Source organism: Peromyscus eremicus, chromosome 16_21 (assembly GCF_949786415.1).
Source record: "Peromyscus eremicus chromosome 16_21, PerEre_H2_v1, whole genome shotgun sequence".
In the NCBI taxonomy this organism is placed as follows: domain Eukaryota; kingdom Metazoa; phylum Chordata; class Mammalia; order Rodentia; family Cricetidae; genus Peromyscus; species Peromyscus eremicus.
The window spans coordinates 32,879,489-33,023,667 of NC_081432.1; the positions used below are offsets into that span (position 1 = coordinate 32,879,489).

The 144,179-nt window shown below is 43.7% G+C and overlaps 2 protein-coding genes across 6 annotated transcripts; both read right to left on the reverse strand.

Annotated features, from left to right (window-relative positions):
• Positions 1–6,802: 6,802 nt before the first annotated feature.
• On the reverse strand, positions 6,803–56,124 carry Il1rl2 (interleukin 1 receptor like 2). Of its 4 annotated transcripts, XM_059281645.1 has the most exons (12): positions 56,026–56,124; positions 47,872–47,996; positions 47,084–47,153; positions 46,077–46,311; positions 44,536–44,731; positions 34,213–34,375; positions 31,327–31,398; positions 24,847–24,976; positions 23,749–23,885; positions 17,641–17,784; positions 11,051–11,212; positions 6,803–8,637 (listed from the first exon to the last, which is right to left on the reverse strand). In XM_059281645.1, the coding sequence occupies exons 3-12, from the start codon at positions 47,145–47,147 to the stop codon at positions 8,219–8,221; spliced, it is 1,722 nt and encodes a 573-aa protein (XP_059137628.1). In that variant the 5' UTR covers positions 47,148–47,153; positions 47,872–47,996; positions 56,026–56,124; the 3' UTR covers positions 6,803–8,218. The 4 variants fall into 4 exon arrangements, with proteins under 4 accessions (XP_059137628.1, XP_059137629.1, XP_059137627.1 ...); XM_059281646.1 differs by lacking the exon at positions 47,872–47,996 and having other exon boundaries at positions 56,026–56,084; XM_059281644.1 differs by lacking the exons at positions 47,872–47,996; positions 56,026–56,124 and adding an exon at positions 47,605–47,819 and having other exon boundaries at positions 44,650–44,731.
• Positions 56,125–60,127: 4,003 nt separating this feature from the next.
• Positions 60,128–96,431, reverse strand: Il1r1 (interleukin 1 receptor type 1). Of its 2 annotated transcripts, XM_059281969.1 has the most exons (12): positions 96,176–96,431; positions 86,378–86,453; positions 81,044–81,107; positions 74,233–74,467; positions 73,934–74,123; positions 72,732–72,900; positions 69,848–69,913; positions 66,988–67,099; positions 66,083–66,234; positions 64,769–64,912; positions 62,023–62,190; positions 60,128–61,534 (listed from the first exon to the last, which is right to left on the reverse strand). In XM_059281969.1, exons 3-12 carry the CDS (start codon positions 81,099–81,101, stop codon positions 61,128–61,130), a joined length of 1,701 nt encoding a protein of 566 aa, XP_059137952.1. In that variant the 5' UTR covers positions 81,102–81,107; positions 86,378–86,453; positions 96,176–96,431; the 3' UTR covers positions 60,128–61,127. The 2 variants fall into 2 exon arrangements, with proteins under 2 accessions (XP_059137952.1, XP_059137953.1); XM_059281970.1 differs by lacking the exon at positions 86,378–86,453.
• Positions 96,432–144,179: the final 47,748 nt, after the last annotated feature.

Genomic DNA, 144,179 nt, shown 5'->3' on the forward strand with positions numbered 1-144,179 from the left:
CCTTTGATTTATCTCACCAGCCCCACTTCTTCGTCTTTACCATCTTGCTGTGTGTTTAATCGCTGAAATAGTTTTTTTGAGTAATTTTTGGTTAGCAAACAAAATAATAAAATAAGTTTTATTATGACATTTTTATACATGCATATCTTTAAATTTTGTTCGTATTCACCATCTGGAATCCTCTTCTGTCCCCCCTTTTCCGCCTGGTAGTCACCCCTAAAATAGTCCTTATTCTGATTTTATGGCATATATGTTGTATATATAAAAGAATTATAGATTTCCCCCATCTTTACCCTCTCTTATTCCCCCACACCCACACCCCATAGAGGCCCCCTTCTACTTTTATGGCTTATGTTCTGAAAACATGAATTCTGCATGTAAGAGAAAACATGCACTATATGTCCTTCTGGATCTAAATTATTTTGCAAAGCCTGAGAATCCACAGTTCTATCCATTTTCCTGCAGATGACATGATTTCATTTTTCTTCACACCTGAATACAAGCTCCCCTATGAATGTACCACTTTTTCCCCCTCTGCTCATGGGTGTTCAGGTTGCTTCTGTAGCTTGGCTGTTGTAAACAGTGCAACCACAAACATGGAGTCTCTGGAGTGTGCTAGCAGAGATTTCTTTGTGTATGTACCCAAGAGTGGGACAGCTGGGTCACATGGTAGGCCTGTTTGGTTTTGAAGAGTCTCCACGCTGATTTCCATAGTCATTGCAGAAGTTTGCATTCCCACCCCACATGCACGAGGGTCCCTTTTCTGCCTTCTCACAACTATCCAAGATACAAGAATAAAAGAATATGCACTGAATAGCAGAAAGGTGTAGTATTCTAATAACTGCCTTGTGGACACAATCTAGTGATGGAGTTGCTTGAATGGGAGGAATTCCCAGGCTCTCCCATCAGCCTTCCACTGGGATTCAGCATAGCTTTGGATGTGGTAACTGATGATCTCTATTCTAGGTATAGAGCTAGAAGTATTTTGTATCCATGAGGGATTCATCCTAGACTCTCCAGTGGATGTCTGGAACTGAGAATAATACCAAACCCTATACACCCACATACACAAACATACACACACACACACACACACACACACACACACACACATAAATATATACATACACACTTTCCTCTATGATCACGCCTATGATACGGTTTAACTTAAAATTTTGATACAGTAAGAGATTAATAACAATACCTGACATTAAAATAGAACAATTTATAGAAATATACTGCACCCAAAGTCACATGAATGTGGTCTCTCTTGAGCTTTCCTCTGCTACACTGATCCTTCTTAGGCTGATGAGATGATATTTGAAGGAAGAACCTGAAATACCAGCATGACTATGCTTGCACTTGGGAGCCATCACTAAGTGAAGTAAGAATTACAAGAACCCAAGCTATTGAGTGCCTAATTGGTGAGTAGCATATACAGTTTGGATACTTTATTTAGACAAGGAGGTGGTTCCTAAGAATGGCATGGAGCTTAATAACTTAGTTACTCTTTACTTCTGGAATTTTCCATTTGATTGTTTCAGAATGCAGTGACTGAAGCCAAGAAGAGAGAATCATCGATGAGAGCAGACCACTCTAAAAATGCTACTTTAAGCTTTTCTCGACCATCATGACCCCAAAACAAGAATGCCTCTGCACCCCTGCTGCAGAAACTCTGGAGGTAGCATAGTCCTAAAGGGAAACTGCCAGGACTGCCCTTCAAAACTCTACAAGTTTCTCCTCTCCAGAACCAAGAGCAAGCAGTCAGGAGAGTGGGTGAGAGGGCCACTAGGAATGGAACCTTGTGAATGTCCGGGGGATTGGGAAGAGCTGGGATCCTTACCTAACGGGGGCAGGACAACAGCTATCAGCAAGGTCAGGCAGCCTGCACCCTACCTGGCTCACACAACGTGGGGAAGAGACACAGAGCCCATAAGCTCCCATGCAGAACACATTGTCTCCAAGGTCAGGAACATACCTCCCCCAGTGCCGTGTGTGTGTGTGTGTGTGTGTGTGTGTGTGTGTGTGTGTGTGTGTGTGTATGCAAGAAAGAAAGAAAGATAGACAGACTGACAGACTGACTGACTGACTGACTGACTGACTGACTTTAAGAAACTAGCAGAAGGTCTAAGATTTCCTAAAGCCATGCCTACTAGGTGGCTCAATTCCCCTTATGCAATTATTGCTTTCCCTAACCTTCAAAGTTCTATCAGGCATATCTAATCGATCTCTGAGTGACGCATTTGCCATGCCATACCGTATTTCCCGTATTGCTCAGGCCCGTCACTAAATGAGGAAAGTCAGGGAGGCTAGTCAGCATCTCAGCAGTCCTCATCTCCTCCCCCTCTTCACCTCCCCTTCCCCAGCCTGCCCCCACCCGCTCCCCCACTCGTGTTCGTGAAGGTGGTGGGGTTTACCCTGAAGACTCCCAGGAGGAAATAGGTCCTTAGGCAATAGGTGAACTTCAGTTGTCTTCACGCCCCATGTTAAAGGTTTGTCTCAGATATGTATCCTAGGAACTTGTGCCAAGAGACCAAGAATTGATACACAGTCTCATTCACTGACCCTGTTTATCTTTAAAAAAAAAATCCTTAGCACCCTGGAAGAATGCATTTATGAAACATAAGACACATTCAAGGCATTCTTGGACCTAAATATTAAATCCCATGTGTACAAGTACTACAAGTTTGTTCACCACTGGGCAAGACCACACAGACCAAAACTCTGTAAACTCCCCAAGCTGTGAGCAAATGAAGAGAAATCAGAGGCCACCCTGCATGCTTCTGGAATTCGGTTTCCAGATTTTTACAGTAGGAGCCACACGGTTCTGTAGCAGCAAAAGCAAATGTTGAAGTTAAAAGACGTGTTGAGATTCAAACAGCAAAGTCAGGAACGCTGAGGAAGGTAAACAGGAATGCTTGCAGCCGAGCCTGAGGCAGCCACGCTGACCACACGAGAGAAAGAACAAGATTGTTGGCAAAATAACAAGGTCCATCTTGGCAGGCTCTGGCTGACCCTCACTGAGCCCCCATGAGGAACATGCATAGAGTGTCTTCACAGCTGCAACAGAGAAAAGCCTCCACCGAGTCCAGGATGGAGATCACTCCAGATTACCCTGTGGAATGGGCACCCAAGGGAAATTGTAGTTATCTTGGTAGCTGATAGGAGTTAGCTGTTAATTCTCCATGTCCAGAACAGGCAGTGGTCTCTGGTAAAGTACCAGCTGGTCAGGTAAAGGTGAGAACAAAGAAAGCATGGCTTAATTAACATCTAGAACACCTAGCTGAGATCAAGAAAGAATGAATAAAGGTGACCATGACATAGGAATAGTCCATGATTGGGCAAAAAGTGTGTGGTCATCTCCCTGTGTAGGCCATAGGGGCATGCAAAGAATATGTAGGCCTCTCATTGGCTCCATCTATGGTACACCAGAGAATTAACCAATCTTGATAGAAATCACATCAATCATTACCAATCTGACAGGAGTCCTACTAAAAAAAAAAAAACAACCCTTGGGCAAAGAGCTTGATGGTAGCTCGCTCAGGACCCTTCCCACTCTTGAAGCCCCAGTCTTTCCTGCCCTCTTCTTAGGAAAACAGCTTGTGCTTGCTCACTACTCCATTTTCATTGTCTTTGTTTCTCATCTGTATAAAGTAACAAACTTGAGAGTCGCTGTCTCAGGTTGACTTTTGGTGACCATTGATTTTTTTTCCAGCACCTTACTCTCTGGATCAAGTCCAGAGGTCAAGGGAGGCCCCATCACTCTCAGAGATCTGCATAATTCCAACCAGCAGCCCATGTCATGGGACCAGCCTACCTTCTGAGGGATCTAACCTAGTCAATGGTTCTCTGCTGCAGGGTGCCAGGGATCTCCAATTACTCACTTCACTTCTCTGGGCCTCAGATTTCTTCCAGGAGAAATGAGAACAGCTGGAACAGGGGGTGAGTGTTCTTATCTTTTTCCTGCCTGGTACACACAGTCATGGGTACGAACAGATGAGGCCAAGATTCTGGACACACCAGGAGGCACCACGATAGCCATCTTTATCTGTGGTCTCGTATTCTAAGGTTTTAGCTACTCAGTCAATTGAGGCATGGTATCTTCACATGGACACAGATTGACAAGAGCCTTTAAAATGGTAAGCTGTTCCGTGAAGAGACAGAGAATCCGTGTTCACATACATTTTATGACAGTCTATATCACTAGAAATGTTTGATTTTGTTCTCACTATTGTTTACTGTTTCTAAAGTATACATTCAATATATATTTATATATTAAATATGTAAATGTTCCTACGTGTATGAAAAAAATGTGGCATATACTGAGTTCAGCACTATCCAATTTGAGGCACCCACTGGGATTCTTGGACCAACTCCACTGCAGATAATGGGGGATGCTGTACCCCAGTAGACTTGAAACTCATTTGTGACACACTAGTCGGGGAGCTCTAGGCTAGATGACTCATCAAACATGACTAAACTTCGAGGCTGCTTTCTTCCAATTAATTCTTAGGAAGACTCTAAATGACTCACTTCCTGATCACTGGCCTATCACACAGAATTCTGTAAAAAATTGTACCATTACCTGTTTTATAAATACAATAGCAAAGGAAAGTTTGGGGTGTGGATCCCATGGGCCTGCTGTAAATCTCACTGAAAGGCTGTAAGAAGCCCACCACCTTCAGCAAGTATAGTCAAGAGGGTCTGCACATGGTCACCATGGCTTTCATCAAATGATCAACGCGGAGTCACCGTCAAAGAGAGTGGGGCTTCCTGATGTAGAATGTGCCTTCTCCATCTTTAAAATAGGGGTCTGTGTTTTCACAATTCCCACATCAAAGCAACGGCCTACAAACAAAAATGTATTCAACTCTAGAGCACGTGCCAGATGTTCAAACATATGAGGTGGCAATTCCTTTGAGCAACGGAGCTTTTGTGTTTCATTAAAATATTCTTTAATAAAAATATCAATGTGCTGATGTAACACATTCATGTTTTAGCACCCATAATACAGCTTTTTTAATTTTAAGCAAAAGGAAAATCAAGGCATGTTGTTGGCAAGATGAAAGCTTTCTGACTGAAAAAGAAAATTAAGGTTAAAAGAATTTGTTAGGATTGGCCTCACAGAAGTCAGGGAGTTTCAGAAAACAGTTTCTTCAGATGAGTTAGACATATATATATATATGTCCCATAAACGAATGAAATAAACAAATAACCTCTAGAAAATACATTTCCTAAAATGTGTGGGCAAGGGTGTGTCAAGCAGCCTCACAGAGAAGACACAGGGCAAAGTCTCCCTGCCTGACACAGTCTCAGCCACTCCTCCCTGAATCTTTCAGAGGGAAATAACCAGGGAAGTAAGAGTCTAAATCTAAATGGGGCGAGATGTCCCCCAAGTCTTCATCAAAGAACCAGTTGTGGATCATTCATCCCAAAATGTCTAGATTGCACGGACTGGAAATCATCCAGACAGATACATTACCACCTGTGCCTAGAGGTACCCCCTGGTGTGTCCAGGACTCACTAGGCACGGTGTCCTGGGCTCCACACAAGAAAGGCTGAGTCCCATTAGTCAGCCCCATTTCTAGGTTCCTCCAGTCCTGCTGGCAATTTCCAGGAATCAAGCAGAAGCAAAGACCCATGGAGGGTGAGGGAGACAGAATGAAGAACCAGTTAGCGACATCTCTTGGAAGCACTGAATACCTTACTGTACTTGAACCAGCAAAAACCTCTGTAGGAAGTTAAGATTCCCATGGTGCAAAGAGAAGCCGAAGCGCAAAATATTACAAGCGTGTGACTAGAGGGACCCGTAGTGAGCTCATCTCTCTGAGAGCATCCAGAAACATCCATGCTCCTCTCAGAGCCCCTTTGAGGAAGGAAACAAAATGTAAAGAGGAAGAAAAGGAAAAGAAAGACAGTCTAGCCATAATGAATGAAACAGAAACTGGGTCTCAGGGCTGAACCTTGAGAGCACTTGAGGACACTGTGGTGTATGGAAGAAGTCAGTCATCAAATGAGAAATGCCTCATGATGTCTCTCCTCCTTGAAGTTCCTAGAATAGTCAGATTCCCAGGGATGGGAGGCGGAAAGGTGATTTCCTGGGACTGGGGAGGACGGAAGTAGTTATTAATTGAGAACAGAGTTTCAGTTTGCTATGATGAAAAGGATTTGGAGGAGGATGGTGACAATGAATATACTTAATGGCCTTGAGTAGCAACTCAACTTAAAAATGACTAGTGGTAAATGTCTTACCATAATTAGTTTTTTAATGAAGAATATTAAAGTAAAGTGAGATCCAGTGTTAAGTCATGAGCGCCACGGTGCCAGTCTGCTTTGGTGAATCCTCACAGTAGAGAGAGGGACTTCACATGAGGCCTTCCTCTCCCTGCTCTCCCTTGTTCTCCCTCTCCTCCCAAGCTATCCCACCCTGCCTGTGGCCAGGAAGCCCCTCCCACTTGCTCCTCAATAAGGGTCACTTATCAGTCCCCAGTGTTTTGTTATGCGGTTATCTCCTCCAAACTTCTGAAACTTCCCTTCTGGATTAGATTGCTCAGTCTTCAGGAATCCGAGGAAAAGAGTCTCAAGACCCTGCTCCACAGCCGGAGAAGCAGAAACAGCTGCTGGGAGAGAACACAGTGGCTGTGGCGAATGCTTCGCAGCAACTCAGCTGTCACCGTGCTCGGCGACATGGGCTCCTCCATGATGCAGTTGTCTTTGAGGTATCCATGCTCTTGTAACTAACTCCTCTGTAACACAATCCTTCAAAGGTCTTATTAAATAAAAAAACCTGGAGCCAGATATGGAGATTAAAATCAGAGAGATCAGAGGAATAGGAAAAGCCACAGCTAACCTCACCTCACCAACTCCACAGCTTCCAAAGAGACCTACTTCCTGTCTACCCCTGCCTATATGCCTTTCTGTTCTGTCAACTCATTTTCTCTCCACCCAGCTATATCACTTCCTCTTCCAGCCCAGTTTGTCACTTCCTGTCTGTCTGTACAGACCTCCAGACCTTTATGGTTAACTAGTGTCGGAATTTAAGGCGTGTGCCACTATACCTGGCTCTGTTCCCAGTGTGGCCTTGATCTCATAGAGATCCAGAGGGATCCCTGCCTCCTGAGTGATAGGATTAAAGGCATGTGCTATCATTGCCTGACTTCTATGTTTAATATAGTGGCTGGCTTTTTCCTCTGATACTCAGATAAACTTTATTGGGGGACACAGATAAAATATCACCACACTCTTCACCCATATTCCTTCAAGAAGCCCCAATAAAATCCCTGGTTCATTAATCTAGACTTATATGGAATTGTTTTCATGCTTTGTGTCCAGTGCCTGACCTAGAATACGTGGACGTTTGTTCATGCTTCCCCAAGCAGTCACACATGTGTTAACCACAACGTGATAGAGTTGGATTGGAGCTGATTTTTTTCTAGGTTGGGCCTTGGAAAATAGTGGTTGGCAGCTCTGGTTAGCATTAAAAGACTGGACAAACTATGCAGTCATAAAGTGCCCTATAATAAAGGACGCACTTACTAAACCAAAAGCTCACATAGATTTACTGGGGTTAGAATTGCATCACCACAGAGCTGTAATTCGTATCTCTCAAATGTTCCTCAGAATTCTGGAAGGCAAAGCATCTTTGAAGAGTAGAAATTTTCTTTTTTAATTCGTTTTGACAGATTATCTTTCAAAGCTTGGAGTCCATTGTTCCAGGTGACATTGAAGTGGCTTCCAGGGGCATCATACGAGCTATGGTTAGCTATCTAACTTCAGTGGAAGAGTGGAGGAAATTCAGATGCAATCTACACTGCCTGGGGACCAAAGCCTGGTAGAAACTAGACAAGCACAGATACTGTGCTGCTGTCTTTGCTGGCTTTCCCCAAGGCTGCCCACTTGGTATCCTCAGGCTGCCTAACCTCTCATCCCCGACATGGACCAAGCATCCTTGCCACCTGATCTGTCATTTTGACCATCCACTGTATCCCACTGGCATGGAGACCCAGTGTCATAGATACCCCATGCTCAGGAGAGAATATGGGTGTTCAAGAGCCATGAAGCAAACAGGAGTACTAAAGAATCAGGTCTGACTACAAGCATCCCAAAAAATCCAACAAGGACAAGAACAAAGTCACTCACAGCACCAAAGAGCAAGCTGCAGGGGTAGACAACCCCAAGAGGATGTAGCTGTGAGTCACCACACACCGACCACTCTCTGTCAGAGAGTTATGAGCTCTGTGGCAGCATCCCATTTGCCTGATGTGCAGCTGCAGGGTGTGTGCCTCAGCAGCTGGACTGGGGAAGATGGTGGATACCTTCTGGCTGGCATACGGTATCTTACTTTCTTCCAGAACTTGGTCTTGGCGCACTGTGACTGCTCTGTCAAGTCCCCGTTCCATTGGATGGCCCCATGCTTCTGTCGGATGTACTGAATAGACTCCGGCATGATGCTATAGTCCTTGATTTTCTCCAGCTCAATCAGGATGACCTTCATGCCATCCTGGATGAGGGCATTGTAGACAGCGATTTGTTCTTCTGACATGTTCTTTAGAAAGCCGAAGCTGGATGATTCTGGTGCCACGAGGACAATCAGTCTCCTACACAGTTTAATGTTTTCATCAATGACGTTGGCCACAGCTGGAATGGAGAAGAAAGATTCAGAAGACCAAGCATAAAAACAGCAAGGCTGTAACACTACCAGAAATAGGAGAAATGAGCACAGGGAAAGGGAAGGGACTTTCAAGTAGACAAGACTGAGGTACAGGTGGATTAACATTCAATATCAACTGTTCTGTGCAGGGTTTGTGCTCCAGTCCACTGGAGTCTCAGTCACCTCTCATTTGTGTCCTTTGGTGGTTACATATGTCCTGTTATCTATTGTTATGTCTCTTTCCCCAAGACTATCTTGTTGGACTGTATTCCTATAGTAGCAGACATCCTCATGTATGCTCTATAATAAGCATATTTTAAAACCTATTTTTAAAGATCAGGGAACCTTTCTCCATGTTCTTTATAGTTAGTTAAATGATCAGGGTTAATATCACTAATTTTGAAGCCAAAGAGCACACCATGATGGTTTCTTGGGGAGGAGAGGGAAGAGCCCACCAAATATTAACTTTACACATTCTGTGTGGCCTGTGGTTGCCTCCTGTGAGGTGTAAGAAGACAGTGTCATCTCTAAGGACAGATTCTTTTTCAGTTGGCTTATTTTTGTATTTCTACTGTATAAACAGCCCAGTATCTAGAGATTGCCAATACATATTCTTTAAATAACATTAAAAAATATTTTTCCTGGTGAGAAGAAAGGGGTTCTTATTTCAGTATTCAACTACTTTACTGTGTGGCCTACCAAGACAGACAGCAAAGAGGACAAGGGGAGGATTTTCTGTAGGATGAGCCCTGTGAGGGCATTTACCCAGGTCAGTCTCTCAGATACGCCAGGAAAACATTCTCATCCCTATTTCATCCATGCAAACCCTGGTGTTCATGAACTGCCCTAAACCACACACCTAGTAAAACAAAAGTAAACAAAAAATTATCCATCTTATTTAGACAGAGGATGCTGTATATATAGTTTGAATATGAAATGTCCCCCACTGGGCTCTTCTGTTTGAACACTGGTGCCCAGATGGTGGCGCTGTTTGGGATGATAATGGAAACTTCAGGATGTGGACCCTTAATGGAGGAAGTCAATGGGGGTGGGCTTTGAGGTTTTATAGCCTGGCCCCACTTCTTGTTTTTTTTCTCTCTGTTTCCTATGCAAGTATGAAATATGATCAGTCGCTTCTTGACTGCCAGACTGGCCTCTCACTCCCACTGCCGTGCCTTCCTCACTAAGATGAACTGTAAACCCTTTTATCCCCTAACTCGCCCTTGGCAGGGTATTTTTATCATAGCCACAGACAAGTATCTTATTCAGGGGAAAAAATGCTATAAATTATGGCTTATAAAATCTGCTATGGGTGTTATTTTAACTAGGTAAAGATGTATTACATTGTTTATTCTGGGGAATATTACTTTAACTGTGTAAAGGTGTGTTACATTTGTTTCTGCTGCCTTTGTTAACAATGTAAAGATGTGTTACATTTGTTTAATTATCTAAAGATGTGTTGCTGTTTCACCTTGCCTGCCTACAGCACCTGATTGGTCTAATAAAAAGCTGAATGGCCAATAGCTAGGCAGGAGAGGGATAGGCAGGGCTGGAGGGCAGAGAGAATAAATACAAGAGAGAGAAGAGAAGGAGAAGAAGAGGAGGAAGAAGAAAGAGAAGGACTTGCCCAGGGTAGAAGCCAGGCAGCTGCCAGTTAGACATGGAAAGAACAGGAAAGTAAGACATACAGAAGGAAAGAAAGAAAGATAAAAAGCCCTGAGGCAAAATGTAGATGAAGGAAACAGGTTAAATTATAAGAGCTAGTGGGACAAGCATAAAATGAAGCCGAACATTCATAACTAATATTAAGTCTCCATGTCACGTTTTGGGAACTGGTTGGTGGCCCAAAAGAAAAATTCTGGTACAAAAATCAACTATAAACATCATGGTATTTCCATATTTGAACTAATAAGAAACTAGACCACAGTTATTCTCAGTGACAGTAAAGGGAATGACCACTGGGCTATTTCCAGCTTTTTCAGTTTTGACCAAGACTGCTGCTTATTCCCATGACTGAGTTAACTGTATCCCCATGCTAAGAGACTCGCATTACTGAAACCAGGATTCCCTAACACTGTGTTGTAGCAATAAGCCTAATGTAGCAAAGGAATAACTTCTGAATATAAGAGGTAGTGGGACTAGGAGGCGCTGTGCATAGACTTTTGAACGTGTCTGGGGACATTTGTAACATAAAAGAGAGGTAGGGAGAGGAGAGGATTGGAGAGGAAGGAAGAGGGGACGTTTCCTTTTTTGGTTTTGTTTAAGATAGGGTCTCTACATACAGCCCCAACTAGCCATGTGTTCCCATTTATCCTGGCTCAGCCTCCCCTGTGCTGGGACCACAGGCATGGCCCTCTTATTTTTTTCATTTGTTGTCCAATGTCCTCAGTTAAAACATACCTTGACCAGGGAATTCATCCCTGCCAAATATAAATAACTTATATCCACACTGCTTCTCCAGCACCTCAGGCAGGATCTTCAACACCAATATTTCCACATCATGGCCCTGACTTTTTCTTGGGCACTTGGGGTATAAGACGTAGGCATCATACAGTTTCTCATCTGAAAGAGAAAAGAGACGAGATCACAAAATGACTCTATCAGATCCCTCAAGTAAATAAAGTGAACCTTGGGTCACTGCTGTAATACACTTCATCTTGGGTTCAATAACCTCCATATGCCCCACCGGCATTCCATGCTACCATATTGCATTCTCACAGCTGACCCATAAGAGACATGTCTCATCCTCACTACAGGGGAATAAACTCTAGACCAAAGAGGTGGTGCCATTTCTGCCATTCCTAATTGACTTCTAAGTCTCCCACTGCTTGTGGTTGGGCTGAAAATGAGGCTTCGGAGCCTGGGACTCATTAACTGCGGATATGGACAATGGAGACCTGGACTAACCATGTCAAGCAAAATGGCACAATCACAATCTAGCACACCAGAAAATTCATCATAGACCGAACAAGCCTCAGTGGACTCCAAATCTGTCATGTATCACTGAAAAACCCAACACATGCAATAGCATATGGGGTCAATATGTTCATTGCGGACAAGTATTTCTTGGTCAACTATAAGACCCATCACTGTGCTCACCAGGGCAAATATGAACAATGCAGACCATCTAACTGTGCACACCACTCATGTACACAAAATAAAATGGTATGTGACATTTAAGATGTCAACAGCCAAAGGAACACAAAAAAGAAAAAAAAAATTCTCACTGACTGGCGTTCTTGATAGACAATATTCATAAAGGCTATGTAACAGCTCCTAGGTGTGAAACCGCAGGGAGAGCTGGGGAAGGGGGGAGGGGGGGAGGGGGGCGCAGATGAGGAGCTACGTGTAGATTAGTGAGAAGCCAGCACAGGTGTGTCTGCCTCCCTGCCCATTGTCATTCAAGGAAGCCGCTGTAGAGCTAAGTGGGACCTTGTAGAGGGGAAACCTCCATCAGTACTAACTGAACATCTCAAGAGAACTTGACTATGAGACCCAAGGTAGGGGGCGGGAAGGTCTAGGTCACAAGCTGATTCAGCTTGGGGATCATAAGCATGTACTAGAGGACTGATGTGTGTTTGGAGACAATCAAATCCAACACAGCTAAAGCTCCTGTGACATCTTCAAGGTCACCAGATAGAAATGCGGGAAATAGATAACTTTTTCTGTATAAAATTTAATGTTAAATATGACTTGCCAAAGTTCAAGTTTTAGGGGGTTGTTTTTTGTTGTTGTGGTGGTGGTGGTTTTGTTGGTTTGTTTGTTTGAGGGTGAAAGAAAAGAATAAAGAGAGAAACAGAGATCTCACAAGTTCTTATTTCTTGACTGTTTAAGAAGGAATTGAACCTTCCCATGTAAGGATTTAGAAGTGTTTAGACTTGCATCCCTTGGGATCTGTTGGCTGCTTGGTGCTCCATGTACCTCAGGGAGCATCCTCCTTGGAAAATGCAGTTCCCAGGTTGGTCCCCAAATGTATCACTCCCCAGCCTCAGCACAGCCCCTGGCGTCTCTTCTCATAGTTTCTCACTCTCCCTCCACTGGCTTTACTTAAACAACAAACAAAGGGAACCACACTTGCCAGATGTTTTCTCTTTTGACAGAATCCCAGTTCTCCTTTGAAACAAGGCATCTGGGGACACAAGTTCTCCTTGGTCTCCAGCGCACTGTCCTCGGAACAGATGGAGAGGGGACTAACTGGTGGCACAAAGTCTCATGTGTTTTGAAAACGCAAAACAAAGCAGGTCCCTAAATTTCATGTCCTTTCTTTTCTAAGTTTGTTTTCTTTCCATGCTGGAGACCAACCCCAGGGTGGCAAGCGTGCTTGACCACTGGGCTAGCAGCATCAACCCTCAGACCAAGATCTGGAGCAAAGGTATGATTTAGGGACTTGCTCTCCACATGCACTGGGTTTTCACCACTTTCAAAGACCCATTTGTAATCCACACCTGCCCTTTTGTTACAGCCCTCCGATTTTTAAAAATTATTATTATTTTATTTCATATGTGTGGGGCTTTCAGTTTGTGTTTGTGTATGCAGTGCCCAAGGAGGCCAGAAGAGGGCATCAAACCCCTGGATCTGAAAATTATAGACCATTGTCCCCTGAAGCGTGGGTTCCAGGAATCAAACCAGGACCTTTTGGAGGAGCAGTCACTGCTGTTAATCACTAAGCCATCTCTCCAACCCTGAGTTCCCTGATGTTTGAAGGACAGGATCAGACAGCAACACCAGGCACTTGCTGGCTAACTATGACAGATACCCTTGAATCCTACGATTCTGAGAAGGAAGCTGAGATCAACAGGGCTGCGTGATTTCTCAAAGGTATACAGAATTTTCTAAGCCCAAGCTGCCCATTTCCCCTTATGCAGCCAAACAAGACTTTGAATCAGAAAACCCAGGGCAGATTTCTTCATGCCTTGACCTCCCAGCTCCATCAGAGGTATATTCTCCAAGGAGAGAAACACTTCTGGTTGATCATGTTTTTTCAGAAATATGCCATCTCCCCACAAAGAAGTGATGTGTAACTCTACTCCTTCAGAATTGGGCAGTTTTTCAAAGCTGTGTGTGATAGACTACACACACACACACACACACACACACACACACACACACACACACACACATAAAACACCTCAGATCGAAAACAAGGCTTCCTCAGCCTATCTCTGGAAATCTAACATTATACTTCAAGGAAGCCCACCTTCGCCACCAAGAGACACTGACAAAAGATGCCCTTGTGGAAAGGCACTGAGGAAAAGGTGACTGCTAATCCTCCAGCTGAGGCCTCAGATACCCCACTGTGATCACCTGCAAGGCCTACAACACACACAAGCATAATGGATGGCCTTGTGCACAGTGAAGTTCCAAGGTGACTGGTTTCCCAACCATAGTTACAGGAATAGCAGGAGGAAAAAATAGCACAGGAGGAAACAGTGATGGAGAGCAGCAGATGATTTGAAGAATTACTAAAATTTCTGGTGGCTGATCTAAGGAGACTCTGCTGTACTAGCTGCTGTTCCCAATACCCACCTCTCTCAAAAGTGGAGGTGGCAATGTGTTTATGTCCTGGCCAAGCTCTTCTATTTTCTGAGGCTATTTAACCATTCCTTCAACTAAAAACAGCTTGTACACACCTCTGTTGCTGTTTGTAAAACCCAAACAAGATCATCTTTACAGGTTGATAGTTATGGAAAATCACCTAAAGTTTCTTCAGTTCTCATCTCTCTCTCTCTCAATTTGCTAAACTTTATGCCCGACAAACTCAGAGCAGTAGCAAAATCAAGCGGAGTTGATAGATGAAACTTGAATTTTAAAAGATACTCTATATAAGGGCCTTTACAGAGTAGCCTGAGGACTGCTGTGTCTACCCCCAGCATGCATAGAAAGCACTAGAAGGAAAGCCATGTAAAACACGCGATCACGTTTATTTTGGGAATACTGAAAGCCAGATCCCTTACAGAGTGCTAGCTCCTGTAAATGGGAACTCTCTGCAGGCACTGTCTTTGGAAATGAGCCCCAGAATGAGCGATGTTATTTCACAAACTACAGAAACACTTGTGGGAAAAGCCAGAATCAATTGAACTCAGTGTTAGGCAGGAAAGCAAATTTACCTTCAGAGACCAAGAGCTCCCCTCAGCTCTGCAGGTTGCTTATTCATTTTTTTTTTTTCCGGAGTTGAGGATTGAACCCAGGGCCTTGTGCTTGCTAGACAAGCGCTCTACCACTGAGCTAAACCTCCAGCCCCTGCAGGTTGCTTAGTTTACTTCTCAGCCCTTTATTTCCCTGTGCACCTGTGGGGTTGGTTCTCACCCCTCTATCCCCTGTGCACACTGCCCGTAGGTCTGGATGGAATCAAAGCAGGCATACACGTAGTTCTCAAACGACCCATCACTGACTGACCTTTCTAGTCTTGCAGATACCAGCACACCTAACAGGCCAGTTCCGAAAGCACCCATGACCACATAGAAATGCAGAACTCCCTGACTTCACCAGGTTTGTGGGTGGCTGTCACATTGTAACTCGTAGGTCAATTACCTTTACCTATTCGTGACAAAGCCTGACTAACCAGGTTACAGTAAACTTTGCCAAGAAGAACAATTTCTCCTCTACATCCATGTTTACTACACTGTATATGTTCCAGAACATTCTCTCAAGAGAATCCAAGCAGGATTTAGGATCAACCTCGGAGGCTCATCACTTGCTCACTTTAGAGCCCTTATTCAAAGTTCTAATACAGGGTGGTTTAAATAGAAGGAGATATGGGAAAATTGAAGCACACACTTCAAAATTTAAAAATAACAACAAAGAAAAACATGAGGCCCCCCTGGCTGGCTGTCAGCTCCAATATCCAAAGCCACCCCCCCCCCCCCCGCTGTGCAGAGTCTGGGCTGTGCTGATCTCGGGGAGGTGAGATCGTGATGTGTCATCTCTTGGGTTCCCCTGTTCTGCGGGGGTGAGTCATTCTTCCTCTGTCTCTTTCTGTCAAACTCAGTGTCTCTAGCAGGCAGCTTTGCCATGCTATCTGTACACTGTAAGTCAAGGCTGTAGTCACACTCCTGGGAGTTACGGTGAGTCAGAGGCACAAATACCAAGGGGCCAGAGGGGCCAGAGCTTCCAGAAAGACTACATGAAATAATGTCAAGCTCTCTGAGTCAAGCCAGAAAGAAGGCAAGCCACGCCTATCTGGGTCAGAAGAAACAAGTGGTGTGGGGCTGAGCCCTCTCCTCACAGAGACAGCCAAAGGGACAGTCACAGGGGACGGAGTCAAGAGGGCTTCTGTCCTAACCATGCCTTCCCTGAAGATCTACAGCGCTTCAAGCACCTCAAGTGGTATTGGGCTGGCCAGGCAATGGCCATGGCCGCATCTCATCATCACCACTGGGCTACACCCCAGGCTCTGGGTTACCAATTTTGAATTCTGATGTTGAGTTAAAGACAATCTGAATTACAGCAGCTGTGTTTTATCAAACATGTAGACAATAATTTTTGTGGTGGCTTTTACGCACGAACAGCTGCTTAGAATAAATGGCCTTTTTTGTATGTGGATTCTCCACTTGTGAGTGTGTTTAGACTCTGAGTTCCTCCACTCTCTTGCGCCTGTTCAAGAAAAATGTCTAGCCTAGGAAGGTATGCATTTATTCGTCTCCATGCACGACAGTTGTGTAGATGTCTTTTGCCTTTTTATTCATTTGTATAGGAAAATGGGGGACATCAAAGCAGATTAATTTGTTCTTTTTCAAGCTCTTACTAGATTACATTCATTCTGAGACTAACAAATTTTAATTCCATCATCTGACAACCAGAATGGAGAGAAATGCCAACTCTGGAACACGTGGAAACATTTCTGGGTCAAAAAAAAAAAAAAGAAGAAGAAAAAAGAAAGAAAGAAGAAAGAAAGAAAGAAAGAAAGAAAGAAAGAAAGAAAGAAAGAAAGAAAGAAAGAAAGAAAGAAAGAAAGAAAGAAAGAATGGTGGCCAAACACAGACACTAAGGGCGCAGAGCCGAACAAGGAAAGACAGTTCTTAACTTCGCCTTCTTCAACCTCAGCATGGTGACTCCTTCAGCAAGACTAAAGACTGGGTCTTTCCTTCCCCTTTATTCTTTTCCTCCTTCCCTTCCTTACCTCCTCCCTTCCTTCCTCTCCCTCTCTATGACCCTCCTTCTGTAGCTGAAAGAAAGAAGGAAATATCTTTCTAGTCTCACAATTGAGATGTAAGTTACTTCAGGTACCAAGCACAGGGTTTAGAGAAAGGAGATGGCCCCCTCTCTTACTGTTTATCCTGCTGAGCTTTGGGGGTGCAATGCACATCATGTCAGAGAGACTTTGCTCCTGCAGACATCTCCTTACTTCGCAGGCCCAGAAAAATGAACCCTTTCTCACACCTGTGCATCAAGAACCAGGACGGCCCACAGCCACCTACTGCTGCCACCTAGTGGCTGTTTCCTGGGAACTACCCGCCTTCTAGCTTATTTGGCAAAGGAGGCTAATAACCAGGCACAAGACCATTCCTCTGAAGCACATGAGGTTCTGCTGAGGCACTGTACACTAAACTTTCTAGCCAGAGGAAAGACTCGCTTGTAACAACATGAGAAGAGCATTTAAAGAGCTTCCACGGCTGGGCGGTGGTGGCGCACACCTTTAATCCCAGCACTCGGGAGGCAGAGCCAGGCGGATCTCTGTGAGTTCGAGGCCAGCGTGGTATACAGAGCGAGATCCAGGACAGGCACCAAAACTACATGGAGAAACCCTGTCTCAAAAAACAAAACAAAAAAATAAATAGAGAAAGGAAGGAAGGAAGGAAGGGAAGAAAGGAAAGAAAGAAAGAAAGAAAGAAAGAGCTTCCGCAGGTGAGCGGCAGCCATTTGTAGGCATTTTTTTTCAAAGACCACACATACTTACTGTGGTGATATTTTTAATTATGCTGAAATGTCTCTGTATTTAGCTCTGTGTTTCTTATTTAATAAGACTGTTTAGAAATTTGTCTACAACTTACCATCTGGAGCCTGGACAGCGCGGAAGGTGCTTCTGTACCAAAGCACAATGTCAATCTTACAACTGTTGTAGATGCACAGGACAGACACGACCAAAAGTAGGAAAGCCACAAGCCCTCCTATGAGGTAAGCCCGGAAATCTGGAACTGCAGATGAAAGGAAAAGTGAGCGTTAGAAGGTTGGTTTTACCCTCTAGGCATGCCGGGGCGGGGGCGGGGGGGGGGGGGCGGCGTGAGGACACTGATTGACCATGTCTCAAAGTTTCCTGGTGAGTATGGAAGTTAAATAGGTTCAGTTTGGACTGTGGAGTTTGGGATCAAATGAGTTCTTTGAAAACCCAGGAAGCCCTAGGTGCAGATGCAGAAGCACCAGGACTCCATTTGCATGAGGACTGTTTCAGAGCATGTGGGTCCAGGTGCCTTCGTGGGGTACAGTCTGGCCATATCTTTAATGTCCCCCAAGGGTTCCCTCTGGGGATTCTGGATTACACTCCTACTGCACTGCTTCGCCAGCCCCTCAGAGTCGAGCAGAGGGACTCCTGGTAAAAATGGTAAAAACCCATTGGCCCTCTGTCCAGAAACCAGCTGTGCCGACTCCATAAGACCAGGGGTGACACAGGCCCCATGCAGCCCTTCCCAGGGCCCCTGAAGTCAGGGCTGGTGTCTGTCTGAGAGTTCCTGACATGGTACCTATTGCCTGCTCTGCTGTGTGAGCATGCTGCAGAGCGTTTCTAATAGAAGGGAAGTGGGCAGACAGCTGGGAGAAGAATCAGTTACTCCAGAAGGGAAGTCAGGGTTGCTTCCAGAACGGTTCTGAAACTCCAAGAAGAGGAACCATGCAACACCCTACCTTGCCACAACCCAAATGGGTGCTGCCAGAGGAGGGGTGCCTTGGAATGAGGGAAGAGGATAAGGAACCCATCTCACCAACCACTTCCTTTATTAGCTCATTCAGATTGTCCACACACCCTAGAAGGGGGTTGGTGGATCTAGGGCAGGGGAGGGGAGGAGATGAGGAGGAGGCACCTATGTTTGGGTCTCCCAGAAGAAGCACTTTCAGTTTATAAAATCTTCATGAAGGAGCTTATCAAATCCTCCCCAGGCCACACACACAGTAAACATCGCAAGGCTGAAGACTTCCTGCATATTTTCAAATGTCTTTAGATATAACAGCACAACTAAGTACAACGACAGAAAACACTAGGTACTAGCCTCACCCCAAATCAGTCCACTGAGTAAGTCCCGGTGCAGCCAGTCGAGACGGCTCCCCAGGCTGTTACCCAATCTGATCCTAGCCCGTCTTTAGAACTTTGTCATCCACCTTCCTACTATGAGATGGAGTCTCCCCTCCCACCCATCATCTCGGCCAGCTCTTATCACAGTTGTGTGAGTAACACCATATCTCCCTTTGGGAGGATCTAGTCTGGGAGAGTCAAAGTCTATGGCAGAGCTCTTGGAATTGCAAAGCGTGATATGACTATCCCATGACTAAGCCCATGGGACTTATGAGATTCAAAGAATCCTTGGCAACCAAAGTGTGGCCTGAAGCTCTCCAGTCCACCATTCCTTGCACTGAGTAGTGTTGGCATGCTCTGCTCTGCAGATGTGTTCCAAGATGATGGTGTTGGAATTGTCGTATTAGTGAAGAAGCTCTAATGAGTAGGTACTCTGAAGTAGAAATGAATGTAAAACTCACTGCTGATATACCAGATACCCTTGTTAAGGAGGGGATCTGTCTAGGCTGGAAAGATGGCTCAATGGTTAAGGGTACTGGCTGCTCTTTCAAATGACCTGGGTTCAATTCCCAGCTCATAACTCCCTGTAACTCCAGTTCCAGGAGATTTCATGCCCTCTTCTGACTCCCATGGGCACTGGGGTTATGTATGTGGTGCACATTTATACATGCAAGCAAAACAAACATACAAGTAAAATAAAATCTAAAAAAAAAAGGATGATTTGTTGTTTGAGTTCACGGAACTGCCATCAGCAGCCTTCTGATGAGATGAGAGTGGAGGATAAAAACACAGAAAGAAAGAAAAAAGACTTTCACAGAATGACAACTTTCTAGTGATCTTGCCTCGGATGATCCAAGTAAGAAATCTGGAAGTATCTTCAGAAAAAAAAAAAAATGAGGAAGTCAAATGAAGAAGCTGCCACCAAATAAACCAAGGAGTTTAGATTTAGGAGGGTGAGGTTCCTCAGAACTCAAGGCACACAGAACAAGGTATACACGACCGACCAAAAAAGCCACTGTGTGTGGGCTGGGGAGTGAGCGCTTGGAGAAACCAAGCGATGTTTAGCAAGAGTTTCCTAAGGAGTGGTCCAAACTAACCAAACAAATAATCCCTCCTACTCTCACATGACTGACAGGTGTTAACTCGTTAGCTGATAACAACATTAGCCCCTCTGAGCCTGGACGTGGCCTCAAAATCCTTCCAAGCATAGTGTGGTCAGATAGTCAGGATGAACAAAATCTGTATTGGCCATAGTGGGGCTAGGTAACTAAACAATGCAGTCAAACTTACACACTAAGTTAGACTGAAATTGGAACCATGTTAGGTGTCCCACATTCCCTAAGGTATGTTGTAGAGTGTGCTTTTCTCTTTTCTCTGGGGTCACACTCCCTGGCCTAACTAAGCCAGGTTCTTTTTCTTCTGGAAGCTACTGGAGTGTCTTCAAGTTCTTCTCTGTTTCTTGGCTGAGAAAACATATTTTCACTGGATTATTAAAATAGGCTCCTTCATCAAAATAGGGGGACTTTGGAAGGGGCTTCTTTGCTCTGGTCTGACTGTGCTCTGCAGGCCAGACAAAGGATATGGATGAGAAGTGAATGGGAAGAGGTGGATCACGAAGGCCAAGAATGCCGAGTCAAGAGGATCTCTTCTATGTCGGGGGAAACTAGCAATGGTGGAACTTCAGCCATTCTTGGAGAAACGACTTAGACAAGACCAGAGAAAGTTCTCCAGGCAAGGACATCATTTGGAAAACTGATACAATCATGCAAATAGCACAGAATAATGGCCCAAACCATAATAGTACCAATGGCAGTAACCCAATGTCTTAGACCTCACTGAATGTCGGTCTCCGTGTTTGCTTTGCAAAATTATCTCATCTGGTTCTCTCCTACACTACTTTGTGGGGAGTGAGTATGACCTGGTACAGTCACCATGTGGAATAATGTGGCATTACATAGTAAAGCTGATAGCAGAGGTTCGTTTAGCAATTCTACCCTCAAAAATACACCATAATTTTGGAACCTAGTGCCTATGATGGGACACTTTGCACAGCCTTGGTGCAGGAAGGAGGGGCTTGGTCCTGCCTCAACTGAATGTACCAGGCTCTGCTGACTCCCCATGGGAGAACTTGCCTTGGAGGAGGCAGGAAAGGGGGGTGGGTTGGGGGAGGATTCTGGGAGGCAGGAGGAGGGAAGACAGGGGAATCTGTGATTGGTATGTAAAATGACTAGAAAATCTCTTAATTAAAAAAAAGATATCATAAGGAATGCTTCCACATTGGGACCAGGGCATACACACACAGGAACTTCCATAGTGTTATTACTTATTAATTGTCTCAATCTGGAAACAGTCCAAATAACCACATATTTATCATGTAATTGATGAAAGATGACCTGACTGTTGAGTGGAATAGGTTTCTAGAATTTAGATGAAAAAAATCAGCTGCTTCCTGCATTATCAATGAACCAACATATCCCAGGTACCTGAGAAAAGAATCATGTCACAGAAGAAATAAAATCACCTAATACTCTTAATATAAAGACCCTAATTAGACAAAAATAAAATATTTTTAAGATCAACAGATATCACAACGCATAGAAATGACTTTCCTAAAAGTAAGAGGTGTATGGGTCAAAGTAAGAAAGAGATGTTTGGGCCAGGAAGGGTATAGGAGCCTTTCCATCTCACACTGTTTATCTGTTGTCCCTAATGCCGATATGGTAGCTTCACTTGTATTTAATTTGCAGTATAATTGTTTTGTGGTATGTACATTTTCTGTGTATATTATATTTGACAAAAAAAGAAAATTTCAATTTGTTCTCAAAACCTTGCCCGTGCCCCCCACCCCCCACCCCACCCCACCCCCCCAACCCCCCACCTCCCCACCCCCCCACCCCACCCCCGCAATAGTGTGGAAGGTAATATCATGATTCTCATCTTACAGGCAAGCAAACTCAGATACTAGGTGGTCAGCAGCTGCCCAATGCTAAAACCAGGACTTAAACATAGAAACGTCAACGGTTAAGTCCTTAGGTTCAAAGCATCCCCACCATCTAGCTAGCTAGTAGAGTGGGCAGGTGGAACAGAAGTAGAAGGCAGGCCCGAGGAAGACTACAAGAGTTAGCAAGTTAGTCAGCCATTGCCATAGATAAGGAAGCGAGAGGATCAAGATGGCATCCGACTTGGAGTCTAAAGTATATGGAAAATATGGGGATGTATTTTGCAAAGGTAAGAAAACAAGGTTTAAGAGATAAAATATATTTGTAATTATTTTTAACCATTATAATCTGTACACAGGAGGAAGGCAAGGCTGCCATGAAGGAAGAGAGAACACACTTGGATATGTGGAATGTGTTTGCCTCTGCCTTAGGGTGATGGTTGAAGCCATGGAGAACATAAGGTCACCTGAGCTGAGGATGCAGAACTAAAAGGGGCACTGATAGGGCCTCAAAAACCTCCAGAGAGAACAACAGGTACAGAAGATCCACTGGCAGGAAAGTGATCAAAACTGACGCTCCTTGAACTGCCACTGAAGGACAAGCAGCTGGTGGACACAGAGGAGCCCAATGTTCCTCCCATCCAACTCATCCACGAGGGTCCCCAAGAAACCAAGACAAGGAAGCAGGTGCTGCATGTCCACTCACAGTTGACATAACTAGAGATGGAGAGAGCCTAGCCCCGGGACATGAAAGTGAGGGAGAAAGCATGTATACAGTCAGAACTGTATACTGCCTTAGATGTGTTCCTGCTTGTAGGTACTCTAAGGGAAGTGATGGACATTCCCCAAGATAAGAATTTGATAGTAACAAAGCCACATTGGCCAAGTTCTATAGAAACTAGTCCATTGAGCTTTACCTTGATGCATGTGATTAATTGATATTTCGTTCATTTGTTCACAGAGACAGGGTTTCTCTGAGTATTGCTGAATGTCCTGGAACTCACTCTATAGACCAGGTTCACCTGGAACTCAAAGATCTACCTGCATCTGCCTCTCAAGTGCTGGGGTTGAAGGCATGTGCCACCATCACCCGGCTTGTGATTAATTGATTATCAACATATTTTAATGAATTCAAGCCCTCCCTTATGCCTATAGCTACACACACACACACACACACACACACACACACACACACACACACACGGCATTTCACAAGGTCTCCTGTACACTCCCCTCAGCATGTTCTGAGTTTCAAGTTTATTCTCAAGGTCAGCTTCTCCCCTGCACTCTGCTGTCTGGGTTTACCCTCTCCAATAGTCGCCAAGATGACAGGGAAGCAGGAGGCAGACCAGTCAAGAATCAGAGAGCCAGCAGGAGCAAGAGACAGATGGGAAAGGGTCACGAGGAGCTGCATGTGATCAACAAAGGTGAAAGAAAACATTTAAAAGAGATCTTTAGTCATTGAAAATGATCAAGAAAAAACAAAGAGGTCTTTGTAGTTGAAAGTTCTCCTGTTCAGACACCAGATTCATAGATAATGCCACAAAGCTGCAAGGTTAAAAAAAAAATTAAATATAAACATTTTATTTGTATAACAAATTATCTACGATAAAATGAAACTTGAAAGTCACAAATTAAAGATTATAAACATTGAGCAATTTGGTTAAAAAAGGAAAACTCCGACTCCTGGAATTTTGCTGCATAAAATCTCACTGTCTATGAAGATGGCCCAGCCAAAAATACCCTGGTAGAATCACAGCTTTATCCCAAGACAGCCATCAGACACGGCCCCATCTCCCACTAAGTGGTACCCCTAAGTCCTCTATTTAGTGCCTCCTGTTGCTGCCTACTGAATGTATGCCATCACTTCTCTTTAGTAAGCCTTCCCTGGCCATCATTTTCAGTGTTCAGGGTAGCCTGTGATATGCTGGACATTACCTGGGAGCTTCAACATGATGTAGGCTGTGGACACTCCAGCATGGCATACGAAAGGAAGGCCATAGTCCTCCATTTTCACTTCTAAGAATGTGATGTTCACTGTGTAGGAAACGTGATCCTTCAAAGAAACATTGGTCCTGGAAAAAAGAGTCAGCCATTAGTACATGAGCCAGGTTTCCCCAACATAAGGTGTAGCTTGTCTTCTAGAAACAATGTGGGGGGTTGTTCTGTTTTGTTTTTCCTAGAGAACTCTCTGGGCCATATTTTACTCTAAGATGCTTACTGGAGTGGCTCAATATATAGAAATTCTATAGTTGTAAATTTTCGTTTTCATCTAGTCATAAAAAAAATGTGACTCTGCTGACTACAGTCCCAACTGCAGCGCTAATGGGCATCTTCTCCCCCACCCAAAACACACACCCAATTATACCCTAATGTGTCCACATAGCAATGCTCCCCACGACCATTAGTCCTGATTTCATTTACATCACAAATCATAGCACCATAAGTTGAGTTTGAACACCACTGCCTGTACACAGTGTCCCACAAGAAGTCCTGCACTGATCCTCTCTGTGCTAACTCCATAGTGAAGGACGGCGGCTCCTAATGCAACTGAGTGGGATGGGTTGGATTTGAACGGCGCCTGGCATACCTGGACGCTGTTTCTCTAAGGTACAGCTCATGTTCCGCTGACACTGATTCAGCTGAAAACTTAAGCATCTTGCATTGCATTGTCAGAGCTAGATGCCTGGCTACATGCAGCCCATAATGATCATTAAAAGACAAAGCCAAGCCGGGCGGTGGTGGCGCACGCCTTTAATCCCAGCACTCGGGAGGCAGAGGCAGGCGGATCTCTGTGAGTTCGAGGCCAGCCTGGGCTACCAAGTGAGTTCCAGGACAGGCGCAAAGCTACACAGAGAAACCCTGTCTCGAAAAACAAAACAAAACAAAACAAAAAAAAAAAAAAAAAAAGACAAAGCCAAGAGCAGAAATAAAAGGGCCGGTGGCACTGTCCATCAAAAGCAGTGGTCACAGCATATTGAGGTGGAGGGAGGAACTTTTGCTCACTTTCAGAGAAGCCCCCAAATCAGCACCTACTCAAATCCTTCCCGGATGCGTTTGGAGTCACTGTAGTAGTCATCCACCAGGGTGTCGTTGACTCTCCAGCACCGCAGGTTTGTGTTCTCCTTCGTGTCTGTTATGTTGCAGTCCACAACAAGTCTGGAGCCTGGAGCAATCAAATCCACAAACACTGAGTGAGAGGGCTACAGATTCTGGAGCTGTCAACCTGGTTGATAATGCAATGAACAAATACGCCTTGCTTTTGGGCCTGGAATATTTAATTACCAGAAACACCCCCCAGGTTGACATAAAAGTGCCTGATCTTCTTTCTGCATAAAAGGCAGGATGGAGGAGAAGCCTTCCAGGCTGGGCTGTGAAGAGATCTGCACACACTCCCCGACACCTCTGAGGAGAGTCTCCCACAACAGGAAACATAAGTACTACTTCATCTACCCCTACTGATGTTAGCAAAGTACTTTACAGCCTACATAGTGTTTCCTACTCAGCTGCCACCCCCAAGACAGTGCATCTTTGAAAGAATTCAGTAAAGAAAAATGGAAGGTACTCCTCTTGTGACAGATGAAAAACTTAAGTTCAGACAGATTGAGTGGCTTGCTCTAGGTGACACATGTATTGTAGAGAGATGTGAGACATGAGCTCTATTTCCTAGTCTCTAATCCAGTGATGCCCTACTTTAACAGATGCAGCCCCTGTACCCATTCTCCTCCTTCCCTTATCCTATATCCAAACATCTCAAATCATATTTAGTAAGTCTGTATTTTTAATGTATCTTACCCTTCAGTCTAATAAGGCCTACTTCACCTTTCAAGAGGAGTTCTTCCGTCTATGTGGTATTTTACATTTTATTGTGATGTGTAACACATACAATAAAAAAACCATGGAGTACAGCTAAACATCAGTGGGTTAAAAGAAAGTAAATATCCACGTCATCTTCCCTCCATGGAGAAAACAGTGTAGTTCCAGAACCGAGAGTTTTCCACATTCCCTTTCCTTCATTTATATTGCACTGATTGCATATTTATCACCAGATTCTGGCTTCTGTTGCTTAACATTTACTTTGGGGGCTGGTGCATGTGTTATACAGGGCAATATACTCTATTTATTTCTCCTAAAATCACTACATACTCATTTGTGTTGTATGTGTTTCTGATATTTGCTTGGCATTTATTTACCCCAGGGGCTCTTGAGGAATGAGGAATAAGAGACTTAGATCGAAATAGAGGGGAGAGAAACAGATAGAAATGCAGGATAGCCTCGGGTGGGCCTAGATCCTTATCCCCCAGGCCAGAACTTTATTCCAAAGGGCTTTTTATAACAATGCCAATGAGAGGTGCAAAAGACCTCCCCCTTGCTAGATACAGCCAAGTGTAGACCCTTCCAAACACCTGGTACTCAGGCCCATGGTCTAATCATCCTCTTACACAGTCCTGCTGGGTAAAGCCACCAGGAAACCTAGATGGGCTCCAACACCAGCTCTGTGTAAGCTTCTTGTTGCTTCATATACTCAATAGTGGTAATGGTCAGACCATTTTATTATAGATGTCCATGCTCTGAATTTAATTTGTATTTCTCTACACTGCACATGAGCAAATAGCCACCTTAGATTTTATTGGTCACATGGATGGTATTGATTAAACATTGTCCATTTTCCCTCCTCTCCCAGGTCCTATTTTCCTGATAAATGTGGAGAGTCTATGTTCATCTATTATAAGCATTTTCTTCTGCTCCAAAATTTTTATACCTTTAATAGTCTTTTAATAACAGAAATTTATCTTTAACAGCATCTTTCCTATACATTTTTCCTTTACAACTAAGGTTTTGTTTGTCCCAATTTTAAAAATATCCTTTATTACTTCAGAATCATGAAGATGTTTTCCTGCATTTTGACTATCATATTCAGGTCTACAACTCACCCAGAATTATTTTTATATGCTGTGAAGGAGAGGTCAAATTTCCTTTTATTATATATTACATCTAATAAGCAAGTACTATTTATTTTAACGTTTTTAATTTCCCAGCTCAGTATGGTAGCACACACCTATAACCGGAGCACTTGGGGAGATGAAGGCCAGAAGATCAGGAGTTCAAGACCAGTCCAGGATACATGATCGATCTCTCTCTCTCTCTCTCTCTCTCTCTCTCTCTCTCTCTCTCTCTCTCTCTCTCTCTCCCTCTCATTATTATAAATTATATACTTTTCTGTAGTGCCTTTATCAAAACCCAAAAGACTGATGTGTAAGAGCATTTCTGATCTTTCTCTTCTTTGGTCATTCCTTATACCAGCTATAGACTGTATAAATGTGTTAGCCTCCTAAAACATCTTGAAATTATTAGTAATTCAATCTAGTTCTTCTTAATTTAAAGTTCATTGATTCTTATACAACCAAAAAACTATTAAAAAGCTATAGAAGAGAACACATTAATCTGACTTTTTAAAATCCATTGAAATACTGATAAAGAGTTCAGTACTTGACTACTGAACACTGTTCCTGTGAACGTATAAGTTTTTAAGGTCGTGTTATCATATTATGTATTCACAGATTCAAAATTGGAATTTGATCACTACATCTCTATTGGCCTCTAATAATGCTTTTGCCTTAACATCTATCTTGATATCAACATAACTGTACAAATGTTCTTGGAAAAGTGTCCTTGATACCTCAGAGATGGGTGATGCTGAGAGCACCGAATAGGACAGATATTTGCCAACATGTAATTTTCTATAGTACTTATATCCCAGAGGAAACAGCCTGGTGGAGTCATTAACAAATCATGTTAATGTCAAGATAGTATACTAGTGTTTCAGACATGTAAAACTGGCTTTGAAAATCTTTATTGTATTAGAATAGTTTTAAAGAAAAAGTACAAGTGATTGTGGCATTTTAAATAATTTTCTTAGAATAGCTAAGTAGATAACCAAAGATCCTTCAACATAATTATGTTTACCCTCCTTCCTAAAAACTCCAATTCCCCTGCCTCTCTCATGTGCATTTGTGTGTATATGTATGTATGTTTGTGTGTAGGTGATATACATTCAGGTAAGTTCACATGTGCGTGGGGATGTGTATGTATATGTGTGTACGCATGGGAAGGCCAGATGTGGACCTCTAGTATCATTCCTCAGAAATTGTCTGACTTGGTTTTTGAGTCAGAATCATTAGCCTGCAACTTAGCAAAATAAGCTCACCTGGTTGACCAGTAAGCCCAGGGAGGTTCATAATTGTGCCTTTCCTATGAGCATGTGCCTCTGTACCCTGTTGTTTTACATGGGTTTTGGAGATCAAATTCTGGTCTTCATGCTTATTCAGCATTTTACCTGCTCAGCTATCTCTCTAGCCCAGTAGTTCTCAACCTTCCTAATGCTGTGACCCTTTAATACTATTCCTCATGTTGTGATGACCCCAACCATAAAATTATTTCTTATTTCATTGCTACTTCATAACTGTAATTTTGCTACTGTAATGTAATGTAAACATCTGATATGCAGGATATCTGATATGTGACCCACCCAAGGGAGTCTTGACCCACAGGTTGAGAATCACTGCTCTAGCCCCTCCAAGTTTTCTTACTTGTTTAAATACATTGGCTACAACTTCCAAAAACAAATATGGAGGGGAAAGTCAATTAAATTAGAACTAGCTGGTCTTTGCAGGTAGGTGTTTGTAAAAATCTATGGTGTCCCCATGGTGAGGAATGAAAGTACACTAGTGTGAGTTGTTAGGACCTTTCAGACCTCTCCAAAAACTTAAAGGAGCACCTAAAACAGTCGGGCTGGGGCCTTTCAATCAGATTTGTATCTCTTTAACACTGTCTGTTTTGCAGACATTCACATTTCTAAGTCTACTATTCTAAGTCTACTATGATTCTCCAGAAGTTTAAGTCTTTCTCTCCATAGCCACAGGCCTTCCTCCTGAACAAGCTCTAGGACTTCGTCCTACTTACTATCATTATTAGCAGAAGTAGCGCAGTAAATGCATCATCTCTACTTCCATCTTTGTTACTTAGATGCTATCTTCATCAGTGTTCTATTGCTGTGAAGAGACACCATGACCATGGCAACTCTTATAAAGGAAAACATTTAATCAGGGCTGGCTTACAGTTTCAGAGATTTAGTCCATTATCGTCATGCGTCATGGTGGAGAGCATGGTGGCTTGCAGGCAGACATGGTGCTGGAGAAGGAGCTGAGAGTTCTACATCTAGATAGGCAGGCAGCAGGAAGACAGAGTGACACTGTGCCTGACTTGAGCTTCTGAAACCTCAAAGCCCATCCCCCAATGATACACTTCCTCTAACAAGATCACACCTCCTCCAACAAGGCCATAAATCCGAATCCTTTCAACTAATGCCACTCCCTATGAGCGTATGGGGCCATTTTCATCCAAACCACCACAGACGCTGTTTAAAAAGAGACATAAGTGGCTATTTATGTGCTTTGATTATTTCTACACTTAATTATAATTGCAATTAACTGTCTTTTGAGAACAGGACTGGCCACATGCCATGACACTTAATTGGAGGTGGCTCACTGTCACTACTTTCTGACTTAATTTCTAACTAAGGATGCTAATAACTAGAAGATAAGCATGTGGCCATTTAATTTTTCTTCCTTTTAAATTTTAATGTTCTACTTGAACAATAGGAATAGCATATTTTTATATGGTATAATATGATGCTTGTACATGTTTACATTGTGGAATAACTAAATGATGCTGTGCCGGCTGATTTTATGTCAAGTTGACATAGCTATGGTTATCTAAAAAGAGGGAAAGTTAATTGAGAAAATGCCTCCATAAGATCTGGCTATAAGGCATTTTCTTAATTAGTGATGATGGGGGAGAGCCTAGCCCATTGTGGATGGCGCCATTCCTGGGCTGGTGGTCATGGGTTCTATAGGAAAGTAGGCTGAGTAAGTCATGGGGAGCAAGCCAGTAAGCCACACTCCTCCATAGCCTCTGGATTAGCTCTTGCCTCCAGGTTCCTGCCCTGTTTGAGTTCCTGCCCTGACTTCCTTCAATGATGAACAGTAATATGGAAGTGTAAGCCAAATAAACCCTTTCCTTCCCAAGTTGTTTTGGTCATGGTGTTTCATCACAGCAATAGTAACCCTAAAACACTAGCTAAGTAACAAATGCGTTATCTCACTGATCTAATGAGTAGGATTTTAATTGTTTGATTTTAGTTGCAGGTTCCCAGACACCACACTGTGACTAGAGTCTATATAGTCTCCTCTCCTGAGGCAGCATCTCCCACAGATAGTGATGTTAAGTACATTGCTTTAATCTTTTGGGATCTTACTTATCTAATAAACCTGTCAAATATTCAGTATATTAAATTTCCCATTACATGGAAACAATTGTTCTGCCTTATTGTATTATTCTTGTATTTCTAAGACTTATAGCCTTATGTATTTGATGCATAGTGACATAAAAATAGTATTTTTCTAGGCCTGCTGGAGAAGTAACTGAAGCCTAAGCAGAAAAATTAGAAATTCAAGGCCTGCCTGGAATAGAGAGTGAGTTCAAGTTAGTGAGACCCTGTCTCCAAATAAAGAAACAAAAAGACTTGAGAATATAACCCAGCAGTAGATTACTCATCCAGTGTGTGTGAAGCCCTAGATTCAATCACCAGTATCAACAACTCAAAAAAAATGTATTTTGAAAGGCTTTGCAGTTTTAATTAGAATAAAATGACTCAATTTGTTATTTAAGAGTTGGGGTCTTGAAAATTATTATTATTAAAACACACAACCTGATTTTTATGATCATTTTTGCAAATGATACCCTGCTAGGGCCGTTATTTTTAAACTTTTAGATCATGCACTTTTACATGCATCTCTTTTGAAAAAGCATACTATTGGACTGACAAACTACTAACTGGATTGTGATATTGACTGTATCTGAGGAGCTTCCTTTTAATGAAGACTTGATTTAATTGCTTTTTTCTTTTCTAGAAAGTGTTCTCTCTGTTTATTTTATTGGTGACATCTCTACACACAAAAAAAAAAATCTGAGCCCCTATTCTGAGACATTGAATTTTGGTCTTTTACTATGTGAATGATGGATATACTGTTGTCATTTCCCTTACTCCTTGAATGGATTTTCCAGAATAAATATTAAATAAATAATATAATAAATAAATAATAATAATAATGAATAAATAACCTAGAATTCCTGATCCGGACTATCTAGGAGCAGTCGTTTCACATTTCAGTAACTGTGTCTCTGCTCTCATTGCCTTTGGATAAACGAATTCACACAAGTCACTGAGACTCACAGTACTACAGTTCGCAGTGCCAGAATGTCAACGCCATAGTATCCCAAGCTCTCGCTTTTCACTTTGATACACCTCCTGTTGAGCCAAGGCCCACCCAGAGTTGGAAATTAAACATGTACTGGGATTATCTACATTTTGAACATTTAATGTACCCATTGATACAAGTGGGTGCAGTGAGCTCTACCTACGGTAACCCGGAGAGCTCCGAGAGCTTTACTTACCGAGTTGAACTTCGATGGAGTTGTTTTTTGGATATGTGATATTAGGAATCCTTCCTCCAGACACAATTTCCTCTGATAAGAAATCACACCCACAAGAACTAGTCATTAGAACTACAAAGAAAATGATACACTTCCCAGAAACTCAATGTGATGGCATGAAGCCCAGTGAGAGAAGACCTTCGCAAGCACTGGTCAAGAAAAAAAAGCCAAAACTCAAGAATATGACACTCAGGATGACCGTAATGTTGCTGCATTCTGTCTGTAAAGCTCTTCACTTCGTTATTCATGAGTACAAGTCATCATCAGCTAGCCACCTACTAGATCACATGCGTGTCAAATCTGGAGGTCATTCCAGTCAACAGCTTTCTCCTCATCCTCTTCACATTCTTCACCACACAGCCCATCACATATTACCTCCTTTCAAAGGCTGGACCTCTGTCTTCACTTCAGAACCATCTATTTTCTATTCTCTACTTTTTTTAGACTAGCTTACCCACTCACATCTTGAATTACCATCTAAAGTCCAATGCCCAGAAAGTCTTAACTCCAGGACTTGCTCTGCGTTCCAGAGCCACAGAGGTTATAGCCTATCCTAATTCTCCCCTTGCGTGACTCATGATCAACCTGCTAAAGACTAAACCTCTCCTACACCTGTTTTCTCCTTGAGCTCTCTTGTCTCATTGATTAATGTCACCTTCTACCCAGCAGCATATGCCCAAAGGCCTAGAATCCATGACTCCTTCCTTCCTCCCTACTCAATTAACTCTAAGGGGTGTGTTTTCCCCCTTTGGAGATGCTGTGATTGTATCTGGACCACCCCATCAACCATATTACCATGGTGCCTCTGCCTGCATGATGTCTCACCTGTACTTCTGCACCTGCCTCCTAACCACTGTCCTCTTCCCAGAGGGAGCATCGGCACAGTGGCCAGCCGGCTGCTTCAGAAATGAAAAGCATCCCAAGCTGTTCTCATGTAATCAACCCCACTGGCTGCTTGCCATGTTCTGAGAATAAAATCCACACTGCCCTGTTTGGAATTCAAGTTCCACCTACCCCTCACTCCTGACTGATTCTCTAACCTCATCACCTGTCATGATCTCATCAACCAAGGCCAACTTGCCTGTTTTACATCCTTCATACTCAACATGGTTCCTCTTGTGGGGCCTTCACAGCTTCTCGGTCTTCTGTCTGTAACTACCTTGGTCATTCTGTCAATCTACGAACTCTTTCCTGCATATCGGCATACAATCACCTCCCCTGTAATGACACATCTCATAGTGGATTGTCAACTGTCTCTGCCTCTGCTGCCTCACAGACTTCAAGCTTCATCATGGCAGTACACAGATTTGTTTTCCTTCCTCATCATTTTCTCTCTACCTGGCTAAGGCTAGCCTTTCCTATGCCCTCAGTTAAGAGTCCCTGAATAACCTTTGCAGCAAGCCGAGACTGTCAAGATTCTCATTAGTCCCATGTCTCTTCCTTTTAGAGTATTAGCACTGCACTTATAAAAACATGTATTCAGTATTCAAAAAGAAATTGAGTTCTTAGTGTTTGCCACTCTAGTTCAAATGAATAAGTGTTTGGGTTTGGTACCAGTAATTATAATACCTAAAAGTGTTCTCTTATGATATTCTGTGCTAAAATATAAATAAATAACTTCTGCAATTTTTGTCATTAAATTTAATCTACTGTAAAAAAAAAAAAAGACTTTCTGGATGTTACTGTGGTATCCTAGGTGGTCTCCAGGCCTCAATGCTTGCTTCAACTTCTCCTGCTTCAAACCATCCCATGGTCAGTTTCTCCCATTACAAAGCAGCCTCATAATTTCCCCACTCATATTCTCCCAAAGGCCTTTCAGTGTGATAAAGGTTACAGATGGGTGGTCACCTGAAATTTTTCCCAACTTGAACTCAGCTCCCAACCCTCCTCTTCCCTGACACACTTATACTGTAGTGAAATTCACTATGGATCCAACAAGAACCATGGTGTCTGATAATGTTGCCCTTGCCTTATCTGTGGCTAGAGAGCTCTTCTTATTTTCCTTTATGGTTTAAAGATCCGTCCATCTTTCCAAATCCCACAGGGAACTCATTTCCTCCTGGAAGTCTGTCCGGCCTGTTGGTTTGCCAGTCTTCTAGTTCCTTCTGATTGTTCTCTGTTACCTAGAACATGAGCTGTAATTCTAATTTTAGCACAGGATGCCCAAATAGCCCCTTTGTAGCTCTGAGCTAACTACCCATGGATCTGAGGCTTCCCAATAGGAGAATTACATATTTAATTTTTTAATTATTAGTTTCAAACATAATTCTAAGCATATAACAGACTGTGGATAAATATCGATTCTACTGATGTGGCATGAGGACTCTTAGATCCAGCAACTTCTTAGAAACTTATCCTTTTAAGAAATTCCCTCAGCTACTCATGTAAGACTAAAGCATGGTGGCCGTCAATTATTCAGTCAACGAATGGATCTATTCCTAACAGAGAGTAAGGGATCCAAATAAGAATAAGATGAGGGGCTATTTCCAGAAGATACCATCAGCAGGAGAGCCCAAGAGCAGGAAAATCACAAAATAGACTGCAATTTGTTTTCTTAATGAAGAGATAGAATATTAAAATTGAAGACCGTCCAAAAATATTTCAATCTCATGAGTAATTTCAACAACAACAAAAAAAAAACCAGTGCAAGATAAGGCAGGAAGAGCCATGTTGGGAAGAACAAGGCTAAGATACAGAGGACTGGATCTCTGTAATAAAGGGTCCATCCTGAGTTGCCCTGGAGAGGCTGCAGATGCGCAGCAGGAAGCCACCATGGGAGCAGATAGCCAGGGTCCATGCAGCTCCCATGAAGCTGAGAAGCAAGCAGCAATATTTAAGTAAACTTACTGGTGCTCACAGCGATGTAATTTCTAACCATGAATTGTCTTCCCAAGTGTGTGAGTCTGGCTGTGCACGAATAGCTCCCACGGTCCTCTGCAGCGACATTGTTCACGAGAAGCTTTGTTCCCAAAAAAGTATACTGCTTCCCTGGTTTAATCTCTTCACAACCCTAAAGACACACACATGAGAATTGAATGAGGACTGGGAAATGCTAGTCACTGTGTTAGTTAGCATTATCCTATGAACTCCGGGGAGACCCAACTTCTATTTCCACATGGTCACCGACAATTCAAACCTTAGTTATTAACAATCTAACCAGAAGACAATGCATAATATATGCCAGATAGATGCTATGTGGATGGGTAGATGGATGGCTGATGGATAGATAGATAGTTAGATAGATGGATGGATTGATAGATGGATAGTAGAGAGAGAGAGAGAGATTGAGAGATTGATTGATTGATTGATTGATTGATTGATTGATAGATAATAGATATATAGATGATAGATAATATATAGATAGATGGATGGATGGATAGATGGATGGATGGATGGATAGATAGATAGATAGATAGATAGATAGATAGATAGATAGATAGATAGACAGATAGGACAGTGGGATTAATGAACAAACAGATTAAGACTGTTGTGCTAGTCAGTTGTTTTCTGTCACTTTGACAAAAACACTTGACATAAACAACTTAAAGAAAACATTTAATGTACTTGTGGCTGCAGAGGTTTTGCTCCATCATGTTGAGAAATGTGTGGAGGAGCATCAGAGAACATACTAAGGAAGCCAGGAAGTAGACAGAATGTCTGAAGTAACAGGCCTTCTCTTTTTCCTGTTGATTTCATCTGGGACATGACCTATGGGATGGTACCACCCACACCCAGGGCGGGTGTTTTCCCCTTAGTTAGTCTTCACTGGAAATGCCCTGAGAGACACACCCAGAGGTGTTCTTTAACATCTTAAGCATTTCTCAATCAAATCAAGTTGACAATCAACATAGAGAGAAAGAGGGGGGTGGACACCTCTCTCTCTCTCTCTCTCTCTCTCTCTCTCTCTCTCTCTCTCACTCACTCTCTCATTCACATGCAGAAACTAGAAGTCATTATCAGATATCTTCCTCAGCTGCTGTCTGTCCACCTTGTTTTTTGAGACAGTCACCGACTTGGCTGACTGGTCAGCAAACCCCAGGGATCTGCCCGTCTCTGGCATCTGCCAGTTTCTAGTGCACCACTACACCTAGCTTTTTTATATGTGTTTATGGGGGGGGGGGTTGTCAAACCAAGGTACTTGTGTTTTTTAAGACAAACATCTTACCAAGGGAGCCACCTTCCCTGTTCCCAAATCTCAGTTTATCAAGCTAATCATCTTCCCCTCACGTACCCACTTCTGGACTCTTGTCCAAGCCTGTTCCCCATCCTTTGGGAAGCCCCACTCCACAGAGAGCCTGCTCGACTAGTTAAATCCATTTTTTTTATTCAAATATTTGAGTTTCTATCTTTCCCAGCACTGTGAGAGACTTCAACCACAGGGAAATTAGACATTGTGACTGTCCTCAGGAAGCTCATAATCTAATAGATAAAACAGATAAAGTCCTAATTCAATAAAAATGTAACCGAGTCGGTGTTACATTCTCTCCAAACTCAGCCAGCCACAGATGAGTCCTTATTCTCCAGCCCAGAACAAGGGGAATAAATCTATTTTGCAAGCAAAATTCAATTAAAAAAAAAAAAGTCAGAATAAGTACATGATTAGTTACAATGTGCAACATGTCTTCCTAGATTTCTTACATTGTTCCAATAGAATGTCAGAAAACTCCAGTTATCATTTGACAATTGTTCACCAATAGATGGGAGCTATTATTAGGAATTGGAAGGATGAAAGCATCAGCCCCTCATAATAAAATTGCTACTTTGAATACAAAAGGCATTCGAATGAGTGTTGGGGAAAACTAGGCGTTTTCAGAGTTAGCAATGGGGTGGAGACATGACATCCACATTTACATGGTCCCATAGAGCTTAAATTATTTACAATCTACATCTATTAGACATGTTAAAGCTGACCTCAGAGGCAACAAAATCTGCTGGTGTTACGTTAATGGGGAAAAAAATCAACACTTACCCTTGGATTAATTTGACCAAGAGCAAACTCAAGTTTGAACTCTCCTCTTCTCTCCCTGTGTCTTCTGTCTGTATGTAGTTTGGGGTCTGGAACTTGTCTTTAGTTTGCAGTTATGTGAATTTCATATTTTTTAGAATTTTTCAGAGTACAGAGTCACAAATTTTGAATGCTTTGGATTTCAAAAATCTCTTTTCTGTGTAGACTTAACTGGCGAGTCCCTGGCTAGGCACAATCTGTGCTGGGCTTCATGGTTGAGCACTCCCACTTCTGACTCATTCTCTCTTCCACATAACCAAATGATCAATCACATTAACCCTTAACCTTACTGTGTGAGGATCGTCTTGCCCCACTACAGTAACTAACAACACCTTTTTTCCAATCTACTGGAGTGTACAGACTTTCTGCTGGTTTGATTTATTTTTTATTTCAGGGGATATCTCATTATCAAGATTTAACGTGTAAATAATAACAATAGCATCCATCTACTGTTTTCCAGTTAGATTGTTATGGAGATGCATTATTATGGAAATATATCTTATATTCTAAGAGACTGGAACTCTTTTTGGAAGCGTACAGCCAAGTTACTAAGGCACCTTAAGATCTCTTAAGATTTAACCTGATATCCTTCTGTGTCCTCAGCCTGGTTGTATAACCTACCTTTAAGAGAACAATGTAACAACCAGCCTTACTTGTCTTGGATTTCCATGTATCAGCTTTTACAACATAACTAATACATAGTAGAAATTTCAAATTATGTACTCTTCCTCACCCAAAGAGGAATGCATGCATGTATGCATGTTGCAGTAGTAAATGCTGAAAACATCAAACACATGTAAAGAGACCTTTGGCAACAAATATGTAACATAAACATTGGAAAGATCATCCAGATATAACTTGATAATGGTGTGCCTTCATTACTGAGTGCTTTGGGGTCAGCTAGAGTCAGTGACCCAATCCCTTGTAAAACTCCGTTAAGGAATTATGTTAAGTATCCCTCACTCCTTTTCCACATGATGCTACAATGTTCTATAAATACAGAGCAAAGCTCCTTGTTGGAGACACACAGCAAGAGACAGTAAGACATCAAACAGGCACAGACAGACACAGACACAAGGATGGATTCAGACTCAACAACAAACAGACTAATGACAACTCCAAAACCACAAACTAAGACAGACAGAAGACACAGGGAGAAAAAATAATTCAAACTGGAATTGGCTCCTGGTCAAATTAATCCAAGGGTAAGTGCTGAATTTTCCTTCCTTTATGTATCACCAACACATTTGAGTACCTCTGGGTATGTCTTTAGTGCATTTAACTAATGCAGGTTGTAAATAATCTAAGCTCTAGGGGACCATGTAAATGTGGATGTCTTATCTAGTTGTAGTTCATAGGATAATGAAAATACAATATTCACCAATATGCATTCAAATACGTTTTCTACCTCTGGCTTAGCAAGTACAATATTTCCCAAATGCAAAATATTCCAGAATATTCTAGCTAATATGCACTGGATATAAAAGTCTGATGAAGATGAAATCAATAGGGCAGGCAGGAGTCTGGTCACCAAAAATGATGGCAAAAGAAAGAATAGCTGGAATGCTACTGGCAAGAGAACAAGAGAGTCACATTGGTTTTTGAGGGTTAAAATGGGCCATTCCCAAAGACTGGGAAGCAGTTTAGAACACCATTGCCAAAACAAGGCCGAACTAGAGATCACAAGAAGAAAGCAAAAAATCAATAACGTAGCTTAAATTTGAAACAGGGACGCTTCATGGCCTCAACTTGATCTAAACTTAGAGAAATGGAAGGCACAAAGGAAACCAAGGAATGAAATGATCAGACAGAGGCTTCAAAGTGGTGGTGTTTGACTTGACAGGGTTACCAGCAGCGCTGAGAACTTCAGCCATGTGTAGGTAAGTTACGGAAAAGAACAAATACAAATTACAGAGTTCGGGCTGAATAGCTGGCTCAGTAGTTAACACGTTTGCTGTGCAAGCTTGAGCATCAGAGTTTGGATTTACAGAAAACCAACTAAGTGTCAGGTGGGGGAGGCCACTGCCTGTAATTCCAGCTTCAGAACACAGAGACAGAATCTTTCATAGTTAGCTCACTAGCAAGGTTAGCTGCATAGGAAAGTGCTGGGTTTGATTAAGAGACCCTCCCTCACTGAATAATGTAGGAGAGCAATAGAGGATGAATCTTTACACCAACTTCCTGCACACACTTGCACACATACCCACGTGCACCCACACACATGAAAAAAACATACATGCAAAATGGAAAAAGGAAAAAAATTATATAGAAACTTGAATATCACAATAGCTACACTTAAGCGAACTGGTGAATTTCATGGAAGGTTTTACACACCTGAGAATAAAAGGAGTATGTTGGAAAGCATGCCAGGAAGAAGTATCCACTAAGGCACATGCATACAAAGTAACTGAGAACAGGAAAATTCATGTTAGATGTAGAAATCACATTTTAAAAAAAAGATGGAATATATAGTTAATTAGAGTTCCAAAGGAGACAATAAGAAAATACTGAAGGAACTAGTAACTAAGGAATATGGAGCAAATACAGAGTAAGCTGTAATTTCAAAAGGCATGTGCAGAATGGATGAGAAATCTCTGTCTCAACTCACTGGAGCCACACTACTAAACTCCAAAGTCGAGGAGAGTATTTTCAAGGATTTCAGAGATTGAGGCCTATCATCTTCAAAAAGGACAGGAAGAGAAGAATAAGAAAGGTGACCCTGTCCATGGAGCATGAAAAATGCTGGAAATCATAAACCAATGAATAATATGTTTAAACTGCAGAGTGAAAATAAATGCCAATCCATGAATAAAGAATAGTGCACAGAAAAAAATTAAAATAAGAACATCTTCAGAAAATGATAATTCACACTAAGAAAATACATGGGTGGTGTTAGTTGGGCACACAAACTACACATAGTTATTCCAGGAGCTGGAGAGTTGGCCCTGTGTAAGGGTTAAGAGCTCTTCTTGCTCTTTCAGAGGACCTGGTTCGGCCTCCAGCTCCTACAGTGGAACACACAATCATTTGTAACCCCAGGTCCAGGGGATCTGATGCCCTCTCCTGGTCTCTGTGGGCACTGCATGTGGGATACATTACATTCAGTCAAAACACTGACACACACAAACTGAAAATAAAGAAATCTTTAAAAAATGATTCCATGCACAAGCTCAGAGGTATTGGTTAGACTATAGATGAAGAGAAAGTTCTATGTTTGGGGAAATTCTAAAAGAATACTGATTAGGTATAGCAAGAACGTCTTTGGGTGTTTAAATTATCAGGAAATTAAAATCAGCAGCTACAGTAGCATGTAAGCCAAAAAACCTTTTAGGGAGGGTTTAAAACACGGCAGTCTTTCATTTCTTCAGAATGTGATAAAGTACTATTTCATATCAAATGGCAATAATTGAAGGCTGACTGGGGATGAAGTAATCAGTCAATACTTGTTGAAGATGTCCGCTATGAAATTCATAAAAATAAAGATGAACAATAAATGCTTGATTTTTAAAAAGTAAGAAAAAGAAAGGGAATAATTTTAGAACCAGAATGATAAATAAAAACCACAGACAAAGGGGTTCAAAGGTAGTACATCAGGAATCACAGAAAATCTGAGGACTAAAAATCTAGCCTAGACCTTTTAAAGGCCCAGATACCTGCTACTTAAAATAAACATGCCCTAAGAGCATACAAATACAGAAGGTTAAAAGTAAAATATAGAAAAAGAGAATCAGTATCCCACCAGCTACCACAAGAAAGCTGGTATTGTGGTATTAGGACCAAAGGGAGGCAAACTTCAAGAAAAAAAGAAAAAGGCACACCTCAGAAGTTCAATGGAGCAGGAAGCCAAAGCAGCTTGAAATATTTCCGGAAATAACATCTCAAAAGTATAATGCAAACATTGATAGAGTCAGAAGTATAGCAAAATCAATAATCACACTAAGTTGTGTTAACAAGTCTAAGTTAAACTAAAAGAGAATGGGGAAGGATAAACCCGCTGACTCGCATAACGCAATCCACAAGCCCGAATTTCAGTGTTTATGCTGTCTTCAATACACAAGAAACATCAACAGAAGTTGAACATAGGCTGGTCCAAAAAGCCAGCCTCAGATTTCAAAGTTCTGAAATTGTGTAGAATGTGCTGTCATACTTCTTTATGTCACAACCAGAAATATTACCTTAAAAAATACCCAAACACTGCGACATTTGTGAATTAAGCAACCCTTCAGAAACATCTAGAATCAAAGAAGATGTCACAAGGAAAATCAGAATAATTTGAGAATGATAGATTAAAACCTGCAGAAGTCAACCAAGATGCAGTTTCAAAGAGAGCCACAACCTTAAATCTGCATATTAGAAACTTGGGCTTAATGACAGAAAAATCTGTCTCACAATGTTCATAAAATAATAGCAAATTAAAACCAAAAATCAAATAAAGTAGTAGGGAGAACTAGACAAGAACAGAAATTGATGAAGCAAAGAAAGAACAAATTAATAAGAGAAGATTTATGAGGTCTGCAGTTAGTACCTTGAAAACATCTCTAAAGTTGACAAACTCCTGGCAGAGTAATGAACCAAAGAAAGCAAGAAAGTGGAACTAAAAGACACTGGAAATTAAATCCTACGGACATTAAAAAGAAAATAGAATTATATTTTAATAGTATCATCTTAGTGTATCAAAATTTCTAAATGAGCACACCATATCAACTCTGTCACAAATAGAACCGGGTAAGATGAATAGTTCTTTAGCTCTTAAAGACAACTGTATAGGACAATGAACCTTGTCCTACGAGAATGTCTGTCCAAGTCCTGGGTGATGTCACTACTAAGGTCTGTATGTGTGTAATAGGAGAGCTAATGGGTTTATTACTTTCTAGTTTCTTCTAGAAATCTGAAACATTTCTAGAGTAAAGAAAACTGAAGTTTTGCTCTGTTTACTTTACAAAGCTAGACTGCCCATGTGTGAAAATCTGACATAGATATAACACAGGAAACAAGATCTCAGAACATTCGTGATACAAAAGCTAAATTAAAAAAAAAAAAAACTCTAGCAAGTTAAATGTTGATGGTGTGTACACACCATGCCGAGGGATTCCAGGAATGAAAGATGACTACTGTAAGATCCCCAAAGCGATCCTGTCATTTGCGGTGGTTTAAATGAAAAAGCCTCTATAAGCTCATGTGCTTGAATGTATGGTCCCCAGTCCACGGAATTATTTGGGAAAGATTGAGAGGTGTGGCCTTGTTGGAGGAGGTCTGTCACTGGGGGTGGGCCCAGCTAACACTATGCACTTAAAAGAAAAAAACTCAATGAAGGACTGATGATAAGGCTTATCACTAAAGTGCTTGCATTCAAATCTAAGGACACTAGTTCAATCCTCAGGACCCACATGGTGAAGGGTGAGAACTGAGCCCCACAAGCTGTCTTAACTTAATATGCCTGTCACAGTAGGTGCATGTACACACACACCACCACCACCACCACCACCACCACCACCACCACCACCACACCACACCACACCACACTCATATTTAATTACAACAAGCAAACTTGTAGTGGGTAGCCATTCCAGCTTTGGTCTGGAAGTTCCAACCCCCATTGAGGCTTCGGTAACTATCACGCCTACAAGGCGGGGCCAAAGGAGGGCCCTGAAGACCCAAAATCCAGATGCGCCACGCTCTCTTGTTTCCTGGACCCTGGACGATAGAGGTGGACCAAGGAGAGTTCTCCAGAGAACACCACCAGACTGCGCTGTGTCTTTTCCAGAACCCACCACCTACCTATCCCTTCATTTTTAAGTTACCCACTAAATAAATCTTCCTTTTAACTACATGGAGTGGCCTTAATAATTTCACCAATACATATTTAATTATAACAAGCAAACTCAAGAGGAACAAACACTATCATTCATCAGGAAATGTAGTAAAGACAGAACAGGACACAGTCTGTCACCTGAAAAGCAAATGTTACAAAGAGCAAGGCTGCAGGGAGCTGAGTGGCAAAGCCCTTGTCTTGCATGTGCAAGGCCCTGGGTTTCATCCTCAGCACTGAGGGATGAAGGGAGAGGAAGGGAGTGCAGGTTAATCACACCCTGCACTATCAGATACAGACACATTAGAACACTAGCATTGGTCATATTCTCTACGACCCAACTGCTTCATTTTTCTGCAGAACATTCCACAAAACTGCAAGCATGCATGAACCCAATGGTATGCACATGGAGGTTTACACTAGCTTTACTTTAACTGGAAACAACTCAAGAGTCTGAAGATGATGGTGAAATACTATACAATAATTAAAATGGACAATGACCCGAAAGTACAGACTGCGGTGTGGATGGTTCTCACAGGTTTACTATTGGTCCAAAGAGGCTAAATACAAAATACTGCACACAGATGACTCAAATATGAAGTTCAGAAACCAGTAGAACTAATGTAATAGTCTAAATTAAGAAAGTAGTGATCCTGGGAATGAGGAAGGCATATTTTGGTTTGGTTTTTCAAGGTAACAGAGGAAGTCTTTGGAGCTAATGGTAATAGTTAATCTTGACCTTGGTGGTAAGGGCAATTAAAGATGCATTTACTTTCTGACAACCCGTCATCACTTGTCTACCTGTATGTCATTCATCTATTTTCTACATACATTTTAAGCACCAATGAAAATACTTTAATGCATGCCATTTGTTTCCCAAGACAAAGAAATGTGTAAAATCTGCAATAAGTTACAATAAAATGATAAGGAAAATTAAGAAATACAGCAAAAGACTTAGACAGACCTGAAGAGGATTAAAAAACGGACAATAAACTCAACAAATGGTCGATTCCATTGATAATCAAGAGGAAAAAAAACCTAAATTAACTACAAGGCAGCATTTCACGCTCACCAAATTGATTTTTTTTCCAACAGGGTATATATATATATATATCCCTGGCTGTTCCAGAACTCTCCATGAAGACCAGGCTGACACTGAACTCACAAAGCTGCCTCTGCTTTTTGAATCAAAACTGATTTTTGAAAATTAAAATTTACAGACAAAGTTATCCTAACCTTATAAGGAATCGCCTATAGGCCTAGTGAGTCAATTTGATATAAAACTTTGGAAGCAATTTTTGACATTGGTAAAGCAGAATGAATTATTTATTTGTGCCTTTGCCATCTTGAAAATGCCACACTGTCAAAGATGCCTAAGACAGGTGTAAGGACATTGATTTCCACATTTCACACCGGGAGCCAAGGAACATAAGTGAAGATGAAGTATGTTACAGGTGGGCTTTCAGAAGGACAAAAGTCTTTGTTTTGAATGACCTTGCATGGGAAGGTAGTTGTACCAGGTTAGGGGGAGGGAGGATGGGAGCGATACGCTGCCCTGGAACGAGGACTACACTCTGAAGCAGACAACAGAGAAAAGAATTAATAAATAATTTGCCAGTATGGATGAAAGCTTCAGTGAAAAAACTCAGCAAAGAAAAAGGAAGACATTTGAATAATCCTGTCACCACAGAACAAATGAGGAGAGGGGACCTGACAGATGAAAAACCCATAAAGGAAACTCACGACCCAAGTGGGTCGTGACTAGGAAGCAAGCAGAGGGACCCGAGCTCCAGTGTCGAACTGTAGCTATTCTGCCAAGACAAAGCCAAGGTTAGAGTGAAAACGAGATGAGGAAAGACGAGCATGAGAAACTGTTCACATTTCAAAGGGGACCGGCTAAGATGCAGATGTTAACTTCCAAATACAGTGTTATATGAGGCTGTGACCAGAATTGATGATAGTGGCAGCCACCTGCCGGGGGGCAGTGTGTGGCGAGTAACCTGGAACAGGGATGGCAGGGGTCTTTCTTAGGCTTGACTTCATATAATTCCTAATTTTTATAGCACCGGGACATAACAGTCACTCAAGCAGACCAATGTGAGTGAAAAAAGATAGCAAGAAGAGCCTGAAAAAAAGGATAATTAAGAGTATAGAGAAAATACAACAATATTGCAAAACAATAACAACCATAAGTTTAAAGTAGTTATCAGGGTCACAACCACCTGTTGTCTTAGACTTACAGAATACCAAATTTGTCCTGAAGGACTTAATTTTCCCTCGAAAAGAAAGTGGGTTTTATAGAAGAGGAGAAAATAGTATCAATAGAGGTTCTATGTTGTTGCTTTTTTGTTTTTACCTTATACCACTTTATTGAATCCAAAATACAGCTGTCTGGGAAGTACAGATGACACATCAGACTGCCTGATTTTCCCATGGGTAAGGTTTGTTGATACTCATCCAATGAACTTACGGGGCTCTCCACGGAAGAATCACACCACTGCTTTCTAAAAACAGTTAGGTTTACAGCTATTCGGTAACAGCTGTGGGCATCCCTATAAGAAAACAGGTTGAACCCAATGAATGCTTACACAGTCCCAGAATTCAATACGTCATTTTCACATCTTTCCTAATTCTTTTCTAGACATTGTACAGACCCTATGCCTCATACGAAATAATAAGCAGTCCACAAACCGTGCATCACCCAAAGATAAGAGGTATTTGTGCAGTGGAGACAGCAGCATCTCATTCAGTCCGGCCCAGGAGGGGCCAATAAACACCGAGGGCCTCTGGCACTGTTTCTCTGAAGAGACTAGACAGTGTTTGTGCTGGATTCCTTGCAGCCACAAAAGCCACCTACACTTACTCCTGAAGAAGTAACTGATAAATCAGAGGATTGGTGAAATATAAAAACTCTCTGTAGTCCTTAAAAATGTGGATGGTGTGAAAGCCAAAGACCCAGAGCTGCTCCAGATTAACAGAGATTAAAGGCACACGGGACACGCCCAATCTACAGGTGGGAAAAGCAAGGTTTGGAGAGAGAGCACAATATGTTGTCGTCGGTCAAGCTACTGTGGGAAGTCACAGAATTAGACCTCTCTAGCCAAACGTGATTTACAGGAGGGTTTTACTGAAATCTTGAAAAGCTTTACAAACTGGAAAGGAGAGGGAGGGGGGAGAACAGACAGACAGACAGACAGAGAAAATATGAGCAAAAGGAGCACCTTTGGTGGGGCATGTGCGTCCAATTGACTATAGTTCTCTCCAAGCTCAACTGTCTTTCACGGAAATAGCTCAAAAGGCCACTGTCACTCAATGGCATTACATCTGGCACGGGGGCTCATGTAGACTCTAGAACATCTCCCAGGCTGGCTACCTTTTCAATGCTGGCTTTAAGCAGGTGCCTTATGAAAAGTTTTTGAAGGAGGCTCATTTTGATCTGGATCAACCAGTGGTCAAAAATTTTCGATATTCTGAGGAAATGGCAGCGATAATATCGATATCAGCATACCTTGTAAGCTGGTCTGGGCTGAAACATCATTTCAATGAAAAGGATGCAACTTGTGCTCCAAAGCTGATTCATAAATCTGCAACTTGTGCTCCAAAACTGATTCATAAATCTGTTCTGCTCTCAAATGTGCTCGCTGGAAGTCACCTCATAACCGTTTAAGGCCATCCTGAAATGTTGACTCAATGCGCTTTGCCTCGACACACATCCTTGCTGGTTGTGGCGGCTCACATCTGTCATTTGGTACTTTAGGGGCTTGGGTGAGATGGAAACTGGTCTAGGCTATGTAACATGTCTCAAAAATCAAGGTTAATAATACCCATTTTCTTCAAAGATGTATATAGAAATGAAGAGGGTAGTGTGTGAACTGGTTCTCCTTTAAATAAACTTACCTTATAACACACTGGTAGATGCCCGAGTCCTCATTTGCCAAGGGAAGAAACAAAATCCAGGTCCCGTCCTGGTGATTTCTAAGCTGTCTGTTATGGGAGAGTGGACTTTGGTTGGGTGTTTTGTACCATGTCAGATTGACTGCCCCGTTTGTTGCTGGAGGGTATGAGCAATTGAAAGCAAAAGGCTGGCCCTCTGAAATGATCTCATAGTACATATCAGTATCTTTACACCTCCCTAGGGAAGGAAAGGAAAGGACAAGAAACACCATGACAGAAAACTGGTGTCATTACTCATTTTAAAAAACATCTTGTTCTGGGCAACGTGAATTTTTGTTTGGGAGTTTCCAAACCCAGTCGTTTAGAAGCATAATGCCAAGGCCTTCAAATATATCACCAAGACAGGCCTTCTTCAGGCCCTCCACAAAACCACCACTCCCTTTTGCCTTTATTCTTCTATTCTTCTGCCCTTAGTTCTCTGTCCTCCTCCTCAGCCCCAACCCATCCTGGTCATCTGTTCTTCCCGGACTTGCAGTCCATTACTGCCTTGAATAAAAGGCATCCTCCTCCCACAGTGGATGGTTTTAAAGACGCCTTCCTTTTAAAGCCCATTTCTACCAAGTTAGTTTTTCTTAGAAATTTGTTCTGTCTCTGGTAGCTTTGGACCATAAAACAACCCGTTATACAAAATAGATGCCACTAGTAATCCAGCCACTTCAGCACTGGAATTGAGTCCACGAGCATTTGGACTTCTCCATATCACCTAAATTACTCCAAAGTTCCAAGGTGACATTTGGGATTGAGCCTCCAAGAACTTGGTAATGAACTTTTTCTATTTCCCCATGTCTTGGACTCTGCCTACCAGATCATCTGGGGGCAAGAGTGATAAGCAAGGCTGGGGCTTAGTTGATGCCTTGAAGGTAGGTCAGAGGCCTGGAGACGGGTAACAAAGGATGCTCCCCTCAAGATGACAGGCCTCTGGGACCCAAGAACTCACAAAACAAACGTACCTGCTGTCACAAAATGTGGAAGCGCGAAAGACACCCCGCAAAACAGCAAGGGCAACATCCCCATTTTGAGCTACAGGGGGAAAAGAAGATGATAGGAACAGTAAGAGGGGCAGCTGGGCTGGGTGCATCTTCCCACAGGCATCAAGGCTCAGACTTCTGAAAGCCCAGTCCTCCACGTTGGCCTCACCATCCCAAAGCAGGCCTGCCCCCACCCTTATTCCACACCACTTTTCTGTGCCAGACCTCAGAAGCCAGAAAACTCAGTCTGGCCTGTGGAGGGGACCAGTGGGGAAGGTTAGGGGACAGGGGGCAGATATAGTGTCTTTCTGCCACTTAGAGCGATCCCACCGCAGCCGGAGCAGGCTACGGACCCGCCCAGCTTGTGCCTGAGATCCGCCTGGGACAGCTGAGCTCCCTGGAAACCCCGGACTCTCGCTGGCTGAGCAGTGATCCCAGGTCCATCTGGGAAGGGCGGGCAGGAGGCGGAGAGAATAACCCGAGCCTGAAGACCCCCAACTCACGTTCAGGCTCCACGCCTGGGCAGGGACAGTCACCAAAGCCGCCCCAGTGGGATCGCTGGCTCTCCTCTGCCCTTCCCTAGCATTGATGCTGCCCGGGGCAGGGGGAGCGGGGAGCGGGTTGGGGAGGATCCACCTGCCTATGGGATCGCAGAGCGCGGGGTCTCGTGGAGCAGAGCGGGCGGGAACCCCGCCAGGGACCGGATCCCCGTCAGTCACCGCATTCCACAGCCTGGGCATGCCTCACCGCCGCGGGCGGAGCAGACTCACCTTCCCCAAGTGGAGCAGGACAGAAAGAACCCAGCCCTAGAGAGACGTTCGGTCTTTTTTGCCTGATTCCAAGCTAACATGTTCATCTATCGGGAATGTCGGCTTAAATCTGCTCCAGATTATCGCTTTAAAAAAAAATATTTCCTTTCCAACTCCATTAGAGTGGTTCTTACATGCCCAGCACTGCCCTAATATGGACTATCCCAGAAGTGGAAGAAGCCATTCCCCATGGCTTCTGCGGAAAGGCATTAACCCTCTGTGGTCACACTAGATCTGTAAAGCAGACATCCTACAGGCTGAGCACCGCTCCTGTCTAAACTCGCCTTAAAGCGCTGCTCACCCAGACCTGTTGTCCCGAGGCACCGGAGACCCTCCAACCCCCTACCCCACCGAGGAGAAAACATCCAGTGCAATCCGCCCACCAGCTTCTTAGCCGGGCTTTCCTAGTGGTCTTTGTGGAATTAGGGACAGTGAGACTTTCGAAACAACCACAGCATCAGTCTGTCTGTGAGCTGTCCCAAGCTCGCAAAGTTAAGACGGACAGGTGCCACCCACTATGGCTTACCAGAAGTACTCGGGACCCCAACCTTACACTTCCGGGATGATCTCTGTGTCAAATAAGCTTTTTGACTCATGAAGAATCAATCACTGGGCTTGGGATACAGAACAGATTTGAGGATTGCGAGCTTTTCAACAAACAACATGATGTTAAGCAAAATAAGAAACAGTCTAAGAAATAGATGCTACAGGTTCTGCCAGTATGGAATTTAAATAAAAATAAAACTCAAATGTGAAAGAAACCGGTACGGGGAGACCAGATTTGATCCGTATAAAACGAACACCAGTCATGTAAACAATTAAACATAGAACTGATTAAAGTTTTAAAAATGAAAATGAGAAACTGTAACATGTTTGCCTGCAGAATCTCCCAGAGCAGCAGGTAGGAAGGAAATGATCGCACACTTGCAGAGGTCCAAAGAACAACTTTAGCTTTGTTTGTGACGGCCAGAAGAAAGTCTGCTTTGGGAGACCTTTCTGAATTCATTCTCTTCCCTTGTCCGCTCTGCTCTTCACTTTCATGTCTTTCCGGTTAAGTGTGTGCCGTGCAGTTGTTAAGGGCAACGTAATTCCAAGCAAGTCGTGTCATGTAAGCAGCAAACGAGGAAGGAATCTTCTCCCAGCTTCCTGTAACTATCCTCCATGCCCAAACTCTCTTCTTAAATTAGGTGCTTATTCTCTCCTCCTCCCCACTGCGTGTGTGTGTGTGTGTGTGTGTGTGTGTGTGTGTGTGTGTGTGTGTGAGAGAGAGAGAGAGAGAGAGAGAGAGAGAGAGAGAGAGAGAGAGATAACTCCTTAAGCAATATAAGGTATTCTTATTTGGCTCCCTTAGTCATTGTATGAAATTGTCTACATTGCATGCCTATATAACCTACTTCTTCATAGAAGCATTAGAGTTGTGGGATTTAAACATTCGAGGTGTCATCCTTCTTCATACAGGCATGCTGTTACATAGCATACAAATGTATGAGCATGTGCAACCTGCACATCCCTCTCCTTCGGCCGTTGTGGTTGTTCCAACTTTCCATTTTGCTCTTCATTGTAAGGAGTGTTGCTGTGTCAGCCTGGCAATGTCCTCTTGCGTGTTTGAGAGCAGTTCCCAGATTACTAAATGAGTGTGTCTTCATCGGCATTGGCAGACCTCTAATTGTTTCCATGGTAGCATCCTCCAGAGAAGGATTCCATTGCCCGGTGTTCCTGCCAAACATTAAACGCATTCCCAATGTGCCCAATGACACAAACAGGGCTTAGAGAGACGGACCCTTCCAAAGCGTGCAGTCATTGTTTTCTGGTAAATCCAGTTCTAAAGGATAGTCAACAGTTAAGAGCACATAAGATAGCAATTCCATTGAGAAGATAGGAAGGGTGTCATAGTCACAGCCTCGCTCCTGAGCAGTGGCCTGGAACCCAGCAGGGACACAACTGGGAGAAGAGTTCTCCTTTTCTTTTTTTAAGGTTTGTTTTTATTATTTTTTAATCGTGCATGTGAGTGCAGGTAATCACGGGTCCAGAAAAGGATATCAGATCCCTTGGGGTTGGAATTACAGGGGGTAGTAAGAGGGTCTGGGAACCAAACTGGTCTTCTGCAGCAGCTGAGCTGTCCCCCCTGCCTGGGAGGGCTCTCCTGGAGAACGAAAAATCAGGACAGAGTTTGGAGAATTCCAACAAAACTGAAATGAATGTAATGTGGTCACCCCAGCAAAGAAGGGGAGAGTTAGGTAAACAAAGGTGTGGAAGGAGATGGGGGCAAGATCACATGGGGCCAGAGAACAGCAGTAGAATGGCTGAGTTTACTATAGGTAAAATTAAAAGATGTTAGAATACTTACGTCAGGAAAGTGTAATCTCAAACTCATTGTTTCAATGTTATCTTTACCACTAAAGACCACCAAAAGAGACCACTAAGTGGCCTAAGAGCACATGAAGTTGGGAAGGAATGGTATGGTGTGGGGTAGGGGACAATCTGAGGAAGGAAAGAGGTAGACATCATATTCAAAACCAGGTAAAGTCAGTATATGCTACTGAACATCAGGAGAGTGTGTTTGTTCCCTTGGGACACTGGTGGTAGGGGTTGGGACCTCGACCAGCAGGTCATTCTTCAGTAACAAGGTCCTGAGAGAGAGAACCAGGAGATCAGAAGATAAAGAGGATAGAAGATAAGAAAGTTTGGGATCAAGAAGTCTTGTACAAGCTACGCCTTATGCCACACAAGCTTACTAAAAAGTGCAGCATCTTATATACTTTTCCTGGGGAGAAATGGGGTGGTCGGAAGGAGCTACCATACACTGGGACGAGGTCAGCAGGAAGCTAATCAAACAATGTTGCACAAGGGGAACACAGGGTACCTCAAGAACATTACAGACCAAGCTCACAGTGGCCTTGAGACTGATAAGCAATAGCCCCATACAGTGGGAGGAGTTGGGTTCTCAGGATCTGAAGCCACAGCTCCCCCAGGGCACTGGCTCCAGGCCACTTGGTTAATATCAACCAAGTAGATTCCTGGCTTAGAGAAGGAGCTATGTTCTTTCCCCATGCATCAGGGCCTCCGGGAAAGCCTCGGTTGATCAGTCAGACAAACTATCAACAGATGCCCGAGGAAGATGCTCCCTTATTGGGGTCTTTTTTTGACCTATATGCTTGTGACATTGGTTTGCTCACTTACAGAGTGCGTTTTCCAAACCTGCACCCCGATAAATCAAGAAAATCCCTTGGGAAAAACTCTTAGGAGGTAGGATTACAAGGCCCCAGTCAGGTGGCCCCTAAACAGTCTATGAAATAGGTGACATGGCTGGGGTTTACCCATGACAGTGGAGATTAATATCTGGAGACACAGTTTGGGTCTGCACCAATGCCTCAGCTCTTTCTCAATATCAGTCTAACTTATATGAAATTTAGAGAGCAGCAAACCACACAACGGAGTAGAACCTGAAGCCTGGACATCTGTTGGGTAGAGTGCCAAATACCTAATTCTAGATGGGCCACTGCCTGGTATAAGAACCACCACCATTGAGCTTAATGGATTCTGTCCTATCTTTACACTCACACCCATGCAGGCACACATTCACAAAGTTCTTCAGCTTGTGCTTGAAGGAATCCACTGCCTCCAAGACATCCCACTCCAAAGCAGAGTCCTGTAAGCAGATCACTTCCCCCTGCAGAAAAAGGAAGCCTGGCTGTGCGGCTTTCAGTTGGGAACGCTTGTTCGGTACTCTAGGTCTGTAGAAAGAGGAACCTAGTTTGTCTGAGAGCTTTGTATCTAACTTTGCTGTGATTCCTCGATGACCCTCCTTTCCAGAACGAGAAACCAAAGTCAGAGGTGCTGACAAGTCTTCAGGACCTTCACCTTTAGCTGATGGCTCCTGGTCCTTCAAGCCTGGACAGCAGGGAGCAATCTTTCCTAGCACTTTCCAGGTGAGGCTCATAGTCATAGGACCCACAAGCTGATGGCATATTTTGGTTCCACCCAGCATGACTATTAACACCCCAGATCCTTTCTTACTCTGGCTGCTCCTGGGCCGTGTTTTCAAACCAGCCGTGACATACGTCCATATCAGAAAATGAAAGGGCTCATGTCTATCCCGCATCAATGCCATCTGGAGAAAGTGGGTGCTTAGAGCACCTGCCTCTTGTCTCAGAATGATTGCTCACTGATGAGGGCTGGCGTGTACTGGGAGCAAAGGCTGTCCCAAAGGCCAGGTACTTCTAAATACAGTTTTTAGACACATTAATACTTAACAAGAAATACTCATTTCAAAGGATATTGTTTTTGACCACCAAATTTGCAATGATGTTCAGATGAATACTTCATTCCACTGCTACCTTGCATGTGAAAGTGTTGTGCAAAGTCTCTGGGGAGTGTAGTCAGCCAAGAACCTGAAATACCCATGTCCTGTGCAGTCACGCCAAGTAAATCACCAGGGAGGGGACCAAAGTTATTTTCGGAAGGATGTTTTGTCATTTAGGCTGTGTATATTTAAAAACGAGGAGGGGAGGGAATCTAGATAGCCAACAAAAACAGAAAAGCCATTCATTTGGCAGCCCTTAACAACAACTTAGAGAGCATTCTTCAAATATATTAGCATGAACAAAGATTTGGGCTAAGTTTTTGTATGTATGTGAATGTGGATGTGTGTGTATATGTATAGGTGTGTGTGTGTGTGTGTGTGTGTGTGTGTGTGTGTGTGTGCAGGTGTGCAAATGACATGGCACACATTTAGAAGTCAGAGGATAACTTTTAGGAGTTAGTCTTTGACTTTCAACCTTTCATTTTTAACTTTATTTTATTTAGTTAGTTACTTAATTATTCTTATCTTCATCATCTCTGGTGGACTGGAGACAGGTGGGGATGAGAAGAGAAGGGATCGGAGTCAGGGGAGGGATGGAGGAAGAGAGCACTGGGAGAGACAACTGGAAATGGGGGAGGACACTTGGGGGATGAAGTAGAAACCTAGTGCAATGGAAACTCCCTGGAATCTACGAGGGTGACCCTAGAGCAAATTTCTAGTAATGGAGGACACAGAGCCTGAATGAACTGGCCATCTTCTGTAACTAGGCAAGGCTTCTACTTGAGGACTGGGACACCAACCCAACCACAAAGCCTTCTACCTACAATTTGTCCTGCCTGCAAGATGTGCTGGAGTAAAGGTGGCACAGAACTTATGAGAGTGGCCAAACAATGATCTAACTTGAGAGGGAGTCTACACCTGATACTGCCTGGATGGCCAGCAACCAGATGCTGAATAGCCCAGAGAGCTAGGGTAGAAACAAACATAACTTGAAAAAAAAAGTCAATGACATGATTCCTAATGATATTCTGCTAAACTCATAACTCATAGATTGGAGCCTAGCATAATTGTCATCAGAGAAGCTTCATCCAGCAACTGATGGGAGCAGATGCAAAGACCCACAGTTAAACATTAGGCTGAGCTCAGGAAATCCCGTGGAAGAGGGATAGGAAGAATTGTAAGAGACAGAGGGGTCAAGGACACCAGGAGAACAAGGCCCACAGACTAACCAGGGCTCATAGGAGCTCACAGAAACTGAACTGACAATCGGGGAGCCTATATGGGTCTGACTTAGATCCTCTGCATATATGTTATAGTTGTCTAGCTTGAAGTTCCTGTGGGACTCCTAACAGTGGGAATGGGAGCTGTCTCTGTCTCTTTTGCCTGCTCTGGGGACCCTTTTCCTCCTACTGGGTCGCTTCGTCCAGCCTTGATGTGATGTATGTGCCTAATCTTATTGTAACTTGCTATGCCATATTTGGTTGATATCCCTGGGAGCCTGGCTCATCTCTGAAGGGAAAAGGAGGAGAAGTGCATCTGGGGGAGAAGGAAGGATTCCAGGAAGGGGCTGAGAGAAGAGGAAGGAAAGGAAACTGGTCAGGATGTAATAATGAGAGAAGAAAAAACAAATGAATTACCATGGCCACTGCCTAGTGGCTTTTCCCTCTCAGCTTTTGATGTCTTGGTTGGGAAAGAAGAGAGTGCATGCTAGACAAGCATTCTAGGATGGAGCCTTCTCCTTCCACTCACAATAATGCCACCTAATTTCTCTATGCCTATAATGAGCACTTAACCAACAACCTCTGAGAAAACTTACTTCACACGTTACAGTCAAAATAAGTAAGTGAAGGATATAAGACATTTTATCATGCAGAGATGGGTAAGGGGAGCCCACTGCTCACTTTGGCACTGGGCAGGTATTAAATATTGTCAAAGCGCCATTGAAATACGTTAAAAATGGCTGTTGGTGTTAATGCTGGATTCCTTAAGATCTTATTGTAAGCATTGTAAGCACTCCTGGTGAGTTTCCTGTAGATGAGCAAAGACACTTAGAAAGAGGCGATCTGAGGACCTAATTTGCTACGACTAATCTTGCTGCTCTGGTTGCCTTCAGGAAATGGACTGTCAGTCACATAGCCAGCCTGACTATACTTGGGACAACACTGGCCATTTTGAACTCTCCGTGGATGCCTTGAGAAAGCAAGCACCCCAAGATCTCCACTGAGTGTGCTGGCTCCTGAAGGTGTAGCCTCAGCCGGGCAGTTTCAAATCACTGTACTAGATGTATTGCTACTTTGGGCCTTAGTGAACGCCAAAGGCTGTTGCATCCTCTTCCACCCAGACCAGAGAGGGAGCACATGGCCTGGTGGCCCAGTAGAGGGATTGCCGTGGCATGTGTATATCATGTGATATCAATGTCTGTAGAACCCTTTATTTGCGTGTGATGTGCTGAGATGGCTACAAACCCCCTCTTCTATCTACCTAAGCATTCTGTTCAGACTCACTTGGTGTATTGGCTGAGACACCGTCCTAACTCCCTTCAGTTGTAACACTCGCTCAGTGAAAGGGCTCTCCTGCATGGTCTCCTCCTGCCAACTTGAAGAAGGGGCTGAGCTGGTTGCCTGGAGAAAAAAAGCAGAGACAGCTGAGCAGTCAGCAAGCTGAGAACTGAAAGGGACAGAAAGAGGCCAAGCTGTAGAAGAGGAAAGGTGTCTGGCTGTCTAACTGCTGAAGAAGAGGAGAAAGATGACATTTCCTGTAATTTTCCCCTTCCGTAAAACTTGTTTGGGCACATGCACATGAGTGCAAACACACACACACACACACACACACACACACACACACACACACACACCCCTATTCATTTCCTGTGACTTCATTTTTCTTTAGAGCTGAGAAGGATTTTTTTTAAAAATATGAACTACATATTTATTATCCATCCATCTATTCATAGACAACTAGGTTGTCCCAATTCCTTGCTGTAGTGAATATAGCAGCAATAAACACTGGGGTGTAAATACCTCTGTGGAAGGGTAGGAAGTCCTCTGGGCCAGGAATGAAATAGCTGGTTCCTATAGAAAGAGTTCTATTTTTTTAAATTTTAGGAACCTCCAAACTGATTTCCATTATGACTGTATCAACTCGCGTTCCCGCCAGCGGTGAATAAGGTTCTCCTTCAGGTTCTTTCCAACGTGTTTGCCAGATTTGTTGATGACGGCTATTCTGACTGAGGTGAGATCCTATCTCAAAGTAGTTTTTCATTTGCATTTTCCTGATGACTGGATGTTGAGCACTTAAAGAAATATTTACTGCCCATTTTGTGTTTCCTTTTTGGAAATCTATATTCAATCAGTAGCCATTTTGTTTCCTTGGCATTTGGTTTTTGCAATTCATTTTAGAGTCTGGAGATTAGCCCATGGATCTAATTGCAAGGGAAATTCGAGGCTTCCGAAGCAACCAAGTAGAACAGGGAATTCTGTTTAACTATCAAAAGTGTTCAAGAGAGACAGCCACTGTCCACAGCCCTCAAGGTAAACAGGGTGCTGCATCTGACTCAGGCTCAGCCAACATGTAAGTAAGATGGCTGGGAGTTAAAAAAGGGGGGGGGGGTAGTGGGGGAGAGCAGGAGCCAGGCAGAAATAAGAAACAAGCACAGAACAAAAGCAGAGGTTGAGTCCCAAGTGAGTTGGAAACAGGCAATCCCTGTCATCAGCGAAGTCTGAGGGGTCCTTCTCAAGATGTGCGAATGACAGAAAACCGATAAGCCCCCAAACATGTCCTAGACCAGGAAACAAGACCCAAATAATACTCACAACCACTTCTAGGTAAAAGGTCCTTAAAAAGGTTGAGTAAACATGGCTCCCAGCAGGCTGAGCTGGGAGTGAGAGTCAACAGGATCCTTCCTGCCCAGAGTCTAGTAATTCAGGCCCAACTGGTCTAACAGCTTCCCTTCTCAGAGAGGCAGAGTTAGTGTTTTACCTTCAGATTTAAGATGAATCAATGTACAGGAATTAGACGCTTCAATCTGCCAAGCCTTCCTCAGCAGACCCCCTGAGCAGCCTGGGGAAAGACTAGTGCTCACTTTAAATAGCGTCATCCATTTCCTGTAATGTTTTCCTCCTCTAAAACTTACTTGGGCACATATGCAAATGCCCACCTCGCTCCTACACAGGGAGGCCTTAATTCTGTTTATAAAATGATATTATTACGCCCCCAAGTCCCTCACCCCCATCTTGCATGCTGGTTGTTTACACTTTCCTCTCCCATGTGATCTTGTTGCTGTAGCGGTTCATTTCTGCATTTTTTTTTTTAGTGAACGTGAAAACCTTTTCAATGTACCATTCACTAGCTGCTAAAACTAAGAAGGTATATTTGGAGATTCTGTCCCAGAGACTGGATGGAGGTGCTCCATGTGTGACCTAGGTACATATGGATTCTGGACGGAGGTGCTCACGTGACCTAGACGCGTATGAAGTCTTACCACAGAGAGCAAAGATGGTTCAAAGCAGCTGGTGCTCTGCTCTCATTCAGAATTATGCCTGGTCAGGAATTCACAACTCAGGTCTTTTTAAAAAGGTGGCACTTTTATGGAGAAATAATTCCAGAGACCTCTATCTCTAAGAGAAGCTAGTTTAAGACAAACAGGGAATGTTATTTTATGGAGAGGGGCTACAAATGACTTATTAACAGTTTTAGATCTGACCTAACACATTGCTAAAACAAATATTGTCAAAGAACAGAAGTACGCTGGAACATTGGTTTCTTTTGACGGGAAATTTAGAAAAGGCAAGTTTTCTAGATGCCAGACTGCAAACTTTTGTGTTCCTACATTTTAATTTTTTTATTGAGTGGTGTACTCAACGAAACTACAATCTCTGATCATTGAAGTCAAGCAGCTTTACTGCATTTGATTTAGTTCATAGACGTTTGCATGAAGCATGAAGGGTAAAGGGGCAATAATAGCAACAATAATGGTAACAGTAACAGGATATAAGATTTATGTATGTTTACTGACCAATTTAGTGCTGTGTTGAGGATCAAACTCCCACATGCTAGACAACTGGTCTACCACTGAGCAACAGCCTAGACCTTAATCCACTCCATAAACAAGGGAACAGATGGGGCTACATAAGGGAAATCAGGGATTATGGGACTGTTTGACCATGACCTCAGACCCTGTCTTAGAGTTATCATTGTTGTGATAAACACAGTGACCAAAGCCACCTTGGAAGGGAAGGGTTTATTTGGTTTACCCTTCCACATCACTGTTCATCATTAAAGAAATCAGGACAAGAACTCAAACAGATCAAGAACCTGAAGGCAGGAGCTGATGCAGAGGCCATGGAGGGTTGTTGCTTACTGGCTTGCTCCTCATGGTTTGCTCAGTCTGCTTTCTTATAGCACCCAGGATCACCAGCCCAGGGGTGGATACATCCACAATGGGCTGAGCCCTTCCCTATAAATTACTAATTAAGAAAATGCTTTACAGGGTTGCCTACAGCCTGATGTTATGGATGCATTTTTTCAAATGAGGCTTCCTCCTTGCCCATGACTCTAGCTTGTGTCAAGTTGACATAAAACTAACCAGCACAAACCTCTACTCCCCCTACCCAAGAAGAACATTCTGCAAAAGGCATAGTCCTTTATATCAGGCCTTGGAACATGTGTAAGCTGAAGAAAGGACAGACAGGTTTTCAATGATACTCAATAGAATGTAGCCAGAAGTTATCCTGTGTCCCACCTGGCCTGCGATCAGGACAAATCACTCTCACCCGCCAGTCCTACAGCTGCTCAGACCCAAATAAACTTACAGAAGCTTTTATTATTTACAAGTGATATGGCCTAATGGCTCAGGCTTCTCACCAGCTAGCTGTTATATCTTAAATTAACCCATTACTATAAATCTGTAATTTGCCACATGGCTTGTGGCTTACCAGTACTTTACATCTTGCTTCTCCTGGCGGCAGCTAGCAGCATCTCCTCTGTTCTGTCTTTCTCCTTCTTCCTCTCTAGCTAGAATGTCCCACCTAACCTTATTCTGCCTCACCATTGGCCAAACAGCTTTATTTATCAACCAATCAGAACAACACATATTCACAGCATACAGAAAGATATCCACAGCAATAGAGGGTTTAACAATTTATTGGAAAACAAGTCGAGTCTATTGATTCATAATACACACTGTACATAAATTTGGGGGTTTGTGATACATAATATTTAGCATCTGCTGCAGAATTATAAAATCGAGGTTTTTTTAATAAAAAACACCCTTCATTATCGATCAGTATAAATATAATTTATAAAAAAAGTCATTAAAATGGCTCAATATTTTTTCTATCATTATAAGTAAAATTCAAAAGTCAGGAGAGAGAAAAATATACATTCTGCTAAACCAGTTTTAAACACTGGTAATTAAATACATCGTTGCATGTGCAAACTTCCGCGACACTTGCTTGGCCTTTTAAAAACACCATCAGAAAGCACAGTGAAATCCGAGTCATGGGGAAAGCATGAAAGATAGCTTAAGCCAGATACTTCTGGGGAGGAGGGGGCTAAGTCAAAGGAAGCCCCCACTGCTGGATGTGAAGTTTCATCCTCTTCACCCTCCCCTGGGGACCAGGAATGACACCACCTTCTTGTTCAGGGTCTTTCTTGGCACAGGTTTATCCCTTGCCTCTGCCCCCCACCCCACCCCCAGTTCTTGGTGTCACACTGTTTGTGGTTCTCTGCTATTGCTCGCTCATACTTCCTGGCCAAGTTTCCCATTAGCTCTAATTCACTCATAATATACACGTATGCCAATGCATTTTCTGGATGACAGACAAAAAAATTATCGGCAAAACTAAACTTTTAAAGAAAGCATCATGGGTTAGGCGCAGACTTCTGGTTGCCATCTGGGACATCCTTGCTTTCTCTGACCCAGCAATCCAGTGACCCATCCACTCAGTGCTCGCAGGTTGGATCCAGGAGAAAAGAGGTCGAAAGTGAGAGTCAGAATCTCAAAGTGTGTGTGTTTTTCTCTACCTCTATGTAGGTGAGCAGATGCCTTTTAAATAATATTTGTGCTCACCCATAGCAGATGTTCAAAACATGAAAAACAGAAGGGTACCCACCCTTAAAACCGTGGGTTTCTTCTTGGCATGTGAACCTGGCTTTGCAATCTTCCAGAACTATTAGGATTATTCTGAAGACAGTCATCAAGTTAAAAACAAACAAACAGAAAACTTCTGTACCACAAAAACCAATTTGCTTTCATTTGTAGTTAGAGAAGAAATGTTGACCTTCAGGGGGAAAGTATTGGGAAATAAAAACATCATGCTGAAAATTCTAAAGTTAGTTTTTATAAATTCCGACACTGAAAAGGACTGTGTTTGTTCCTTCTGTAAAAACAGTCCTGGACTCAGTTGCTTCCTATAAAACACTCACATCTTCTCCCATGAGGATTGAGGTAAGGGTAAGCAGACAGTGATGGACCTGAAATCAAAAAGTTGGAGCACAGGGGCAGAAGCCAAAAAGTTCAAGTTCAAGGTCTGGTTACAGTAGAGTTAAAAGAGTAATTCTGTAAATAGGTCAGTTTCTCTGACCTATGGATAAAATTAGAGTAACTGCGAAATTTAAACACGATTATCCAAGAACATTTTAAAATAAAGGTCTTGGCAAATCTATACCACATGTTCACACTGCAGAAAGCAATAAAGGATGGAGACACCCCCACTAGCTCTCCTTGCTAGCAAAGAAACCACCTTCTAAAGTGACCACGGGCAGGCGGCATGGTTGGCGTGACAGACGGGCTGGCAGCTTGAGTGGCCAAGATTTAGAGTAAGGAGAGATCAGGAGCTTGAGGATTCTAGCCTTGAAATAAACTTTGAAGTTTAGCAAATTCCTTGTCAAGTGAAGAAAATGAAGAGTGAGTGGATCCTAGTCACAGGAAGTGGGGAGCAAGGCAAAGATGGAGGTGTGCTGAGAGCCAGCCGACATAAAGGCTCCACAGGCTGTTCTGCGGTCACACAGCAGGATGGTGACCAGCAGGCTGACGGGAGACAAGACAGAGAGGAAGGCTGTGCAGACTTCAGCTTCTGCACACGAAGAAGAGCCTGCAGACGTGCTGGGGCACCAGGGCGTGAGGTAAGACCAGTCTCATGCATAAGGGTGAATCCTCGGGCTATGCTTGGGGCAGAGTGGAGGGAGGCGGCACTGCAGAGCTGCAGGTCCAGAGAAGCAATAAGTAAAATGCACAAGAATAAGGACGAGGCAACAGTCCTTCCAGAGAGGACGTGTGAACAGAAGAAAGTTGTGGGCGGCTTCCTTCTACAGTTAACTTTAAAAACCCACTCTCTTCTGCAGAAAGATAAGGTGGCTGCAGTGGAGGGAACCCCAGAGAATCCTTCTTCATTGAAATGACAGTTTTCGAGGTCTATAAAGTAAAGTTTAGTCTTTGAAAACTAAGTTTGGTGGTCAAAGGGTCTGGAAAATGCAAGGAAGTTATGCCTTCTACTGTGGGGTGTCAGTAAACCTCACCTGCATTGAGGCTTAGGGGAGCCACTTCTTCACCAATGACCCCCAACACAGCCACAGTCCCACTGTAAGGCTGCAGAGAATTGATTAAACCACCCACAGATGTGGCCATTTCCTGAAGCTTAATCCTCCCAGTTCACTGCCTCAACAGCGAGTAAGCCTCCAGAGCAGCATCCCTGAGCATCCATTGCCCTGGAGCTTCCCAAACTCTCGATCCGAACTGTCCTAGCCCACTATTGTCACCAAGTCCTATTCCCTTAATGTTCTGATTCCAGGTGACCCGGCGATAAGGGACTACGGAGGTGCATTTCATGACAGAACACATAACTGGGAGGCGCAGCCCAGCTGCAGCATCCTACGACAGAAGGCATCCCAAAGTTCTTGGTCCACTTCTGTCATGCTAGCTGAGAGGTAAATGAGTCTCTGCCTGCATTTTCTCCTTGGTGTCCAGGCTTAGTAAATGGTGTCTGGACATCGGAGACTGACGCTGGGCCGGCATGTGGTATCTCACGTTCTTCCAGAACCTGGTCTTTGCAGATTGTGGCCTCTCTTTAAAGTCCCCTGACCAGCGAATGGCTCCTTGTTTCCGCTTAATGAATTGAATAGATTCTGGCATTTTCTCATAGTCTTGGATGTTCTCCAACTCAAGCAGGACAATTTTAATTCCTTCCCGGGTGAGAGCATTATATAGTGCTATTTGCTCTTCAGATGAGTGACCCAGCCAGCTGAAGTCACCCATATATCTCATTAAAATGATAATCAGCCTCCTGCTTTTCTTTACATTTTCATTAGTAACCTCGATGATATCTGTAAGACACAGAGCACAATGTGGTCAGTCTAGCTGCCACCTAGACATTCTCTCCTGAACTCAACACTCACAACGTTCTTTGCAATCTCTGTTCTAAGGCTCCTGTTACTTTCCCCCAGCCTTACTTGAGGTCCAAAGACATTTTCATTTTACAGACCAGCTTAAGAACTAGCCCACAAGAGATGGACTTTGCTCTTGGAGCTCAGAAAACCCTCAGTCAAAACCTTTAAAACATCTTGCTAAATCATTTGATCTATAGTACTCCTGGCTTAGTAAAACAGTTGCAGAGTGACTATTACCTATAACTAACTGTCATTAAATTTTCCAAAAGGATAAAAATCAATTAGACATTGACCCAACAAACTAAGAGAAAATGTAACATTATACACCACTGAAGAAATTCTTTAAAGTCTTCAAATATGTCCGATGGTACCAACCCTCTAGAACTGGAACTCAGCAGCTAACTTCACAAGAAGTACTTCCATACCTTCACCAGCATAGTCGTCCCTTCCACAGATGAACAGCTTATATCCAAACTGTCCCTCCAAGACCTCAGGCAACAGTTTAAACACAAAAGTATCTAAGTTTGAGGAGGATCCTTCTCCGAAAGTCTTGGGATAGAGAATATAGGCATCATAGGCCTTTCCGTCGGAAGCTAAAGGGGAAATGAGATGTATTTAGAACCATGGGAGGGAAGTGGGAGATCTGATAAAGTCAACACCACGAACATTTGATTGAGCTTGATATACTCACGTGGCTGAAAGAGCAATACCTTACATCTAATGCCACTTTAAAATTCAATGTGGTAGCAATTTGTAATTTTTGTTCCTATACTCCTAACATTTTAAAGAATGGTATGCCTTCTCACACATTTTTATGTGCGCATTTGATTTTTCCCTCAGATATTTAAATAGTGTCCAGATTAATTGTTCTTGTCAACCTGACACAAGCTAATCAATTGAGAAGATGGAGCCTCAGCTGAGAGCACTTAGTAGGCTAGTTTGTGGGCATGCCTGGAAGGCATTTTCTTGATTGATGACTGATGTGGGAGGGTCAAGCCCATTGTAGGTAGGGCCACCCCTAAGCAGGTGGTCCTGAACGGTATAAGAGAGCAGGCTGAGCAAACCTTGGAGAGCAAGCCAGTAAGCAGCACTCCTCCCTGGTCTCTCCCTCCCTTCAGCTCCTGCCTCCACCGTCCTGCTTGAATTCCTGCCCTGACTTCCTGACTATAAGGTGTAAGGTCAAATACACCCTTTCCTCACCAAGTTGTTTTTGGTGATGGCATTTTCTCACAGTAACAGAAACCCTAACTAAGACCATTATTCACAAAGCCTGAAATCAGACTATAACCTTTGACTACTAAAAAAAAAAAACCTATCATATCACTCTCTTGAATATATAAAATATAATCTAAATAATAGACTATTTTCTATACACTGACATTAACTTTAAAAACAACTTACTCCTCGTGAGTTTCACACATGTGCAGAGTTTATTTTGATCGTATCTACCACTCACTGATCCTCTTCAACTCCTCCTAGACCCCTCCTCTGAGCATTTCCCCTTCTTAACTTCATGTCCTTTACTTATAACCCACTGAACCTGATTAGTGCTTTTTGTACTGGCATCAGCCTAGAGCCATCTTCTGGGCATGAGAAGCCCACCAGGGGCCATAACATCACAGAAAACTGACTGTCCCCAGCAGCTAGCAGCTACAAATCGCTCCTCAGCTATGGGTAGGGTGGAGTGGATGGGGTAGGGTGGAGTGAGGTGAGATCCTCATCCCCCATGCTGAGATGCTGATTGGCTGGATCTTGTGCAGGCAGCCACAGCTTCTTTTCTAACATTAGCAACTTGCAAAGTGCTCCTATTGCCTTTGAACGTGCACATTTGACTTTACCTACAGAATATTGTTAGTTACACTTGAAAGCTTTTTACTTTTCTGCAACAAAAATTGCATGTTGAGATTTTTTTAACATCCACATCAGTTTTCATGAATATTCATTAACTCTAAAAAAATTATGAGTTTCATTGGGACATTTCCACAGATGTGCATAGGGTACCCAGATCACACTTACCCTCATGACCCTTTCTTTTCTCCCCTCCCTCACAGCACCATTTAAAATTCTTGTGTCTTATGTGCTTTTTTTTTTAATTTTTATTTTGCAATACAATTAAGTTCTACATATCAGCCACAGATTCCCTTGTTCTCCCCCCTCCCGCCCCCCTCACCTTCCCCCTAGCCCGCCCCCCATTCCAATCTCCTCCAGGGCAAAGCCTTCCCCACAGAATGAGATCAACCTGGTGGACTCAGTCCAGGTAGGTCCAGTCCCCTCCTCCCAGGCCGAGCCAAGGGACCCTGCATAGGCCCCAGGTTTCAAACAGCCAACTCATGCAATGAGCACAGGACCCGGTGCCACTGCCTGGATGCCTCCCAAACAGATCAGGCCAATCAACTGTCTCACCCATTCAGAGGGCCTGATCCAGTTGGTGACCCCTCAGCCATTGGTTCATATTTCATGTGTTTCCGTTTGTTTGGCTATTTGTCTCTGTGCTTTATCCGACCTTGGTCTCAACAATTCTCTCTCATATAAACCCTCCTCATTCTCGCTAATTGGACTCCCAGAGATCCACCTGGGGCCTAGTCATGGATCTCTGCATCCAGATCCCTCAGTAGTTGGATGAGGTTTCTAGCACGACAATTAGGGTGCTTATGTGCTTTCTATTTATTGTGTTTTACAACAAAATGGTCCTCACACAGCATTTAATGCTACCCTATATACTTTCAATACGACCATACCTTTATCACCCTTTCCTTACCCAATTCTCTAAACATCTCAAGCCTACATTCTACTTTCTGTATTCCTTCTGTATGATGCTGTGATATTAAAGAGAAAGAGAGACTCTTCCTAGAGTGTGGAAATTTCTTTCTTTCATTTGAATGTGGATCATGGATCCATAGGGCACATGCAGCACAGAACATGTCCTAACAGTGGATTCTGGGTAACTAATTTACAGACAGATGTTCTAAACACCTGTATATCATGCCAATATGGAAGCTAGGGTGGTAACTTAGAAATGGATGACATCAAGGCTTATCAGTTATGAAACTAAATAAGAATAAATGTTCTTCTTGTCTAAGCCAATATTATCATTAAAAGCCTTCAGTAAAAATACTATGAATCATCTTCGAACTGTCTAGAGGAAACATTTAATGGAATATAAAATTATACCTTTTGGGGGGAGGAAATCAGAGCAAGAATCCCTGTACCAAAGCACAATGTCAACCTTGAAGATTTTATAGATGAAAACACACCATACAATTGTAGCTGTTAAGATGACAAAGGTCCCAATGATGTAATTCTTGAAATCAGGGACTACAACAAAAAAAAAAGAGGAGAAAATTATTAGAGCCAAAGAGAATGAAAACTCCAGTCCCATGGCAATTTTAATATATTTACTGCAAAGAAAGCTTATTTGGGAACCACTGTGCACCCAGATTCATGTCTCTTCATTCCCTGTCATTATATCAATGGACACTAACGAGCTGGGCAATATAGCTTAAGTCCATAGAAAACAAAGGTGCATTCCTTTACATTTCCACCTAAAGCATAATGTACACTCCGAGAAAACCTGTTGGGGACCAGACAGAGTTCACTCTAGCACAACAGAAGAAGTCAAAGTCACCCAAAGCCTGAGTGACTCCCTGAAGGAGGGGAGTCTGTCAGGAAAAAACTAAAAAGGGAGGGTAGAAAGGAAGTGATGTTTCCCATTCCCACAGTCTTTTGGTCCCTCCTCATAATTCACCCAAAGAAGAGGAGTGTGGGGGAAAGGGAGGAGAGAAGCAGCAGGTAAAGAGGAAGGAGGGTGGAGCAGAACCCAGAAGAGGAAAGACAAAGAAAGTGCCTTTTTGCTGTCAAGACATGGGTAGCATCCAGAAAATATCTAAATACTCAATGGCTTTATCTGTTTTATTTATTGAAATTATGTTTGTACACATGCCCTGATTCTTAAGCCCTGTTTTAAATACTATGGAGTATTTAAACAATATTCACAATTATTTTCAGCACTGGTTTTTGACTATACCAATTCTTGAAAAACCAATGGCTTCAGACATGCTTCTTATAAACAGGACATTTAGGCTTTCCCTGTGTAACCATCTTGTTTGGTTATGTGCTTTAAAATATTCATGAGGTAATGAATACGAAGCAAATACTGGTAGTTACTAGTCCTGGGGAAAGAATAATTTGTAAGAGAAATGGTTGGCATGATTATGGACCTTTTAGTCAAAAAAACTTAAGAAGAGTTCCTGTGCCCGGAATACACGATGCCTCCAAAGCGACACCCAAACAGAGGCGGGGAGGTAGGCTGAGACCAGGCAATGGGGTGGGAAAGTTTCCTAACAGAACAGAGAATTCAGGCCAAGAAGCAAAAACGATAAGAAGTTGCAGCTGAAGAGGGATGAGGAATGTTCCAGGTGAAGGAAATTACATGGGAATCCACCAGGCTACGCAATATGTGAGGTTAAGTAAACGTTCGTTACTTACCTGGACATATTAATTTGACATGTGCTGACTCTTGAATATTTGAGTTCTTGACAAAACAGATAAATGGATACCGATAAAAGCGACTTTGGACTACTGAAATATTAAGTATTGTAATGAGCGTATACTTTCTTTTGGATGAAGGATGTTTCACGCTGTGAGAGAGAGAGAGAGAGAGAGAGAGAGAGAGAGAAATTAGAGTAGGTAAGATGCATCAATAAGGAACAATACCTATGGGCCCAGTTTATTGCTTTATTTGTAACATAAATTATAGCTCAAATAATCACCTCCGCCCAATCATGTGCAAATAGTCTATTGGCAAGATGAATCTGAAATTGTATAACCTCAAAGTCAGGAACACCCGGTAGCAAAGAATCAAGTTAAAATTATGAGCTTGCAAGGAAAAATACACACACACACACACACACACACACACACACACACACACACACACAGCCTTACATATTCTGGCCTCCATGGGTATATAGAATTGGGGCAGATGACCAAGAGCATGGCATAGAAGGGGTGGGAGGAGGAGTTAATAGAAACCCTGGAGATCTTTATCCAGCCCATCTCAATGGAGGTGAAGTGACAAATTCTTGATTCCTTCCATGTGTCTTTCCAAAGGACTTAACACACAGGAAGAGCACCTCATTGCAATGCTGTAGCAGCACAAATCGGAATGTAAGATAAGGGCTTTTAGCTGGTGTGGAGTTTGTCCAGTGATATGTATTTTTAACAACAACAAAATACAGGTTCTCACAATGTCATCTAGATTACTTAGCAAAGCTCAGAGTGGGCAGCATAGGGTAGGAATAGTCAACCACCAGCTAGCTTGCAGTATGAGATTCAAAACTAGAAACAGGTGTGGCACAGAATTTAAAACTGAAATTGACTGGCAAACTCACAGTTGGAAGTCTTCAGCTAGGACTGGATCATCAATTTCTGATCCATTCCACTTCCAGTAGACAAGATCCGATAACTGGCCTGTGACATTGCAGATGAGCTGTATTGTGGATCCTGAAAGGTATTTTTAGTCCAAAGACCAATTGGCCTTTATTACTATATTTATCTATAGTAATATATCTATATTTATATCTATATTTATAAATGGCTATTGAATAAACATTTTAAAGTATAGAAAAGCAAAATGAAAGAGGAAAATTTCCCTAATCCTCATCACCCAGAGAACACCATTGTTTGTTACTTTATATCTCTCCTCCATCTTGGTCTTTCTCTTCACACATCAGCAATAAGGTGGATGAGATCTTACTGTCTATTACTTCGTCATTGTGTGGCCTGGGAACTTCAGACTCATGTGGATCAGTCCTCATGTGGATATGAGACTACTTAATATTTCATAACATAACTATAAACTAACAATATTGTTATTGCCGGACAGAATTTCTGAAGTTGCATTGTTATGATTAATATTTAAGGAATGTTCTGCTTATATCCCTGTATTCATATATCTCCAAGTATTACCTGGAATGAAAACCTGGGGGTAGAATGTCCTTACAGTGTTGAGATTAAAACCCACAGACTTGTTGCATCTCCGGTCCTCCCACAAAGATAAGAGTTTCAAAGCCAAACTCCAATCAAGTGAGGCTGCACCAGACCACTCACCCTCCAGCAGCATCTGCAGCCATTATTTCACACAAACCCCCAGTACATAAGGGATAATCACTAAGCGTTGTTCACTGAGAGAAGAAAAATCAAACTCAGTTTTCACTTGATCTATTTTTCTTCCATGAGTGGTTCCAGAGCCGGGCTTAGAGTACCCTAGATGTATTCTTCATCACAGCCCAGCCCACCTACATTTTCTTCTTTAGAGTTCTTTATTTTGCATACATTCATGTTTTGCCTGCTTATATATCTGTGTGCCTGTGTGCCTGGTGCTCACAGAGGCCAGAAGAGGGTGTTGGATCCCCTGGAACTAGAGATCATTGTGAGCCACCATGCTGGGAACTGAACCCAGGTCCTCTGGAAGAGCAACCAGCACTCTTAACCACCGAGCCATCTCTGCAGCCCCTACACTTCTTGGACTATTGGTGAATTAACACATTTTTCGTACCTCAGTATTCACCAGACCTCACTGCTCCTCACATGTAGGATCCATTAATTAGCCTCTTTCTCAGAATAAGCTCACAGGAGTCTAGCTGTTCTTCATTAATCAAAGACACTCTTCACAGACATAAAAACTTCCCAGAAAACTTTCCAGGCTAGCTGTCTTTATTTTTGTTCATGAAAATTCTTTGACGTAGATCTTTTGTTTTTTCATGATCAAAATTTGTAAGAAGTACTTCTTCTTGTATCTATCTTCACTTTTTTCTGAAAATCCTCTCTACTACCAACCAAATCAGGACAGAATCGAGGTCCATATCTGGGATGTTTGCTGTGTTCATTTCCTTTTGTTCCTGACGCTATCTAGGAGGTAGTGCTCGATCTTCTGAGCTACCTTGAATAGAATGTTTTAATCCAAGTAGTTGATTTTAATTCCAGACCATTGGTTGATGTGAAGTTTCTTCTCTAATTTATGTTACCATTACTATAGGATAAGTTCTCATTTATTTTTTACTTCAGTAAAAATAAGTTTGTATACTTATACTCATCCTCCTTCCCAGTTTTGGGGTATGTGTCGGGGGGGGGGGGGGGGATGGAGCAGATGTATCTATGTATGCATGTTATGTGTACCTGTGTATACATGTGTTTGTGCATGTCAGGGTGCAGGTGTGTGTGTGTGTGTGTGTGTGTGTGTGTGTGTGTGTGTGTGTAAGGGTTCAGGTATATCTGTGTACACGTGTGTGTATGTATATAAGGGTTCAGATATATCTGTGTACACATGTGTGGAGGTAAGGGTTCAGGTATATCTGTGTACACATGTATGTGTGTAAGAGTTCAGGTATATCTGTGTATACATGTGTGTGGAGGGGTGTGTGTGTGTGTGTTTGTGTAAGGGTTCAGGTATATCTAAGTACACATGTGTGTGGAGTCTGAACAACAATCTTGCACATCCTTGGGAACAGTACCCATGTCCTTTGAGATGGGTTTCTCACTGGGCAGAGCTCCCCTATTATTCCAGACTGGCTGGCCACCCAGCATCCAGCGACAGGTCTGTACCTGTCGCTGCCTCCCCAGCACAGGGATTACAAATGTGCATGACCACACCCAGCTCTTTACGTGGATGCTGCACACTGGACTCAGGCCCTCTCAGGCTCTTTACTGACTGAGTCATCCCCATCTTCTTTTTGTTTTTGTTTTTGTAAGACAGAACCCATCTGTAGTCGAGGCTAACCTCAAGCTCGCCATCCTTCAGCACACACCACCACACCTAGCTAAACATGGCTCTCTCCCCAGGAGGAGTAAAAGATTGGTTCTATACATGACAGGAAGGGGTATTCAGTACTGGAGTGATCAAGATAAATCTTTATTCTGGATATTTTAAAAAACTGACTAATTTGGAAAATTACTTTTTTAACTATCGCCTGTGGCTACTGTTTACAGAGATAGTCAGACTCCACTGGAAAGCAAGGTAGGAAAATTGGATATGGCTAGATTTTTGACGTAAGAGGCAAAAACTTAAAAAATAAATTTAAGAAATGAATTCAAAACATTTTAAAAAATCATTTAAATATATTATTCGTGCCACTGTCCCTCGATAGGTGTACACGGTAGGTGGTTTATGCTGTGTGTGTTGTGAGGGTCGTGTTATCTTCATCTTGAATTCAGAATAATGGTTTCACCACATCCCGCCTGAAGCCTGCTTACCTGGGTCTGCCTCCATGGTCTCATTCCGTGGGCTCACTATCACAGGCCTGTCGCTCTTGCTCTCACCTGCAAGGAGAAAATCAACCCACAGAGCTCTTCAGCCTGTCACCAGACAGAATCCCGAGGGGTGCCAGCACTCAGCCAACACTGAACTGGATCTGGCCAGGCAGATCAAGTACAGCAGGAGACAGAGGGGACAGAAGAGGAAGAGAGCCTCCAGAAACCGGCAAGGTTGGACCACACACACCATACATACAGGTGGACCATACAGGTGTCCTCCAGTCTCCACACACATGCATACACAGGTACACCTGCACTCTTACATACATGTAAATACACACACACACACACACACACACACGCACGCACGCACGCACGCACGCACGCACATGTGCGCACTCGAAAAGAGAAGGAGAAATAAGTATAATTACATACATCTCTACTAAGAGAGTACACACATGAATAAGAAACACAGCACCTATGTGGACAGGACCCTGGGAGTTAGAGGGCTCCCCTCTCCCTGCCAAGCAGGAAAGGCAGTAGCTGGCCCAAAAGCACCTCCTTGAGCAGAGGGCCCAGTGCTGGACCTGATGTGCTGGGCTACTGTGGTACCAACCAAGTCAACAGCTACTGGCGCGTGACAAGCAACTTGGCATAATTTATTTAAATAGAAAAATTTCATAAAGTCTCTAAGAATGCATCTCTTACTTCCCTACACAATCGGTTCCCTGCACTGATCCGTGGCTGAGAAGGAAGAATTAGAAACAGGCTAGAATGCCAGCAATCCTCCATCAGCACGTAAACAAAGAATGCACAGGAAGACAGGAGGTTGGATTTCATATTTCCTATAGGTAGGGCAGTACATGTTTAATAAACGGCCACTGAAAGTTAGATATAGCTGATGCTCGTAGGGCCAAGAAAGGGATACATTTTTATTCAATGAAATTAGTCTTTGAAAAAAAAATGACTCTAGATTGGGAAAATGTTATGTGTGTATGTTTGGTCCTATTCTGGGTTTGCCTGGGATAGTTGCAACTGTGTCTCAGCATAATTACTCAAAGCTGATCCTCATCCCTCCTCCCCACCAAAAAAAAGTCCTGGTTAGGTTAGCTTCTTATTACTGAAAGCTACCATTTACAGAAAGGTCAAATAGTCTGCCCACTCCCAGGCAACCTGTGAAAGTGCAATAGTTTTTAATACGACATACGGATCCGACAAGATTGGGAGCCCTGGAAACATTAAGAGCAGTCATTATGCACCTGTTTCATAGCAAGGCCTGCTTTGCATCAGGTACATGACCACAAGCTGAGCCTACCTTCTCTCTAATCTTCTTAAAGCCTTACAGGCCACACTATCTTCTTATAGAAGAGGAAACATTCTCAGAGATCAAGAGACTGAGCTAACAAAAAAGTGCATTCTGGACACCTAACATCTCCAAACTTACGGGGATCTACCCCATTCACGCCAGTGACTGTTCTACCGTACTTCCGGGTTTGTCTCTTGCAGAACTGGGAGTAGAACCTAAAGCTTCACATATGCTATGCAAACGCCCCACCACTGAGCTTTTCCCCCAATGTCAGTGACTCCTGTTGAGTCAGACTCCCCCAGGGCAGGCTCTCAAGTGGTCACATATACCTGTTCAGGAGAGTCCTAGAGCTCTCAGGAGGAATTACTTTCTATGATATCTAAGACTTTTTCCCAGACCCGTCGGAAAGCATAACTCATAACATGTTGGCCTAGCTAGCACTGCATCTGAAGCGGGAATGAAGGATATTCATGTAATGTTTACTAAGAAAAATGAAATTAAAACCATAGGATGCTGTGTCGAGGTTTGAAGATGAAATGTCCCCCACGGGCTCATGTGTCTGAAAACTTGGTCTCCAACTGGTACTGATATTCGGGAAGGTTCTAGAAGATGAGGCAAATCTTGAGAAAGGACATCACTGGGAGTGGGTCTTCAGGTTTTATAGCCTGACCCACTTACGGTTCTCTCTGTAACTCAATTTGCTAAATGGTCTTTTTAATAATAATAATAATAATAATAATAATAATAATAATAAAAACCTGGAGCCAGATGTTGGGGTAAAATGCTGAAAGATCAGAGAGACAAAGGAACAAGCCACAGCTACTTCTCACCTCGCCAGCTCCGCAAATCCTCTGACTGAATGTCTCTGAGTCCTCAGCCGAAAGAGGTCCAGCTGAAGAGGCTTCCGTCAAAAAGGGCTCTAGTTCCTGTCTCCTTACACCTTATACACCTTTCACCGCCCAGACATATTACTTCCTTCCTAGTGCTAGGATTAAAGCCATGTGATTCCCAAGTACTGGGATTAAAGGTGTATGCCACCACTACCTGGCTCTGTTTCTCTCCAAGACTGAGTCAATCTCATGTAATCCAAGGTGGCTTTGAACTCACAGAGATCCAAATGGATCCCTGCCTCCCGAGTGCTAGGATGAAAGGTGTGTGCCACCACTGCCTGGCATCTATGTTTAATCTAGTGGCTTGTTCTGTTCTCTGATCTTCAGGCAAATTTTATTAGGGTACACAATATCTCTCTCTCTCTCTCTCTCTCTCTCTCTCTCTCTCTCTCTCTCTCTCTCTCTCCTCCCAGTGTGCACACGAAATATCATTCTGCTTCCTAACTGCTGGGCTAGCCTCATGCTCCAGGTACCATGCCTTCCCCACCATGACCAGCCTGTATTCTCCATGGAACCGCAAGCCAAAACAAACCCTTTCTTCCCTAACTTGGTTTTTGTGACTAATCAGTCTTGTGAGTCACTGGCTGGTTCTTCTATTTAGTTCCTTTGTGAACAATGAAGTAATACCAAAATGAAGGTCTTGAGGCTGTCCCACATGCAAACTCCCGGGGTCAGAGCTACAACTCACCTATTGTGACAAACTGTATCACTCGGGTGACTGGATATTGCTTCCCCAGGTACGTGTAGGACACATGGCAAGTATAGTTCCCTCCATGCTCTTTAGTCACATTCCTCACCATCAGTTTATTTTTGCTTCCAATGAAGTTTATGTTGTCAAGAAGCAGTGGTTCACAATTCTAGACAAGAAGACAGAAACAGAAGCATTGGAAAAGTCGGTAACTCACTGTGTAACCAGAACAGGAGCCCCAGTTTTTCACCTCAGCAAATTCCTAACTGAAAAAAAAAATGACTGTTGGGGTTTTTTTAGGGGGGCGGGGGGGAGCAGGGAGGTAGGGAAGAAGGATAATTGCATTTCAAAACTCAAGACCAGAGGTTTATGCTATAAAGACAAGTGAGGACAAATTGATTTCACAGAAGACACAACTGAAGCAATAATGTTGACATTTGTCAACACCATGATCCATTCCTGTGCTGATATTATTTATTTTGTGTTCTTTAATTTCTAAAAGATGATGTTCCTGTAAATGTTCCACCAGACCACCTAAATTGAAGGCACCAAAATATGCTGTGTCCCTCCCTAATATTTAAATAGCTACAGACACAATCATGTTATATGTGAAGCACTGAACTCCTCATTAGGCTTCTAGGATTTATTTTTGCTTTATCTTTAATTATGAGTATGTGTGTGTGCCATTATGGGTTTGTGCACATGAGTGCAAGTGCCCATGTAGGCCAGAAGGGGGCGTCAGAGTCCCTGGAGCTGTAGTTACAGGCAATTGGGAACCTTCTTTGTGGATGCTGAGACACAAACTCCAGTCCTCTGCAAGAGCAATTTGCTCTCTTAATCACTGAGCCATCCCTGTAGCCCCAGCACATAAATGTTTTTAATAAAACACAAAATAATATCTGCTATAAAAAGCTATCTCTTAAATGGCTTAAATATCTAATCCATCTTCTCAAACATGTTTGATTTCTATTACTTTCCCTGAAACTATGTCTTACTAAGTTAGGTAGAGACAACCGTAAGGTTTTACAGAAGTTGTAAGAATCAACAAACACAGGCTTAACTTTTTTCCTTTTTGTTCTCTTTGGAGTTGCACCACTACAGAACAAACTGTAAATAAACTGCCAAAGATTTTTGTGGATCTTTTTTACTGTTCGATCCAGAAAACTGTGTAAAAGTAAAGTATCATACTTAAAACGAATTACCTTATACCACTGAACTTTGGGCAACTCATTCTTTTCATCTTTAAAAAAATCCAAGTAAGGGCACACAAGACTTCCATCCCCTGCAATGTGGAGACGCTGGGGGAAGGTGGCTTGTGTGTTATAACACAGGCCAGGCTCATTCTCCAAAACCTCCACATTTATTTTAGTTTTGAGGCAGTGAGTTGAGTTTCTAAAATAAAATAAAATATCGAAATTATCATTAGTAAAGTGATTTTTCTATCCTTAGCTATCATAGAAGCTTTGGACATATGTCTGTGATGAATTGATTCCTTCCTTACCTTAATATACAATAGTAATGTCCCGAGTCCTCAATCTTGGCAGGAACAAACCAAAGCCGTTTATTTCGCTGATGAATCCTGGAGTCCTGGTCCACTGATATGGGTGTCTTGCTGTCATTTTTATACCAGATTATGGTGTCATGCTTTTCATTCGGAGTAAGAGGACAATCACGAATATCAATTTCATTTACAGATGAAAATAAAATGATCTGATTTGGATATTCTTTACATTCATCTTTAAAAGAGAGAAAGGGGGAGTCATTTCCATTAGAAAAACTTCCAGTGTTTCTAAATGTAATGTCAGCATTTGAACTCATTGGTTAGCTACAGTTTACAGCTGTGTGGTGAAGAACGAAGTCTTCAGGGTTTGAACTCTTTACACTCAGTTCCAGCCCTGCCACATGTCCCCTGGTGGACTGTACTCTGGGCAGGTTACTTATCCCCTCTTACTTTCCACTTATTCATCTAAAGGTGGGAATAATGGAGGAGAAACATTCGCTTCTGAGCAGTGGAGAATAGTAAAGACTGAAAATACCCTCCCACTTGACCAGCTAACACATGGACAAGCATAGGAAATAACACTGTTCAAGGCATGACATAATACTATCTCCTATTTACTCAAGATGCTGAAAGAGACATAAGACAGGGAACAGAGACATAAGACAACAAAGAAAAAAACTTCTAGTAATAAAATCAGGCACTGTCAAGTTGAAAATATACTGGGGAAAAAAATTAAGAAAACCTTAAGTCACAACATTAGAAAGCATCCAAGATTAAGCAAAGGGAGAGGGGAAAGGTGAGCAAGCAGGGCATCAGATAGCTTAGGGCAACTGGAAAACGTCTAATATGAATTGCTTCATGAGTGGAGAACACAGAAAACATACTTTAAATACAGGCTGAAATTTCTTAAGATTTGATAAAATGATTCTGGGCCCCAAAGACACAATGAACTCTAAAAAAAAAGGAAAGACGGCTGGAAAGATGGCTTAGAGGTTAAGAGCACTGGCTGTTCTTTCAGAGGTCCTAAGTTCAATTTCTAGCAACCACATGGTGGCTCACAACCATCTCTAATGGGATCTGACGCCCTCTTCTGGCCTGCAGATGTACATGCAGCTAGAGCACTCATATACATAAAACACATAAGTAAATAAATGTTTGAGCTAGGTGGTAGTGATACATGCCTTTAATCCCAGCATTCAGGAAGCAGAGACAGGTGGATCTGAGTTCGAGGCCAGCCTGGTCTACAGAGTGAGTTCCAGGACAGTCAAGGCTACACAGGGAAACCTTGTCTGTCCCAAAACAAACAACAAACAACAAAAAAGATGAAGAAAATCACACTACCTGCCAAGTAATCAGATTAGCACCAGTGACCAAAAGAAAATCTTACATAGCCAGAGAGCCTTTTTTTTTTTAAAAAAAAAAAAAAAGTTACAGCTATTACAATAAAAACAAAAGGGTTACAACCTTCCTTCTAGAGAAGAAAAATAGTATCCACCTGCAATTCCAGTAAAATATCTTTTAAAGTTACAAAAAAGGTTTGAAAAGCTCTAAAAAGCAATCATCAGAAGACCTGTACTCTCAAGAAATAGTCAAAGATGTACTTCACAAAGAAGAAAATAATATCAAATAAAAATGCTATGGTAAATATTTTATTCCTATTTGAAACTGTATAGTTTCAGGTGCTTAACACATGAGTTTATGGGGTAAATTTAATCTTCAAACATTCAAGCCCCAGCCCTCAAAGGATCACGACTGGCTACAGTGCAAACTGCTTTTAGCCCATCTCTAAGAATCCACAAGAATTAAAGAACTCTTTAAAGTTCAAACACTGCTCAGAACTAGGTTCCATCTCTTACTTACAAGCACCTGCACAATCACAGAGTTACATCACTCACCATGGGCTCGGCCCTCACACATCAAGTACTCACTAGGAAGATGTACCACAGGCTAAGCTTCACCCTCTGACCTCTTGTGGCTGCGTCCAGGGCTTCCAACTTGTTACAGTGCCCCGACTCTCGGGATTTCTTTTAAAATCTGAGTGTCCCCTAACTCTTATATTTTTAAAATATCATAAAGATAGCAGTGTGTGAGGACACCAAGCCCTGCTGCTAGCTTTAATGTTAGCTCCACCTCCTCCTTCGAGGATGGCTCTAGTCGCCTCTGAGTGATTCAAGTAGTAGAAATAGTTCCTTTTCCCTAGGCAGCCCTTCCTGGTGAGATGGGTGCCCCACAGGCTCTCTCTTCTCCGTGGAAGGTTGTTTAAATGAGTTTATGCTTTTGTTACCTTGAGACTACTATGTAAAATATTTAATTTCTTTTCAAAGGCACCAATATCTTCAGAAACCACATCCTCTTAGCTTCAACTTTACTCTGGCTTTTCTGACCAAATGGCAAGGTTTTAACTCTTACTCTGCTCTGAGATCCTGAATCTCACTATAAACCTGACTAAACACAGCCAGGAATAACCACACTATAGTCTGAATGCTGGGCTGTTTTGAAATTAACCTCTATAATTCATTAAGTCAATCACCTTTAAACTCAGCACATACATAGTTTGCAGACACAGACAACATTAGACAAGTTCTTTGTTAGAAGGTGGTATAAATGGCCTCTGAATCAACTGAGTACATTCTTACTGTCCACAGTCCTACTGGCATTCTGTTCAGAGCTACCACTAAAACCATGCATGAAGCTCTGATTACAAAATCCCAGAGTGTCCTAACTGACCTCTCTGTAAATTATTCATCCATAAAAGCAGGAAAAGGACTAGATTTTTTTTTTTCTAAATCAAAGGCTTCTAACATGTAGAGAAGCATTCATTAGAAAGAGGAGGAAGGCTGGGTGGTGGTGGTGCACGCCTTTAATCCCAGCACTTGGGAGGCAGAGGCAGGCAGATCTCCATGAGTTCGAGGCCAGCGTGGGCTACAGAGCGAGTTCCAGGAAAGGCACAAAGCTACACAGAGAAACGCTGTCTCAAAAAGAAAAAAAAAAGAAAAAAAGAAAAGAAAAAAGAAAGAAGAGGAAAAAGAGGGGAAGGAACAGCTTCATGAATTAGCTACCACCCCCTCCCCTCAGATCCCTAATATGAAAACCAGGACCTGTGCATACATAGTAGCTCTGAAAACCGAAGCCTTGCAAGAGCGGAGCAGGTCTGGAGTTTCTCAAATGTCTCAGGTCATTGACCTGACCCAGAGATCCTCAGCAAGATTCCTATCCCCGAGGTATTTGGTGAATAGAATCGGTGTCGACTATTTAATAAGGCAGCAACTATTTAATAAAAGCTACAACATAGGCTAGAACACAAGAGCCATAGCCTAAAAGGGAGATCGGAATGTTCTGGCATTTTCCTGCAGAATGAGAAGCATATATATGTATGCATAGCTGTCCAACAGGTCCAGAAAAAGTTTCAGACTCACACCTGAATAACTCTGGGGTCATATACAGGCAGGAAGTGAAGGCTAAGGTGAGCTGTAAACACCCTATGCTGTCCCTCAGCAAAGGGTAGAGAATATATAGACCACAGATCATCCGATCATTAGCCAATCACTAAATTTAATGACTTCAGGGGCCATACAATACAGACTTTTTTTTTTACAAGGCTGGTTCAGAAAATCCATCAAACAAATGAACACAAACAGCAACTATTTTTAAAAATGTAAAAACTGGTAACAATGGACTGGAACAATAGCTCACTGGTGAAGAGAGCTTACTATCCTATCAGAGAGCCAGAGTTCAGATCCCAGCACCAACACCAGACATCATAAATGCCTGTGACTCCAGCTCCAAGGGATCCAGCATTCCCTTATGGACTCCATGGGCATCTGTGCATGTGTACACACACACAAACACACACACACACACACACACACACACACACACACACACACACACACACACGGAGGCAGAAAGAATTAATCTCTTTTTTAAAAAAACTCAGTCATAACAACAAGCTATAGGTACATATAACAGAGACATTTGATTTCCAGAAATATACATTACGCTATCAAAAATGTCCAATTTCCAAAAAAGAAATGGGAAAGTAGCATCCATTCACAGGGTGAACAAAGCTTCCAATGGAAACTGTTTCAGGGGAGTGGGGATGTAATATTTAGTCTACAAAGACTCCCAATATCTTTAAAAATATATATACAACACTACTGAAAACCCATTTCTAAAATATAAAAAAGAACTATATGACAGCAATGTCTTACCAAGGAGAATATTAATTAATTAATTAATTAAGAAGAGGAAGAGGAGAGGGAGGAGGAGGAGGGGGAGGAGGAGAAAAAGAGGAGGGAGAAGGAGGAGGAGAAGAAGAGGAGGAAGGAGGAGAAGGAGGAGGAGGAGGAGGAGGAGGAGGAGGAGGAGGAGGAGGAGGAGGAGGAGGAGGAGAAGAAGAAGAAGAAGAAGAAGAAGAAGAAGAAGAAGAAGAAGAAGAAGAAGAAGAAGAAGAAGAAGAAGAAGAAGCAGCAACCATGAAGAGAACTAACTGGAATTCCGTGGTGGAAAAATCCCCTAAGATGAAGAAGACTGTTTCACCACAAAGGGCTGAACAACGCATGTGCATCAACAGCAAAAGAAACTTGCAAAGGACAATAAATCAACTGAGTGTCTTTTGTGGCTCCTAGAGCAAACTGACATGTACATAATGGGAATCCCAGGATGAAAGGAAGGGTCGGTAAAAATACATGAAGAAATAATGTCTCCCCCCAAAAAAACCCAGATTCATCTATATATCCAATGAGCTTAAAAAACTACCACAAGAATAAAGTAAAAGACACATCTACCTAGGTACTTCAGAGTCTAATCATAGAAAGGAAGGGAACCTCGGATGCAGTAAGAAACGACCATCTTGTTAGGCTCAGGAGTTCTTCATTAAGTGTAATTGTTTCTCAGAACCCACCAGGGCCAGGAGGAAGTGAGATGACATTTCAAAATGAAGGAGAAATGAAGACATTTACAGATAAACTAAGACTAGGACAATTCATCAAAAACATGACTCCTCTATTAAAATGTTTTAATTAAAAAGAAAAAACACTTCAGAGAGGGTCATTCAGGTTGAGATAGCCTAACCCAGACAGCAACTCACATCCACACCAAGAAATAAGGAATGCCAGGAAAGCAAACAAATCAAAAAACAACACTCTGGTTTCCTAATTGTGCAAATAGGTAATTTAAATAGATTTGTTTTTAAGCACACAAGTAGTTTTTGGCTTGTAACATCTCTCTTTTTTCATCATTGGTTGCAAAATTGCATAAAATGATGAGTATAAAGCCACTTTGCTAGAGCAGCATAATTCCTAGCTACATTCTAATTCATATGCGTATACTGACAGGTACGTGTCTCTACCACACCCCTTATCAAAGAAGCCTCTTTACAGCAAATGGAGGACCATCACAGAAAAATCACAACTGAACACAATGTAGAGATCCATGGATTGTGATGAGGAGCCCAGCCCCAAAAGACACATCTACACCACAGCTTCTGCATCTATGGCACAGGGAGGAAGAGTGGGCGGAAAGATTCTAAGAGCCAGAACACCAGGAAGCCTGCTGTGAAACTGTCTCCCCTAGAAATGGCTGCATAAACTAGAACAATGGCAACACCAGTGGGTATATTAACTTGGAAGGAGAACATTTCACGGGGTCCTATCCCTAAACCAAGAACTATAGCTAACTAATGACTGCTGTGAGAAGGAGGATTTGGCCTCACCCAAGACTGAGCCCCATTATTGGTTATCCAATGCGGAGTGATTATCCCTGAAAGGATACATGCACCAACTTTTAAGTTGCAGCATTTAATAACTCACAGATACCATCTCACTGGGCACATCTGCCCTGAACATGTTCCTACTATAGTCTCTCATCCTGAAACATTTTCTCTACTTCACTCTCCAAATTTCTGGGCAGACTTTTACTAGTTCTCTGACCACTGAAAGCTTGACCGCTAATCACCCTAGAGGAAGCCAGGCCTCAGTTCTTGATACTATCATTCCTTACCACACTCAGTGACCTCATTTGGTCTCTCTGCTCTCACACTAGCTGCTGTTAACCTTTGGGCCTTTGCACATGCTGCCAATGACACTTTCCTCCCTTAGCCTGGAATCTACATAGCTTCTTTTCTTCCCTACTTTAGGGTCTAACCAAAATCAACCTTTCAGTTGAGGTATTTTTGTGGCCAGATACAGTATGGAAAACTTTTGTTTATTCCCATCTGCCAAATATTCCTTGTTTTCCTAGTGTTTCTGCCTACTTTATCTACACTACTACATGACTTATGCAATGTGTCCTCTCTCTCCCAATAGGGATGTCACCTGTAAGCAGCTGCTTCTCTACGGATTAGTCACTGCTACGGTTTTAGCATCTACCAACCAACACATTGTAAAGGCAGGAAATGAAGAAGAGAAACAGAATATGAAGGAACTGGAAGAAAATACAAATAAGTAGCTATGGGTCCGTGGATAGTGCTTGACACCTATTCCAGGATAAGCAGGCCTTACACAGTCCCATGAGCACTGAGGTGATAGGAGGCCTGGACTAGACCTGGAGCCCTAGACGGGAGCTCTTATTCCAAATCTAGAGACAAGACCCTGGGCTCTTAACCTCACTGGCCTCAGTTTCCCCAAATACCAGGCATAGAGAGGTGAAGACGCAGAAAAGGACATTCATATGGACAGTTCTGGGGCCAGGAGAGTCCACGTCCTAGCTGTAACTGAAAACGGAAAAGAAAATGACTCTGCTAGAAGACCAGTCATGTGTTCTCCCTCAGCTCTGCCTGCAGATGACAGAGTAGAGGAAACATCGGACTCACCGGTCTCCAGTGAAAGCAGAGGGACAATGGAGCAAAGGAGCCCAAGTAGCACTCTCATATTCTCCTGGAGAAACAGAAGAAGGGAAGGAAGACAGAGCGTTAGTGACCTAGCAAATCTCTAGGTTTCCTGACCCTCACCTGTCCTCACCATAACCCCCCAGGTCACATGGAAGAGCCTTCCCACCATTCCAAGTTATGTTAGGCTTCTAGTTAGAAAGTCAGGGTGTGTGTGTGACAGAATTGGGGACAAGTTAAGATTTAAAGCATTTCCAACATCTTTCCCCAAAGACATTTCTAGTCTTATATTCCGCTTGAATCCCCTTAGAACACATTTTATAATCAACATAGACTACGGCCAGATCTCTACACCCACAGGCGCTACATCTACAGATCCAACCAACTGCCATGCTAAATAATTTGGAAGACTGTACTTCTGTGCTCAAGAAGCATGGCTTTTAGGACAGTCCCTAGGACACAGAAGAACAACTGTGGCCATGACACTGACATTTCATTAGCTATTGTAACTAACCCAGGGATGATAAAAGTACATAGGTAGATATGGAGGGGGTTTGAGCACCTACATACTTCAATATCTACAGCAGTTGTGGAGCCAATCTCCCTTGGGGACAGATGTAAGTGGACTCATTAAACCCAAGGTAGCCGTCTCTACCTTTGTCCATCTGTCTCCACCCAGAAGGTATTTCCCACACTCAAGTCACGCCTTCCTTGAAAAACCCAATATTCAATTGCCTGTACAACATAATACACATGGAGATGTGCCCCAAAATGACTAAAATAAATCATATCAATATATTAAAGCTGCGTTTATTCTTGTGGTTTGGGTGGATTTCCCCTTTGCTGGGGATTTTTATACTTTCCAGAAGATCTATGATGAACATGTGTGAATCTTTTCACAAAGGAAAAAAAGCACCATTGCTTCTATATATCCGAAGGTCTCACCAGCATGTCCTTAGAAGGTGGTTAGCATTGGGGCTCCATATTAAATGGAGGTCCTGATGACTTACTCTGCTCTTAAAATTCTTATTGTTATGTATTCATTTTATGAAGTGTTGAGTTTCATGACATTTTTGTCAAGTGTGTCATGTACATTGACCCTATGTAGCCTTCATTACCCCCACCTGGCTCCTTCCCACTCTATCTTCCCTCTAACCCCACCCCCCTTCTCCTGTCAGGCCATATATGGGTCTTTGCTAGGGTCCACACATGGAATAAAACACATTTGCATTTGCCTTTCTTTCTGATAATATGATCTTCTCCTGTTCCATCCATTTTTCTGCAGATGATTATAACTTGGTTCTTTTTCATGACTGAATAATGTTCCCTTGTGTACATGTACCACATGTGTGTCACCCATGTTGATAGACACCTTGGCTATTTTACTTACATGGGCCTTAGCCCATCTATATGGCAGTGAATGTCACCAGATTAACTACCTGCCTAACCTTATTCAGGACATGCCCAGCACCTCATCCACAAAACAAAGTCCTTAAAACAATATCAGATTAATGCAAAGAAGAACACCAGACTCACAGCTTTGCCTACCACCTCTCAGGTCCCAAATGAGGTAAACTTGCATATCGTCTCCTTCCTCTACTTAGTTCGTTCTCCTGAACAGGTGCCTCATGATGATGTTCAGTTAAGACATGAGACTTCACCTCATGTCTCCAGCGAGCTTTTATACAAATCCACTCAGGGGCCCCTGAGAACCCCAATCCCAATAATACATACAGCAAGTAAGTATTCTTGCCCCACCAAACTGCCCTCCTCTGGAACTCCCCATCTAGTTAACAGCCACACAGGGCTCCAGATCTACTAAGCATGCACTTAAAAGAGACCTAGGCTCCCATCCTGAAGCAGCTACCCCAGGACACTCTCTCCCTAGAGGTAACAGCTGGTGTTCTATATCACGGACACCCCCCTCCTCCAGTGTATTCAAAACTCCTGTAATGCTGCTCTCACTCAAGCCCCTGCTTGGACTCATTGCAACACCAGGCTCCTTATTTGTCTCCCTGCCTGTGGATTTCTATATACCAATCAAATCAACTACTCAACACCTCCCCTAGGCTCCCAGTGCATGTAGAAGAATCCCGCTCCCTTGCCAAGCATAGGGCTGCTCTGTTTCAGGCTCTCTTAGCTCTACTGAATGTCCCTCCCTCCCCCAGCTCACTCCACAGCAGCCTTCACCATGTGCTCCAGCCTCTTAGATTTGTACTTAACTGTTTCCTCTACCCTTTCACTCACTGGCTCCTACTCCATCAGAGCTCAGCAGCCTAGGACTAGAGGCCTCCCAGAGCTCCTGCCTGGCTTCATTCTCTGGGCCTTCCCAGCAACGTATGTCTGCTATGCCCTAAGCATAATCTTCCACTTAACCTAGGATAGAAAGTAGCATGTAACACTGTGCTTGAAACCCAGAAGTCCTTAATAAAGCCTCAAGAAATGAATGAGAAAAGAATGAGCAAAATAAACAGCTGAATCCTCAATGCAATTCTGGGCAATGTCCAGAGCAGACTATGAAAATCATTGCTGGGGGGAAAAAATCAGCAACAAAAAAACTGCCTTTCATTTTATGAGACACTAAATGTGTTTATATTTTTACCTATAGCTGTAAGTGTGAAATATGAAGTCCTTTAACTAAGATAACACTCCTGGAGACTAAATGTCTGAAGGACTTGAAGATTAGCTGGAAAATGTTCTACTTGAGAAATTGCATTAGAAAGTATACAAATGTTACAACACACTTTTGAAATGAAGATTGATGGAGGACAGGTTTTATCTGAACCTTTAAGACACACCCATTCAGTTCTTGTGGCTGTAACTCCAGCATCAGGATGTTGATTCTTAAGCCTGGCTTAAGCCTTGTTGGGAGCTACCCTAAAGTAGTAAGACTGCATTCCTTACATATCCTGTAACTCTGATCCCTCACCATAAAAATCGGTCATCGACCACAATGTAGGTTAGTAGTACTATTGCTGTATTTACTCTAAACGAGATTCAGATTATGAAATACGATAGGAGATTTGGAAGCTTGTGTCCTGGCTTCTTACCTCCTGTGAGCATATGGAAGAGTGTATCAAGTCTTAGAAAAGACTCCTCAGTACCAAGTCCTGGCTATTCACTCAGTCATCTTAGTACCAACAAGGGTGTTTATAAATAAATCACATGGATGCTGCCGGTTGCCAGTTCACTCAGGTACAAGATCGGACTTGTTTGTTTATTAGGCAGAAGAAGGAAAATATGCCAGGCTGCCCTTTTACAGTGTATGGCTCTCAAGCTGGAAGTCTAGGTTAACTATTTCAAGTCCACGGCCAATGACCTAAGACCAGTTTCTTCCCTCGTGGTTGACTAAGTGGTGGAGGGGGCAGGGAGACAAGTTTTCCATCTACCCCTACCCTGCTCTAGGGAAAAAATAAAAACCAAAGCAGGATGTGAGGAAACCCTTTGCAGGGTTTTGGAGTCCTTATCTGGCAGCAGGACCTGGGGGTTAAGGTTCCACACCAAGCAGGGTGGGGTATTAAATGAGTGAGGAGATCAGAAGGGGGTGGGGGCTGAAAAACAAGCCCTTGAGATGACACCCACTGCACTCCCAAGAAAAACCAACCAGTGCTAGGTATGGTGGCACATACCTGTAATCCCACCACTGGGCAAGCTAGGCAGGGCAGTCATGAGCCTGAGGTCAACCTGAATGACACAGAGCAACTGCACCTCTAAAACAAATGGGCAAAACAAAAGACCAACCAAGCAAACAGACACCACCCAAAATCAGCACCAATCCCTTATGTCCATCAACAGTAATGTTAAGACCCAAGGTAGAGACGACCTAGGCTAGACATTTCAGGACCAGCAGTTAAAAAAGGCAAGCTTTCCCACAGAGGTGGGATGCTGGATAAGCTCAGCTTCTGTGCCTCAGTTCCTCTATGTGACAACTGGAGCTGAGAATGGTATCTGTCACTGAGTGCTGTGATGATGGTAAAATGAGTTGCCACACGGAAACCATGTGTAGCAAAGGCCCCACCACCACCACTGCCGTTATCACCAACACCCACACTGTGATGACAGGTTTGGAGAGAAGATTTTCAGCTTCCATTCATGTCTTTTTCTACCCACTGCCCTGCTCAGCAGCTGTATATTGAAGCCCATGTCCACACTTGGTTCTGGGCAAAGAAAAAGGAATAATGACCCAGGGACCGGCTCATGGAGTTTGGTGGCTCCAGGGGTCACATGCCTGCAGGATGAGACCCGCCCCACACACCAGGGTGACAGGAGACAGAGCCCTAGCTGGCCTGTGGGAGTAGGGAAGGGTATTAAGAAATGCCTTCATTATGGAACATAAGCCGAAGACAGGTGTCACAAACTGTATCGGGAAAGGGGGGGCTGAGTGTCTACAACAGCGAGGGTACACTGAGGGGCTGGATTTTAATTTGCATATGGCAGAAAGTCACTTAAAGATTTTACACCATGGGGGGGGGGTGGCTACATTTTGACGTTCTATGGAGATTTTAACCACTGTGTGGAAAATAAGCTGGAGACAAGAGGAAAGATGTGGAGAACAGACCTCTCGGAGGCCCAGATGAGCAGCAGGAGGGGATGGGCAGGGAAGAGAGACTGAGAGTAGCTGAAGGTCAGATTCTCTTGAGGGTTGGCTAGGCAAGGTAGATGAGCTGGGTTGAGACACAGACTGCTCTGACATGACCTGAGTAAGCTTCCGTACCAACACTAGCCCTGGTCTCCTCGGGAGGAGGTCAGGAGTGTTCTTTCCAACAGAGATGAGGAATTTGAAGGTGGGGTGTAAAAGGCTCCGAATGTTCTGAGACGGCTCTGGCCCCCCGAACTGGGAATTCACTTCAATCAGATGGCCTGAGGAAGAAAGTCAGCAATGACCTGCCATGGGACAGCAGGGCCCTAGGGCCACAGACTCCCTCAAAAATCTGACAGCACCTCCCTCTCTCCTCCTCCCCTTCCCTCCCCTCCCCAGCCTCTAGTGTCTACTGCCTTGCTCTTCTTCTCTGCCATCAACCATTTGAACTTCCTTCCACATATGCGTGAGATCACATGGTCCTTGTCTTACTCCACCAAACACTGTGTCCTCCGGGCCCATCCACATTACCTCACTGTGTCCAAATTCTGTGCCTCCATTAAAAAAAAAAACCAATAACTAATTTGATAAAAACCCACTGTCCCTCAATAAAAATGTGACAGCAAACATCTTTGCACACAGGGGAAACTGTCCCAAGACTGCCTGTGCAGCTGAAGTTAGAAGGCTTTGGTTGCTTATGAAAAATGACCAAGGAACCCTGCGGTGACCCAGCCTCTTACCTCAAAGAAGGCTGCTTCCTATGTGAGTGGTCCTGCTTCTCAGGAGGGAGAGAGCATCTTTAAGGGGGGTGTCTACCTGGGGAAGAAGAGCATAGGTATATTGAATGGACAGGTGGAAAGGGCCCCAGAGCCACCAGCACCCCAAGATGAGTCTAAAGGTCTTATATATTCACAAAAAGTCAAAAAGTCTATGTCCCATGGTCCTTCAGGACAGAATACCTTTAGGGAAAGAAGTAAAAGAAGTCAGGAATATGGAACTTGACTCACAGAGGGTCAAATGCATGTACTGTGCTGTGCATTCTGTCAGTCAGAGGGACTCAGAAATGGATGAAATCCCTCTGGGGATGGCTGGCTCAGTACTGGTGGAAAACAGAGCTAAGCACCTGCCACATGCCTAAAGAAAAAACATGGAAAGCTCCCCCTTTAAGAGCAGGCACATTAGCTTTTGAAAACATATTTTTTTTTTCTTAAACCAAACACATCCATATGCCTGCCCCCCATATTACAGAATTTAAAATAATTCCCCAAGAGCTGTTTGTGATTGCCTTTCTGGTATTCACCACTCATTATTCATTTCTGCAGTTTCCTCTCGTATTTTGGAGTCTATTTTTTTTTTCATGTCTGAGTCATTTCCTTATGCCTATAAAAAGCTAGTGGGACCTTTCAATGTCCACCACTGACACAGACCGACCAAATCGATGCTAAACATTTGCGTAGACTAAATACACTAAATCCCAAACTATGAGTCATGCCTTGGGAGATAGAACACAGCAGCACATTGAGTTGTCAGAAGCACAGTGGTACATTATCATGGGTCCTATTACAGCAAAAAAATCAAAGAGAACATTCCAGATCTTCCTGTTCCTAGCCAGAGGACTATGCCCCCCTAATCCCCAGGAGCCTCAAAAATAACTATAGCTGATGGGAACCACAGAGAAAGTATCACAGGGTGGCTCATACAAAGGGAAAGGCTAACAACTGGGTCAATCTAGGGACCTTCTGCAAAGACAGCTCCCCATTCACTCCAACCTGCTCCCCTTCCCACCTTCCTATTTACACCTGAACCTCTAAGTGCCTTCACATGCTTCCCACTTCTTCCCCATGACCGAAACACCAGCACTTCAATCAAGATAGCACTATTCCTGGGAAACATTGCCCAAGCCAACAGCTCTCCTTATTTCTTCAGACAAAGGACCTTTGATCTCTAGCTCACATCGCCTGGCTCACCCCCACCTGTCTTGACTCCAGGGATGATGTCAACCTGCCTGTCCTTCACAGCTGGTATCTTGGTTGCTGGTCCTGAGTACCTGTGCCATTCTGCCCCTGGATGCATCTCTTCAATTCTCCTTAGCAGCAGCTGACTTAAGACTGCTCTGAACTGATTCTGATCAGAAACTGTCCTTGGGCCCTCCCAGATACCCCGTTTCCACAGCCAGGAACAAGTTACACAGCATCTCCATGGCACAACACACAGGTACCTCGGACAGCTGAGGCAACTCAGCTAGCACCCCAATGATTAGTCCTCTCCACTTGAGATGGGAGAAAGCAGAACAGGATAGACCATTCCCCCCATATTCCTATGAGCAAGGCCCCATCCTTCACAGCTTACATATGTCAAGTGTGTGATAAATACTAGTAGAAGAGAGGAAGGAGGGTGGGAAGGAATCCCTGACCTGCCATCTTTGAAGTCTACATGAGCAGGCTGTTAAAGAGCCAATCCACCTCTTACTCAGTCTCTTACACAAGTACCCACTTTTCTTTCCCTGCATGTACTATGCTGGGAGGAATCACGAGGCCGCCAGCAGATGTAGCCACCTGGCCTTCTAACCTAAACAAACTATTGTTTACAGATTATCCAGGTTCCAGTATTCCCTTACAGCAACAGATGCAGCCTACCATAGTACTAGACTCAGACCAAGAAGCATAAATGTGAACTAAATTATGAAAAATAGAAAATAAGTACAAGAATCAATATGACCATTACTGATTCCCAACAAAAGCCCCTTCCCAAGAAGGGTAGTAGCTCTGACAAGAGCTATGAAGGATGGATGAGCTAGCAGAGTGGGAGTCTGCTGTCCCTCATCCCAGGGGTCAGAAGGGAAAGGGGCTGTGCCCTTCTCTCACTCTGCAAGATCTACCTTGTCCAATGCAGGCCCAAGGAAGGTGACAGCTGTGGGCCCCAGCATTTTCCTCAAGGCAAGTCCAGGCCTGAAGAGGGTATTTTTCTTATATGTGGCCATACTGAATCTATTAGATGCTTTCTTATGAATGAGGAATTTCCCACGAACTTGAAGTCTCCTCCTCTTCCTGAGGAATTCCCCACACTGTGAATCCTGCCTTCCAGAACAGAAGCTAGGCACAGGCTCTGTCATATGCACTGCGGACACACATTGTGTGGGTCCACCACAGAGGAAACTGCTATGTGCTGCTGGAGGAAGCTTGTCCTGGGACTTGGACTCGGTGGGCCAGAACAGGCTGTGCTGGCCCTAGAGCGGGATCTTCCCAGAGCAGGACCAACAATAGCCCATACTGTAATCTGGTTACTCTCAACCTCTCTCTCTAGCCAGCTCTTTCCACATACGAGGGGCTCTGAGCATATGCACAAGTTGACACCCTAGTCTATACATGCAGGTACATTCCCTTCTATACAGTCTTTCCCCGGGGCCCCCAAGACAGGCATATTGGGAGTGGAGTCCCCCGAGGTCATTCAGGACAGCCTTTGGCAGCCATGGAATTGGAGTCCAGATAGTTGGGGAAAGAATCCCAGAGCACCTGAGGACCTGAAGCATGATCAAGAAGCAAATGCTGAAGGTCAAGTCTCTAGCAGGCCTCTCCTTTTGGCCTTATACACTCTTCATTATGACAAGGGACGTGGCTCATGAGTTGCAGAGCAGATCTGCACAAGTCACTGGACTTTGGGGGATTCTAGGGGCAATTCTAAAAAAGCCAAACCTCAATAGAAACCCAGGAGTGGAAGTACAAAGCAAGAATAAGAATAAGAATAAAGGATTCTCTCTCTCTCTCTCTCTCTCTCTCTCTCTCTCTCTCTCTCTCTCTCTCTCTCTCTCTCTGTTTTTGTTTTTTGTTTTGCTTTTTATTTGATTTACTGCCATGACCCCAAGCCACTTGAAATGAACAGCAAATTATTTGGCTCGTAGTCCTGGAGTCTGGGAGCATGGAGCTAGCATCTGTGCTGGGCTGTCCATGGCAGAATGTGGAAAGCAGAATGTGGAAGGGCAAGAAAGGGCAAGAGTGAGCAGGCCAGGGAGGGCTGAACTCACTTTTATAACAACGCACTCCTGCACTAATGAACTCACTTCCCCTAAACTGGCATTAATCCATTCTTGAGAACAGGGCCTTCAAGACCTAATTGTTTCCTGTGAGTCTTGCCTAACACGGCTGCCCTGGAGAGTACATTTCACACCTGTGAACTCTGGTGACCACACTCAAACCCACAGCACACACATTCCACATTTCTGGCCTCATTCCTACATGTCTACCGTTCCGAACAATGCCTCATAGAGCTACAGCGTCTGTCACACATTTGGAACCTCTCACACCAGACATACAAATATATGTGTAGATTTAATACATGGAGAAATATTTAGAGAATTCAGCTCCTACTAACTTAGTCATAATTGAAAAAAAGCAGGAGTTTAAGCATGTTCCCCAGCTTGTGAAGCGTCATTGCCTATGTGTTTACTAAAAATCGGTGAAGATGGGTTTTGGTATTGAACTAAGTCCATAATGATGATGCTCCCGCTGGTGCCCCTTTGTTATAAGCATTCAACCAGATTCTTAACAGTTACCAAACTTAATCAAAAAGTCAGTGTGATAAAGAAGGCTAAAAGGAATGTACAAAGCCACAAAACTACACAACCATAGAAACTACTTTACAATCCTATACTTACTCACAGGAGCCCTTGATTCTGAAACCAGAATGGGCACATTTCCAAGAAAATCTACAGCCATCCAAGGGACCTGAATCTATCCCATTGGGGTTATCAGTTTTACCCAAGGAGATGATTTTTATACTGAAACAGAGGTGGGTGTGTATTGAGAAGAAAGGAAAGAAGCCTCCAAGATCTCTCAAGGAAAAATCAGGAGGCATCAGAGAAACATCCCATAAAGCAAGCTACTTTGTAGTATTGGGTTTGATTTCTCCAGGTCAGTCTTTGTGTTGAACATCTAAGTGGTGTTCTCTTAAGTAAATGTCCCTTATCATCTCGGAATTCCCAGTCATGAGACATGGAAATATCAAGGCCCACAAGCTCAAACCCTCTAGACAACATAGGGTACCTCAAACTAACTTCTAAAAAATCCATCTATTTAGGAGTGCCCAGACTCAGGCTGAGAAAGGAGAGGGTGGGAATGATTCCAGAGGCACCTGGGGATCTCTGTAGTCTGCACTAAGTGGTTTCCATTCTATAAAAATTAGTAACAGACAGAGTCACAGCCAGACACTCTGACCTTGGGAACTATTGGAACCACTGGAGAAATGACTTTACAAAACTACAAGCCAGCAAAGTCTCACACACAAGAAGGGACCAAAGAGACTCACTTCCTGGGAACCCCAATGAACATCAAGACCTACAATTTTCAATCAGAGTAAATTAATTTGGCTTATTTACCCACCCACACAACGAGGGGAAGGGATTATCTTTTTAATCACAGAGGATGCATAAGGATGAAGATAAGGTAAAAAAAAAAATTGCCCAACAGGTTTCATGTGCTACGATGAAATGTCAATACTCAGCTGTGCAAGGCTCAAAGCTACAAGATGGCCTGTTACAACTAAGGCACCTGGGTTTAGGGACAAAAGGGGAAAGTGAGGCAGAGACACAGCTACTGTCACAAGAAACTACAATCAAGACTAGGCCAGTGGAGTGAGACCAGCTCCGACTCTTAGCTGAGGATCTGCAGATAACCAAATGATGCAGCACTCTTCCTTAGAATTTTCATTGTTTTCTCTTATATACTGTTTTACTGAGGTAACATATAGAGCAGACATGGATGCCTTAGGTGCTCAGTTCCACAAGCTGGAACAACTCTAGATACCAGGAAGACATCCTGTATTTTCATTTTTCATCAACCCCCCAAAGTCCTTTGTGCTCCTCAGTGGTCACCCCCACGTGCATGATGTCCATTATTTTGATTTCTATTGTTGCCTTTACATATACTCCCTAAAGTTTATGCTAAATGCATCCCAGACAGCTAGCTTCTATACTATTACTACTACAGTTTATCTACTAGTACATGGGATATGTCAGGCTCCCCATCCTCACAAGTGCTCTAATCACCACTACCTAGTCATACAGAGAAGGCAGTGAGTGGTTCTCAACATGGTGGGCAGGGCCCCTGGGAGAGCATTCCAGAAACTATGCTGAAGAGAAACATAGGGAGCGAGTGAAGTCCTGAGTGAGTGTATGTGGTCGACATTGGCACAGCTAGGTCAAGGATCCCAATGTCTTAGATCCACAGGAAAACAAAGCCTACCCCAGACTAAGAAAATAGCAAAGCCTTCCCTCATGGGTCCAAGTGTGAATGATGACAATGTGTGCAGAAAATATCCATCATAGATTTCTCCCCTCTGGATGTTTACAGCCTGAAGACTGCTCCCCTTTAGAAACTGATCCTACCAAGACCAGTGGAACCTGCTTATATTAACCTTTCCTCCTTGTTTATCCGTTTACAATAAACCTTTCCTCCATGTCCAGCTGTATACAATCACTCCACCTCTCGGTTCAACTATATATAAACACTCTGAGCTTCCGAAGGAGTGGGGCTTCTCCATCATCAGAGAGCTCAGCCTACCCAATCCCAGCTTTTCCGTATGTATGTCTATCCTTTCTTCATTCCCCACCCAGTCAGGTCAAGTCCCTGGAGACATGCAGGATGTGGCAGGGGACACTTTGGGTGACTATCTAGAATCTGGACCAGTTCAAGGCAGTCCAGTTCATGAAGACCTGATCCCTGTCCTTCATGACCACCAGGCCATCCCCAGACACAGCAACAGAAAATGTATCTGGTGTTTTGAGCTTAACCCCGACTCCATCCCACATCTATAGAAAATGCAGAGTAGGAACAATTTCCATACATACTGAAAGGCTTAGGAATGCTTGTAACTGCTGTAATAACTAAGAAGACTCACCTCTGGGACCTTGACTAAGAGTCAAGAACCTGTTAAAGGTATTCATGTGGCCACCAGCTCACCTGTTCCCCTGAAGACTTGAGTTTACCCCCACACTATTCTGTGGTCAGTTTATATAACATGCTGCCTAGCTTTATGCTAATGTTGTGGATTATTATTTTAAGATATGTTATGTTTGTTTATGCTGTGGAACATTTGTTTTAATGATGCAAAGATGTGTTGCATTCTTTTATGTTGCATTTGTTTAACTCTGTGAAGCTGTGCTACTTTGCCTATCTAAAACACCTGACTGGTCTAAGAAAGAGCTGAACGGCCAATAGCAAGGCTGGAGAGAGAAACAGGCAGGGCTGGTAGGCAGAGAGAATAAATAGGAAGAGAAATTTGGGAGGAGATCAAGGAGTGAGAGGAGGAGGAGGACTCCAGTGGTCAGTCATGCAGCTACACAGCAAGCCCTGGAGTAATAAGTAAAGAAAGGTATATAGGATAAAGATAAAAGCCCAGAGGCAAAGGTATATGGGATAGTTTGTTAAGAAAAGCTAGCTAGAAATAAGCCAAGCTAAGGCTGTGCATTTATAAGTGATAATAAGTCTCCCTGTGTATTTATTTGGGAGCTGGTGGGTCCCCAAAGAGTCAAAAGAGTAAAAACTACCAACTACACCCCAAGCATAGGCAGCTTGAAATACATAAGTTTAATACAAACTGCTTTTTTTTCCTTCTTTCCATTTAGACATTATATTACTATTTTTAAAATTGTGGTCCACTAAATTGTATCTTGGAGTTGTAAACAGATTATTTAAAAATACTTGCACCAGAAGTGTCGGATAGCTGGTGAGGTAAGAAGCCCTGACTGAAAGTGACATCCCCTCACTTTTCACTGCACCCCCACTAGGAGTCATTGCTGGACTTTCAGGTGACCTGAGCTGAGGTGGCCCGATGTGCAGAGCTGGGTTCTCCAGACCCTTTTTGTTAGCTCAGCGCCAAGCTGCACTACGGTTACCAACCTGCACTTGTAGAACGGGGAATTTCAGGAGGCTTAAGCCTTGCTCTTCCTAGCCCTTTCATGAAAACAGATGAAGGATTCAACCCCACTTTACACCAAGAATCCTTTATTTCCCCAAAATACTTCACATTTATCTTGAAGACACTGTCAGCTACGGCTTCCCTGGTCATTTTAAACATTTCTAGTCAGTGGGGACTCCATGTTTGCTTTCCTCTCATTCTATTTTAATTAACGACATCGTATAAATCCTTTCCCAAACAGATGAGAGAGAAAAATGTCTCAATTACTCCGTCACATGCGTGTGCCAATGGACACACACAAGGAGGAGACAGCCCAGAATCCAAAGGTAGTGACCAGGGACTTGGAAAATCTTCAGAGACTTTCAACACCTGGTGACAGGTCTCTTTGGCAGGGCCCCTCTGCCCACTCTCCGGTACTAGGTGTGGCTAGGAATCTGCTGGCACTTCCGGAGGCCAGAGCAGGCAAGGAGAGGAGGGTGAAGTTGCCAACACTGCAGATCCTTCTCCTGTACCCCTAACCACTTCACAACCACACAGAGAGAAAAACACCAGCCAAGCGCCAGCTTCTAATGACACCTGGGTGGCACTGTGGAGCAGGTAATGGCCAATGAGTCAGGGCTCCTGACAACTTCTCTCCTTTGAAGTGGCAAGTTCATTATAGACCCATCCTACAGCACAAGACTCTGAGGACCTATGCTCTTCCCTACGCCATACCCTCTGCCACGGATGTCTCACTGCCATGGTCCAGCTTTAGCCAGCTCGTTAACAAGAAGTTCCCTCTATGGAATCTCTGTGCAGGCGAACAGACACTCCCTGTTCACACCTCCCATCTGCAGATTCCCAATCTACCCTGGTTCTCTTGCTTGGCTGGCTCATGAGTCTATCTGAGCATCCCTGCTATTCCTTAGAGCACCACTGAGCTGTGTGTACCGACCACTGTCTCCACACCCCCTCTACTAGCAATGCTCACCGTGTCCTACAGGCTACCCAGACCCACACTCTTTGCAAAGTGGCAAATTTCAAAGTACTATCTTGGGGGGGGAAAAAAAGAGCCTTCCGATATTCGCTAACTTGCCAAGAGTGCCCACGTATGTGAGAAGACAGGGATTTTTCATTTATCTCCATCACTTTCCCTAGTACTTCCCCCCAGTGCCTGGCACATTAGTAGCATTCAATAGATACCTGTTTGATAAATGAGTAAAGCTAATAGTAAGCAGTGTCTCACCAGGGTAGAGGATTTGCCAGAAGAGCTTATGTGCCTCAGGAGCACAAAGAGTACTTTCACACCTCATTACAACATGGGGGTTCAGCAGAGTCTGTGAGAAAGGGGAAGTTTGGTCCTTCCTCGCCAAGGCTGTATGAGAATTGAGAGCAAATGTCCTTTATTGAACTGCACACTGGCCACCCAACAGTGAGCCTCTACTGGTAAGTACTTACCGGGCACCAGAATGGCTGTCAGCCCAGACTGAAAATAAGTCAGACCCCATCTCCATGGACATCATGTTTCCGCCTAGCTCAGGAGTTAGTTTAGGATGTGGAGATGTAATATTAAATAAAATATAACGTGCAGGATGTTAAGAAATTAGAAGGGTTCAAAGAAGAGAAAGATACCAGCAGCTGCTTGGAAAGTGGGAGGAGAGGTGGGATTTGTCCCCAGCACCAGGCTGACTCCCGTAGCTCACAGCCGTGGGGTTCCATGCGGTATATCTACCTCCGGAGAATTGGCATTAAGCCAGGGTGACTCAGGCACCACCAGTTCCAATGACAGATGGACTTCAGCTCCTGTTTATCGTGGCTGGAGTAGCCCAATTGATTAGATTCTGTTGTCTCAGTTCCTAGGATGGCCCTCAGAGCCCCAATTATGGGATGTCTCCATCTGGTGAACATCCCCAACAGTGCAAAGAGCGAGCCCTGGTAGGAAGGGGAGTCTCCCTGCCTTCCCTGACAGCCTTTCTCACTTCCCTCCCTCCCCAAAACTTGAGACGCAGGGGGTTTGAAGCCCAGAGGGTGCCAGTCCTCAAACAAAATAGCCTCCATCTAAGCTGCCATAAAACAAAGTGATCCTGGCGTCTCACCCACAGAACTGCTGCGAGGATAAAGGGCAGTAAGAATAAGGGGCCCTATAAACTGGCAGACTCTGGGCATGTTTGTAAACAATGTGTCTACATTCCCCAGGATCAACCTGTCTGGCGAGAGGATTCATCCCACCAGATGGATTAAGGAATTCACCTCTTGACTTGTTAAAATCTCTCTCCCGAGCCCTAACCTATAAGAGGGTTTATTTAGTTTCAAGTTAATTACACTTGGCCAGATCTCAAGGCCTGGGAGCAGTTTACACAGGGAGACTCATGTACCTAGAACAAACCTGAAGAAAGCTGGGCGAGTTCCCCCAAATTATTTAAATGACCTTTAGTCTTGCGGGGGGGGGGAGAGAGAGAGAGAGAGAGAGAGAGAGAGAGAGAGAGAGAGAGAGAGAGAGAGAGAGAGAACTTCCATCACCTTTATCCTTCATCACAGAGAACGCAGACACGCTGGCTACTGAGTAACTTAAGAAGGACATTTACCAGGGTCAAGGCAGCAGTATGGCCTGGCCACCCCATCTCCCCAACTCTCCAGTTTTCTCCTACCTGGGCTTGCCCGGGTGCCCCAGTGGGGGTGCGCAGAGATCTAGCAGCTCCGAGCCAAACCCGCCCAGACCGGGAGCCACCGGAGCCCTGGGAGCCACGCGAGGGGTGCTCCGGTGCCGGCACTCAAGGGTCACATTCCTGCCGCTCTCGGGGCAGGCGAGGCCCTCTCGGTCAGAGCCGCGCACTCCCAGGCGGTTCCCGGCGAGGGGAACGAGCTGTGTCCGCCGGAGGAGCAGCACGCTGTTCCCACTCCCAGCCCGGCCCGCGGGGGCGTGCAGCGGGCGGAGACTGCCGGCCCTGTTAAGCCGCGGGCGCGAGCGAGCTGGCCTGGTGCCCACGCCCCGCCCTGGGAGCCGGAGAGGTTGGACAGACAGTCGTGTCCCTGCCAGGCATCTCAAAGTCTGGACACCCCAGCCAGGTGTCCCAGAATCTCTGCATCCCCCTCACCCCCGCATCCCCACCCCCGGGCATTCCATCCCGGGGTCTCTGCATCCCTGCCGAGCATTTCAGGGTCTTTGTATTCCTGACCGGCATCCTAGCGTCCTTGCATCCCTGCCAGGTGTCCCGAGTCCGGGGAAGAATGGCTGGGGATCCCAAACCACCTCTTGGCTCCTCTGAGCAGCCTTGGTGTTCCCACCAAAATTAGCTGGAACAACTCACCTCTACACAGCAACGAATCTGGGCCACCTAAATAAGATCTGAGCTAGTGACCCTCCAGGTATCAGATCCCGAGGCCAACAGGTCTGTGCCCAGCACAACTTCTGGAGCCTGGCGCTAGGTGCCTCCAACTGGCTTTGGGAACTTGTCACTAAGTTTCCTCTTTGGTTGTAAAGGCGCGCAGCAGCGTCTTGTGGCGGGGTAGAGACTAAATGAGCCCTGGCCCAGACGAAACACTGCATAGGCTTTATACTTTGTTGCATTACTGCTCTACGCCAGGCTGAGCAACCCTTTCCCTTGTCTTATCAGAATCCAGTTAATTCTAGGACTTAACTATGCAAAGGAAAATTCATGCCCAGGAAAAAAAAAAATCAAGAATAGCCAAGGTTATAGGGCTGGGTGCTTCTTTCCCGGTTATAATGGGCCACCCTGCAATACCACTGCAAATAAACAATGACTGCTTGCTCCTTCTAGAGCACATGGCCATTTCCTGCAGGTCTTCCAGGGTGGACAGGCCATGGATTCCCTGCCATAGTCCCATAAGCCCCTTCGGAAACTCAAGGTTGAAGTCACCTGGGGCAATTCTGAAATAGAAGAAAACAAAGGAATGACCGTCCACAGCAGCTTGTCGTAGATGTTGCCTGGGGTCCAGCAGGGCAGAGGTTTCTCACTTATCTGTTTCTGGAGGTTTGAACTGTTCCTTTTTCTCAGAGAAGCAGGTTTAAGTCTGGCAGTGATGTGGTACTATGCAAAGTCATTAACTCTCCCCTAGGTCAGTAGTCCACAGAGGTGGTTCTCACAGCCTTGACTACAATCATAACAAGATCTGACCCCTCTCGGGACCAGAAATGTCATGTTGTAATTACTGAGGGCTACCTGGTATCTGTATTTTTTACAACTTCCCTGTGACTCCCCTGCTCAGCTCGCATCATGATGCAGGCAGACCAAGTCTTCCACCTCATGGCTGTTTCAACAGAGGTGTACCGTGGTAGTTTCTTTTTTAAAACTACATATTAACTATGCACAGTAATTATAGGCTAAATGTAACAATTCACGCATACGTAAGAGTTTAATCATACCTACCCCCGATATCTTATAGTCTCCCTTCTATGGCCATGTTCTTTATTTCTTTTTAATATCTCATTTATAACAGGAAACATATTTATCTTTTTTTTTAGTCTAGTTTGTATTGCTTAACACTATTATCAACAATTCTATGAACTTTCCTAAAAAGATCTGATTTAATCCTGGCTTCATTTAATTCTTTATATCTGAATAGTATTTAGTTTTACGTATATGTACTTTCTTTATCCATTTATTTATTGAAAGGCTCCCGGGCTGATTCATGATTTTATTGCGGTGAATAGCTCAACCTCAAAGGTGGGTACGCCAGTGTGTGCATGCTGACTTACACTCTGTAAGGGACATAACCAGAAGGGGTTGAGGAGGATCACATGACAGTCCTTTAATAAACAGTGGTTTAATGAATGCTAAACAGGTGGATCAAACTCGAAATTGTTGACCCAAGCTGTCACTTGGTGGCAGAGCACTTGCCTAGCACGTGCCAGGCCCTGGGTTTTATCCTGACGGTCACAAACAAAATAAATGAATATATGAATCATTGATATGGAAGCTTTGTGTTGGTAAACATAAACTTGCCTGGGCATTTATGTACCGAAAGATCTCAAAGCCATTTACAAGTAGCAAAATCGATTTGTGCAATGATGTAGAGATAAAATTTATAATTTGTTTGCACTTGAGTCTCACTATGTTGTCTAGGGTGACCTTGAAGTCCTGAGTGGACTTGAAGTCCCATGATCTACCTACATGATCCAAGTAGCAGGTCATGCACCATAGGATTTCTTCTTTTTACATATGGACCCATTCCCCCTACATGTCCTGGAGACACACAGGCATCTACATGCAGGCAGGGCTCTAGAATGTGCATTCCAAGTGACACGATTTACAGGTCTCCCTTCTCACCTTATAACCCTTAAGGTTTTACCCAGGACCTTGGTGCCACCTCCTCCCTCAGACATGTTGGGAGTCAGTCTCCCTCTGACTCCTTTTCCTTCAGCTCCCTTTCTCCAGACAACTTATGTGTGGCCGCTTTACTCAGCTCCTCAACTGGAATCTGGGTAAGCACAGACAGCCACCTCCATGTCACTCTGCTCAGTTCTCGGCACCACACAAATGTTCTGAGCATGTTCACGTGTTTCCACATAAGACACACCACTAACTCCGCTGTTGACAGCCCTAGGCTCCGTCAGTGTCATAACGGAGTCTGGTGTCCGTCCTGGCCTGAGCCAAAGAGTGCATTCTATTACACTGCCGTGGTCACCAAAGCATCCAGGAGTCTCCAGACCTTCCTAAGGGACCAGGAATGAAGAGCCAAAAAAAGGGAAAGGAAAAAAAAAGTTATACAAAATGATGCTGGAAGGAAATTATGGGCTTGGCTACAGTTTGTAAAACCACAGGATGACTTGTGGGTCGGAAACCCTCCCTGGAGATCAAGCAACCTTCAATTCAATCTCCTTCACCTTCACTACCCCCAGTGACTTCCAGTTAGAACAAGACGAGGGGAAGAATCATGAAGAGTGTGTTGTTACTGGCAAGGATCCTGGGTCTTGATTCAGTAAACACGAAACAGCTCTGAAGCAGTAATTTTTTTTTCCTGTCTCCAGAAAGAATGAGAATGCATAAGAAACATCCAGAGAAACGCATATATGCATTTAGAGACAATTGTGTTTTGACAGGCAGGGCCTCTGTGACTCTTAACTCGCTACACCTATTTTTGCTATTTGTGGAACTTCCAGGAACCTCTCACAGAACCACAGCACAGACTTGAAACCACTGTCCCAGATGGACTTCCTTGTACAGCCAAGTTTTTCTGCTCCCGTCACACATTTTCCATCTACCGACATCCAAACAGGCACTTATGAACCTCTGTCTCGTCACTGAAACATCTCAGTTTTAAGCAGTTCAGTGTTTTCCCCCAACTCATTTCTCTAAACAGTTTTTCACGGGCTTCTGAGATTATCTTTCTAGTCAACGTATTGTGATTTTTTTTTTCTTTTGCAGCCCTTTATCAAGCAGAAGGCCACAGGATAACTGGGGGTGGAAGGTGATGTAAACGGATAGCCCACATCAGGGCAATGAGCCATTTCTTCTTAACTTCCTTCATAAGGAGAGGGGAAAAGGACAGATGTGACAAGCCAATTATTTGCTTCATTGCAGTTTAATCTTGCTCAATGAAGGCAAATAGCTGAAAGAGGCTTTGTGCCTGGATTATGTCACATATTAACAGAGACGCATGGCCTTGTGCTGATGCACCGAACAGAACCAGATTAGTGGAGGGCGCTCTCCTATCTCAGCTTCCTTTCACCCTCTCCTCCCCTCCCCTCCCCCCTCTCAACATGTGTCCCTTTCAGGATTGCTCAAACCTGAGAAACTCGCAGCACCAGCAACTGAAATTTTGTGGACCAGTAGGCTGTTTCCCATGATTCTCCCTGTTGCCCAAGAAGCGCCTATTGGACTCAGTCATATGCCATACAACAAGAGCATGACCCCCCTCCCAGACCCTCTTTTATTTCCTTCTTATGTTTTTATATCGTATGTGGGTCTATATGTCCTTGTGTGCATCCATGGGGAGGGATAGTTTCTGTACGTGTGTGTGCGCACGCGTGTTAAGATCAGAGGACAACCTTGAGCATCATTCCTCAGGCTCTGCCCACCTGTCTTTGCCTCCCCAGTGTGCTCCCCCGTACATGGCATTCCTAACTTGGGTTCTGAAGATTGAATTTGGTCCTTGTGCTTGCAGGACAGACAGACAGTGTACTGACTGAGCATCTCCCCAGGTTCTAAACTTACTGTAAAATTGAGATTCCAAATGGCCCTACCGTCGTTGTTCTCTGCAAGTGTCTATAAACAGGCGCTAAGTTGTGTCTATGTTCCTTTTCTGTATAAGCATCTGCCAAGTCCACACGTCCACATTGGGAGTCTTTCAATCTGTCGGTCTCTTCTAAACATAACTGAAATGCAATTTCTCTATGGGGTCTTCCTTTAATATGATCATTGTAGTCAATTAAACACAATCAATACTTTGAGGAGCCACATTGCATTGCCCCTCTCCCCTGAATGTATACACGCTGTTTACTTACCTTCCCTTGAATCTGGGCTGGCTTTAGTGATTTGCTCAACCAATAGAGGGAAGGAGGTGGAAATGACTTCTGAGGCCAATCAAATAAACTTCTTATTTAACTGGTGCTTAAGAAAAGGTATGGCCTGGTATGGTGGCAAACCTCTGCCCCATGGAGGTACCCTCTGTGTTCCTGTGCAGTCTGAGGCAGGAGGATCAGGAGGATCTGAGGCTACATAATAAGTTGCACATCAGCCTTCTTGCTTGTTGCTTGTTTAAATTTTATTTATGTATGTAAGGTTTTTTTAGGTATGAGTGCTCTGTCTGCATATATGCCTGCATGCCAGAAAAGGGCACCAGATTCTATTTTAGATGGCTGTGACCCACCACGTGGTTGCTGGGAATTGAACTCAGGATCCCTGGAAGAGCAGCCAGTACCCTTAACCACTGAGTCATCTCTCTAGCCCCACATCAGCCTTCTTGAGCCACACAGCAAAGCCGAACGGAAGGGAGGGAAGGAGGGAAGGAAGAGTATTGGAGAGAAAGGAGAGAGGAGGGGGAGGAGAGGGAGAGAGCGAGGGGAAGGAAGAGAAAGAAGAAGGGAAATGAAGGAGGAAGTGAGGGAGAGAAAGAGAAAAGGGAAGGAAAAGAGGAAGTGAAGAGGGAGGATGGGGAAGGAAAAAGGAAAAGAAAAGGGAAGAGGGAAAAAGAGTATGTCATGTTTTTTCTTTCTTCCCTGTTTATGAAAGTCGTAAAACTGGCACCCGGAAGACCCAGCAAAAGACAGTGATTTGTGGCTGACCTTGAAACAGACTCCTAGAGAGGACCTAAACCAGGGGTGATGGGGCAGAAGATGCCAACGAGGACACTGTCAGGTACCCTGTGGGCTTGGGGGGACAGGCCTGTCTGCCAGTGCTACCCACCATACAGATAGAACTCATACATTTTGTCAGATTTATACTTAACGTTTCATATTGCTGACGTTCTTGTAGAAGATGTTATTTTATATATTACTTCCTGAATGTTCCACTGCTAATGCATAGGCACACAGCTGATTTTTGCATATTGATCTGTAACTTGCAAAACTAACTGCATTAGTTGCATCAACTCTGTGTGTGTGTGTGTGTGTGTGTGTGTGTGTGTGCGCGTGCGCGTGCGCGCGCCCCAAGGATTCTCTATCTGGAAACCTATGTTGTCTGTAGATAGTTTTCTTTCCAAGAGGTGCACCCTATATTTCACTTTCTTTACTTTTTCTTTATGCTCCAGCTAAATCCTTTAGTACAATGCAGAGAAGGAGTGAGGAAGCAGGCATCCTTGTCTCACTGGTCTTAGGGGAAAGTTTCCTTTGAGTCGGATGCTAGCATGGGTCTTCTTTAGATACACTTTCATCAGTCTGATGAATATTCAGGGCATTTTCATCAGGTATACAAACTGGATTTTGATAACCCCTTCTCTGGCATCTATTTTTGAGTTTTGATATTATAGTGAATTACATACATCAGTTTTCCAGTGCTGAGCCAGTCTTGCCTTGTGAATATAATTAGTCATTATGGATTTACCTTTGTAGAGAGGGCTGGATTTTACTTATTAATATTCTGTTTAAAATTTGTTTGTCTTCAAGGAATACTGGTCGATAATGTTTCTGTATTATATTCTCCAGTTTTGATGTACGGGAAATAGCCTTGGAGAGTTGGGAAGACTTCCCAAATTGAAAATGATTGATTCTTCTTCCGTTTTCTAGGAGAGTTCAAGTAAAATTGATACTGTCTTCCTTAAGGCCCTGGTAGAACAGTCTGGGGCTGCAGTTAGTTTTCTGTGTGGGATGGGTCGGTACAGAGACATGTTACACCTTAGAGTTCTCTGCTTATCTCTTAGAGCACATGCAACACAGTTATAATAAACTTCAATGCTCTTATACTCTAGTTCTAACACTTGTATTAATCCTTGACTGTTTCTTGTTGATTTTTTTCCCTCTGATTTATGTATCTGGTAATTCTTAGGTGGACACCAGACATCATGGATGTTTACTTTCTGGATTCTGAATCCTTTTGCCTTCAGGATACAGTTGAGTCCTTGAATATTGTTTGTTTCTTTGGGGTCTTGCTTTAAGTCATTAGGTAGGAACATAACAAGCAGCATTTGGTCTAAGAGAGTTTCCCCACTGCTTGTCACTTCTGAGTCCTCTAGAAAATGCCTTTGGATCCAGACATTTTATAGGCACCGGGTGGCAATAGTGGTTGTCTCTGGGCTTGTGTACTGTTTTATCAAGTGTTTTAGAGTGGTTCTTCCCCTGGATGGGGGAGCCTTCTCACGCAGGTGTAAGTCAATGCCCTGCTGAGTTCCTACACAGGACTCTGATGGTCTCTAAAATGCCTGTTCTCTGCATCTGGTCCTTCCCATTTGCCACCATGGCCTTCCTAAGCTCAATCTCATCGATTCAGAAGTTTGCTGAGCTCTGACTGAGTTTCTTTCCCTGTACTATGACCTGGAAACTCATGCTGGTAACCAGAAACAATCAAGGGCTCACCCATTTGTTTCTCGACTCCTAGGGTGGTAGGCCTTCACCACTGACATCTGGTATCTGAAAACCCTGGCTTCGTATACTCTCTCTTATTGTTTGGCTGTTTCTGGTGAGAAAGTTGATCCAGGCTCTCTTACTCAATCCTGACTGGAAGTAGAAACATGCCAACAACTTCTGAAGTTCATCAGTGAAACAGACTGGAACTCTTCACTCATGGCAAAATATTTTTTTTTCTTTCCATTTAAGTTGAAAAAAAGTACTTGAACTCTTGATAAAACATAAACCATAATGCAGAATTGATCGATGCTGGCCAAGGCCAAGATTTTTGAGGAAGGAAGTTAACTGTGAATACCACATACAAACATCCTGGTTACTGTTGGATCCAAAAGGCAGGGAGACAAGTTGTAGGCTCCAGCCGGGGAGGAAAATCTCCCAAGACTGCCAGTGGAGATGGAAAAGAAAGAAAGGCGGTAAGGAAGCATAATCAGAAGAAGAGGGAAGAGGAAGGAGAGAGAGGGAGGGAAGAGACTCCAATACACTCTTTTGATCTGGCAAATCCAAGAATTTTGAAGGGCGAATCGGTAACAATTGCCATTTGGAAGCAGGCGACAAAGGGAGAAGCTGAGAGGGGATTCTGAGATGATTATAAAAATTATTAAATGTTGGAACATGATATGAAGTCAATCCATGTGTCCCACGACAGAGGAACAGATAAAGAAAATGAACATAATGTGTGTGCATATTTATACACAATGACATCCTCTTCGGTCATAGAAAGAAGGAAGTCCTGCCATTACAGCATTGTGCACGGAACTAGAGGGCATTGTTAAGTGAAAAACAACAGGTACAGAAAAATACCGCAAGTTCTCACGTAGATATGAATACTTGATTTCCTATTAGTAGAGAGCAGAATGGGGAGGGAAGGATGGGGATGAAGAGTGATGCAGAAATGATGTTTAATGGGTATAAGAAAACAGGTAGGAAGAATGAGCTCTAACAATCTATAGCATGTGGAGGTGACTATGATTGATGATAGCTAATTGTACAATTCAAAAGAGCTAGCCAAGAGGATTGTGAATATTTCTAAAAGAAATGATGAAAGCCTGAGGTAAGAGATATATTACATTCTTACCTCTAAGTATGTACAATTATCATGTGATAACTAAAAATAAATTTTACATTAGTAAAGAGAAAAGGATATTCTATTCTAGTGATTCTCAAAAGGTCCCAAGAGCCTCTCAGAGGGTCCTTAAGGTCACAAGTATTTTCATAGCAATTCAAAGAAGTCTTTTACATACATGTTCTCTCATGGCATTCAGTAGAATTCCCCACAAGCTACATGGTGTATAGCTCAAAGATCAAATATAGATGCAAATTTTAAAATTTTGCTGTGTTAAGCTAAACATAGAAGAATTTTCCAGAACAAGGTATATATTGTAAAGCAATGCTGCTATTCTTATTTCCAATTTGTTTTAAATACACAATTATTTCATAAGAGACATCATGTTACTTATATTAACAGGTAAAAGGTGTATTGGTGTTTTCAATGATCCACAAAATTTACTTTTAAAATTGCATAGTTTTAGTGTCTAATATAGTAAAGCTAAGAAGAATTAACCATGCAGACAGAAGGTTTTTAGCATTGCCAATAATTTTAAGAGTGTAAAGTGCCTCCGACAAAAATCTGATAACTTCTCTGAATAAAGCAGCCTATGAGATCACTGGGTAGGTCTGGGAGGAATTTCTGAGGGAAAGGACAAAGGGCAAAGAGATCAGGAGGGAATCTCCCTGGGAATCAACTGCCCCACTTGTTCCTCTGGCTTTGAAGTGATATCTTAAAGGACACCATCCTTGATAAGCCTCATCCATAGGGACGTAGTGTAACCATCACTGAGGTTTTACTGTCATTTGGTAGAAAAATTTCCATGCTCAATTCCCTCCTAGAAGGTGTGAGGAGTCACTACATCATCTGCAGTTTACTTGACCATGGCTTTTGTTACTTTGCTCACTACTGTGACCAAACATCTCACAGAAGCAATTGTGGGGGAGGGGGCACAGGGCGGGGAGGGGGGGAGGCGTTGGTGGGGAGACGCAATTTATCTGAGATCACAGTTTCAAAGGAAATAGTCCACCATGGTGAAAAAGGTACAGTGGCTGATGTGGCTTGGTTTATGATGCCAGAAGCTTGCTGGTGCTGACCAGGAGGCAGAACACTCCTGCCCCATCCAGAAGCAGATGTCACCTTCAAGGTCTAGCCTGAGTGACTGTCTTCCAGAAGGTAGACCGCAGTCCCAAAGGTTCCCCCAACCTCCAAATGCCTATGGGAAAATTTTCATGTTCAAACCATAACAGCTTTCTTTAGTATCCATCTGGCCTGTGTTCAGTAATCAATCATATATGTAGGAAGGGAATGTTTAAGAACCAAGCACATGTGTCTGACCACAAGTGAGGCACTGTAACAGGACAGCATCATGACTGTCCATGTTTTATCAACAGCAGCTGATGTCCCAAATGGGAGCAGGAGTTTATCCAAGGATTACCTAGTGAATAGACTCATGGAATGAGACTTCAACTCACTGTCTGAAGCTGACATTCTCTCCCATCCACACTGCTGGATTTTACTGTTCTACTGTTGACCACTGCACAGTGGAAATGCCTTAAAATTCAAGAGAGCTGGAGGATTACTTTCTAGACCCAGAGAAAACGTAGCATGATGGTTACTGGCATAGACAATGGAGCCTGACAGCCTGAGATAGTACCCCACTCACATCCCAGTTCTACCAGGACTAGCCGTGGTCAGGGTTCAAGTCACTTAATGTCTCTTGGGTCTCAGCGGTAGGTGGTAAAGTCATATGGCAATCATGGGTACATAATGGCATTTCGGTCACTGGTGGACCATGTGTACAAAGATGGTCCCATGAGATTGTAGGACCTAGTGACATCACAGCCATCTCAGTTGCATAACTCCATGTTGTTCACACAATGACAAAAATTCTCTGAGGACACTCTTCTCAGAACATATCTCCATCACTAAGAAATGAACAAGTGTAGTTATAAGTTTCAATGCATTACTGGGTTGATGTGAGGACTAAGAAAGTTAACACGTGAGAGAATTCACATTGTCGGGTGCACACCAGGTGACAGAGATGATTGTGATCTGCCTTACACAATCTTATCTGCCCACTTACACTAGAGACTTACTGAGAAGCTTGCAGATTCTTAGTGTGCCTGAAAGGGTTTTACTGAACAATACTATGCAAATAAGTAACTATTGCTGGGACTTTCTTAGGTATGAACTCAGAGTGTGATTTCTTTTGGGAACAGGGAGTTTTTTTAGTGGGGAAAAAAAGTGGCTAGTATTGCTTGCTGGAAGGCTACAAGCTCGTCACCACAGCTGATAAATTCCTCATTCCCCAAACATCAACCCAAACCACATTTGAAAAGCAGGGCACTGGGACATAAACACTCGAGTATAAAATAACCAAATCTGATAGGTATAACTAATTCCACCTCTGTGAGTTAAGAGCCATGAACTTGGTCAATAACATAAGGAAGTAATAGGAACTGAAATCTGAATGCTCTTGGAGGTTAATAAAAGATTAAAAAGCAAAGGGTAGCCTGCAACAAAAGATTTCACAACATTCTTTACGTAAACTTAGACATTTAGTTATTACTGGGCCAAAGTGGTTCTCTTGTGCTCTGGTTTTTCATTGTTAAAAAACTTTTAGCTGAACTTGAATCATTTCCTGTCTTAACAAGTGCAATATGTCTTTCTTGTTCCTCCTACATTGTTAATGTCCAAATCACTACTGCTGAAGAAATCCCCCTTGATTGTTGCCAAATACATATCCCAAAATATTAGATGTCTGTTGTTGTTGAAAGTTGCACATATGTATGAACATGAACATGAGTGTGCACAGACACAGCCCTACATTAGTGAAGTCCCTATTAATGTTTACTAGCACATGCAACCACTTAACTTGACCTAGCTAACTAACTCCTTTTCCCACTAGAATAGAAATCCCATGAGGGTAGAGTTTGGGTCTTTTCATCCATTGTTGTATTAGTACTATATTAAATAAAACCTGAAAGCATATTACGTACTGGATGACTGCATGGATGGATTGCTTCATTCTGTCCATTAAAATACCCTTGCCTGGTTTCAGTGTTTTTCAATGCCAGTGATTTTTAATGTTTCCTTTTCTCTGTCCCAATTCTTCTCTATGACCACTTATGGTTCTCCCGCCATTTTTATTTCCTCTCACTGTGTGTGTTCGTGAACATGCAAGTGTTAATGTTAGGCTTCTCACCTGACCTGGATCCTTTGGAAGTAGGTAGGAGCAAACTTAATCAAGAGCTCTTCAGAGTTTCGAGAAATTGAACAAGGTGTTTCTTATGCTTGACTAAGAGGGCCCCTGAGCAGGACAGTGTGCAGAAGAGGAAGAAATATGCCAAAGTCTAGATTGTCAATCAATGTCTAGGATTGATACTAGAACAGACCTCCTGAGGTGTACAGCTTCTAAGAGCAATCACATCAATGCCAGTATAGCTTCTAAGTACAGCTTCTAAGAACAATTGCATCCATGCATGGCTACATGCAGCCTAGCAGGAGAGCCTCTGTATTGCAAGGGCCTGGGAAGGGACACACTGATTGCTGTACACTGAGAATGGCCCCTTCAAACTCTAGAAAAAGGTATTTCAGCATAAGTGGGGCACCTGGGAGATGGCATTACAGACCCTTGCAAGTTTTGTTCATCTTTCTTTGGAAGAAGAGATAACTAGCACTTCCCCATGAGATCTGTGAGCCCTACTTCCCAAGCCATAGGAGGAATTAACCCAACCACATCAGCTGACATCTCAATAGCAAGAGCCGCAGTGGAGCTGGGAAGGCCTGGTATTTTGTGCTCCCCTCTCTATTCCCCTTCTTATCCTTTTCTGTTCATGCCACAGCAGATGTTCCCACTGACGAGGGTGACATCACCCTGAAAAAATCCTCAATAGTGCCCATGACCCATGGTAGAAAATTTTCTCTTCCCTCCCTTAGAAACTAAAGAAACAATCATAGAATTACCAAGGTTATCATGGGCAGTACCCAAGGAGGAAGGGGACATTGTGTGTGTGCCAAAACAAATCCTTGCTCAGAATAATTCCCGGTGCAGAAATTTTGAAGGAAGATGTGATTTTCCCACTAACACATTGTGTCATGGAGAAGAAAGACCATGGCAAGCAATTTGGGAGTTCTAGATGGATGTGGGGGCTAAGAAGAGCCTCCATGAGTGTCTCCCAGTCGCCAGCTTTGAGGACCATGAAGGAGTCTTTTCCCAGATTGGGGAACAGTGTGGCGGCATCTGAGCATTTATTTGAAGGATCTCACTCAGTGGAGCCATTTTCCTTTCCCTCTTACCCTTTTCAATCCCTTCCTCTTCTTCCCTTGCTCTCTCATGTTCTCGTCACCTACTACAAAGTCCTTCAAGACTCATTTTTTGTTTTCTGTCAAGAAAGAACTATATAGGACAGCTTTCCATATGTTCTTAAGATTTCATTAACAGCATTTTAACCTGCCATGTTATTTTTTATTTGTAGAGCATTATATTGATGTCATTCAGAATTATTCCCCTTAGCCCTTTCATCTACTGATCTATTAATAAAGTTTGCTATAAATGTTAATTTGTATTATTATTTTGATTTACCCAAATGTTTTAAGCATGGGACTCTAGGAATATTTTATTTTGACAAACTGAGCATTTACAAGACAACTCAGTTTGCTTCTGGAAGTGCATATGTCATACCACTTCTATAACAAATATAAACACAGCTTCATGTGCACTTGAAACTGAACAGAACAGAAGGTGTTGTTCAGTTCTGAAGCCCATCACAGAGCTTAAGTCCACAATAAGTCAACAGTCTAAACAAAAGTATCATGAGCTATGGCATGTACAGTAGGAAAAGAGGAATGCTCTCTTGTATTTAGAACATCTCTAGTTTAGGAAGCAGCCTAACTTTAAAATTGTAGAGATTAAAGTGAAGTCCTAAGTAGGTTAAAATGAGCCACTAAAATATGTGAGTCTTTGCTGAAAGGCAAAACATATGCTTTGCGGGGTGGCGGTTGCATTTGTGTTGGCATGCTTGTGGCATGTGAGTGCAGAACCCGAGGCTGATAGCGGGTCTTTCCTTGATCACTCTCCATCTTTACCTGTTGAGACAGGGTCTCTCACTGAATCTGAAGCTCATCAATTCAATTAGGCTGATGGATCCATCAGATTCGGGGATCCTTCTGGTTACAACTCTCCCTCCCCCTCCCCCACCAAGGCTAGGATTACTGTCATGGACAGCCATGCCCAAATTTTAAAGTCAATCCTGGAGATCTGAACGCAGGTCCTCCTGCTGGCAAGTCAGGCACTTTATTGACTGACCCATACCACTAACCCCCCCCCACCTCCCCAAGTATGCTTTTAAGCACCCCAAATTGGCCTTTACACCTCAACAGTCATGGAAGAAGACTAAACTAATAAAGCGGGTCAGGAGGCCTGCCTCCCACTCAGCTATCCAGGAAGGTCCCTCCCAAGTCTGACAGGAAAGACTTACAGATGGAGAGATAGAAAAAGAAGGTAAGAGCTCAGATCTCAAAGTAGGTCCCCACCTCAAGTGATGATTCTGCCTCTCCCAAAGGAGCCTGAGAGATGAATCCACCCCTCAGAGAAGACAGACTCCGTGAGTCCTGCTACATCAGGCTTGCAACAGCAGCCACACAGCTCAGAGAGCTGCCTTCAGCAAGAAGGGAGATGCTGCCGAAGCTTCTGGGCCAAGGATAGGGATTGAAGCTGCTGAGAGAACCACAAGAGACCTGGAGAGAGGTCAGGAGACGGGAGGCCAATGCTTAGAAAGACCCAGGATTAGCTTGAGACCCAAACTCCTAATGACACCAGGTGTGCCGGATCATACACCCAATGGGAGAAAAACCTGGCTTTTTGATCACTGTCGACCAAGTAGGATGTAAGATGTAACACCTCACTAAAGCCAACTCCACAATCCCTGCAAGATTAGATGGATACTTAGCAAGAGAGCATCAAGATGGGTAACCCTGGGAGGCTGTTGGTCAAGATGTACCAAGATTTTGAGAACACTTGCATTTGGCTAAAACCCTTGGCTTGAGGTAAGACACTCTGGAACTCATTTATTCTTCTCTTTAAACAAGATATTTTCATTTTTATTCAACATTTTTATTGTGTGCATGGCCCATATCAAGCAGTGTTTCTCGTATTTGAAGTGTGTTTGGAAATGACTCAAACAAAACCCCCACTTTCTGCAAGGTGTGGGCAAACAATAGACAGCCAATAGGATGAAGGAGGAATGACACAGTGAGAGGGGAAGTGTATGTGGAAGAAAGTAAGAGGGTGCCTGAGGAAGTGCAAGCGTGGGAGCATGTATCTAGTCGCACAAGGGAATTCCTCACTTCTATTGTACACCATTGCTGCCTCCTTCCATGTAATGCCGAAGGCTGAACAAATAAACACAAAGTAGGTCTTCAAGAAACTGAGAATGTACACCATGGGCCTCCTATGGGCAGAATGATGTCCTTTCTTCCATCTAACAAGTATCTGCCAAGCATACAGTCAAATATGCCCATTCCAGGCACTCATACAACATACACTATATACACAACACATGCATCACACACTATACACACTCACAAAACATATACCGCACACAAAACATGCAGACTACAAACAACACACACAATATATGTAACACGTGCTACACACACTCACAAAACATATACCACACACAACATACAGAGCACACACAATACATACAACATACACTATACACGGTTACCAAACATATACTATAAATGCAACATATGGACTACACAAAACCTATACTTCACACTGCATACATTCATAAGATATAGAATATACACTGCACACAGTTCCACTGCATACAGCATAGTCATTTACACAACAGATTCCTATAACGTATGCAAAACACATAGAACACTTACATCATACACTCAAAAGGCATACAGCCAACATACATACAGAATACAATATTCTCATTGGAGTACAAGCAATATACACAGGACACATGCTTTGAAAACAACATACAATAGACACTTTCACAAATCACACAAGAAATAGACATACCACATGTACATTAATACAATGCATAAAAAGTACACACCATAAATGTAACACCCACACACTTAAACTTATTCATACAATGCATATCTCAAAGCCTATATATGAAAATACTTTCACTTTAAACACCACTGATGTGGCCAGATGAGCACTGAAATTATTTGGTTAAATGCACAGGGCAGTAAATGAGAGATCTGATACCCAGAGGAGGCTTTGGGGTTGAGCTGTTCACAGGGACCACCACAGAGCTCCCACACAGAGTGATGAGCACAAGGATGATTTATAGAAAGTAGCATGGTGATTAGGGCTGGCCAGGGGGAGACAATGGGAGATGTGAGTCAAAGGGCACACACTTGGCAACTGTATTATTATTTTTCTTAAGGCTGTGACAAAATGCCCACTAGAAGCAAATTAAGGAACTAAGTTTGGGCACAGTGGTTCCCGGGAGAGTTCAGCTCGTTATGATGGGAAATGCATAGCCATGATGGAAGAGGGGGAGAACAGGCCCAGACGCCGGGGTTACACCTGTATGTTGCCTTGTGAAGTTGGGCTATTTGCTATGGAAACCAAACTGCTGTTTCTTTGTTCTGCCAAAACTGAAAGACCACAATCTGTGAGGTCATAAACTTCAAAGGCAAGCCTTTAATGACCTACTTCAACCAGCCAGGCCCTCTGAAGGCTGCCCTGCCCACAAACTAGCTCTGTAAGTGCGGAGGACAGGAGGACATGGCTCGGTGGGTAAAGTACTTGCCAGGCAAGTAGAAGTGAGTGTCTGGGTTCAAATCCCCAGCACTCATGTGAAATTCAGGTGTGGAGTCACATGTCTGTAAACCCAGTGTAGTGGTGTGTGTGTGTGTGTGTGTGTGTGTGTGTGTGTGTGTGTGTGTCTGTGTGTGTCTGTGTCTGTGTATGTGGATACAGGTAAAAAAAAAAAAAAGTAGCCGGGCGGTGGTGGCGCACGCCTATAATCCCAGCACTCGGGAGGCAGAGCCAGGCGGATCTCTGTGAGTTCGAGGCCAGCCTGGGCTACCAAGTGAGTTCCAGGAAAGGCGCAAAGCTACACAGAGAAACCCTGTCTCGAAAAACCAAAAAAAAAAAAAAAAAAAAAAGTATTAGTCAATGCTCTAGGTTAAGTGAGAGACCATGTCTCAAAAACTAAAGCATAGATCTACCCAACATCCACCTCTGGTTTCTAAACGTGAATGGGTGAAAACATTCACTCCTACATATGTGCACACATACGCAGCACACACGTGCAGCACACACGCACTAAATATTAAAAAATGATAATTAGAAAACTATCCCCACAAACTGGAGCCTTAAAGCATGAGGTTATGAGTGGCAGTCCAGATTTAAGTCACAAGTGACATTGCTTTGTACATTTGTTGGTCATAAATGTTCTGTCCACAGAATAAAAATGATAGCTCATATAAGGTGATATGACAAATGGCTAGATTTTCTGGACTCATTTCACAGTAAATAAATTCATCAGGTCACCACAATACGTACCTTAAAAAGATGGCAGCTTTTATTTGCCAATCATTACTCAATATAGCAGGGAAATTAAAAGACATAAAATCTATGTAGTCAACCGAATGCTAACAGCCTGCTCCTCATGTAATTTCCGTGAAGTCTCAAACAAAATCCCTGGCACCAGGCTCGCCACATATTTCCCAATGAATGTGAAATCTCTCTGAGACTGTCACTGAGTCTCAATCTAGAAGTTAATCTCATGTACTTAAGTTTAAAACAATAACCTACAGATTTTTGGCAGACCAGAAGCAGTGCGATTTGGTTTTCACGGTGAATAGCCAGGCTTCACCAGGCAGCACAGAATATTTTTAAAGGAAAAACCCTCCACAGACAAAGGAGTGTTGGGGAAGTGTTGTAGGAGCTTACATTTTAACTGTGTTTAAATTCTCCAAAGAAAGGTGTCGCCTATAATAATGTTAGCATGAAGATTTTATCCTTATTCTCCCTTAAATACTTAAATTGCTACTTGCAGAGTTAGCTCTATGTTATTTTGATAAATCTAAATGCATTTGTAAAATAAAGTCTTTTTTTTTTTTTTTTTTTTAAGCACTTGTCCTTCTGTCTGTCAGCACAGGTCTGTGACCAGATACACGGAGATGTTTATCCCCCTGTAAGGAATTCGCTGACTTTAGCTGGGTATTCTACAGTTCAGTTCAACTCTGACCCTGACAAATGTTAGTGAAGGCTCCACAAACAGAGGGCTTGATCACCAAAGACAGCCTCTGATGCTTCAAATACTGATTGCCAGGGCTAAAGTGTTACCCTCCTCTGCCCTGAGTCAAGGTCCCTACAACTTCTCACGGTCTATAACTAGCTAGGACAGCTTCAGATCATAGGAAACCTGTTCAGCCATTTCTCATACAATAATGGATATGACAAAGGACACAGATGTGCAGCCAGGTGATGAGAGATGCAGAAGGCGAGGTATGTGGGAAGGGGCTTCCAGATTCCATGCCAGGCAGGCTTCCCATGACATGTTCAACACCCACAAACTTTCCCAGCTCCTAGTCCGTGAATATTCATAGAATCTTCACCACTTGGGGATGATCAAGCAATCAGTTTTCCCTCACCGAAGATGGGGAACAGGCTGAATGTTCTGAGCTTCTCATCCTGGCTTGAGCTTCCTGCTGCCCAACCCCCCACCTTTAAGTAGCATGAGGATGTCTGCTTATGTCTCCTAAAATAAGGAAACTTCTTTAGGCCAGGAAAGCCTAAGGCACTGGAATTTCCACTGGGTGCTATGAACAGGGAGAAACTGGGTTACCTTGTATTTATGGGTGCATATGGAGAGACATAGAGGAATTCTTTGCTGGAAAGGATATGCACTTTCTATGGCACCAGAGGTCTGATTTTGATGGAAAACTCCAGGAGGTAAGCACTCTGGTACTTTTCCAAGGTCTTAATAAAAAAATTGACTCTTGAAACAAGCGCTTGCTTGGAACATGGAACTGAGCAAATGTTTTCTGCCCAGCAATTTCCACACTCAAAGATCATTTCAGAGAAATCCGTATAACCCTTCTCTAAGGGGACTTCCCAGGCTTGGAATACATCTACATTCATCCAATAAACCAATAAGCAGGGAACATGCAGGAAAATGGCTAGGAGGACCGTTCTAAAGCGCCTTTTTGAATTATAAGTAACTAAAGTCCAATGTTGGCAACAGTTTCACAATCCACGGAATCCAAAGAAACTAAACAGTGATGTTTACATTCATTCATATTATGTGATGTCCACAAAACAGCCAAGCACTAAATGCCCCTGGGTGAGGATCCCTTCAGCCACCTGGCAGTTTGGATGGAGGTGCCTAAGGAGATGGCCAGTACTGGCCAAACTTGCCTCCTCAGTCTTAACCCCATCCCCTCATCGGACCACAGGGATAACAATGCCTACCCTAGGTGAAGGCAAAAATATAGTGCTGCCTGCGGTAGCTGTCACATAGTAAATGCTTTGCTCCGGTTATTATTCGCTTACCCCAAAGACTGGCAGAGCAGGTGCTATGATTTTAGGTGCACTCTCAATAGGAAAGAAGTGATTGTTTATCCAGAATTGGACACAGAGCTTAATGAAAAAAAAAAAAAGTAGCTAATGGAGACTGGGGAGGTTCAATTGGTAAAGTACTTGCCATACAAACACAAGGTCCTAAGTTCCCATAGGGGGCGGAAAAAAAGACACGGTGGTGGGAATCCCCAGACCTGGGGAAGAGTGGTCAGCTAGAAGCTCATTGGCCCACTAGCCTAGCTCAAGGAGTAGTTATGAGACAGTATTGCCCAATTTTGAAACCAGCTCTTTATAACTGCAGCCTCTCAAGAGGAGAAGACAGACAGATCCCCACGACCTTTCAATGCAACGTTTCCTGACGCAGTTGGCTTTCTACCATTCATAGTGTGGTGAAACACCACCTTCTTAACACGATTTCTTTTTATTCCTCATTCATATAAGAACCTTTCAAAGGCAGCCAAATGCATGTCACGAGGGAATTATGAATTGACAGCAGAGCATGAGGAAGTGGAATCGAGAAACAATCAGCATGCAAATTTTGCAAGGCAAAATGTCGTAAGTGCCAGGGCTAAATCAGGGGGACTAATATGATTTCACCCCTTCCACCAATGAGAAACAGAAAACCCAGCCAGGAGAGAGGAGTCCAGAACCATGTTTTTTTTTTTTTTTTTTTTTTTCCTTTGTATGCTTTAACACTTCTAACACAATGTGAGGCGTTGACTAACCAGACCTAGCTAGAGAGAGAGACCTCAGCTACAGGGAAATGAGTCTCTGTCTCTCTCTCTGTGCTCCCCTCTGCCACGAAAGCACTTTCTTATTAAAATTCTCATAATATATACTGGTAAACATTCAAAAGCAAAAAAACAAATATTCTCTGTTCATGCCCAAATCTGGCAGACTCTTACACTTTTTTCTTGTATTTGGAAGATCAAATAGTCATTGTCATATTTCCCAAAGAGTCAGCATGGCCCAGCACTGCACAGTCCTTGTGCCATTAACCACCCAACCTCCAATATCACTTTTGCCTTCTGCCCTGGGGCTTCGCTGTCATTGCTAGGCACACCAAGATGATCCCAGGGCAAAATAAAGGCCCTCCTCCGCTTCTTAGGAGTGGGGTTAAGAGCAGATGAAGCATCAGAAGCTGGAGCAGAGGAGACATGAAAAGGTGAATGGGCTGCCCAGCACTAGAAGCCAGACCACCCACCTACCTAGTCAATGCAAAGCTGAGCCTTTTCCGCTCCCTTGAGCTCCCCTCCCCCACCTCTGCGCACATGCACGTGGAGGTCCAACAAGAACCCTGGACGCTGCCATTCATTTCTTCACCTTGCTTGTGAAAGGGGTTTCTTGTTGCTCCTGGCTGCACAGTCCACGCTAGCTGGCCTGTGAGCTTCCAGGGAGTCTCCCATCTTGCTGTAGGGCATTGGGATTACAGAATTGCACTACTGTGTCTGGCTTTACGGGAGGTCTGGGGATCCAAAGTCAAGTCCTTACACTGGCATGGCAAGTGTAATACCCACTGAGCCGGCATCCAGCTTTTGTCTTGCCCTTGCAATTTCCTCTTAGAATACCCTCCTCCTCCTCCTCCTCCTCCTCCTCCTCCTCCTCCTCCTCCTCCTCCTCCTCCTCCTTCTCTTTCCTCCCAATTCTCTTCTATCTTCTCACCACTCCTCCTCCATCCCAGATACCCTATCACAAACTCCCCAAGTGGATTTTAGGACATGCCCAAACTCGGTCCTCCGAAAACAAAGCGGGGCTCACCGCCCCCACCCCTACCCTGCCTGTGGCACTTTGGAACCCTACTTTGTTCAGCCTGCCTTCTCTTCTCTTCCCTGCTGCTCCCTGAAGACACTTAAAGGTATTTTCTGTCTCTAGCCGATGATGATAGCTAAGCAAAGCAGATGTTTAAATGTTTGTCAAATGAGTGAAAGTAACCCTGTTTACACTCCCAATGCTCACAGTTCCTGAGAAAGTAAAGAGCACACTCAGCAGGCACGAGCTTTCCAGAACTTCCAGGGCCAAGGTTTTCTGAGAAATGGACTTAAATATCCCAGCAGGCAGTATTTGGCAATCCCTCTAGACACGCTTGATCTAGCCTGCTCCTTGTTTACTTGGGTAATTGACTGGCTTAATAGGGGCTGACGGCCCGGGTCAGCGATTCCCAAGCCATATTATGCAGTGATGGATGCATAGTATCACCACAGAGAGTCCTGAAAGCCCCAGCTGCACTCAGGCCCACCATCAAACCCCTGGGGGGGGGGGGGGTGAGATCCAGGCATCAAGGTTTTCAAGGCTCCCCTGTTGATTTCCATGCACAGCCAGGACCCACAACAGCTGCTGATGGCAGAGAGTGAGTGAGTGCCTGAATTTGATCCCAGCTGTTTTCCATCCATTGCTACAGACTGAGCAGAGTTCAGGTTTTCCCGAGAACTATTGAGTGTGAATCCCACCCTAAAAGAAGCGCCTCATCCACCCCATTTCCCACCATGGTTATACACGCTCCTGTGTGAGCCTAGTTTCTGTACGCTAGGGCACAACCTAGTTTCTGTATCTAGGGCACATGACCTTGCCGAATTGTTAAAAAGCATCACCTTGGGGAAGAAAGCGTAGACTTCCGATTGTAGAGTGAAAAAAAATCTCCGGTGTGAGGCTGATGATCCCACAGAGGCAGTGAGAGGCTCTGCCTGAGATTCCCCTCCCGCCCACAAGAGCAAAAACTGTAGCCTTCCTTTGTCCCTATGAGTCAGCTCAGGAACTAATACAGAAAAGTGCTTAAACCTTGAGGGAAATTGATTCAAACAGGTAGTTATAGCAGGTTCACATGAGTTGTTTTTTTTTTTTTAAATCAAAGAAGTTTCAATATGTATCTTGTTACTGCTGAGTACGGTCATAGAGCAGAATCATAGATTTTTTTTTTTCCTCCTTGGGGAAAAAATCCTGAGAACTTCTGAACTCTATGCTTTTAGAGACTCGTTAAGAGAGAGACTGATGGCGAGACCAGATTTCCCCCCACCCACTTCTAGCAGAACCTGTTTAGCTATTCCGTGGAAATTGCTAGTGGGTTCCCATGATGCTTGGGTGTGTACTTTATTGTTAAATGCTTCATTTGTATTGGTTTAGGAATAAACTGTTATCAAACTTCTCAGAGGCTTTCTGCTGATCCTTCCTGGGACTAAAAAAAAAAAAAAAAGACTTTTACATGATATCTATTTTTAAGAGCTTGCTTATTTACAGGTGCGAGTGGGGGTACGGTCCCTCAAGGATGATAGAAGGAAGCCTGAATCTGCTCCATGTTAGCAAGCTGAAAAACGCATGGCCCAGATGCTGACTGTTCACCTGTAGTCAGATTCACAGTGGCTCAGCTCACAATTTATACCTTACAATGCTATGAGAGTGAAGCTCTTTCACAGACACTGTTCTTTGTGTTGTGAATTTGGATCTTTTCCTGGGCTGCTGGTTTGCAGTATTTTACTTCACTAATGTTGGGCAGCGGCAGCGAGATTCACAGTCAGCCAAGCAACGATGTTTGGCAAGGTTGGTGGATTGTGTGCACTGTCCAGTAACAGTTCCAATTTACCTTCAGTGTCTTAAGGCGCAACCCCATTATAAATTTAAAAGCTTCAATACCTCTTTAAAAAAAAAAGTTCATAGGGACTCGGCAGTTAAAGTACCTGCTATGCTTACAGAAGTCCAGATTTAGTTCCCAGCACCCACGTGGTGGTGACTCACACCTCTCTGTAACTATGAAAGGATTCAACACCCCCTTGTCACTTCCAGGAGCACATATATTCATGCAGACACTCAAGCATACCCATAAGACAAAAATATATCTAATCTTTTTCAAAGACACATTCATAAACTACTGTTTTCCTTCCTTGGGTCACTTTATCTTGTCAGCAATGATGTAGGAAGAGGTTTGAGAGCCCAAAAGACCAGTGTTCAAATCCAAAGCCTCCTGCTGATTTGCTGCAGCCCAAGAAACATGACTCCTACCCCTCAATCCCAGTTTCCTTAGCAAAAATTTGAAAATGACAAAACCCATGGGAGAAACGTAAGCAATGCCTTAAAGGCTCCCAGATGTCACATCGAGGAGATGGGTGTCTGCTAACTCTTGGTTCAGAAACTCCCTGGTGAAGTGGTCCCTAGGCAATGAGACTGACCACTCATCCTTCTCCAGAACTGCGAGAGAGGTCAAGAGGCCAGCAAATAAAACTGTAGGCCAGAAAGCATCTAAGAGTAGTTGACTCATGATTTCCAGTCAAGTTCTAGAATTATAGAAGCAACATCAACCTCTGGGGGCATAATTATGGCCCTGGGATGTGTTGGCTTTGTGGCTATGTTCTTGGAAGCAATGTCTGATCAGCCCCGCTGCTGACCTCAGACAAGAGTAACCAATCTTAGTGCCAAGGGGTTCAGTGTGTCTACAGAAAAGACATGTTCAAGTCCAACAACACCCCCTGACCCCCCCCAATGGCAAATGAGCCAGGCACCCACAAAGGACGTAAATGTGCTGTCACGGCCCTAGAACAATGCTACTGCTTATTCTTGGACTGCTTCTGGCAATGTTCAGACAAACACAGGCAGAAATCCCTGCTAAGATTTTTTTTTTTAATTTAAGTCTGTTCACACCATCTTTGTCAACTGATCAGGCATAACATCTCAGTGTGTTGTGACCGCTGTAACAAGTGACCCTGGGCAGAGTGGTTTAAACAACACATAAATATTTCCCACAGTTCTGGAGGTTGGAAGTGCAAGGTCCAGGTACCTGCAGATCCACTGTCTGGTGACAGCTTGCATCCCGGTTGCCAGCGTCCGGCTTCTTGTTGTGTATACACACGGCCAAAGGAAAGCTGGGCAGCTTCTAATTAGCTTCTGTGCTAATCGAATGTATGAGGGCCTTACCCTCAGAACTTAAGTATCGCCAGGGGAGCCGGCCTTCTAATAGCATCACACTGGGATCAGAGGCTAAACAAGCATTATGCACAGGTATAGGGAAACCAAACGCCCCAAATCTCTAAATCCTAAAGTGTGTGTTTCAATTATAATTTCTACAGATACATGTCAAGGTTTATAGTTTCCTGGACTCTTGTTTGGTAAATAATTGGCTTTTCATAGCCATAGCTTCCATCTCCATGTGTTCAGACAACCACAGGTGGGAAATACCCAATAATAATAATAATAATAATAATAAGAAGAAGAAGAAGAAGAAGAAGAAGAAGAAGAAGAAGAAGAGTCTGTGCTGACCATGCACAGATGTTTTATCGTGTTAGTATTCTGTAAACAGTCTAGTACAATAACATACATATCACATTTACATTGTACAGACATTATGTGACATAGAAATGGTGTAAAGAATACAGAGGACTGTATGGAGATATAATACCATTTTGTATAATAGGTTAATCATCCTTGAACTTTGGTGCCAACTAAAGACTCAGGGACCAGTCCCCTGCAGACAACCAGAGGCGACTGCACTCCCCTTACCTCTTACCTCGGTGCTGTTGGTGACACCCTGCAGCCTCTGTTGAGTCTGCCTGGAGCAGCCCTGTCTGGGTCACGCATGTGGAATTTACTATGGAGTCATTTCTCAGAAATAACCCTTGTCCTCCTCCCTGGACCAGAAGGCAAAGCTGCTAGAATGCTAGCTGACCTGACAGCTATCCTACTTCCGGCCCAGGTATGCCTGGGTCCACAGAAACCTGCTCCATCACCGCATCCCCAGGGTCACATTTACTGAAAGCTGTATCTCAAACACCCCCACTCCCCATGCACATACACATTAATTCTACGCTTCTCTGGCCACAAATGATCACCTAGGACAGTTTAGCCTTCGAGATGGGGCTGGGTGTCTGATCAAAACCAGGTTCTCTCTTTCCTCTTTCTCTTTCATAACATGAGACATCTCTGGGTTTAGAGCCACTAGGAATGTAAGCCATGGTCCAGCCCACACCCAACCAGCCCTGTAGACTCATAAGCACATCAGCCCCTGGTCATGGTCCAGAGGGAAAGATGACTTGTATCTCTATGGTCAGCAGGACTTTCCTAGAAATTTTGTTCAGCTCTGAAGAACAGACAGCTGTTAGGCTCATGGTTCATCGAAATCAGGAAGTCTCGGTCTCAAGGTTTGTCCATGCAGTGGTGCTGAGAAGCCCCTGATTCTAACCTCTACAGGTGGCTATAATCCCTCCTGCAGCTATAGAAAAAGATTGAAAAGACCCCACCTACAGCCATCCCCAGGCCTCAGGATGCTGAGGACACCACAGCACCAAGCAGAACCCCAATGTGATTTAGCAGCCACGCTCCCTACATCTAAGTTTTTCTCTGGTACCCCCAAGGTTGCTGGGCCTCCTCACTGCCCACTCTGTGCGTTCATTTTGATAGTCAGCAGCCGATTCTGTCTCAGGGGGGACTGAAACCTGCTCCCAATTTCCCTTCCTTGTGTGTTTCCCCCCTCACCCTCTCTTCTTCTCCCACCTGTAGAAGCCGGCACAGGGCTTAGCACTGTGGAATCTGGAACCGGGAATTCACCCAGTGAGTCACTTCTCAGAAATAACCCCTGTCCCCTTCCCAGGACCAGAAGGCACAGCTGCACAATGACCATCTGTCAAATGGTCAGTCGGTTTAGTAACAGATGAGAATGCTTTTTGTTAAGTGGAGTTGCTTCTAGGAAACGTAAAATGCATTTTAGCAAAAAACGCCCCGGTGGCCATTTCAGACAACGCTATTATCATTTGTCTCATGCTGAGGTTGGGCTTGGATCCTTCACCCAGTGTCACCCCGATCATGATCTCTTGAGGCAAAAACAACAGGTGCTGGTGCACAGGGTCCACTCCTCCCCAACATCACCAGGGGGAGCAGGTGCAGTCCCCAAGGTTCAAGTGTGGAGGCTCCACTTCCATCTTCCTACCCCACAACCTAAGTCTTCCTGAAGTTCCCAACAAAGTCCAAACTCCTACCTCCGCCCCCAGTGTCCACCATGATCTGCTCTCAGTCTTTGTACCCAGCTCGTCTGGTAGCCTTCCCTCATTCCCCTTACTACCACGGAGAGCTATTTCTGATCCTCAAACAGACATTACTTGATTGTTGCATTTGAGACAGGATCTCCTCTCATTATGTAGTCCACACTGACATCAGATGTGTGATCTTTCTGCCTCAACCTTCGGAGTGCTAGAACGTGGGTGTGTGCTTGATTTTTCAAACATAACTTTCATAATGTTGTACCTTTTCTCAATGCTCTATCTCATACCTGATGGCCCATCCTTTCCCCCCAAAGAAGTCTCAATTATTAGACTAAGGTAGATCTTGGCCATTAGTTGTCTTTAGTCTTTCATGGTACTTACCACATGGTTCTCTAGTTCACACATCTGCCCAGTAGTGGCCAGATCCCCTTCATATTGGTGTCCATGGCTACCCACACAACAAGCCCTCAAAAACTAATTGCAAAATGAATAGAAGTAATGATCAATAATCATTTACAGCCAAGAGAATGGATGTCCAACTTCACTCATATTTTGGGACAGTATAAAACACACTGGATCTTTGAAGAAGTTAATAAAACACACTGAACTCACCTTTTTTTGTTTCAATAAACACTAGCTTAATGGACTTGGGAGATGAATCAGTGAATAAAGCACTTGCTATGTAAGCATGAGGACATGGCTTCAAATGCCCCAGGGTCACATAAAACCTAGGCTTGGCAGCTTGTACCTGTAACCCCAGCGCTGAAGAGGCAGAGACAGGTGAATCCTGGGGACATGCTGGCAAGCCAGTCTAGCCAAAACAGCAAACTCTGGGTAGAATGAAAGACCCTGTCTCAAAAAAACGAGATGACGAGCAATGGAGAAAGTCACCTGACAACAACATCTGACCTCTACACATGCATGTAAGAGTGAGCATGCACACACACACACACACACACACACACACACACACACACACACACATACACGCTCACTCGGGAAGCAGAGTGTACATAGGGAAATGCCCTCTTGGGTGTTTTTGATGGGATTGCTATGGGTGAGGAGTGGATGGAAAATGTGTATGTCTGAGTCACATTTGGCCCACAGGTACATGTGCTTGAACTTCAGGAAAAGGACAGGGCAAGCTGTTATTCATTGTAATGCTGATGAGTACAGCAAAAGACTACAAGAAACTCCAGTGACCTCCAGGAAGTGAAATTGCAGCTCGTTAGACACAGAGACGGGACAGGGTGCAGAATGGTGTGCCCTGTAAGTGAGGAAGAAGGGGGCCCCAATACAACAGCCCTCAGGAGGACACTGTCATGACAGACCAGAGAGAGAGAAGAGACTGCAGAAACCAGGGAGAGGAAAGGGGCACTTTGCTAAGCAGGCTCTTAAACTGCAGAAGTAGGTAAACTACGTGTCACCTACTTAAATAAATCAGTGGCCTACAAAATATTCTTCCAATCCAGATGACCCCTGAAGTTACATTTATGGAGATGTATAAAGACCAATGAAGCATCTGCTGTTAGTACTTAAGTATCCTCCTTTTAAATTACAAGATTTAGGACTGGGAATGTAGCTTGTGGATGGATACAGATGCTTAGGCTTAGCTAGAATGCAGAAGGTCCTGCATCCAATCTTACTGCCAGCAAGTTATTTAAATTCAGAATTCCAACAGTTCATAGGAACGTGTAACCAAAAGTAAACAGAAATCCACTGTAATTGTACTCAAACCCATTTTGTAAATGTGTCAGCTAAGCAGAGGGAAGATAGAGAAATTGCTCATGAGAAACTACAATTGGCCTCCATTCCTAAGCCTGCACCTCATCCTAACCTTCTAAGGGACAGTCTCTGAGCTTCCTTGGAGATAGCTTGGAGGCTTTGCGGATGGAAAGTAGAAAATAGTCCCCGCCTATTTTAAGCACCTATCATTTCTATGTTGACGAGATAAACTGAATACCCAGCCAGGGAGAATATGGTCAGAAAATTCAACCAGATGATATTTTTGCACTGGCCCCTGTAGATTCAGAGAAATTAAGGATGGGCTCTGCTCCAAGGGAGGGCCAATTTGCCTGAGATGGCTGCCTCACCACCTCCAAAGACAGCAGAATTATGACCTCAGGACTTGTGATGAAAGAACCATGAACATGAGCACTCAGCCGTCTAGGGCCCAGTGGTACATGGGCTTAAAGTGCCTGTAATGGAGATTAATGGGCTATTTACTGACGTGCTGGGTCTTGGCTTGCTCATCTGTCCCCAAAGAGGAAAATAATGAGTATCCTTTATCTGAGTTGGGATAAAAGTATCTTAGATTGTGGGAGTGTTTTTTCTCTTCACATCTTGGAATATTTGCATGGACATGAAGAGATACCTTGAGGATGAGATCTCAGGATAAATACAAGATCCACTTGTTTCTCCTGCATCTCCTACACACTTATCTGATACAATGTTTTGAGTAATCTCATGCATGAGGCCGAGATTTGTGAGTGGAATTTTCCACTTGTGACATCTTATAAATGTGGCTTAAAAAGTTTCAGATTTGGAATCTTTGGTGAAGCTTAAACTTATAAAAAATCTATGGGATAACATGTACAAAAAAAAACAACCAAACAAACAAACAAAAAAAACCTCAACAGTTGTTCTTCCTTGGGGATGATATATTAAGATGAAAGCACATACCCAAGTCAACCACATGGACTTCAGCAGCCCAGAACCACATGTCATGACATTTTCCCTAAGTACCCTGGGCTCGAGTCAGGCCGTCTGCACCAAGAATCCTACCTCCACACCAACTTCTCATGAGATTTCACCCAAGTCCTTTTCTATGTTTCAGTTTCCTAAACTTCAAAACAAGCTAGCAACAATGATTCCTTCCTATGTGGATGTAAAAGGGACCAAGACTGGGTCTATAAGTGCTTTGACCAGCAGTAGCTCTCATCCCTCAAATGTCCACATCTGTTGGGTCCTGATTGGCACAGGCCAACACTGGGCTGGGGATAGAGTCAACCCCTCTGTCCTTCTTCCCCTCAAATCACGCTCTTGTCAAATTCATGTTTCCATGCACTCGCTTGCTTAGAAACACTCATTAAGAACTTCACAGACATACTCTATAGAGGAAAACCAACCAATCTGTTTAACCCAGAAAAGCTCTATCTGGGATGATTTTTTTTTTTAAGTCTCTGAGTCTCTGTTTTGGACTACTCCATTTCTATTTTTAAGAGTTGGATAACAATGTTTCTGTCTCCCTTACATTGGCTTCTTCTAGATTGGTTTGTTGAAAGCCCACTAGAAGTTCAAACTCCCATCCAGGCAAGCCCTGGAGAGAGAAACTGGCTCTCTCAGGCCACTGGAGACCAAAACAAAATATACAAATGGTGACAATGCCTGTGAGGGGGGATGGCATGGTGTCCCAAATGCAGATGGATGAAGAAATGAGAAGTTGCAGACTATTTTTATCTACAGTATTCCCCGTGCTGTTGGAACACAGCAAACACTGCTGCTGAATCTGAGTCAACCTTAAAGACGAGATAAAAATCACAAAGATGAGGTTTTTTCCCCCAGGTAAAAGTCAGAGCAAAAGCAGCTAGCCTCACCCCTCAGCACATTTTCAAAGGAGGTCATAGACCTCTGAAACTGGGTTGGCAGAAGTTACGGTAAAAGGTCACTACTTTGGTGTTCAATAACCAAAAACAAAACAAAAAAAATTAGCTGAACCCAAAGGACAAAGAAGAAGCCAGTTTCCCGAAAGGTTTTCCCAAAGTCAATCAACACAATGCAAATGCCCTTTTCCAACTGTTCAGGCTAGTACAATTTTTAAAAGTAAATAATAAAATCAGTGCTAGTGAGAATGTTGCCCAGTTGTATTCACACATTGGGGATGGAGACTTCCTAGAGCACATTAATTAGGCAGTGGGTTCCATCTCTAGGGACTTATCCCAAGGCAATATTCACGAGGAGATGCAAAGATTCAACTGTAATGATGTCCATTTCCACAGTGCTAACAATAGAAAAGAAAAAAATGTCTCATCTACCAATAAGATTTAATAAGATTTGCAACACATTTTAAAACCTTGTGGGGTGCATCATGTGTCCAGTGACCCATGGGGGCATGTGTGGAGGCTGGGGGTTGACTTCTGGTGTCTTCCTCAGTCATCTCTCTACCTTTTTTTTCTCACCATTTCTAAGACAGGGTCTCTCACTGAACCTGGAGTTCGTCAGCTGGCTAGACTGGCTGGCCTATGAGCTTCCAGGATCTGCCTTTCTCTGTCCCCCTGGTGCTGGAGTCATTAACACCCACCGACGTACCCAGCTTTCACGTGGGTGCTGGATAACAAAACTCAACTCCTTATCCTTGCACCGTGAGCTATCACTACCCACTGGGCCATCTCCCCAGTCCCTAAAGCTCCAATAAAAAGAAATTCATGTCTATAAAAAATTGCTCACACCATGTTTCTGGAAGATAAATTTGAGTAATAACACATATGTAGTAGGAGTTAATTTCTTCAAAATGCAAATATATTCAGAAAGCAAGATATTCACTAGTGTTACAGGTTAAAACTCCCATGCTTGGGATCAGAATGGTTTGAATTTCAGAAGTTTTTATGATTTGGAAATATTTACATAGTCTTTAGCCATTGAGTCTTCATAATCCACAGCTCTGAAGTCTCTGAATCCAGACTGAGACATTCAGACCAGATTTTTCAAAGTATGCACAATGGCTCCTCCACACGTCCCTCTTGCAGGAATCTGTTGTTATTGTTTATCTTCTATTATCTATACATACTTACCTCTGTAACAATGAACAAATACTGTCTCTGTCAATTTTTAAAAGGCATCTTCTAGAAATGGCTGTCAAGTTTTTCTTCTAATTAAACTGTCAGGCTTACGCCAATAAGGTTTGTGGGCCCAAAGTTTTTAGCAAGTGTTATGTGTATATGTTGTTGAGAATGACTTTATGAATCTTTTAAAGATGAATTACCCTATTAGAAGGAGTATGTTAATCTCAGAAAGTATTCCCCGACCTTCTGGATTATTCTTATTTCATCCCTTCCCAACAGGTCATCTTGTTTATAATAAAGATAGATGGTTGGCCTGAACACACAACCCACAGAGGGCCAGCTGCCTCTCGGGTAAATGCTGGGACTCACCACATGCTTATGCTTTGGTCCTTGCCTGTCTGCACCTTTGGGAGAATTCCTCCCCACATTCTAGCAACCCAAAAGCTCATCAACACAGCACAAAGCTACTGTTGTGTGTAAAATAATTTGGGATCTGTGAATTGAATTAAACTGAAGACAGTAAACTTATTCTGTTCCCTCTCCCCCTTTATTTTCTTATTTCCTGTTTTTATTCTTCCTGGCTCTGTCCCATTTCGGTTGTGGTTGCTATTGTTGTTACCAAAAATACAGGTGGTGGGAACTGTAAAGGTTAAGGTGTCCAATAAGAAGCCAGGGCTAAGTTAGTTCTCCTCGTTGAGAGTGCATACACAATCTTCTCTGTGGCTATATACAAAGGTTCCAAACAGAGAGCTACATAGTGAGACTCTGTCTCCAAAACAAAACAAAAAAGAAGACATGCACGTGACTTTAAGGCTGTTGTTTTAAACCTTTTTGAAGGAAGTGTGTGCAAGTGTTGACTGTCGACTGCATGATGACTTCAAACGCAACCAGCAGCTCTGGGTGATAACTACACAGGGCCCTCAGCAAACTCTCTGGTGAGAGAGCGCCTCTCTAAACTGCAGTCACGGAGGTGAAGTGATACCTCAGTTCCAACGTCCACAGAAATGTTTTAAATGGACCCCACAAAATGCCCTTCACCATGTAACCCTCACCACCGATGCAAAGTCATGACTATGATAGCTTATAAGTAGCAAACCGTAAGTGATGTGAGCTAGCAAGTAGCATGCTTGAAAGGAATGTACACATAAACCCTAAAAGTACTTATAAAATACAGCTTCTGTGTATTTCATAGTGAATCTCCCACATAATGAAACTTAGATCTGACTATGCTCCCACAAGCATCTTTACATTAAGTGTGCCCACAGAGATGCAGAATACCAGGAAACCCTGCGTCTTGTTTCAGTGGGCAGCACGTTATCTTTACTCTGTTACCATTTGTCCCTCCCAATTAACTCATCGGTGTGTAAGGAAACATCTCTATGCACCCCAGAAAGAAGGAAAAATACGGAGACAGAAAATCCTGAAGTACAGCGAGCCATCTTACCATCTGTGCTGTTCATGATTTGGGGCCCTGGGAACTCAGACGACCATCCAGCAGCCTCTCCCCGGGATGAAGTCTGCTGGCCTGATGTTAGCTGTTCAAAACAAAACTGCCTTCTGCAGTCAGCTCTGGACGGTGTTACTTTTTTCTTCCCTTCCAAAAGAGCATTGGGCAGGGGCTGGGGTGGGGGGGGGTCGCCCAGGAGTGACAGTTCAAGTCTTGTCAGATGACCCAGAGAAAGTGGGTTCCTGATGACGCCTATGTCAGAGCCTCTTGGGGCTCTGATCCTGAAGTGACACATCTGTGGAACTATGAACAGGAAACCCAGAGCTGGGCGGTCCGCCAGAATCATTCAGCAAACGTGCCCAACCCTTACGAAATGTTAGTACCCTGACAGCACACGAGTCTCCCACGTTTCAAGGCAGGCTTTCTCTCCTTGCCTAAGCTCACATTAAATCTAGCTGAGGCCACTGTCTATACCCAGCCTGGAATTGCAGGCCTGCTCTGCCTTCTTCAGAGACAGAGCCTGGCCTGAGATCTCATCCCATACCTCCCCACCCCACCCCACCCCACACACTCTGCAATCAGAGCAATGTACACTGAGACAGCTCCTCAGGCAATGTCACGAGACTTCATTCAGTTCTACAGAGAGATGGGACCCAGAGCCCTACCCCTGCCAGCCTGGCACATCCTGGTGGGGGAGGTGCAACAGGGCTTCCTCACTTACTGCCCCTCCAGGGCCCTGCACTCCAAAGAATGTTGTCAGCGTCCCACGAGTCTGGCCTGTCACCATGCTGGCCTTGACTGTACCAGCATAGGAAGCAAGTCAGCTAACTACCTAGTCCAGGACTGAAAACCCCTGTCAACTGGCCTTGATGGGCATTCCTGGTCACTGTCATTACCCTTTCCAAGATATCTACATGCAACTCAGAATGACTGTCACACTGGGACGAGAAGACAGTGGCTGAACCTTTGTTCTTAATGTGCACTCGATCCTCTTTTCGGCCACTTTCCTTCCATGGAAACCCACACAGAATGTCTCTCCTCCTCTTTTTCCATCTCTTCAACTTCCAGTATTTTCCACTCTTCCCTCAAGAACAACCCTTTGGGCACTCTGTTTAGACTTTGGCTCCTCTCTGCAAGAGCTGGCAGAGATCTGGGTCAGGCTTTCTTCTGGAAAACGTAAGTTTTTAGACCCATTTTGAAGATGAAGAAAGCAGGATAATATAAGTACCTTTCATATAATACAAGTGCCTTTCCCAAGATGCCTTAGTGAGGCAGAGGTGGAGCCCCATCTGCCGTGGCTCTTCGAGTCCTAACTGCGATCTAGACGAACGGTTTGGGAACAGGGTTTGTCCAGTCAGGAACTGTGCGGTTTCCTAACAGTCTGCCTCGCCCTTCTGGGTGCCCTTTCCTGGAAGGCCTTGTGCTAAGCAGCCACCAGGCAGCTCTGATGAACTGGTCATTAATGAAAGCAAGTGATCCGATTTAGGCACAGACAGGAAGGACTGCAGCGCTGAGTGGCTGCTGAGAGATGGGAGGGCTGGGTAATCTTAGGGTGTGGTCTTGGGACAATTTCAAGGTTCCCTACAATGGGGAGACAGGTCTAAGCCACATGGGGAATCAATCCACTGGTGCTGAGACCCAGCCTTGCAAGGCAGCCACAAGGGACCTAACTCTCCATCCTTGCTCCAGTGTGGGGTGGCTTTGGGTCTGAAGAAAGGAGGCCCCAGGACAGACTCACAGCAGGCAAGCTCATCATCCTTCTGCCTGGTGTTTGCCTTCAGAGCTAGTCTAGCCAAGGGAGATAGAGTCTAACTCTGGGCAATAAGGAAAAGCTGGCCCTGAGGAGGGCCACTATTGGAGGCTTTTTTTTTTTTTTTTTTTTTGAGAATGTCATGTACGCTTACATTGCATTTTGGTAAAATCCAGCTCCTATTTCCTCTCCTCCAACTCATCCTTATCCCCCCTCCCACAACTACCAGTTTCCTTCCTTTGGCAAGCCTTCCTAAGACAAGGAGAGAGCTAATCTTCTGGATGGCGTGCACACTCAAGGGAGGACCTTCCAGGGCAGGACAGAGGAAGTGCTCTTCACTGATCCAACCCCGATTATCTCTGGACTTTTAGGAGACAGAGCCAGTGCATCTTCATTATTTTCAGCCGGATCAGGTGAATCAGGATTTCGGGGATCTGAGCCCCAACTGTCCTGACACCCACAGCAGAGAGCAGTGACAGAGGTAGGGCATGAGGGAGCACCGTGGAGACGGAGCCCTCCCTGCATTTCCTCTACACGAACAGCTTAGAGGTTCCTCTCACTGGCTCCTCCCTGACCTCCACTTCTCCCTCCCCCACCCTTCCCTCTCCTTCAGTCCTTTCCTTCCCATTCTTCCTTATCCTCCCATGTCCTTTCACTTCCACTCTCCCCTCCTCTCTCATTTCCTCCTTCTACTTCCTCCCCCTTCTTCCCTCTCTTCCTATTTCTCTTCCTATTTTTCCCCCTCTTTTGATTTTCTTCATATGAAGATACCAAGCAGGTAGAGTGGACCAGAAACCATCAGACAAAGGAGAAGCTGCTTTTGGGGAGGGTGGAGAGGGTGCCTACAGCTTTCACCCAGATGCCTGCTGGTGTGCTTACAGCCAAGCTAAAACACTCAGAAATGCAGTGTCTTCTGAGAGCCGCTGACTTAGAGGGTGAGTACAGGCGCATTCCAGAGATGCTTCTGCCTTCCTAGGGTGGGCAAAGCAGAGATGTGGGAGGTAGGGGGGCACAGAAAGGAGGAAAAGGAGGAGGAGGAGGAGGAGAAGAAGAGGAGGAGGAGGAAGAGGAAGAGGAAGAAGAAGGAGGAGGAGGAAGAAGGAGGAGGAAGGAGGAGGAGGAGGAAGAAGACGAAGACGAAGACGAAGACGAAGACGAAGACGAAGAAGAAGAAGAAGAAGAAGAAGAAGAAGAAGAAGAAGAAGAAGAAGAAGAAGAAGAAGAAGAAGAAGAAGAACCCACCACCCAAGGCACTAAGCATTCTCCCAAGTAAGAAACTGTTGCCCACACTTCTCCATCTAGCCAGTTTAGCTTGTTCTTCTTCAACAGCAGAGAGGAGAGGTTCCACCTGAAGGCTGTTTCTGGTCATCATTTTTATTGTTCCATCTGAAGGCTGTTTCTGGTCATCATTTTTACTGTAGTTTCCTCTCCCACCCTTAACAAGGAGTGACCTATTCGGGATATAGACAGCTAGTTCGCCGATAGGAAACCCACACGTACGCTCCTGCCTGGGCTTTCTCAGCAGCCTAGTCACCCACAGAGTTTAGGGGAAACAAATAGTCATAGATGACAATAAAAATTCAACACCAGAAGCAAATGGCAAATTTCCTTCATTCCAAGTTTCTTTCTGAGTGCTAGAGTACATGACACTCAGAGCCGATTCTAAAGAATTTAGTATTCAAGGTGTGGTGATAGCACAGTGTCACTGGCAAACATGTCCTTGGAAGAACTCTAAATTATCATTCATGTATTGGTACATTAAAGGTCATCAATAACCCCCATATTTCCCCAGAAAAATGAGCAACTCAGAATTGGTGTGCATTTATGAATATGTTTGTTGAAACTAAAATCCATGTATTTCCTACATGAGAAAGGAGGATAAAGAAGCATGGACAGCGGGATGTACATTATGACGCATGAACAAGTGTGTACACGTACATTCAAGTCTGTTGCCAGGAGTCTATCCTTGGACCTATGGGTCATTAAGAAAGAATAGTAGGCCTCTCTTTCTCTGCATCTGGAAATCCTGTGTTTAAATTAGCTGATCTCTGCAATGCCTTCCAGTGACACATTCTGTTAGTTTAAGCTTTGTTCTCTTACACGGAGGCAGCTGCCATGCCATGTCCAATGGTCCTTTGCATCCTTTGTAGTCAGACTGGGGGAGTTAGGCTTGATTGCTTGCTGGCAGACTTTACTTTTATTCCAGACAATGGCACAAACAATTCAGACCATCCTGTGCCTCCCACAACTGACTAGACCTCTGAGGGGAATGTGTCCTTGATCCTCCATGCCTGCAGAAAATAACTTTCACATCCACTGCTAAGTTTCAGGGATTTTTCAAGCCCAGATGAAGAAGCAGGGACATGTTCAAGGAAATTATTACCGGGATTGTCTTCTGGCACTTAGTGAAGCCAGGCTGCTGAGAGAAATCACGAATTGACTAAGAACCAGTCAAGTAGGATGAAGCCGATTCAACCTTTTGTTTCATGAGGTTTTCTGGTGGAGATTAGACAGAATTAGTGAAATGAAACTTCTCGAAAACAACTGGCGAAGATCTGTCTTGTGAGTAAGATGTACAATGCGGTTAGTAGCGATGGATACAAAAGATGTCCACAACTGGGTCACCTGGAAGAACGGGTTCTAGCAACAGGCTCCAAGTCTTACAATCAGTCTCTTCCTGACTCCTCTGTATGCAGCAGACAATCTCCTCCCAGGAAGGAAGCAGCCAGGCAGTGCATTGACATGCTCAGGGTACCCTTCAGCCAAGCAATGCATAGACATGCTCAGGGTACCCTTCCGTTGTCCAGAGACAAAAGACACAGAAAGAGAGATTAAGTGAGAAGAGGCATTTTCTCCAAGAGCAAATTCAAAGTGCTATGGTTTTGATGCAATTGTCTCTGAAGATGCATGCATTGGATCCATTGTTCCCCAGGGAAGCAATGTTAAGAAGTGACAGGATGTTTAAGAGGTGGAACTTAGTGCAAGGTGGTTGAGTCATCATCCTCAAAATGGAGTGATACTTCTAGTTCCTAGGGAAGAGTTATTAGGAAAGAGCAAATCTGGCTCCTTCCATCCCATTTCCTTTCTCATCATGTGATCTCTTCCTCACACATGTGCAGCCACCATGATGTCATCCATCATGTGATGCAGTCAAGGGCCCATCAACAGAGTCGGAACCATGTTATTTGAACTGTAAGCCTCCAAAGTACGGGCTTCTTTTCTCTCCAAGTACCCAACCTCAGGCATTCTGTCACAGCAACAGAAAACGGATTTATACAGAGTTATAAGGTTGAACTTCAATTTAAAGCAAAAGTATTATAAAATAACATTATCTGAAGAAACCAAGTGATGTGCAGGTAGGTCCCAGTAGAGTTCCTGAGGCCATGAATGAAAAAGGGGAAGTTTCTCAAAGCGGAAACAGAAGAGGGAGCTGGGAAAGACAGTGCTGACTCTTACAGCACACAGACAGCACTGTCAGGCTTACTGCATTCTGTGGGACCCGGTGCATAACGGCAAAGTCACTGAATGATCACATCAAAGTCACTGAGGAGTCACATCAGAATCCCCAAAGTCTGGAGTCACAGGCCAAATGGAACACTATGAAATCAACACAGACAAATCTAAAATCCATCTTGCTTCCCGGACAAGACAAGGCACTCATCCACAAAAGCAAAAGCATGGGTAGAAGAGAAAGCCAACCAAATGTCTGGGCTGCAGTTGACTGGCATGCCTACTGTGAATCCTGTACAAGAGGAGACTGTGTGCTCAGCTGCCTTGGTACACTTACAGGAACTAATGGGAGAGGTGGTAGTCATCATCAAGGCTGTCTCTCAGAGCAGTGCTTTTTAAACACCCTCCCATCTCCCATCAGAGAAAACATTGTCAAGAGCTGCTCACAGCCAGAGAAGACCAGCAGGGCCATCCTACCTGCCAGAAGCCTACCAGAACTGTCTCTGTGTACCTGCAGTCATCAAACCGAGGCAAAAGCCAGCTCTCTGTAGGTAGTAAGGGAAATGGGCCCTTGGTAAAGCTGCAAATTGTCGTAGGAGAATTCATTCTGGGGTTAAAAGGCAGATTAATGATTAAAATGGCAAATCCCAAAATACTGAAGGCGATAACAAAGAGGACATATGGCTGAATATGAGATAACCAAGCTAAATAGATAATAGGAAAGACAGGGCTCTGGGCCAGTGACAGAGATCAGCTGTCTCCTTCCCCCAATCCTTTGAAGAACACACATAAGACACTACTGTTCTTCCATATGCTCTGGTATAATGTAGCTAGGTACATCAGACTAAGAGAAAATAGATACAAAGAAAACCTAGCCCCATTTCAGGCTATCCTGTAGGCAAAGAGTTAATGAAGAAGACTGGGGGCTACTTCTTGGTAACTACAAAGAAGAAGGAGTTTTGTGTATAATTAGCAGCACTTGAGACACCTTCAAGGTCACAGGTAGCAACACCAACCAGTGACCAATGGCTCCCAATAAAGGTCAATAGCTAAAAGCTCTGAAGACAGAGACAGATGGAGAGGGCTTCAGCCACCCCTGACTGGTGCATTATGGACAGACCACATGATCATCTCCTGGGTTCAACCACAGAAGCTTGCATAGACCATGTGGACCTTTATTGATCGACCCATGACATCCCAGAAAGCTAAGCAATCTTAAAGCAATTATTCCAACGTTGGTCCAGTTTTTTGACTCGGCCCTGTAAAATGCCACAGACAAAGAAGCTCCATTTTTTTTTCCCCTCTTGGGAACACTTCCTACTCTCAGGAGTTTCTCTCTTCCTTCATTTCTTACTTTTTGTTAATACATCTTAATAAAGCATTACTTAGCTGCACCTTCCCTAGAATGAGAGCATGAACTCAGGGGCTGCCTCGGGTTGACCTTTGATGGACATGGAGCTTCTGACATGTCCGGTGCCTAAGTCAAGCACAACTTACGGAAGAAGAGTCCCAGCAAACTCAAAACAGTCCACATGATGGACCTCAGCAATGGAACCAAACAGCATGCTAGAGCATTCGGGAAACCAACGAAGCAGGCATCTGTTAACTGTGCAGAGCTCAGCAACGTAATGGGCCAAACCTTCCTGTCCTGGAAGAACCCAAACAAACACCACAAGCTTCTGTTATCTCCTTCGGGCCCTCTGATTTGGGCAAATTTTGGGGGGGGTTCTTTTATTTTGTTTTCCTTACATGACCAGTCAAAGTGCTGGAGAGGGCATGTTCACACCACATGACTTGAAGTAAGAAACTGAAGTCAGCAGGGAGAAATCTTTTTTTTTTTTTTTATAGTTTTTTTTTTTGTTGTTGTTGTTGTTTTTTTCCGAGACAGGGTTTCTCTGTGTAGCTTTGCGCCTTTTCCTGGAACTCACTTGGTAGCCCAGGCTGGCCTTGAACTCACAGAGATCCGCCTGGCTCTGCCTCCCGAGTGCTGGGATTAAAGGCGTGCGCCACCACCGCCCGGCCAAGAAATCTTAAACAAGAATCTGGATCTATAGACTTCGCCTCCTTTTCTCTCTTTCTTCTTGGTGCCTAGGTCTACATTTCTGTGAACTTTGGATGGCATCTTCAGTTCTGACAGTGGATAAGGAACTTACTGTTTGTAATACTGAAAGATAATCTACTATGGTATTCACTGTGTTTAATCACCAAATATGAGTCACAGACCAATAAACGGGTCTGAATTGCTGTGCTTCTAAATGTTATGGGAAACTGCACTCTTCCCAGCTGTTCTCTGGCAGGACTTAAATGGTGTCACTAGATTTTTAAAGTGATTCAAAAGTACAGAGTTTAAGATTATCTTTATTATAAAAGATAGAACCATGATACTTAAGATATGGAGAAATAAGGTAAAGAGATTTAAAAGTCATTCAAGATCTTGTCACCCAATCCCCTATAATCTTAATTAGTGATTTGGAATGCATTTTCTTCTGTTCTCGAGAGTATTTCTGTTACATGACTTTTACTAGGGAGACATGGGCAATATGTATTTACTCCAAATAGAGCACTGGATGCAGACCAAAGAATGATGCTATCAAATCTTGCTTAATGGTCCTGTGAGCTTCCTGGGGTAACTCACGGGAGTAAAAATGAGGGGTTCCTTTCAGGAGCATGGATGACTCAAGGCAGCACTGAAGAGCCCAACCATAGAATGAGTGACAGCCCACAGAAGCTGCATCCCTGGAGCTCCCTGCTCAACTGGCTAGTAACTATGTCAGGGGCAGGAGAATCTCTTCTCCCACCAATTGTTACTGCTGGTATAACCCCCCAGGGAACGGCTTCATGAATCCTTAGACAGCTTCACACGTGTATGTAAGGAATTTTAATCCTTCTCACCCCCTGTTACCCTGGCTCATTCCACTTTCTTCTCCCAGTGAAACCTTTCTGCTTCCCCACAAGAGAACATTTTCACATCTTTTTTCATGTGTGACCCACTGAGTTTAGTTAGAGGTTGCCGGTGTGAGAATGGGTGGGAGGTTACTGTTTATTTGTTTTGTTTGGAAAGGTTTACTTATTCATTTGAAGTTTTTTTTTTTTCATTTTACATACCGCCCACTATTCCCCCTCCCTCCCCTTCACCCAATACCCCCCACCTCCCCCATCCCACCCCCATTCACTCCTCATAGAGGGTAAGGTCTCCCTTGGATAGTCAACACAGGCTGCCATACCAAGTTGGGCCAGGCCCAAGCCCCCTTGGGTAAGAGGCTTTTCCGACTTGTCACTGGGTGTAACACTGAAGAAAGACACATTTTCTCCACTCAACACAGACTGTCAGTGGTGCCTCAAGGAAGGTTAGAGCCTTATAAGCCCTTCCCCCTCCTATGACGAAATGCTGACAGGCCCAATCTTGTGCAAGTGACCGCAGCTGCAGTGAGTCCATGCATGCAATGGTGGTGTCGTGTCTAGAAGACATTTTCTTTTCAGCACTTCTCCCTAACCTCAGGCTCTTACATTCTATCTTCCCTCTCCTCCAAGATGGTCACTGAGCCTTGCAGAGGTAGGGGTGGTAGACATGTTCTATTTAGGGTTCTGGGCTCCATAATCACAGCCACAGATTCTTGACCAAGTTTATAAAAAAAAAAAGGGGGGGGGAGCCTTAAACTCAACCAGAAAGCAACTGGTTACCCCTATAATGTTCATGCCACTATTGTCTAATGGGCACACATCTTGTCAGGCTGGTCATTACTGTAGCTCACAAGGTTCATGGCTGGGCAAGACTTACTATACACTCTTGGACCAGTATAGTAAGTGATCATGGGATATGGAGAACTCAAGCTATAATTGACTTGGATACTTTCTTCCTGCAGGCTAGCTTTCATAGTGCTGGAAGGTGCTATGAGGGTTCCCGGGGTGTGAGGAATCATAAATACCTTAATGAAGTCTACACTGGCAGAAGCCATGAATATCCTAATTCACTTTCTGTTGGTATGATAAACACCATCACAAAAAGCAACCTGGGAAGAAAGCGGTGATTTATCTTACAGTTTACAATCCCCTAAGGGGAGTCAGGGCAGGAACCTGCAGGCAGAAACTGAAGCAGAGACCACGGAGCGATGCTGCTTACTGGCTTGTTCCCGTGACTTGCACAGCATGCTCTCTCATACAACCCAGGACCATCTGCCCAGGATTGACACCACCTAAGGTGGCCTGAGCCCTCTCACATCAATCATTAATCACGAAAATGTTCAGTGGACTTGCCTCATTCAATTTATCAGAAGGGAACAGCTACAAACTGGAAAAACCAGATCCTCACGAACTCTACAGTGAGTGCAGAACCTGAACTCAAAACCTGCAAGTTTAGCTCAAAAGTTGCAAGTTTAACTCAGAAGCTGTAGATTTTATTTCATTTTAATCTTCCCCCACCTTCCCCTTCTCCTGCACGCCCCCACCTTCCCCCAATTCCACCCCCATCCACTCCTCCAGAGAGGGTAAGGCCTCCCTTGGGGAGTCAGCGAAGTCTGGCATACTAAGTTGAGTCAGGACCAAGCCCCTCCCCTCTGTGTCAAGACTGAACAAAGGCACCACATCCTAGGGAATGCATTCCAAAATGCCATTTCATGCACCTGGGATAAGTCCTGATCCCTATGCCAGGGGCTCCCCAAACAGATTTAGCCACACAACTGTCACCCACATTCAGAGGGTCTACTTCAGTCCCATGCATGTTCCCCAGCTGACAGGCCAGAATCTCCAATCAGCTTGGGTCAGCTGTTTCTGTGGTTTTTCCCATCATGACCTTGACCTCACTTGCTCCTGTGATCCTTCCTCCCTCTCTTCAACAGAGGTCTAGGAGCTCAACCCAGAACTTAGTTGTGGTTCCCTACATCTGCTCCTATCAGTTACTGGATGTAAGTTCTATGATGACAATTAGGGTAGTCACTGGTCTAATTACAGGGGAAGGTAAGTTCAGGCACCCTCTCCATTATAAACTTCCTTTCACTTTAATCTTGATATTATTTTTTATCTGTGTGTGTATGTGAGTGTGCACACATATGGGGGCCGGAAGAGAGCATCAGGTTCCCTATAGAGCTAGATTATAGGTGTGGTTGTCACACCCACCCTGGGCCCTGGGAACTGAACTTAGATCTTTTGCAAAAGCAACAAGCACTCTTAAGTACTGAGGCATCTCTCAGCCCCGGCAGCTGCACGTTTTAAAAGACCTGACTTATCAAGGTAACGGCTGACCATTGGTCTTTAATAATGGCTGGCCACAGCCCTTGCTGGCCTCCTTTTCTGTTACGTCCTCTTCTTGAAACTTTGGGTGAGTTTTTCTCCCACTGGCGGCTTTCCCTGAGGCTCTGCTCTCCTACCTTATCTCTCCCCAGCCCAAGTCCCTAGACCCATTCAGTTCAGCCAAGCCGAAGCCTTTCAACTCCGTCTCTAGTGCTCATACAGTCACGAGCCACTTGGGCTCATATATTGGGTGTAAAAGAACCCAGCCAAGGAGGCCAGGCTGGCAGACACTTTGGAGTCCCCTTCCTTGCCATAGGGAGCTGCTTCTCCACCCAGTAAAATCTGTTTCCCCTTCTACTATCATAGCTCATCATTCTTCAAGATTGTGAGACAAGGAACTGGGGAACCACTACCACTTTCCCTGGGAGCCTGACCTCCCCCTGGCTTCCTGCCACTCACCACCCTTCCTACGGAGCCCATGACAAACCCTGGCTCAAACTGAGGGGAGGGGAGAGAACAATGTGGCTGGCATCCATTGAGCATTGGTATGTGGGGGTAGGAACAGAGTGTAGACATAACCTCCTTTCTGTCCTGCTACAGCCATGGTGGGCTCACACCAAAGCCGCAGAGAAAAATGAGGTCATGGGCACTGCATTGGACCATGTGAATGGGGCTGCTCTTGCTGCCATTTTGAAGGATGGGCACCTGGTCTCATGGTTCTAGCCTTCTGCTTTTCTGGTGCAGAAGGAGGCAGCACAGAAGCTGGCAGAGACTTTCAAAGTAGTGTTCACTGATGGTGACCATTCGGTATCTAAGGACTTCGGCTCAGCAACACAAAGAGGGATATGGTTCCTTGCTTGGTCTCCATTGATACCACCCTAGTATGAGGTAAGGGGGACAATATCTCCTCCATGAGATACTCTTTCCCTCCCTGGGCTTCCGTGTGGTGCCCATGTAGCCAGTTCCTTCTCCATGCCCCCAGCTCTTCCATGGGCTCCTACCTCACCAGCAGAGACTAACAAAGCCTGACTGGAATGATGACGAGGGACTTTCTTTCGGCTCCACATACCTCTTAGAGCTGAAAAGGGAATGGACTCCACGGAGCCTGAAACATAAGGCTGTCCGGGCAATGGAAGTAACTACAGGTGATTTCCCACAAACACATTAGTTGGTGTGTGCAGATGGGGTCACACCACAGCTTTAGTCGCTGACAACTCCCTATGAGATGGGATGTAGTGATGTCAATCAACATCCCTCAGCTGGCCTACTTCAGCTCACAGCATTGGTATTTCACTTCTCATCTGTTCCTTCTGATTTGGGGGCCCTCAATGAGCTGTGAGTGGGAACCTCTTTCCTCACCTCCCTTGGCCTTGCTAGTGTTTGTTTCTGAGCTCCTGTCTCCTCTCTCACACTTTAGTGGAGACAGTTCCTCAGCAGGAGGGAACAGAGCATCTGTACCCAGAGTTTGTGTGCCAGCTGTTCCCCTGAACAGTCAGGTGTCCTCATTTGAGAAATTTAATGGCAACAGGGAGTTTGCTTCTCCCTGGACAGCAAACCTTTCCTTGCCCTCATGTCTAATCTGTGGTCATGTTTCAGTTTGTGACCTCAGGGTCGGTCTGGCATAACCTGCCAGACGTTTGGGTCCAGTGGTGCTGTGGGTGGTACCAGACTGAAAACAGGTTTCACTTTCACAGACATGGGGCCCTCTACTCTAGGGGGATTCCCCGGCATAGGGCATTGCCTCTGTTCTATTGGGGAATGAATGAAAGGTCCATTGCCCATTAGGAATGCCTTCAGACAGTGCACTAGTCGACCCACAGTGGGTCACACACTGTCCATCACGGCCAACTTGCCTTTGGGAAGTAGTCTCAAAATGTGCTCTAATTTTGGCCTACTTGGGAAAGTGTTTGCCTTGCAAGCATAAAGATCTCAGTTCGATCTTCAAAAGCCACATGAAAAAGGCAGGTGTTTGAGGTTGGAGAGATGGCTCAGTGATTAAGAGTACTGGTAACTCTTGCAGAGGAGTGGGGTTTGGTTCTCAGTACCCATGTGGCAGCTCAAAACCATCACTCCAATTCCAGGGGATCTGACATCCTTTCTGGTCTCCCCAGGCACTGCATGCTCATGTAGACAAGACGTCCAATCCATAAAATAAAATTTAATAAATCTTGAAAAAAAAAAAAAGGCAGATGTGGTAGCATACACTTATAGTAGCCTAGTGAGAGGCACAGACTGGCAGACCCCCAAGGCTCACTACCCAGCCAGCCCAGCCAACTTTACAAGCTTCAGACCAATGAGAGACCCATCTCAAAAAGACAAATGATAATAATAATAATAACAATAAACTAAAAAATGTGGATAGTTTCTGAAGAATAACACATACGCTCGCACGCACGCGCGTGCACACACACACACACACACACACATATACACACACGAACACGAGTGCAAAGGGGGGGCTTTCTCTAAATTTGATCCCTAAACCCTTAAAAAGAAACAACATATTTTCTTTTACAATACTGACCCTTACATGATTCCAAACCAGAACAGCTTGTTTCTGTTGTTGCTGTTGGTGGTGGTGGTTGTTTTCTGTTGACACTTTGAGTAATGGATATTATAAAAGGAAGAGTAACCATTTGCTCCCTCCTCCAGCTCCTCTAGAAAACACATGTCCTTGTTACCCAAGCTGCAGTTAAAGGTTAGCACATAAAGACCTTGAACTCTTTCTGCCTTTTCTCCCTCGATATCTAAAATCTTCACAAGTCTTTTCATTTGGGCCATTTCTCAATCTCAATTGATAACTTAGACTCATAAGACCAAGAAAGATAATTTGGAAAAGAACCTTAAAAAAAAAATCAAAGCAACCATAAAGTTCACCCAAGACCGACAGCAAATAAAACCCTGTAGTTTAACATGTAATCAAACCATCTTAGCTTGTTACGTTATATCAGAACAAATTAGATTCAATTCTTTTGCTAGATAGGACCAGTAAGTAAGTAAAAAGGAAAGTAAGAAATCTTTTTTCTCTCTCTCTTTTTTTGTTTTTTTGTTTGTTTGTTTTGTTTTGTTTGTTGCTGCTGGTGGTGGTGGTGGATTTGTTTATTTGTTTGCATAAGAAAAACTTTTATATGGTAAAGTAAGGTTTTGATATAAGATAAAATTATCAGATTTCTCCAAATTGAGAAAAGATTTGAAACAAAAACAAAACAAAATTTTGAGGCACATAACAGAAGATCCCAGTAAGTCACAGGGAGTTTGCAAAAGGTAAATCTCAAAGCAGGTATGTGTATAATGATTATGTTGTTAGAATTCCAAAGGTCAAAATTCAGAACACTGTTATGAAACTAAAATGCAGTCCTATGCTTAAAACAATAAAGTTAACTAATCATAATGCTGAGAATAAGCTACTACAAAGCCTAGCCCTAAAGGGAACGTCTTCAGCAACCACCCCCAATCCATACACCAAGGCTCCAGGAACATTACGCAAGAGGAGGCAGGGAGAACGTAAGATGAGGAGGAGCTCAGTGACAGTACAAGACCCACACAAGAGAGAGCCGGCACAAATGCTAGCATAGGTGGGAGGTGCTCCCTCCATAGGTGGGAGGTGCTCTCTCCGTAGGTGGGAGGTGCTCTCTCCGTAGGTGGGAGGTGCTCCCTCCATAGGTGAGAGGTGCTCCCTCCATAGGTGGGAGGTGCTCTCTCCGTAGGTGGAAGGTGCTCTCTCCGTAGGTGGGAGATGCTCTCTCCGTAGGTGGGAGGTGCTCTCTCCATAGGTGGGAGGTATTCTCCAGCACCCACCCCTTACTGAGGAGCTATTGGCAGTTAATAGCTTCTGGGGGAGAGACAATTATTCTTCTCTGAGGATATGGCCATTGGTATGTTTGCCCATGTGCTAGGGGATGGCCTCACATCCATGGACAACACTAACTGAACTTACTGAGAGAGAGATGGAGGGGGAAGTCTAGGTGGTAAACATGAGCATATTTCACTGCAAACGTGTTTGAATTCTCAAAGAACCAAAACTTGTAATGAAAAAAGTAAAATAAAACAATGAGGTTCTCTTAAGATACTGATCTGTTCCTAGTAACATTTATAAGAACTGGCTTTAAAACAACAGAGTTTAATGTGCTATCAAAATAATTACTAAAGTTTTCTGCTAAGGCTTTCAATTGTTAAGGCACCTGAGTCATAGCAACATCAGGATTTATTTCAAAAATATTTTTTTTAACCAAAAGCCTGTCTGGAGATTACACATTTTCTGTGTGTCCATCAACCAAAGCTCGGAAACCTAAGACAAAGAAGTTAAATGGCTAAAAACACAGATAATATTTTGGCCCTTGCTCTCCAGGGTCAGGAAATGATGAATCTCCTCTCCTTTTGGCAAAGAGGCCTTGGAGCCCCCAGAGACTGGGCTTTGATACATCCTACAAAACAGACAATCATTAGAAGGGGAAACGGCCCGTGTGCTTTGAATGGGAACCACATAGTTAGCCAGAAACTGACTTATCCCCGCGGATGGGACAGCTAGTAGAGATAAAAATTTAAAACACCAAGGAGTTCCTCCTAGATTCTTAAGTATGATACCCAATGAGTCTCAAGCAGCCTGAAAAAAAAAGGGAGGGGGTGTTTTTCCATTTCCATTATCTTAAACACCCAACAAGAAAGATAATTAGAAATATCACAAAACTAAATCCTATCCATGCCTGAGCAGGATTCCCATCCTGCTTTGTTCATCTGGGGTACTGGTACTCCAAAAGACCAACAGAGAAAGTCATTCACACAACCTGCTTTAGCCAGTTTGCAATGGACCTTATATGGTCTTATTAAATTCTCCAATTGCCAAATTCTCCAAAGGACCTTACGTAGTCTTATTAAATTCTCCAATGGTAACTTAGCTCAGCTGTGTGATAGTTTGAATGTAATCAGCCCTCATAAGCTCATAGGGAGTAGCATTATTAGGAGGTATGGCCTTATTGGAGGAAGTGTATCACTGCGGGGGCAGGCTTTGAAGTTTCTTCTACTCAGGATACTGCTCAGTGTCTCAGTTGACTTCCTGTTGCCTACAAGATATAGGACTCTCAGCTACTTCTTCAGCACCATGTCTGCCTGCATGCCACCATGCTCCCCGCCATGATGATAATGGACTAAATCTCAAGCAAGCCCCCAGTTAAATGTTTTCCTTTATAAGAGTTGCTGTAATCATGGTATCTCTTCACAGCAACAGAAACCCTAACTAAGACAGGGTGCATGCTATAAAACCTTTCCAGAAAGAACATAAGGTGGGATACAAGAGAACCCAAAGATCAACTTCAGATAAGTAAATCTGGGACCTGTGATCCATAGCCCATGATTTTAGAATGATCCAAATGGTAGATGTCTTGATAACACTTATGTCCATCCTTACCCATG

Coding starts and splice junctions, on each gene's coding strand:
- Il1rl2 (XM_059281645.1), bottom strand. CDS start 47,147: ATGGGGATGTTGCCCTTGCTGTTTTGCGGGGTGTCTTTCGCGCTTCCA. Junction 46,312..47,083: donor TCCACATTTTGTGACAGCAG/GTACGTTTGTTT, acceptor TTCCTTCCCTAG/GGAGGTGTAAAGATACTGAT. Junction 11,213..17,640: donor CGCTGTCCAGGCTCCAGATG/GTAAGTTGTAGA, acceptor TTTCTCTTTCAG/ATGAGAAACTGTATGATGCC.
- Il1r1 (XM_059281970.1), bottom strand. CDS start 81,101: ATGAGAGTGCTACTTGGGCTCCTTTGCTCCATTGTCCCTCTGCTTTCA. Junction 66,235..66,987: donor CTAGCTGAAGACTTCCAACT/GTGAGTTTGCCA, acceptor TCTCTCTCACAG/CGTGAAACATCCTTCATCCA. Junction 64,913..66,082: donor TGTCAAATTAATATGTCCAG/GTAAGTAACGAA, acceptor TTTTTGTTGTAG/TCCCTGATTTCAAGAATTAC.